Raw genomic sequence first — 144179 nt, forward strand, 5'->3', positions numbered from 1 at the left:
CAAAATAGATCTCACTCACTTTTCTCAGCGATGGTTTGACCGATTTCCACAAACTTAGATTCAAATGAAAGGTCTTCCGATCCTATACAAAATTCCTGAATTTCGTTCGGATCCGACTTCCGAATCCTGAGTTATAGGGTGCGTACTAGAAGAGTTTGTGTTTCATGTTAGTTGGTGGACGTACGAACCGACTTCGATTATACCGGTTCTCGGGTTCCGGTGCCGGAAGTGTCGTTCTCTTAAGGATGGCTTACGCAATCAAAGCACTGTTTTATTCTGTATGTTATGCATAAACAATCACTTGGTTTCTTTCAAAAATCGAAGAGAAATTTTTTGAATAGTATACCACAATATTATATGTACATGAGAAAGGCATCATTACACCACTAGGTGGATTAAAACAGGTTTTATGGTTAGAATCCTAATGATTTATATGAAAATTTTGAAAATCTCCAACCAATATTTAAAATAACAGTTTTCTGGTATCTGAATGTGATATGAGTCGCACCACGCATACATGCAAGTTTGTTTATTTTTTTTCATGAGTTGTTGTTTAGGGCGCGTACCACGTGTTCGTTTTACTCGGAGTCAGACTCGCCCGCCTCTAGGTTCAAAAACGAAAACGGTATTAGGCTAAGTTTATTTTTCGGAAGAACTGTTTTGCAATAAAGAATTCTCGTCAACGTGTTAACATATTTATGTGAAGTACAAATGGCGGGTAATCGATCAGAAAAAAAATTTACCCGTACCCGACCCGTACCCGAGTGAGCAGTAAATTTTTTTACCCGACCCGACCCGTACCCGAGTGAGCCGTAAATTTTGTCGTGAATACGACTTACTTTACTATGGGGTGCCTTTTCAAAATTAGCCATATGGAAGAATGGGCAAGCAGCAACATAATTCTTTCACTATTTCATCAAAAATATGATCAGAAATTTAGGATAATATTTTGAACAGTGTGAAATAACCACAAACAACTAAAATATTAAGTTTTCTCAAATTTTGAAAACAACGCGGAAAACTCTTTACTTTTGCTTGGCTTTTACGCGCAAGGACGACGATTTTGAGGTAGTCAGGCACATATCTTCAACTGACTGCGTATAAAAGAAGAACCGTGGTCGAAATTCGATCATTTCTTCTTGTGCGTTGGATGCAAGCAGACGTCGCGGGACCAGCAGCTTCAGAGAGTGCACCTTCTGCGTGGTTGAAAACTTCAAACGCTCAGGTCGCAACTCTCATTTGGACTCCAGTCGTCAGGTGGAGCAGTCGGCAATGAAAGCAGACTTTTTGCGTGGTATAAAGCCTCAAACGCTTAGGTCGTGCTTTCATTTGGACTTCAATCGTCGGGAGCAACGGTCGTCAATAATTAGAGCAGACCTTTAGCGTGGTGCCAAACCTCAAACGCTCAGGTAGTGCTCTCATTTGGACTTCAATCGTCAGGTGGAGCAGTCGTCAATGAAAGCAGAACTTCTGTTCTTGGTTCTAAATTTAGTTCTTGAACTCAGGTCCAGTTCCTTATTCTAGAATTCTATTCGGTTCTCTTTAGAACTATAATAATACTCTCAAAGAATTATGCGAAATTTTGCTTTACTGTACTCTATACGGCCCATTTTTATTATAAAGAACTATTTAGTTATTTCATTATATTTAATTGCGTTTCAGAATGATTAATGTAACTAATCTGTAATTTAGTCTAGGCGCATCGTTTGAAATTCTGGTAGTGAAAAAGAGGAAAGTTGCACAATTCACACAATCGATCAACTACTAATTCGAATTCGGAAGTATAAAGAAAGTGTGTCAGTTTTATTCGTATTCACGACATCCAGTTATGCCTCTTACATTACACACCCGTACTTTTTTTTACCCGTACCCGATTGAAAACCAACCACGAAATCGAGAATCGCACAATTCTCATATATGAAAAATATCATCTTATTAATTTCTGATTTTGTTATATATCTATATTATATTGGGGAGCTGATTATTGAGTAATGTTTCCCAGTAAACGCAGCATATGTCCAAATTATTCGACGGTTCGCAATCTTCGCTCATCTTTTGTGCTGCTGACGCCGAATGTGCTTTAGATACGTTTAGAAACGTACACGCGTCGTCGATAATATCTTATTTGAGATCATCGATAACATCCGACTTTTTTGGACTATTTTGTTAGTATTCACACGAAAATAATGTCGAGTTTCATGAAATCATGAAGCATATCTACGACTTAGCCCTTGTGGCTAGTCTAGTGGCCATTTTCACCCCACGCCGCTTCGTTTTTTTTCGATTATAGAGGCTTTAACCTTAAAGTCATTCGCCTCTTCGGGCCAGAAAAATTGCCTGACCCTATGTGCGGGGTTGGGAATCGAAACCAGGCGAGCTGCATGAAAGACATCGGCTTACCCATCACGCTATACCCGTTCCCCACAAAAACAGTATTTTATCATAGAAACCACCAGTAACATTCGATTCAGTGCACCTTATTTATCTGAAAACACTCACCGAGTGTGATTTAATTTGATTTGTGAGAATATATTCTACAACATAAAAATTCAAGAGCTAAAAAATTTTACTTTTGACGAAAAAATCGACAGATTCGCTCTTATCGACTATTGAGGCTCAACTGACTAAACATGTCAGTTTCATGTCAAATGAACATAAGCCAATTGTAGGTAATGCTCGGACCCACGTATAGAGGGTGTGTTCGAATTATTGCGAGTGGCCATTTTCACCCCAATCTCCCCTATGCTTAATTTCCTGCTACAAATATGTGCATAAAAATAGATGCAAATTCACATGTTTTTTTGTAAATTTGTGTGGGATTCTTTCAAACAAAGCATCCACAGTTTATTTGTTGAACTTAACTCTAATCATTTTTACCTTTTTTTACATATATAAAAAATAGGTATAGAATTCGCTCAAACTTTAGAATAACATTCACGAGCAAAGTTAAATACTACTTCATAACCTTTGAAAGTGAAAACGATCGGTCTAAAAGTGCGTAATTCTACTTTATTTATAGACTATAATTACTTTCGTCAGAAAAAAACACACTTCAATATAAAAAAAGTTCACACCTCTAAGTGGGCATCATGCTCAATTATTTTTGACATTTCACTTCTGGTTGCACGCTAAACGCAAACTATAAAACATGACCGAACTAATAGCCTTTTCCGTCACGAGATGTTGTTACTATGATGTCTTTTACGATTTGTATTGAATTCGTTAAAGTGATCCATATTGATGTATAATATATTTGGATAGATACAAGACCACGTTTTGTTCCGATTTACTCAACATTGCAGTTGAAGTTGATTTTGATGCAGAAAATAATTCCCTGTGATAGTTCGACAATTTTTTTTTCAACTAACTAGGGAATATTCTGAAACTACCGAGAAATTGCTTTCATTTCGTTTTAGGTTTTGAATTAGCAAACTGAAAAGAGCACTTATTTTGAACAATTTCATATAATGTAACTATCAATATTTAAGCAATGTGATTTCAGTAAGCAGTTTGCTTTTACTTGAAAGTCGGTTACAATAATTGGTGTTCAAGCGAATGTTTCGTAGAAAAATTCAATCAGTGAACGCATCAAAATAATTGAATATACTATTTTGAATACCTGAATATTCTGCCAACGCAACCACTTTGAGTAAACGAAATAAAATTTAACGAAAAAATCGATATTCTCTTCCGGTTTCGTATCCAGCAAACTCTTCAACGCTCTCTGCTTCCAGAGAAAGCTTATCATCATGCTGTCCGTCGCCTGCCAACAACCGACGTCATCAGCAGTAAATGGATGAGGAAAAAAAACTGCGTGGGTGTACCCAAGCACGCAGCTCCTGGACTCGATACGGCACATGATGGTCCTTAAATTAACTAGCGACGAGGGGGGAGTTTTCGCTGAAATTAGATCAAAGTTCGTGTACCGAATGCAAAGCGGAGCAACTCTTGCTGCCGACTCGTCCCGGGTTTGACTCGAACTCGCCGGACAGGTACCTTATGTACACTCACGTGCAGCCACAAGTCGGACAAGTGGTATTCTGTGATGTAGGCTGGACATATTTCCTCCTCCAATGCTCATGTCCCAGCCAATCTGGTGTACTCCAGTGGGGAAGGATGAGAATGGCAACATGGACAACTGACGGAGTCATGCTTTGGCTTCATACAGATTCGTCTCATTTGCATTTGCTTATTCCCCCTTCCCCATCTCTTTGAGAGCACGGTTCAGCATCGGGTGGTTGCAGACGATCGAGGTTCAGTCAGGAGGAAACAAGTCTCATACCCCTGGAACGATATCACCATCAGCATGAGCCAGGCTGACCGATACTACGAGAAGGAGGGGGGGAATGCCACACTCGCTTCGTACACAGAAACAAAAATGGCTCTCGTCAGGAAACTGGCCGGCTGGCTGGCACCTTCGATGGAAGTGGTGCTCTTCTTACTTACAGATCCGCGAACGCACAGTCCAGATTGAAAGCATCGCGGTGGACAAAACTTTGTATATTGTACTGGCTACATATCCTAACGAAGCAGGACACAACGAGTGAACAGCAGAGTGCACCAGAATCAGGAAACCGTGACGTACGCGCTTCATTGAGTTGAGGGTTTGTTAAAGTGCAAAAAGTTGTTCATAGGAACTAGGGGTGCTCTTTACGAGCTTGTCAATTCAATCTCGATTGGGAACTAGACGAGATTAACAAGGTCCACTGACGTGCACAAATTTTCGAAGGAAGTAGTTTTAGTTCAGTGGGATTTGGGATAAAATGCCAACTCTCAAGAACGTCAGATTATTAATCCTGCATTCTAACTGATAAAAACTTATTTTCATCCACGCCTCTCTCATCACACCCAAACCTCCATTCACGTACACTTTTCTAACGTTACCTCCTTTCACGTAACTTTTTTTATGAACCTACTTCGTTTTTTGCATAAAATGAAAATGACTTTCGGGTAATTGATGTTCCATGGGTATATTTGGAACAAGGAATAACAATAGTCCGAAAGTCACCGTCTTGGATAACCTCAAACAAAGCTTCACAGAATCCGCTCTTTAAACCCGTTTACAAAATACTCATATTACAATAGTGTTAAAGGAATATCGATAGATCGGAAATCGTCTTCTTGGATTTCAAGTCAACCTCGAACAACGTTTTTGGTACCTACACATCAAATCCGTTCCAGTTTGGTTTCACATCTCATCCAAGTCAGTCGATAAACCAAAACCGCTTACGTTCTTGACAGAAGAAACCAAGTACAGTATTGTGTAGTGAACAATAGAACGATCTCGTAATGAGTTAACCAAACGATCAAAAGCTACCGCCGATATGAAAGAATACAATTATTGTTGACTTCAGATAGTTCAAAATTCGACCTTCGATACGAGAACTTGAAGGTTTGCTTAAGGAGCAAATGCATCTTGACATTAAACGTGTGCATGCAATTCAATAAAACCAATAATGTTGTTTATGTCCAGTTTTATAAAGAGTTGGATGCAATTCAGTTCGCAAAAGACAATAACATTGTGCACTATGTGGAGCACGAGAACATTAAGTACAACATTCCAGTATATATGGAAGATAGTGCTATAGAAGTGCGTGTGTATGATCTTCCCTCAAGCGTCACCGATTCATATATTCGCAAAACTATGTCCTATCTCTATGGAAAAAGAAAAGTGGAAGAATTTTTTCCCCGGTATTCTAAATGGCGTACGTTTATTACGCATACACTTGAAGAAGGCTATACCTTCTTATGTGATTTTCGGTTAGGATACAAGAATTCCGTGCAAATCACTTGTTACCTATGACAATCAGATGGCCACATGTCAATATTGCCAAAAAGCTGTTCACTACGGTAAGTCATGTGATAAACTGGACAAGGAGACACACTTCCTTCACACCAACCCCAAGCAACCCTAGTACACCTGTGACAGTCACCAACAACAGTGAAGCATCCCCTTCAACGAAACCATCCAACGTATCCCCTATAGAACAAAGTACACCAGCTGCAATTAACAGCTTACTATCTAACCAACCAGCAACTGCAAACAATGTACAACAAGACGCATCTACAGCAACTAGCAACGAAATCAACAACAATACCACGGCAATGGATGACGAGACGAACCACGAACAAACTGAGCAATCTCACTCGATGAACTGAGTCGAATGGTATATGACACTTGGCCTTCCGGGCTAATTTTTACTAGTCGGTTTTTCAAGTGATTGCATAACCTTTCCATATGAGAAAGGCAAAAATGATGAATTTTACAGGTGACATATTTTTAAAATCGATACAATTCAACTTAAACCGGCGAAACAAAAAACGTAAAAATTTTCCTAAACTGGTCTCAAAACCGTTATTCCCAATCTTAAGCTGAAATGAAAGTTCTTATGGTCCTACTAAAAATTAATGCATTTTTTTTTTGGATACAACAAACATATAAATCGTTATTTATAGTGCGATGGTAAAATTGTATAAATCTTCAAAATTTGAATAAGAACTAGTAGAGTTTGTACGTCAAGTTAGTTGGTGGCCGTACGAGCCGACATCGATTATACCGGCTCTCGGGTTCCGGTGCCGGAAAAGCACATAATAGTGAACCCACCACGTTTTCTCAAGAATAACCTACGCGAGCAAAGTATTGTTTCATTTTGTATGTTATACTAGTTCATGTACAAGCAATCCTTCAGTTTCTTTCAAAAATCGAAGAGAAAAATTTTGAATAGAACACCACAATATTATACATGAGAAAGCCATAATTACATCACTAGGTGGATTAAAACAGGTTTTCTGTGTAGGAATCACTTCGAGGCTTTCACCTGTTAAATGTTAATAGAGTACATTTTTCAATAGTAGAGACAGCAAAAAGGATTCACTCGGAGCCACGTTAATGAAATAATTATTGTGTGTACTCAGAATGAAGGTAATTTGTTGACATATCCAACTTTTCTTCGAATACCTCTCATTATATTTCGGACACTCTGTTGGTTCTCCAGTGCGGCCATATCTTAATTTCCACTTTACTTTACATCAACTTCTATTTGACAGTGGCCATTTTTGCGGTAAATATGTGTTTACAGACACTCTTGCTTGGACATTTTGGAATCCAAAGTCATTTTTTTCACGAAAACCTGCATTTTTAGTCCACAGTTACAAATACCTTGCCAGATCAGATTAGGGGTTCAACCACCTTCCACGAAACTCAAGAAATTATTAGGGTAGACAGGGGCTAGACCGGCGGCGCAGTTTAACCGGACAGCTTAAATATCTTATATGCCTTATAATCGATTCATGGATTGACTTTGTAAACGCGCTTGGAGATGACGCGGTAGAGAAAACTTGGGTAGAAACTTAGTTTGAATGGATGTTTTTGTTTTCAATGTCTAAAAAGTGTCCGATTTAACCCCGAAATTTTTTTCTGCGCACGCGCCTGATGAACCTTATTTTATCTTCTCGCAGACAAATCCTTTCAACGGTGCGCTGATTGTTGTTGAGCGTTTCATATACAGCTTCCGATTCTTACCTCATTTTCGATGCTTGCTGCGGTCATGCTGATCGATAGTATGCTCAAAGATACACTCAAGATTACGAAGTCCCATATGAATAAACTTGTTCAGTAATCGTGAACCCGAGAACTCTGTAATAGTATATTATGTTTAGCACCTTCTTAAATAGCTTGAATATAAGGCTAGTTGAAAATAATAAATTACTTCTACATTCGAATACAAAGAAACGCGGAAAGTGCTGCGAGATTGGTCGATATCATGCATATTTGAACACGATTTTATTACTAATATGAAAACAAACATCATCATAGTTACGGCGCATAGAGTGACTGGACATTTTTCGTGTTTCGGTTCAGCTAATCATTGAACTGCGACTGGCGGTGAATCGAGTTCATCGAGGGGTCCTATATGAATGCTACATGAAAAATTATTGACCATTCCATCTTGAATTTATCTTTGGTATGCTACTCACAGAAATGTTTCAGATCTCTGCACACGGTCGATTCAGGCAGTTTCAAAGATTTTGCCATTTTCTGCCAGTACTCGTCGGATTTTCTAAATGTGTGTCCAAACTCAATACGCAGCACCGGAAAGGAAAACATTTCAAAGCAAACTGCTGTCAGAACATTCCAAATACGACAAGTAACAGCGCCACAGTAAAACAAACAGTGTGTTCAGATATTAAATAACTCAAGTTTTATGTGTTCAGCAAAAAGGGACTCTTCCTAATAACTTGGGAATTGTTACAACAAGAGTGATAAGTTTGCGATAGTCTTCAAAGTGTGAATCCTATAGACCGTCTCTGTTCAATTGGTCGCGCTCCATATGGGCTGCTAATTTATCACCCGAACACTTGGCATCCCTGATTGTTCGCATCTCACGGCTGATAGACGGCGGCTAGTCGGTTTACGAAACAGTGTTGGCCGACCAAGACAAATGAACCGATTGCTCAGATGTACGCAATATACATACTTACGATGACTGGAAAACACGATAAATAACTCCTAAACGGGAGCAAGGCGAGCATGCATAAGCATATCCAAAGGTATCATCATCATCATCATTCGAGTGAGAGTATGTAGTAGTCGTTGGTCAGCAGAAGAAGAAATTTCTGAAGTTACTACGAAACTAACCATAGCCTCGAACATATGCAAATAGGCAGGACAGACAGAAGGATTATAGCAACCGTGATAGTTACAAGGGTGTGTTGAGAATATTCCGACAAGCACCGATGGCATGCCTGACGATTGCAAGTGTTACAAATAAACACACCCATTCTATAGTAAGCTTCTAACGATTCACCTTGTTGCATTGCAAATTTATTCGGAAGAGCAAATCTTGGCATGGAAATGATGGTAAATTGTCGAGGCCTGTGCATGTGCAGTATGTAATACTTGGTAGTATCGATTGTACTTTACTTAGATTACTTATTCTCAGTTCAAATAATTTACATTCCATAAATCACTCAAATGGTTTGATGGATACCATACATCCTTCAACGTCCAGTTGTAAATCCATTCCAATCCGAAATCGATTATTTAGGATGCGTAATAATTCATCCCGTTCTTAGTACTCTATCGATCATAATTTATTTTCCTCTGACCGGGGACTTTTCCCCATTAGAATAATGATATGAATTCTCTTCTTCCGGTCATCCCTGGCCGTAGGTTTCTTCTATTCCGTTGACCAGATTCACCCCAGTCGGACGACGTCATCATCATCATTACATTGGCAACACGTCGAAAGGAATATCTACAAATACCGAACCGAGCGCACCAGTCTCGAGCGAACATCTACTACGATTCAGAATATTTATACATATTTCAATATCGATAGGACATAAAAGCCCCATAAGACAGACCGATACCCGAAGCACACATGACGAAGGAAGCGCCTGCATTGGAAAATCATCCTCCATCCAACATTCAGATTGGACGGCCAGCAATGCCTTTCCACAACGATGTAAATCTTCACCCGGGTGCTGCTGCTACTATGGCAGAGTCCGGCCCAGCAATGGCGATGATTCAGCCAGTCTGATGCCAATTCGTTCCATTTCCTGCCCAACCACACGCAGGCTCAACCCTCGTGAATCCTGCTGACTGGCATTCATTTACCGTGCCATGGCTGTCATGCCTTCGTCATCGGCATTGCACTGAGGCCACCTCCACCACCGCAACCACCAGCATCATCATCGGCAGCCGAAAATCTTCCGCATCCAGATGTGTTCCACTGTAGCGTCGTTCCGAATACCCGAATCCCGTTCCAACAGGCGTTAGCAACTCATCAGTATTCAGCAGGATTTGTGTATTCTATATAAGGCAAATGAATATTTGAGTTGGTGAGATGAAAAATCAATAATCTCGACCGGCTGATGGGAGGGTAGGCTGCTGGAATGGGTCTTTTGGCCTCTTAAATTATTCAATTTCAATCCGTGATGAATTCGGAACGCAAACTTCTGTGACCTTTTGGTTGACGGGTTTCAAATTTTCTTCAAATATATATTTAATATATCTAACATTTACTTTAACGATGTCGTAGGATGAATCTCTGCGCTGTGCCGACCATGCTAAATGCAACGTGATTATTCAATAGGCTTTGACTTATTAAGGACACATTCGGATATAAATAATTACTCGATCAAGAAAATATGTGGTCAAATTATGCGCATCAGCATTAAGCAACATCTGCTTAAAAAGATACTAAAAAATGTAACATTTGTAAGTAATCTATAGAAGATGTTTAGTACAGCATAGAAAAGAATCAGAGCCATTTCACCGAAAGTCTTTTCGCCGGAAGCCGTTTCGAAAGTATCATCTCGACGAATCGTACAATTGTCTCTCATATCATATTGGAATTCTTTTAAAATAAAGACAAGTGAAAGAAGTGTTTCGGCCGTTTTTGCCGCACTACAATCGGCAACTAAAATTCTGAAATATCTAATATTCAAAATAACGGAGAAATTTATTTCCCCGCGTTTAATCACAGTACTAGCCTGTTTAACCCGTTTTATCCCGTAAAACGGTGAAACGGTATGACAAGATTCGTGCGGTCATTGAATCCATTTGTAATCTTATGCTTAGGTCTTTCTTCGTAGTATCAATCGGTTTTCATCACCCGCAATTCGAAATACGAAAGAAAGTTTACCCAAATATACAACTTATGACATAAATTGGAATTAAGAGGGTTAAACGGACTGGTACTGCCATTCCCATTATGTGTTCTTGGATCACTGAAGTTTTCTAAGTAATATGTACCAATATTGGTGGGTCATATTGGATCTGCTTCGGGATTGTAAATCTGATCTCAACGTAAAACTATATTCGTGAAAAAAATGAAGTAAAGCGATGTAGCACGAATCATGCGATCATGGAAACTATCTGCTAACTATTTTTTGAGGTTATATGGAGAAAAACGGACATGATAGTGAGTTTTGCGGATCTTCTAACTATCATTATTCGATTCTAAAAATTCGCAAAGAAATACTAACTTTGAAAATATTTGCTTAGTCCCGACCGATTTTCCTCACTGTGCATTGATTGATTCACGATCCTCAGAATGGAATTTCTAAAAAGAACGTTAACTTTATGAGCTTCTGAACATCGAATCATTTGCTTTGGCGTATCTACCAGGCAAATGTTTGCAATGATCCACTTCCATATAAAATATATTATTAGCTATTCAAAATAGCAAACTTTCCTTTTTTTTAATGACCCTCTGTAACGTATCACCTTTCCGTTGTATATATTCACATCCTTGCTCTCCCTTGAGTACTATCATTCTATAATTTTCATTGTCTGTTTCTACAAAAAAATGGTCCCTGGTTAGGAGAATATCGCAAAAAGAAAAAATAAAATAGCAAATTTTTAATTTTTCTACAGAATAGTAATGAAGGAATGTTGTTTTGAAACAACTATCAAAAGATAAAATAAATATGAGCTCACAAGTTTCTACCTCGCGCCTTTCAGTGCTTCTATCATGGAAAATATTGCTCGAATATCATAAATGCAACGAACGCCAACGATCATCGTTCGCTTTCCTTCGCCTTTGTTCGATAATCGCTCTGATATTCTGACTTGTCCGTATATTCGGGTACGAACGAAGCCGACGCTGCTTCGTTGCTCGCACGAAGATCTATTTCTGCAGTTGTTGTTCGCATTGAACATACCTTCCGAATGACTTAACGCGAACATGAAACGAATATTCCTACAGCTATCATAGTCAAAACTTAATTCGCGATGATCGTTCGTGCTGTCTTTGAAACAAGCAATTTAAGACGTTTTCCTCTGTATTAGTATCATAGTCTTATTTGTGTTTGATGAACTATATCCCAGCAGTCCCCCATTGTTGCTACCTCACGAGATATGATGAATTTATTAGATGAAGAATGCTTCGCGAAGAATGGAATCCAACGATCATCGCAGTGACGCTATTCGAACCAATTCGAATAGTGAAGTAAATGAACGAATGACAAATGAATGTATAAAACGAACATGCACGATGTATACCAGCCGCGAAGAATGGAGTAGTTGACTCGGGTTGTCTATGATTATTGCTTAATCATTTTCACTCTTCTCTCTTTCGTGCAACGAATAGTTCAACGTTATTCGAGGTGGGCAAGAGTAATAGAAGAATATTCGCACCGAACATTGATCATGGCACTCAATAGAATTGCGTCAACTTAGCATTTCCTATTTCTGCAAGAGTAAAAAATGGGATGACACTAAAAAGGGGCGGATGTCTATGTAAGCAATGACTTAGCAATTTCAAAAATTAACTGCAGGAAAGGTGGTAAAATCAGGATCGATTTTTCCGATTTGGATGAAACTTTGCTCACGTTTTCAGTATGGCAAACAACTTCATTTTCACGAGCAGAGAGATCGATCCGACTGAAGGCTAATATAAAAAAAAGTCCGAATGCATTTTTTGCTTCACTTTTCTCAAATTGTTTTACTCGGAATCTGTTACTTGAAGAAGTTGTAGGATATCAATTAGACACTGTGACTGGGGAGGACGCTTCAAAATCATTTTTAAAACTTTACTCTGAAGCGTTTTCTTCCTGGAGGAACAACAACCTGATCAAATTGGTAGTGCATAAAACACGGCAGTTCTGGAAATTTGTTTATAAATTAATGATTTGTGCTTAAGGCATAGCTTAGAAATTCTGTTCTTCAAGAGGATATAGGGTAACAGAGGTATTTTGGCCCACTTTAGGATTGATTTTATTTTGGCCCACTTTGAATAAATATCCACCAAATGTTGTAATATCTTTGAAAAACCCTTCCGCAATAGGCAATTTAATATGTTTACCTTCAAATTTATGTAACATGAGTTACTTCACATAAATTAAATCCGATAAAATCGATAAAGTTTGTTAGGTGGGCCAAAATATATGAAGTGGCCAAAACACCTCTGTTACCCTAAACATTTAATGTATCCATTACACTTTGCCAAGGCATTTTTGTGGTTGCACGCGAGGGAACGCAGTGTCTCATCTGGGTACTTTTAGGCTTATCATACTAATTAATTCGTGAATGACTAACCAGACCTGTCATCAACTAACCAGACCAACAAGTCGGAAAAATGTTGATACCAATCTCGATGATACCGTCCCTGGTTTTGCGTCATCAACCATATGGAGGTTGGGATTTTTACAACTCATCATTCTACAACTCAAAAAACTAGAAAAAAATCAAGATCAGATAGGAAAATTTCGTTACTTTTCTAAGTCATTGCTTATTTGCAACACTCATCACCTTGTGATTCAGGAACCGGGAGTCCGATTCAGGAATTATGGGACCATAAGACCTTTCATTTGAATTAAATTCTCATCAATTCTGTCCATACCATATGAGTTACAAAGAGAGAATAGTTACGAAAAGATTTCAGAGCAAAACCGGATTTTTAATTTGAAAGCTGCTTTAAAATTTATTGCGTGTATTGTAAACAAAAGCTATTTTGTTATACCAATAAAACCTAAATAAAAATATAATGAGCACCTAAAATATTATCTTTTGCACCAGTTAACAAGAAATGACTTCAATATTTTCTCCAAACATTGTGGAGAGGGTACAAAAAATTGTGCACTAGCGTGCCTATTTAGGAGTGCTGAAGAAAAAACCTCTGATTGCAAATGACTTTGAATTGAGCTTCTTTGTACGTCAAATGTTGATTTTCATGACTAGTTTAAAATAAAAAAAACGACAAAATAAATTTAAGATGCGATTTATTTTTTAATTTCATTTTTTCGGTGTTATTTTGTAATTCTTGAAAAAATGTAATTAATTAATTATTTAATTTAATTTTTTATTTCTTGAACAACATTTTTAATATAAGCACGTTTACCCTTTTAAACATCAGACGAACGGGCTGCCTAGCTGAAAACGAGAGAAAACAATGCACAGTGGAGAAAAATGGATGAAAAACACGAAGTTTTTTTTTGTGAGGCATGAATACAGCTGACCACAAAGCATGTTTTTGGTGTAAAATGATCAGTAAAATCGATTCCATGTATTTAGAAGGACCGCACGAAAAGCTTTCATGTTCATTTTACCCCAAGATCCCTTTTTGAACTGTATTGTATTCAAGCTTCAGAAGAGTGAATAGAGTGCTTCTGATGTAAGAAAGTCTAACAAATCGATTGCACATAGTCTCAATGACAACAGCAAGCTCGTTTTACCGTTTTACCCCATTTCTTGTCCAATTATAATATTCAGTTGAAATATGATCTACAATCCCAAAGCAGATCTAATTCGATCTATAAATATTGGTTCATACTACGTACAAAAAATCTGTGATCCATTTAAATTTAATTTCATACGAACTATCAATATTGGTCCATATTAGGTGGAAAACTTCAGTGATTCAAATACACATAATAGGAATGACAGTACCAGTCCGTTTAACCCTTTATTTTATAAATCGTATCACTGGTGGTTTTGTTTTGATTCTTTTTGAACTAGAAATACGACTTATGGTAACAGTAAAACTTGTGCGGTTATTGAATCTATTTGTAATTTTATTTTTAGGTCTTTATTGGTAATATCAATCGATTTTTATCAACTGCAATTAGCCTCCTACCGGAATGCGAGAGAAAGTTCACCCAGAGATACAACTTATAAAATAAATTGGAGTGAAAGGGGTTAAACGGGCTAGTACTGTCATTCCCATTATGTGTGTTTGAATCGCTAAAGTTTGCTACGTAATATGGACAAATAATATTGATATGAACAAATAATATTGATAGGTCATATCGGATATGCTCCGGAATTGTAAATCTGAATTCAACATTAAATTAGGTTTGTTGGAAAAATGGGGTAAAACGATGTGGAAAAATTGGGGTAAACGATGTCAGCAGTTTATGTTGAACTGCTAACGCCACCTAACACAGTGGTTCAAAAGCGCAATTTCACGTTCTTAATTGATAACTCATAGGATCGTCGTTTTTTGAGGTACAGTATCTTTAGAAAAGTTGCTCAGAATGATAGACGCCATCTTTTGGCAAATTTTATTTATGTGATTAATCCCCCTAAAAGTGAGATAAAAATTTTGTTTTAGCTCAGGGCCAACATAGGGGCTAAGTTACTTCGACAAAGTTGTGCAGAAAGTTATTTCAAACAAGTTTGCTGAAGGTACTATTCCCGTAACTTGAGTTTAATTCAAGATATAATGTATTTTCTGAAAAGGGTTTCTAAAAACCAGTTTTTGTAATAAAACATATATATTTTCAATTTATATGAGTTTTTCATGTTATACAAAGTTTTTCGTCTTTAAAAACTATACAACTTTCTCGAACATACTATGCTGCTTTAAGTTTAATGAAATATAGCAATTTTTCATGTTTTTTTAAATAAAATTCTAACTTGTCTATTATCAAAAGGCGCAGGAAGGTGCAGATGAGACTACTTACACATTAAACTACTTCAAAAGAGCTTTCATACCGTGGTTGAATTACTCGTCTGCGATCGTCTGCAGGCGAGATATGTTCTTTTCAAATATCCTTGTCCTTGACATTTGCAATGATAAAGTTTATTGTATATCAGATCAGAGTTCAGTATATATTCGTTACCATGGAAACTCTCACAATAAAAAGTTTTTATGGACATCGAAGTCTACAAATAGAAAAGTTTAATAATAATTACAGACGGTTTTTTGAAAGTAACTGTCCGACGTTTTTTAAAAGTAAGATAAGAAGCCACGACTTTGAAAAAAGGCAATTATCATGTCGAATTACGTTATGTCTTTTTTTGATAAGTTTTTTTCTATAGAAAAGCTCTGCGGATAAATATCCTCTATTCATCAATTAAAATGGAGATCGATAAACGCTTGCTATATTGTACTGTTCATAATGATTAAAAAGTTTCATTTATACAGATGTCGGGGGTATTATACACGTGAGCAATACAGATCAATTACGAATCGGGATCCCATTAGTTCGGTCGGTTATTAGTTTCATCGGATTCTTTGATGACAAATATTCGTGAATAGCCAAAATAGTCCAAGAAGATTTTGTCGGACGATGCTATGAGTCTTCTAGCTGATTAAGAACATTGTCAGCTAACATAAAATAAATACAAATAACTAAAAAATGAATTTGGATCATACTTTTCTCTACCAGAAGATGACATAACTTAGTTCGATTTGATGATGACTTTTTTAAAAGTCGTGACAAAACAGTTACTAAACTATTCAATTTATAGACTTCAATGTGCACAAAAAAATAATAATTTGTGACAAGTACCATAGTAATGAATATATACTGAAATCTGATCTGAAATACAATTAACCTTATCATTACAAATGTCAAGGACAAGGATATTTGAAACAAACATATCTCGCCTGCAGACGATCGCAGACGAGTAATTCAACCACGATATGAAAGCTCTTTTGAAGTAGTTTAATATGTAAGTAGTCTCATCTGCACCTTCCTGCGCCTTTTGATAATAGACAAGTTAGAATTTTATTTAAAAAAACATGTAAAATTGCTATATTTCATTAAACTGAAAGGATAGCTGTATAGTATGTTCGAGAAAGTTGTACAGTTTTTAAAGACGAAAAACTTTGTATAACATAAAAAACTCATATAAATTGAAAATATATATGTTTTCTTACAAAAACTGGTTTTTGGAAACCCTTTTCAGAAAATACATTATATCTTGAATTAAACTCAAGTTACGGGAATAGTACCTTCAGCAAACTTGTTTGAAATAACTTTCTGTACAACTTTGTCGAAGTAACTTAGCCCCTATGTTGGCCCTGAGCTAGAACAAAATTTTTATCTCACTTTTAGGGGGATTAATCACATAAATAAAATTTGCCAAAAGATGGCGTCTATCATTCTGAGCAACTTTTCTAAAGATACTGTACCTCAAAAACCACGATCCTATAAGTTATCAATTAAGAGCGTGAAATTGCGCTTTTGAACCACTGTGCCTAACGGTTCAACATAAACCGCTGAACAGACGTAAAGTTAATTTCGATTACAAATACACGTGTATATGTAAATAGCATCAACTTTACGTCTGCTCAGCGGTTTATGTTGAACCGTTAGGTGGCGTTAGCAGTTCAACATAAACTGCTGACGCACTGATGAGTTGAAAGCGAAACGTAAAAATTTAATATACAGTTATTTGTGGCCAATTTATATGAAGACTGTCCCAGAAAGTATGGACGCAACCAAAAACCGCTGCCATTTCGCAATGGTTCAGAATCAGTCAATTTTTATGGCTGCGTCCTGTTGTTTACACTCTTCTCTAACCACTTGTGCAGTTGTTTATTCGTTTTCATTAGTTTGTTTCGAAATACGTGGACTTTCAGCAGAACACCGTCGAAAAATTGTGTACAAAATGTGCACAGAACGCGGACTGTCACTGAGAAAGATAGCAAAAATGGAAGGAGTAAGTGAAAAAGCCGTGCGAAATGCGAAATCAGGAAGTTCGGTGAGGATCACACCTTTGAGGATAAACCGAAAACCCTCAGTGGGATAAACGTATACTGAAGGCGTTCGAGCAAAAGAAGGAGGTTTCAGTTCGGGATGTGGCCAAAAAATTGGGCAGAATGCTAATGAACGTTTGAATCTTCGAACCTATAAGAAGCAGAAACAACCAAACCGTAGTCCGAAACAAGAAGCATCGATCAGGCCGAGGGTTCGAAAGCTGTACAATACGAATCTTGCTGAAAAATTTGAGCTGCATAATCATGGACGACGAAACCTACGTGAAACTCGATTACAAATCCTTGCCGGCACAATAGTATTATACGGTGCGAGAAGGGTAAGTGTTAAACCAGTCCGAGACATCGATTGAAGTCGAAAAATTTGGTAAGAAAGCTATGGTCTGGCAGGCAATTTGTAGCTGCGGTAAGATTTCGAAACCCTTCATTACCACTGCTTCAATGAACAGCGAAATATACATCAAGGAATGTTTACAAAAATGACTTCTGCCCATGATTCGAAGCCACAAGGATCCTGTTGTCTTCTGGCGAGATCTTGCTTCTTGCCACTACTCGAAATCAACGGTAGATTGGTATACTACCAACAATGTCACTTTCGTCCCAGAAGACATGAATCCACCAAATTGCCCACAACATCGACCAATTGAGGAATTTTGTGCATTAACGAAGGCACATCTTAGGAAACATGTCTCGGCAGCCGAAACTATTCAACAGTTCGAAGAAGATTGGAAAAAAAGTGTCAAAACTTGTCTCGAAGAAGTCTGTACGGAATTTAATGAGGAACGTTTGCAAGAAGGTGCGCCAGTTAGTCTACAATGGCTAAGTAGCAAATGTTGAGAATAATATTCTATTGTTATAGTCTAATATTATCAGTATATCGAATGAAATTTGAATATCTAACACTTGTGAATTATTTACATCGAAATCAAAGTGCGTCCATACTTTCTGGGACAGTCTTTAAGAACAATCCATTTATAGAACCTATGAACATGTCAAGAGTACCTTCCGATTAGTTGAATAATTTTGTTTATTTCCGAAGAAAGCCAAAAAAAGAAATTGGGACTAGAAATACTAACTTTAAAATATTTGCTTAGGTTTTTATAATTTTTTTTAGCGAAATAACGTTTTTGATCGTTTTTCCCCACTGTGCAATGCCTTGGTATCATATTCCTTTTGTGGAATTTGACCTTCTGTTTCAACACACTTCGCTGCTGATTCTTAGCGTACAGAACCATTGCATGGCTAGAGCTGCGATTCTACTGACGCGAAGAATCCTTCCAGATCGGGGTACGAACATACGACAGCTGGTTTGTGTGACCAGCGCCCAAGTTCAAGTTGCACGTACAATGCTTCCTTCTCTTCATCGGGTCTCATTTCATATGAGTAATGTACGTTGATGATGCTGTAATTGAAGAAGAGGTTTTCAATCTTCAGTACCCACATCACGTCACTGATCGATTTTCAAAACATCTTGCCTATCATTATGAAGTCCAATACCAGCTATCTAGATGTACCTCAACTCTGATAGAAGGTAACAGTTTGATACCCGCTTATATACTGTCTGTGTTGTCCTGTAGTGCTTGGACATCTAAGATGCGAGCTTAGAGCTCATAATGTAGTATTCGATTGCACCCTGCGAAACTAAGCGATTTGACGTTGAATGTGTTTCGAATCGTAGTCCGTTATTCGTCGCGTAGGTTCAGAGTTGTATTTCAGAGTTGTATTTACTTGTACGTGACATTTATTTCCCGAGCGGATTGTTAGGCCTTCTTTATTTGTCCACTGCCCCACATAACTGACACCGACCACGGTATTTAGTTCTGCCTGCGTTAGGATTATCGCTGGAACACTCGAACGCTCGCTTGCACCCTCTCATTCTTCTACTACCGTGGAAGGCGGTAGCATCCAGTTAAAGCCGTTCATCAATTGATACACGTGGAGACATAAGATAGGCGTTCCACCATTTGACGACGACGATGAATAGTAATAACAAATTATCAAAAAATAATCGAAAAACGAAGAAGTTAATAAGAAATCAAAACTAATTTCGTTATTACAGTGACTAATAAAAAATCATAAGTTTCTATCGAAAGCATTTTTTTCTGATACGAATTCTGGCAATGATACAATAACAAAGCCTCCCGATATCAGGAGAATCGAACTGTAATTGTTCATATAAACGATGACAGTCATAAATAACCACCGCAATAAATGTTGTCGCGGAAGCGAGAGAAAATTCAGTAGAAAATATCTCAAAATTTATTCAGTTCACAATATATTTTTCTAGCCATAGTATTTGGGTAACATCTAACTAGACTTATTTCATTTGATAACTTCTATTTTGAGATAAATTTAATAAACACTTAATTCTGCGTTTTGTTGAAAAAGTCTATATGACTGCTGAGACAGGAGTCAAGCGACACGAACGAACTTTCTGCCATTGGTAGGAAGGAGTACTAATTCTCCGGTACAGTTCACTTTTATTCGTAGAACATTTTAAAAACCAAACAACCAACAAACAACTAAAAATAGTTGTGAACTCACACGCCTCATGAACAAAACTGGTCAAACGCAAACAATGAGTGCAAGTGCAACCGGAAGCAAAAAGGCGAAAAGTTTCGTTCTCATGACACAACACCTCACCACTTTGGATAATATTGCCTACTACTATCATTGTCACCTCGCCCCAAGCCACAATTTATTTGTGGTTCCAGTACACAAGCCATACAGCGAGATGACAGACCCCGAAATGTTTTCCTACTCCAGACCGCAAAGTTTCCGTTCGTAGGAAACCACTATGTTCTCGCCGGCAGAGTTTGTTTGGCAAAGTTTTAATTGCACCACACTTTCAATTTTCGACGAATGGCGTTTGAAAAATAAAGTTCCTACCTAGCAACAGAGCTGCAGCATAAAAAAGGTGATGGCTATGTGAATTCTTACAAGTAGCAAAGTGCGTTCTGTGAGGTTCCACAATTCTGCTTGGTGTTCCGTCAGGTGCCAGGGTAACGTGTCATTAGCCGGTGTGGCAGATCGTGATGAACAGAAGTTTGTTAAATTAAAACTTGTTTAACATTCTCGGTGGAAAAAATAATTCCATTCAATGGCTAGTTGTAAAAAAAAAACATCGATCTACATCATTTTTTCACGTTTTTAGTCAATCCAATGACATTTTCGAAGCTATAGTTGCACTGTATTGAAGCAAAACTAATGGAAAGCATCATTCATCATCATTTTACAGAAAAAAAATTATTGTTTTGTTCAAAAACCGAACGTGTTATCTATGAGTTTCAATCGATCGAACTACCATGGACTCAAAGACTTGGTCAACAAACAACGAACCGGGTAATTTTTTATATTTTGTACGATTTTCTCACCCAAATCGATCAGGTAAATTAGATCAATAATGGACTCGTAAAGTCGGTAAAATCACACTATGCTCGAATACTAAAATCGATTATAACAGTCCAGTCCAGGAATTTTAAATTTTGTGTTCAATTACTTGTTCAATTACTATTTCAAGTACAATTTGATGAAATTTATGTTCCTTCTAGTGTGAGTTGTAAAAAATCGCATCGCATCAGACCAATTCATTGCCGCATTCTTTTGTTTAGTGTAAATTACATATGCAACGTGACAGCATCAATTTTTAGCTTTACATGTTCCAATCAATCCACTGTCAGTCAGATAATTAAAACTCCGACATGAGTCGCATTGAAGCACATACGTGAACGAAGTTGTTAATTTACAAAATTTATTGAAAATGATTCCTGTCCTATGCATAATTATTTTTCGCTTCAACCGCTCGATAGTAACCCTTTCAATGCATTACTATCGTGTAACACAAGTTCGTTGCGTCTCTTTTGAATGATGTATACATATATTTTTGTTGAGAATATGTTTATTTTGCCATTAATTTAAAACTGCATAGAAAAAACTGATTCATTCCATCTTCTCATGATCCATACGTGTTCAGAGCGCTAAAATGTTGCTTGCATTTATTGATTTAAAATAAAAGAAAAATGGCTCTATCAGAGAGAAAGAACACACTAGATAAAACCCTTAGTCAAACATTTCTGTTTCAAGGAAAAAAACCTATTCTTAATCCACCTGGTGGTGCAATAAAGCCTTTTTTTTTATCTAAACCATGTTATTAACATATTTTTTGCCATTCTATTAAAATAATTTCTGAAAACAATTTGGGCATATTTTTGACACCAATTTTCTGATTGGTTCGAATAGTTCACAAAATCATGTTTCAGCATTTATGTCACATATTCGGCAACATTTCCCAACCCAAGCGTATCAGCTATCAAGGATGGCTTTTATCGTATCGAAGAACGCTCACTAGTAACTCTTCACACGATTCAATCAGTACACTCAAAGAGAGACACATATCATCGCAGCAACAAAAAACCGGCCTGGTTCATTTAACATAGAATAGACACCAGTGCGAGAGCAAATTTCTCTCGATGACCTGTCTGAGAATCAAAGGTTAGCTCGCTGCTGTGGGGATTCTCTCTGAAGCAACAATCGGTCGCTTATTCTCGTTTCGCGATCCGATTTTACACGGGCAGTTGATATTTACGATAGAATCATTCTACTATTGCCGCTTATTCTAACTATGTTCATATAATCTTTGTATAAGTTGTGTCTATGAAAATGTATGTGAATGCTCCACACAAGAGTTTTGAAATATTGCAACCTAGTATGAGAATCATCAAGTAGAATCATCAGTTCGCTTTCACATCTCATCCAAGTCAGTCGATAAAACAAAACCGTTTACGTTCGGGACGAAAGAAACCAAGTACAGTATTGTGTATTGAACAATACAACGATCTCGTAATGAGTGAACCAAACGAACAAAAGCTACCGCTGGTACGAAAAATTATTCTTGACTACAGGTAGTGCAAAATTCGACCTTCGATACGAGAACTTGAAGGTTTGCTTAAGGAGCAAATGCATCTTGACATTAAATGTGTGCATTTACTTCAATGAAATAAGATCAGTAATGTTGTTTACATCACGTTTTATAAAGAATTGAATGCAATTCAATTCAAAAAAGACAATAACAATGTGCATTATGTGGAGCACGAGAACATTAAGTACAACATTCCAGTATATATGGATGATAGTGCTATAGAAGTGCGTGTGCATGATCTTCCCTCAAGCGTCACCGATCCTTATATTCGTAAAACTATGTCCCAATACGGAGAGATTCTCTTTATGGAAAAAAAAGTAAAAGAACTTTTTCCCCGGTATTCTAAATGGCGTACGTTTGTTACACATGCGCGTGAAGAGGCCTATACCTTCTTATGTAACTTTCGGTCAGGATACAAGAATACCGTGCAAATCACTTGTTACTTGTCAATATTGCCAAAAAGCTGTTCACTACGGTAAGCCATGTGACAAACTTGACAAGGAGACAACCACACCAAAGGACTACTGTGCTTCCTTCACACTAACCCCAAGCAACCCTAGTACACCTGTGACAGTCACCAACAACAGTGAAGTATCCCCTTCAACGAAACCATCCAACGTAACCCCTATAGAACAAAGTACACCAGCTGCAGTTAACAGCTTACCATCCAACCAACCAGCAACTGCAAACAATGTACAACAAGGCGCATCTACAGCAACTAGCAACGAAATCAACAACAATACCACGGCAATGGATGACGAGATGAGCCACGAACAAACTGCCCCTCAATCCTCGCAGGAGGGAAATGGAAGCTTCTTCTAGAAAAAGGGTGAAAACGCTAAATTTTTAGCTAAAAACTCAGCTCAATCGGCCACGTAAAGCTTGTACGCAAGTAGGCCTGAATAAAAATATCTTTTATAAAGAAAAGTCGAATCATCGATTCGATTTTCTGCGAAAATTGTCAACTTGCGATTCTCTCTTAGTAAATTCCACACATCACCAATCATTATCAGACTGTAATTTTTTAAGGGCCATGAAATACTCAGAGTATGAAGTGGAGCGAAGAAATGTAGAGAAATTCTCTCGTGGTTCATGCATTGAGAGACTTGAGTTCTTGTAGCATCTTCTACCGGATTGAAAATGTTGTATACAATATTGAAAAATATCGAGCAGCTTCTGTCAAATTTTCGTCAATCACCAACACTGTCAGCAATAATACAATTGAACGTGGTTATAGGTAACTATCTGAAAAAAAAAACGCGGAACGAAAAATTACGATTACGTAATTTGTGCGATTATATCTCCGAAACTTGATGTGTCAGCCAGATGATCTTTGAAATCGACCTACATCGAAATTTAAGTCTCGAATGAGGCTAAAATATTTGTTATCGTTTATTCCATATTCTAGAAAATTGAGCGGTAATGAGGTTTGACATTTACGTCACTTATACCGTAACATCAAAGACAAATAATTTAGACATGAGAGTACCGAAGAACTTTCGAAAAAAAAGTGATTCATTGTAGAGTTCTTCCGGTACCTTGAAAATGACTGCACTCACCACTTGGCGGCGCGTAAGAACGATTGCGTTGATATTATTTCGATTGGGAGCTATTGGTAAAAGTTACTTGTTTTTAAAGATTTGGAAGACTTCTATTCTGAAAAACTGTCGGAGAAAATCTCATAATAGTTCTTTGTTTCAGTTCCCGAATAAAACGGTTCTAACGGTAATATATTTGTGTCCTAAAGCTTGCTTCAGATAGAATTGGAACAAAGCCAATTGCCTGTATTTTAGTTATTTATTATTGAATTCAAGATCTTTTTTTATACAAATGTAGCGCTTTCTTCATACTTTTAATAAAAATTAATCCATTATTCGTCACGGTTTCGAAGGAATTCTCGAATTTTTCCTGTAACACGGCTCATTAGGCGGCGCACACCTTCTTCGTATATCGTTTTAGCTATCTTATTCCACCAGGTGATTGATGTCTTTGACAACCTTTCCCTTTGCATTGAGTCTCCTCTTCATGATTGCCCAGTATTTCTCAAAAGGGCGGAACTGGGGGCAGCTGGGTGGGTTAAGGTTTTTCGGAACAAACTGGACCTCTTTCTCTGCATACTATTCTTGAACGACTTTGCTGTAATGACAGCTTGCCAAATCTGGCCAAAACATTACGGGATGGTCGTGGGATCGAATGAACGGCAAAATTCGTTTTTGGAGACACTCTTTTTGGTATAGTTCCGATGTCATTGTCTTATTTGTAACGAAAACTTTCTTTTTTTTTGCCACAGCTGCAAATGCCCTGCCAAATCATAAATTTTCTTGCAAATTTGTCGGCAAAAACAAATTTAAATTTGGCTGGAACATCCTCCCGAGCCGTCGCCAAGTAAAATTTTTGACCTGGGATTTGCCCGAAGTCAGCCAAAACATAGGTTTCATCGTCCATCAAAAGACAGCCGTCGAACTTGGTCAGCACCTGGTCATATAGTTTCCGAGCACGAATTTTGACCACACTTTTCTGTTTTATTGTTCGATTTGGCTGTTTGCTAGCTCGATACGACTTGATTCCTTCCCGGAGTCGAGTTCTCCTCACGGTACTATGGGCAGCACCGAATTTTCTGGCCAAATCACGGTCCGACAGATTGGGCTTCCTCTTAATCGTCTTCAAAATCTTACCAGTTTGCGGTCGACAGGACTACTCCGACGATTGGCTTGAGGCTTCCGAATCGTCGTCAATGTTTCCTTATACCGTTTGATAATGCGCCATACGGTATTTCTTGGCAATTTCAGCTGTTTAGCTAGCCTAGATGCAGACCACAATGGATTTTCCAAATAACAGTGCACATTTTTTTCACTTCTTTAGGCTTCCATGTTGATTGTTTACAAAGTACAGTCGATTTGCGGAATGTCAAAAATCATACGTGAAGCTTACAAAATTCCCGACACGTCGGCGTCAAGAACTTCCAAATCCGTGTTCCAATTCTAAATGAAGCAAGCTTTAGTTTTGTTCTATTCAGTGGATTTGTCCCGGGTTGGCGGTTCAATGCATAGGACGCTGGTCTTATAAGCCAGTTGTCGTATGTTCAATTCTTAGTGTCAGTAGGATCCAAGGAAGGATTCTTAGTGTCAGTAGGATCCATAGTACCTAGCCATGCAATGATTCTGTACGCTAAGAATCGGCTGCGAAGTCTGTTGCAACAGAAGGACCAAATTCCACAAAAGGATTGTAATGCCAAGACTTTGCTTTTAGTGGATTCAATTTGTGGTTTCAACTAAATGGAAATTAAAAACTTCAAACATATGTGACGAAGTGTAAGTCCTCCGGCCTGACTAAACCGCCATCTGCCTTATCCTCAAAGGTAAACGTGATGCTTCTAGGAAAATGGATGTGCTTTATCCAATGAACTGGATCAATCTCAACAATAGTAAATTTTAATATTATTAATGTTAGTTTCTTTGTATAATTAACGTATATTATAGCTCATGTTAATCGCTGCTGCTTCTACTACACTGAAAATAATTTGCACGCTAGTATCATGTACAAAGCATTTGATCTATCACTGCTTGCAGAACACATGGAATTCATGAAAATATACACTTAACTCATAAAATGAGTGTAAAAACTGATGATATTTAGTGGAAATCATGCTACATTTATATGAAATGCACATCAAAACGATAAAATATATCGTTACCTCTAGATTCTATATGCATTTCATGTGAATGTCACATTGTTTTCCATATCTGTGCTGTACTCATTCCCACTAGAAAATGAAGTGTTTAATACATGTCGTTTGATTCAATAGCAAAACACATCACATCCGAAGGAAAAACAAATTAAAGCTAAGTGAAAAATAATCCAATCTCGCATCTTAGTGAATTTGCACATGAAATCTTGAAACAAATCGCTTTGGTTATGTATTGAAATGAAAAAGCATATGAAATTGAAGTGGTGTTTACATATGAATCGATCGTGCACATTTATATCAGTGTATGATATAGTTTACATCTAATCAAAGACATCATATTAACAAGATATTCATATCGTAATCATTTTTTGTGAGCATGGCACCCTCAGGCGAGTCCGCATCGAATCTCGTTCATAGAAATAGGGAAGAGAAATGTCAAATTCGTGCGCGCCAAAATACAATTGACATGATATGTTGAATGTAATGCCGTGCGATGGCGTTGCTTAGCTGAAGATTACTTTCGCTTCAAGCTGACAGGGCCTGATCTAATGCATTCACCAATGTTCAGTGTATGGCCCCCAATGGTCGTATTTTTCTTTACTTAATAATGTTACTAATAGAAAATCATGAAACCGTAATTTGTTTTTCTGATTCTAATCCCAAAATGAAGTAATATTTAACTGTGTTTAATTGTGTTATTGGTTATTGTAGTTTATTCGATTATCTACATTCTTTGCTGAATACTATTTTGAACATTGCTACATTTGAATTAAATTTTTGCACTATATAAGAATGTTCTCAGCTATGAATATTGAGTAGTAGATGATTGAGAATCGAATTATTCCGATTATTTAAATTATTTGTTAAATATGTTATTTGTATAATCACACATCGTGCATGTATGTTCGATTGTTTGTTCGACACATTAAAAATACCCTAAACATATGAAAACGCCATTTTTTTAACCAAACGATAAAGGAAAACTTTTCCGAACAACCAAGTTTCACTGCCTAATTTGATACTCCCATGCAGATTAACATCCAATTGACCAGTGTCAGTGACCGACACTTTTACTCTAGCCTGAAATTTCAACTATGATGTAGAACATGATAGGGGGTCAGTGATGTCATCCAAATTTAGAACCCGAAACAACCGTTTTTGTCTTGGAATAAATCGGTAGTCGGATTGGGTATGTAGGTTTTATTTTAACTTACTAAACGAACTGGGTACCCCGTTTTTCTACTGTTAGTTCCATCACGGTACTACACGATATTAATCTACGAACAGATAATAATCGTTCGATTAAAACTGCGGCACTTGATAGAAATCATTCTTGATACAATAAAACTTTTATCTCCGTCAGGTATTTCCTGATGTTCATCATGCCACTTGAAATAGTGTCAGAATCGTTTGACATTTGAATTGTAAATAGGAAATCACAGCAGCGCTGCCAGTTTAACAAAACAGCTTATCAGTTTTTAGTCTACATATTTGTTTATGATTACATCACCGGAACCGTAAGTGACAGTCATTTGAACTTCAAACCTGTTTAATGAACACATAGTAGCATGAAAACGAGCCTAAGTTCATTGCAATTGGTTTAGCCATCTTCGAAAAAATTGAGCGGTAATAATCAAAGTGCGTAGTGAAATACATATTTCCATTGAAAATTAAAAAAAAAAAACCTGTTTTAACCCATTAAAACCAGGGGTTCCCAAATTTAAACCAAATGAGCAGATATCATCAATATTTTGTGTTGTTTCTTTCAGCCTACCTGGATTCAATTCCCAATCCCGCACACAAGGTCAAAAGATTTTTCTGGCTCGAAGTGGTGAAGGACTTTGAGATTAAAATCTGTCTAATCGAAGATAAGTAAAAATAATAACTTTATTCGTTTCCATTTCTTCGTTTTTAAGAAAATGGATTACCTGTTTGTATTTGTATGATACTTGAGATATTTGTACGATTTGTTCAGAGTATCATAAGCTCATTTGATAGTGTTTCCAATGTTTAATTATGTCGTTCACGTTTTTAAATTGCACTACACCGGTGTAGCGAAAGCTGCACTGAAACCGTTCGTTTTTGCCAATTGCACTACACCAGTGCTACACTTTTTCTGCACCGATACCACTGGTGTAGCACTCATCAAAAGTTTGGTGTAGCTCTGTGCAATGGAATCGTTTATTGTAGTCAATGGTTACTGTTCATGTTTTCGTCAGTTTTGTTCGTTTATTCATGCCTCAGTGTAGCACTGCACCGGTGTAGTGCAAATTAAAAACGAAAACGCCATTAGATTTGGAGATATTCATACTTACTTTTCTAAGTTAGCGTTCTACTCCATATTCACGTGTTCGTCAAATCTTAGAGGGTCCCTATCCTTAGCACTATTTTTTGCAGCCATGTTTTTAAATATTCCACATTTCGAAGATATAACAAAATGAATTTGATTTGCTGATGGCAAGAAATGTTCGAAAGACTTCAACTAATCATCAAATTTTGATGCTCGAATTTATCGGTTAACGATATGCTTTGGAAAAAACACTACTGCATTATCCCACCGTATGATACGTTCAAATGTTAACAACAATTTTTCTACTGTTTAACATATATTGTTGGAATTTCACTTCTGAAATAACTAATTTGAATCTTTGGCAATGGTTTGTCAAAAGATGGAAGTATTATCTATGGTTTCGAACATAAGATTCACACGAATATGTTGCTTACTTTTCTTTGGTGATTAGTGTGAACTTTGAAAGGTTAGAATACAAATAAAACGTTGACACTTGAAAACAATTTTAATATACAAAGAGTAAACTATCAACTAGTGCTCTAGTAGAGCTGTTAGGTATAAACTTCTAAAGTAAACATGCATTAAAATATAGGCAGTTTTGCGTATGATATATCATACGCTAGGACATAATGGGTAAATCCACGTAATGGTATAATGATGCCTTTCAAATATCTCTCATCATATGTGTTCATAAACTAATGTAACCTACATAGTGAAACAGTTCTCAGATCGGTAAGACTATCTCTAAGTAAAAGGAGTTAGTTCCACTATTGCAGGTACTTCCGAAACCGGAATCCGTACAATCGAAGTCGGTTAGAGATAAGTGACTGGGAACTATTCGTGATTCTATATATAGTCACAATCTCAAATTGTTAATCGAAAATCGGGAATCAGAAAAAGCGACGGTAATTTCTTTGCCCGTCTACTGACAATGACTATCGATTGGAATAGTTTTGAGGCAAGCTTAGAAACTATTTTACGCTTTTTTACTCGCCGCATTTAGTGACGGTATAAATATTTTAACAATCTTCACCTTGTAGCTCTGTAACCGGATGTTGTATCTGAATGAAATTCAAGAATTTAATATAGGACCACAAGACTCACCTAAGTTTGTGAAAATCGGTCAAACCATCGCAGAGAAAATTGAGTGAGATCCATTTTGGAATATATGACCACTATTTCCGGTGCTTCCGAAATCGGAAACCGGGATCCATGTTAGCCGAAATTGGTTTCTTTGGTTGTCTACTGATAATCGTTACCGATTGTAATAGTATCCAGGCCAGTGCAGAATTTTTTTTTGCGTTTTTTGTTTTTTTTTTTATTTTTAACACACTTTACCCTATAATTTCGGATCCGGAAGTCGCATCCAGATGAAATTTTGGAGTTTTGTATAGGACCTTTCATTTGAACTTAATTTAGGTCACGCCATCTCTGAGATGAGTGAGTAAATAATTTGATACTGTAATTTTTACAATAATTAAACTTTAATTCTGAAATAGGAAGTCGGATCCAAATTAAATTCAGGTACTTTGTATGGGGCAATTATACCTTTCATTTGAATCTAAGTTTGTGAGAATCGGTTCAGCCTTCTATGAGAAAAGTGTGTGCTTTTATTTTTAATTTTTTTGTGCATATCACCCTGTAATTCCTGAACCGAGAGCAGGATTCGAATAAAATTCAGAAACTTTGCATGGGATCACAAGACCTTTCAGTTGAATCTAAGTTCATGAAAATCGGTTTAGCCATCTCCGAAAAAAAATTACATCCATACATACACATACACACATACAGACATTTTGCGTACTCAACGAACTGAGTCGAATGGAAAATGAAACTCGATCCTCCGTGCCTCGTTTCAAAAGTCGGTTTTCACAATGATTACATAACCTGTCCATATGAGAAAGGCAAAAAGTAACGTCTTAACAGACAATACAGTCGTTTTGGCCTTTCTGTTTCAACAGACTTCGCAGCCGATTCATCGCATACATAATCATTGCATGGCTAGGTCGGGGCTCGAACATACGACAACTGGCTTGTAAGACCAGCACTCTATGCATTTAACCGCCAACCCGGGCTGATTGTTTCAAGGAATGCGATTACATGCATTTTCATAAATCTAGCAGGTTAGCTCGTAGAAGTTATGTGACATCACATGGACACATGCAAAAATACTAAAAGTTTATTCAGATAACTTTTACGTGATTCTAAGGTTCGGTGTGCATATTCTAATGTAAGTATATACTAATATTATTGTAAGATAACTATTCAAATCAGTAGTATTTAGCTTCTCGTGGAACATTTCTTTAATTGTACTTCCAGACATTATGTTATCATTATTAACCAACCTATCAAAATCTACTTTGAACAGAAAATTTAGGACCAACCTCTAATCATGTTTTGAATATTCAAATATCTTACTGAAAGTTTTTCAGAATAACACTGGAAAACATCTATGTGAAAGCATACTTTGGCATCACTGATTTAAACAAGTTGTCAGTTACAATTGTTGTTCGGAAATGACAATCATAGATACTTACCACACTTACCACTTCTTGAAGACAGAACAAATAAATAAATATCCTCGGTCGTGGAACAAGGTGGAAAATAACGACGATGCAGAAGCAAAATTTCTTTCTGTAAAGGGATCAATTAAACCTCTAATTCTACACGTTGCATGCAAATAAAAACAACTTGTTTTCACTTTTTTCATATTATTAAATAAATTTTCTTTTTATCGATTTTATTTCATCAATATGATACATATTTATAGATAATGTCGTTTTGTTCAGCGTGTTTTCACTTGTTTGTTATCATCTCATCATGTTTGCTGTTCACATTACATTGCTCATCATCAATAATAAGAGTAATAATAATAATAATAATAATAATAATACATCACTTGAAATCATATACGCGTGTTTGTTTTTATTTTGTTTTGTTTTGTTATTGTTGTGTAGAGTTGGTTCTGTGCGACTGGGCTATTGTTTGTTGTATAGTCTTCTGTAAAGCCGGGTTGTTTCGTGAATGAGTTGTAATGTGTAAATAATAGTAGCATAATTAGTACACTAAATTGATAATCACTTCTTTTTTTGTTCATACAACTGTTGCGTGTCTTTCTGTTAATGCATTCATTCCCGTTTTCACGTGACTCGTGCCGATGATCTCTGATTTCATTTAATTTGTTTTATTTACTTTCACTATACTTGGTTTTGCTCATAATTACTATTATAACTTTTTACAAATTACGTCGTTTGTTCTGGCCTTCGTTCTCATGTTGTTGATTTTTTTCTGTTTTTGTTTGTTGTTTTTGTTTTGTTTGTTGCTGTCATAATGTAGTGCTTCACAAATTGCTGCTTCTGCTGCGCGACTTGCCTAACGGAAGAATTGCTTTACTATTCGAAAACAAGGTGAACAACTCAAACCGGAGATTTGTGTACTATTTCGATAAATTAGATAATTCGCACTCGTTCCATACCGGGTCGCGGTACGCGGAGTCCCTATAATCCCTAGATCGATATAGAGTGGGAAATAATTGGAATGATTGTAACTGCGAAACCTTTCAAAGGTTCGTTCGCCTAGCATAAACAACCGAACAGGAATAAATCTAGGAGAATGCTGAATGAAAAACAAATCTCGTTCTCGCGCATTTAATCTCCGAACTTCCGAATATCGGGGATGGGAAAAATGAGCCAAGAAAAGTTTGAATCTGTCGTCAAGCATCGATAAAAGAAGCGCTCCGGCTTCGTCTATAACAAGGCAGCCATCGGAAAGAGGACGGGCTTTTAAAACAAACTAAACATTATCCAATATTTACAAACTTCTACGCTAATTTCACTTAACATCCCCTCTCGTGACAGCCACCGGTGCTTTGCCCATTTTATCCTATTCGCGCGCATTCGACGGCTTTCACTTATAGCAATTAGTTACTAATCAATTAATTATAATAATATACAACCACACTTGCGTGTTTCTTTTTTTTCTTTTTTAATCTTTCCTATAAATTAAATGAGCACTGGCTAAATTTGTCGTCTTTGATTTATTTTCACTTATTTTATACGTGTGTGCATGATTTTCTGCCTCTTCTCTCACTATTTTTTGTTGTTGTTGTTGTTTTTGTTTGCTTGTGTATTGATTGTTTGCATCTTACGATAAAAAGTTTAAACCTGTTTTTGCTTGCCATCCCACGTTCGTTTAGCTATTTTTTTTTTGTTCGTCTATTTCTCTTCTGGCTTTTAAAACAACTCACTTCCTTGGAAAAAGCTTCTAGCCCTGAGGAAGTGAAAATTTTGGCAGAGTCTCGAGGTTTTATCTCTCTCACAGGTTAGGAATCGTTTGACGCCGACGCTTCTGCTCATCATTCCTCGACGGGTGGCGAACGGGACCAGAACGAGTTCTTCGTTGGAACGAAGATGAAAACTTTTCAATAAATTATCCCAGAAAACTTTTAGCGAAGCTCATCCCTCTCGGGGTTTCGAACGAAAGAAAACGGCGCAGAAGCCGGGACGTAGACAACACGATTGGATGGATGCTTTATTTTAACCGAGCAGAAACGGGCAAGACGTCTTAATATTTTTTCAAACCGTAGCTATTTCGTTTTTTTTCTTCTTTTCGTTATGAAATGAGTTGAAAATCTTGAGACCCACCATCGAGGGCGGGCGAGCGGTGGTACGCAGGGAGGGAGCAGGTCTTTTTTCTTAAAGATGATAGATTTCTCTATTGGGGTTTTCGATCTTTTTTTTCTTCCTGGCCGGCGTACGAGACTGACTGTCGATGAAGCTGTTCCGTGGTAAAACTACTGGAAGATTTTCGACGCCGTCGGCAGAGCAAAACGAGAAAACACTGAAACCACCGTCGGTTGTTTGTTGCGGTGGTCAAATGAGCGGAAAGGATTAGAAAGAAAGATGATTCGAGCTGTAGTGTAAAAAAAACTGATGAATCTATCGGGCTTCGAGGCTTCGGGCCGTTGTTTGTACCACCGTGACGGATTGGGAGATGTGTTCAATTTTTCGATCTGACAGATTTTTTTTCTTGTCAAAATATGTTGATAGATGCGTGATGGACATGGTAATTATTGTGCTTGATGTATTGATCCCTTTTTAAATAATTTCATTAACACCATTAAATGGAAGTGTTTTAGTTCCAAAGGCAAAAATGAAGCAATCCAACATCAAGATCACCTAATTTCAAGGCTTAGCACAGTTCAAATGTCAAAAGCATAGTACCAAAAATCAAAAACAAAAGCTTCCGCGACTTTTGGTTATGCCCAAAAATTAGTACTTCTTTTGCATGGTCACAGCATGCGAATATTGAAACAAATGGAAACTTAATTCATCGGTTGCACGATTGCTTCGATTGACATTCACAACCAGCAGCATTTCATTCACCTGCCGTACATTAGCTAGAGCGAATTCTGAATCCTATTTATACACGTAGTTTAGTACCAGGACAAAATTGAGTGATTTTGAAAGTCTTCCAAACCAAAAAAACTGGATACCAACTATATGTAAGATTCCATTCGAACAATAGTCTACACAGCTCACAAAACCACTAAAATGTAGATTTTATTGATACGGATTATCCGACCTGCAGATACAGTATTTTATTGGATGGGCTCGATGTCCAAAACCATCGGAAACTTATACCACGAAGGGTGTGATTTTAAATAACAGGTATTAGATACAAGTGGTTTGTGTCTCGTCTTAAGTCCCAGTTCGCATAACAGCCTATTAGTCTAATCCGTTTCAGATTTTGTTTTTAACTGTGCTGCTTCAGTTTAGGCTTGAAAACTAGCAGTTGCGTTTATACCATGAGTTACACAGCTCGAAATTTTAGTCGAGGATTTGATCATAAATTATGTTCATGGAAGAGGAATATAACAGATGTAGTACTTTTGTTCGATAATTTAATTTAAGTCCAATTAGTATTGTAGAAAAAAAACTGGAAATATCATTCGATACGCAAATATAAAACTACCCACCTAAACTCGGCATCATTTCACTTGTATTTTAAAATCGGCAAGTCGTAACACGTTTAAACTTGTACATATTTGTACGTTCCCTACTCGTACAACTATTTCAGGTGTTATTTTGATTCAGCATTCATTTGCTTATCTATGCGTACAGTAAACAAAGTACGCAATAATCATTATTTCCGTCAGTTGTGGAGTCTGCGATGTAATAGGGTTTTTAATGTTTTTCAACTGCTGAAATTCATCGAGAGTTATGTTGAATTACCAAGAAACGTAATCGGTTCAACTGTTGAAACTAGTTTGGATAAAACGAAATTTTTGTTTCAACCTAGTAACGGTCGATCGCCGGTTAAACGGAATTGAGTTCACCACAGCAATAGTCGGTTGTCAGATATTTGATCCTAAAGCCTAACCTGCTGTCGAATCCAATCAGCTCTAGTTTACACTAGAGAACTAACTATGGAACTTAAATTCGAACGGCTTTTTCGAGCTCAATGATAATGGAACTTGAATCTACACGGACTCCAAAGTGTATTCATTGATCTACTGATGTTTACTTTATTTAGAGTAAATGTTAATCTTTCATTCGGTCCATTTTTATCCAGTAAACGAAAAGAAAAACCTCCCAACAACCAAAGTTTAGTTCATTCAGCAACTTATTTGTCAAACATGTGTACACGCGAGTGTATTTTCATATAACGTTTTCTATCCATTGGAGTTCTAGACAACCATTCGAATCAGAAAAATTTACGTGTTTGAGCAAGGGATCACACGAAATTCCTAAATTTTCAAGTAACAAATTTATTGCGTCTAGAAAAGAAAAAATCATTTTATTTCAATTACTCACTGAGCCTAACAAAAACCGTAATATTATGATATGATAGTAAACGAATAGATGAGGGATTTTCAACAACTAAATAACAAAATGTGGAACTGTTTTGTTCTATAACGACGGTTATCGAGCTTCACTAACTATTCATTCAACTTTTACTGTTCGAAAAAGTCATGTAATTTTCCTAATTTCACGAGATGTACATAAATGGAGTTAAACATTTCACGCAATTTCACATTCAAGATCATGTAAAGTTGTGTATTTTGAAAATCAGTAGTGATGGCGACTTGAACCAAGAAGCGCTTTAGCTCACTAAACATATCCGTTTTTCTACTAAGAAACAGAAGCGCAATTCTGTTTGACCTTATCTTAGGATCGGAACCTACCTAAAATCAACTAAAGTGCATCTCCGCAATTTTTAGGTAACTAGCGTATTACATAACGATCGATCACCTCAATGTTTAGGTAAATGTAAGATTACCCAAAGTGTTGTCATGGCAACTTTGGCAATGCTCGCTACCTATTTTTTTGCGACCAAGTCGAAGTTTGAGTAGACAACGATTCAGTTACTAACCACTATGAACTCAAAAAGAGTAATCGGTTATTTACCAAAAATTTTGGTTAGAAGAGCTCGACAATGAGGGATTTCTCCTCAAAAAAAAGGAAACTCAATTTTCAGTGTATAGATTTGTTACTGCTTGCTGATCGGGATCCCAGCCTAAGAATCTCACGTGATTTTTATCGATTCCAACTATCATCGGCCAGGAAATAAAATGTGGAAGTAAATACTATCGTAATGATAGAATACATATTGAAGAATTTTTTTTCTGCAAATAGTAACATTTACAGACAGTAAGTAAAGGTTGAGAAATAGTCTAAACCAAAACCAAGAGCTACTATTTTGAACAGGATTTTCAGTAAAAATATTCGTCGTCAACCCTGCAAGATTAGAACCTTCAATGTAGTTTTGAATAGTGTCAAAAATGTAATAAATTTTTAGCTATATACCACCAATATTCATAAATAATCGCACATGCGCTACATCAATGTAGGATAGAGAATGATGCCTACACGCAAGAAAAATTTGTTGAAGGCAGGTTCGAGTTCTGTCTTTGGGTGTATCTTTTTTGGGGGTTTCCATTCATTTACCTTTTCAGTATGTATCTTCGTTCAACCTGAACTTTGGTACAGCAAAAAAAAAACTGAACTTTATTACAGCGACTTTACGTCGAAGCAAAAAACTTTTATAATATAGTGACAAGGAAATTTTAGATTTATTTCGAACAAAGTTTTGGCTAAAATTGTGCAATAAACTAGAACCCTTTAAGATTACTCATGACAGAAAATAACTAAATTTTCTAAGTGAAATTTTCCATATTCTGTACAACGACTCAGAATTCATTTATGTTTAAACTGCAATTTCATGAGACGTTTGAATTCGTCTGTCACGATCACAGAGTTTCGTTTATCTTCGTGTAGAACTTCCGTGCATAAGAAGAACTTTCATTCTTCGTGTACGAACTAACTCGATACATCTAAACCGTTGAATAAATAGTTTCTTTAATTATTTCTGAATTTATTTGTCTTCAAATAAAGAATTTTTCTGCAAAAAATAACATTTTTCACGTTTGAACGAGTCCATCGTCTTCGATTGGAACTTATGTTGAAAAGTAGGAATAAATTCAATTCTAGCTACAAGCTTTTTTAGTGTCAAAAAATTCTCTTGTTCAAATATACTAAAAAATCGTACAAATTATACGTCTACTAAACTTGACATATATGAACAATAGAACAAAATACGAGTCATATTTGAAATTCAAGGACCGTCCACTTATACTACAAAATCGAGAAGTCGTAACACGCTTAATCTGTGCTTGTCTGTACGTGTACTACTTGGTCATCTATTTCAGGCGTTGTTTTGATTCAGTAGTCATTTGCCTATATGTGTGCACAGCGAATAATGTCCGCAATAATCGATGATCCCACCAGCTATGATGTTCGCGTTGCAACAGGAGTTCAGCCACAGAAATTCAACTCCATTTTATTTCAACTGATATGAAAAATGGAAACAACTGCAACTTTGACTAGGCTCTACATTTGTCTGCGTTTTTATTTATACTTTGAAGATCAGTTTCAAAACTGTTTGATTTGTCTTAAAAAATTTGAAAGGAAAAACCGTTTTGAAAATTATGTATTAAAATCATTCTGATATCTCAAATCGACGCTTAACGGTTATCTCTTTCGTAAGAAGAAAAACTGAAAAACTGTAAGAGCAAATTAAGTAGCTGAAAGTTTTTTATGTGAGATTTATAATAAAACTAAAACTGGAACAAACATATCCCCAGTAAGTCGTTTTAGTGTTTTCAGTATTCGCTATCATTCTATTTTTTCTATGTTTGAGACCCGAGTAAAATGCTGCTGGGGCAGTCAGTTTTTCTTGTTATAATTTATGTGAAATTTAAAACTGGTTGTTCTTTATTTTAATTTTTGGAAAATGAACAAATATTTATTTTTTATTTCTAATTACCAGATTTCAATAACAGATCTACATATTCTAGTTAATCACCAAAAACAACAAAAGAATACGTTTCGATCGAAATCTCTAGCGTCGCTACAGAGACCCGATCTCTGTGCCAAGAGAGTTCACACACAAGTTAGACTCTTGTAACCAGATTCGAACTCGTACTGTTTCGCATTAGGTGTTTGAGCACTATATAAATTCAGCAACAAAAATTCGTACCCATTAAAATATTTTAATGACGAATACATTTTCAAGAATCTCATAGAAATGCATGAACGACATGAATTTTTTCCATGTACTTTTCAGGTTTGGAAATAGATAATAGTCGCTGGGGGCCAGGTCTGGAGAATACGGGGGATGATGGACCAATCCGTACCGCAAATCATTCAATTTCACCGGCTTTTATGCATGAATGCGCTGATGCGTCTTTGTCCATAGCTTGATGAAAACTAAGACTCGTCTGACACGACCTGCTGTTATTCAAACACTAGTGGATAGATTGTCATGAAATTTGGTATTGGGCCATCTAGAGGCTTGTTCTTAACAAAAATATACACGGTTTGAAACTATTCTCGTCGTTTTTGTGAGCGACCCGGGACTTTTCATTCCACGTAGTATTTTTTGCGATGCTTTTGTTTTGAATGACGGATATTTTAAACTATTCGATCAGGTTTATTTGCTTTGCATCTTATCAGCAATTTACAGTATTTCAAGTTTTTGCAGAGTAGTTAGGTTTTTATGAAACAGTCAAGAAATCATAACTAGTATTGGCTTCCATTTCACTCTTCATACAAATTGTCTTTCTGTGAATAGAAAGGTGACTAGTGTTATCTAGTTTTACGTCTAAAATTGATTGAGCAACTTAGTAGAGTGAATTAGCGAGTAACAATTCGAAAAATCCTCACCTTTAATTTCACTATTTTGGACAGATACGTATTACGCCTACTACTTGTAGGCTTCTTAAAGTGTCTGAATTAGAATGATTCAGTCTATGAAACGGAATTAAATCGAAACAAACACTAGTTCAATATTTTTATCTACTGATAGAGTTATTACCAAATCAGTTGTTTTTTTTTTCAAGATAAAATATGTTAATTTGCGTATGCGTTTTATCTGCTGTTGTCTATTTTGAGTGCAATGCATTAAATTCTAGTTGTCTATGTAAAGATTTCTAAAGATTTTTTGTTTGCCTAAAAGGCAATGCTAGTATAAGCTCTGTCCATTGTGAAAGTTGAGCGGAACGCATAGGCATTGCAGCAATTTGTTTGATTAGTGATCTTCTAACGACAAAAGATTGGTTAAAATGGAGATTCTTGAAGCGAAATCCTGTCAAATTGGAGCCTGTTGACCATTCAAAATTGTGAGGTAGAATTTCAGAGCAGTAATGTTATCCGGTAGCAACCTTACTGAGGATTCACAACATTTTTCAAATTTCTGAACTAATAAAGCGTTTTACTTGAATAGAAAAAATTCTAAACAGTATATGTTTATTCTGTTTTTAAACTCGTTTTAAGTCAATTTTGAACACTGTAGACAAGAAATAGAAATAAATTAATGCATTTTCTTGGCACAAAAAAAACATAGAACTTAGAAAACTTTTTTCTTTTACTTTAACTAGTTATGCATTTTCCCTGGTAATTGTTTCATCTCAATAGAATTACTAGTTTAACTATCAGTAAACTCTAAAATTTGGATTTATTCACGCAGGACGCTGGGCAGTTCCCACAACCAGAGCACGACGATCAAAAATCAGTCGTTTTTTATTAGGCATCATAACGGAGTAACAAATCGAATTTGAAAATATTTGATATGGGTTTCTCCCAACACGTCGTCGCCAATTCATGCTTCCAATTTTACATAAAACTCAACACCATTCCAACGAGTCAAAACAGCTCAAAATCCAGTTATCCAGATTGGACGCGAGTGCGCTCGATCCAGCGAGTCACACGGAAACACACGCGACACCAAACTCACCTCGATTCCAATCAAATCACTAATGAATCCCAGAGATAATTTCGCCTGCCGGTGAAGAAATTAATTTTCCAACTGAATAATCCCGAGGTGCATACGGAGTCAGTCCAGCCCGTCCGAAGAAGTCGGTCATTTCGGTCGCCGTTTAACGTCGGGAGATGCCCGGCTAATGAAGCACACCCATCATCGGATCGTCCCGAGCACGGCAACTCGCGCCGGACAGAATCCCGACCGGGCAACCGGACCGAAAGTAACAAATGTGAGAAAAAGGTAAATATCACTCATTCGTCATGGCATTCGGGGGCTACCATCTTCCTAGAAGCCGGACGACCAACGGTTAATGACGGCTTCGGGTACTGCGCCCTTTTCCCGATTTAGCTAGAAGAGAAAAAGGGGCGCGCGCACACTACAAATTGGAGTCCATCCCCGCAATCAACCACCGCCCGGAGACGAGGCGGGACGATGATGAGGCTGATCAAGCGAGGATCGCCGGCTTTTGTCTAATGAAGTGATTATGGCAGCAGGTTAACTTTCGATTGGGTAGTTGGGACGAAGAAAGCGATTAGCCGACAGTCTGATTGGAACTCGGACTCATCAATTCCGGCACGAATTGATTAAATTCGGTTGGCTGGCTGGCGCGATCCAATTTAAACTTTGATTACTTATGGTAATTTTTTGTTACTGATCTGGCCACCGAAGGATGAACGACAGTCCGAAGGGATTACCATCAATTTTGTTTAATTTACGACTCAGTTTCACGCAGATATGGAAAAGTCGATCGACATTCGTTTTTGTTAGTTCACACATTAATTAGAGCACACTGGAACGTAGGACAAAGTGATGACGCTTTTCTTGCTGGCTTGACAAAAAAAACGAAATCATCGATTTTAAAGCAAGTTTTATGGTTCGGAACGAGAATTTCGAACAATTTCATCCCTCAGTGCCAGTAAAGTGAGGTGCCGTTAATGGGCTCATAAAATTGTCACTCGTAAAACTTAGGATCGATTCCGAGCCAGTCGACGAAACCCCTGTTGTTATTTCTTCGGTTGCGATCATCTTTTGTCTCTACCCCTACAGTCCTTCGAACTGTCTGGTTGGTGCAATCAAAGGTTCGTTGTCTTATGCTCAAATCTCCGTCCCCGTACCGCAGTTTTTTTTAATTGAAATCATCATAAAATGTGAGATTATAACGTCGTCTTAGTCTGTCATTCGCTTTCCCTCTTCTTATTTTTTCCTTTTTTTTTCCACCAGCCCAATTACAACCGGTAGCTTAAACTGCTGTTATATGATTGAAACTGAACGTGCAACTCACGATTCTCTCCGAACCTCAAAAGTCGAAAAGTATTCCGATCATTATCAACTTAAGAAAAACAGGGCACTCGAAACCACCCCGACCTGACCGACCTTCGAGGAACAATTCACTGCGGACCAGCCGCCTCCGAGTCGGTCACTAATTAATTATTTTAAATGCTCGCTCGTCTTACCCGAAGAAAAAGGTTGCTTCGAAAACAATTTTCCGCGAATTTCTCCTCGAAAAGCTGACACCCAATCTGACCTCATTCTCCTGAACGGGCGCAACAGCGCGGTTACACGCAAGCAAGAATTACAAAAGTTTCCACCTCTCAGGGCTCAAATTATGTTGAATGATTTTCCAAAAAAAAAATCCTACACTCATCGAAAAACTTCCAAAGATCTGACCCGGCCGAAGCTGATGGACGAACAAAGCACGCTTGGCTCCGAGTCCGAACTTCAAACTTCAGCTGGCTTTCAAAAGGGAATTTAGCTGAACAAATAGCAATTAATTCAATTTACCTGTCAGCTGTAGGTCGATATTTTTATCGAGATGGAATATTTTCTTGCCTGGTCACCACAACCGAAGCGTTTCACGCACTTGTTTTCTTCTTTGAATTTAACTATGCACATAACAACGAAAAACCGTCACAACTAGGTGCGCTAGGATCCTGGATCTCATCTTTGCCACTATGCTTTTGCCGTCGGCATTTTTAGTTTTTTATTTTCAAACCCAACTCCTTCTATTTTTTAATGCAATTACTTTATTAGCTATCGAATGTCAAATTTCAAACCTGGAGGAAACAAAAATCGAGACTCTGTGCGTGAAGGAAGGTGAGCCACTTTGTCACTGTTGTAGTAAAATAAACGGAAATCGAACTGTTGATGGCTGTGCTTGAAACTATGTACACTTAGAATGCATCGGGTTTTGCTCTACTCGTTAATTTCAGTAAATTTATTTCAGTTCTTTTGTTGTTGCTTTTAGTTTATTTGGAAAGAAGAAATCAGTAACAACAACACTTAAAATATAAAGGGATTTAGCAAATAAAGAAAGATATAAAAATAGTAATTCAACTTCTTCTAATAGATACTAAATAGTGAATCCCGAAATATACAAATAAGAAAAATTCATCGTTTAGTTCAAAGAAAAATAGTTATATCACACAGTGGATTTTGTTTTTTTTTTCATGTTCTCTTGGATTGCCCTAGGCCCAACCGGTTTCTGGACACATTAGAAACCATTCGGCCGCGCGAGACCGGTTCAGAAAGTGAGAATTTTTATAAACTTAACAACACGTTCACGCAATTTCATCGAATATCAATAGCAGCAAAAATATAAAAATTAAATAATCGGAACCAATCGAATGGACAGCAAGACAAGCTGATTAAATGATAAAGGAGTAATAGAGTGAAGATTAGAGAGGCGATATGTCCATTAGATGATTAGTTCTATCGGTACTAACACAGTTGCTGATGTGATGAAGTTGATGTCCTAGACTACTGTTGCCGCCGTCGGTTCCCGGCGGTGACGCCGACGAAGCGTTGAGGTTATGGCCAAGGCTTAGACCACTACAGCTGCTGTTGCTACCACCGCCACCACCGATGCCGCTTTGAATGCCACCCCCGTTGCTCAGATGGTGGTGATGAAGGTGATGATGATGGTGACGATAGGACGAGAGCGGCGATGAAGACGAAGACGAGGACGATTGCGTTGGTGGCGGATGGAACATCGGTGGTCCGGTTCCGGTATTGAGCACCGGCGATAAAGGCGGTGCCAGCGCCGCCGGTGAGGATGAGGACGTAGACTGAAGCCCAACGGAACTGGCCAAGTCTCACATGTGCGAGATCGGTGCCATCGTCCGGAGGACCTGTTGCTGCTGGCTTTGTAGATCGGGCGACACACTGTGCTGGTAGTGCTGCATTAGATTCCGCTGGTGCTCCGTACTTTGCATATCTGGCACGTGGTACATGTTGATCAGATGGCTCAGATCTGGTCCACCGGGTTGGCCATATTCACGCTTCATTATCAGGTTGTTGTTGGTGGACGTAGGACTAGGCGATACGGGTTCGGACTTCACACTGGAATCGCTGGGACTGTGACTTTGGCAGGAGATTTGGCTGCCAGGTTGATTCAGGCCGTATGGAGATCCTGGCTGCTGCTGGATTGTACTGTAAGGTGAACCGGGCTGCTGTAGGCCGTACGGGGACGTTTGACCTCCGGACACGGTTCCATACATTCCGTAGCCGGTCGCGTTCATGTACGAATTCAGTGAACCCGTTGAGGCCGCATTGTGCATCTGACCCATATCGTAACGATGGTAATTGCTCATGTAGTGCTGCTGGGTTTGATAGGCCGCCGCTGACGCATCGTGCATCATGTATCCGTTGGGCATGTATCCGTTGGGAGGCATTTGATACATATCACGATTGGCTGCCGCAGCTGCTGCCGCTTGTTGAGCTGCCGACATCGAACTCGTATTCCTCATCGTATTACCTTCGCTAGATTGCAACAGCGATCCGACCCCGAGTGGGTACTTTTCCTTGGTCTTAGTCAATGTCTTCGTCTTCCGGCGCGGACGGTACTTGTAGTCCGGATGTTCCTTCATATGTACCGCTCGGAGTCGCTTAGCCTCATCGATGAATGGACGCTTCTCCGTCTCGGACAGATCTTTCCACTGGGCTCCCAATCGTTTGGAGATTTCCGAATTATGCATCTTTGGATTATCCGAGGCCATTTTCCTACGTTGACCACGAGACCACACCATGAAGGCGTTCATCGGCCGCTTCACACGGTCCGCATTCTGTTGGGCAGCTTTGCTAGTGTTATTATTATTATGATTTACCACTCCACCGGAACCCAGGTGCGTATGGGAATGGTTCTGAACGGACGAGGTAATATGATGACCAACCAGTCCCGTCTGTGGTGGCGTTTGCTGCTGGGAACTTTGCGTTGGCCCGTTGGGACTGAGTCCGGAATTCGGCTGCAACGGTGACCCATGTGGATTGTTATGACTCTGGCCATACGAGCTGCCATTGTTGCTGTGCGTCAGATGCTGCTGATGGCCCAGATGCTGCGACTGATGACCCAGCTGGGACTGGCCAATGTTCATCATACTCAGCGATCCCAGTGCCCCATACGGAGACGTCGAGTGGCCGTGCAACGAGGACGCATGATGTGGCGGCATGGTGGCGTGCAGGATGCCGCCCTTCATGTCGGACTCCATGGTCAGCATATCGTCGGCGGTGTTTTGCCTGTACGTAAACAGTTTGAAGGTCTTCGATATTAAAAACCACCGGAAAACACACGCAAATTTAATCCTTTAATCTGTAGCGCCGCAAAAATCAAGCGAAACTAGTCTTCACAGCACATTCAAGCACAGACGATATTCACAAAACATTTAACATGCTTTTCTTCGCCCACGAACAATCATCATTCTTGTTTACTTTCCCCTTTGCGTAACTCTTTACCAACCCTTCTGGATGCACCGGCACACGGAGGCCACTGACACTGATTTGCTTTAAAGTCGTAACTTTAATTCAAACAATTGCTTCTTTGTTAATTGAAACCTTCACCCCCTTTGGATTTTCACTACTAGTGGCCGGGTTCTATTGTTAGTAGTTTTTCTTTTGTTTCGCTACAAGCTCGCTCTCCTGCTTACTCACTCTCGAGCAGCAGCTCACTGTCTCGCTCTCTATTGTTATGTACCTTTCGACTATAACCCTCTTCGGCAACCGGGTCCGTGCCAATTCAATTGATCGATAGTACAAAAACCGAAATAATCATAATCATTACACAACAACAATACGCACACGAGAGAACAATTCATTGACCATCGGAACGAGCAAACTCGGTCGGTACTTTGCGAGAGCGGAGTAGATTCGTATGTCACTCACTTCACCGGGATGTACGCACTACCGTCCAAGGCGAATATAAGAAAAAAAAACAAAAATCTATCCTTCGCCGGGAATCAGATTTGCAATCACATTCGCACAGAATTCTGACACTGATCGGACATCGAAATCACGGATTTTTTCTCGTCGTCTGTGAACACGGAACACGCGACCGTCGTCAAACCGTCTACTCTGTTCAAGAAAAAACGGTCCAAAAACTGCGCTACACACTGTCGGTAGGAACGGCCGCAAAAATGCCTCTATACAGCTTCGAATTGAGCACCCTTCTGTTTCACTGTGAGCGCTTGGGAAAACCTGATAGTAGCCAGCAGACCAGACCAGACGCACCAGCAGATTGGCATTTACCCCCACCAACGGAATATGCCTGGAGCGGCCGCGCCTGTCGAGCCACAGCGAACCAATCACGGAGCAGACACCAACTCACACAGTCACAAGCGGTAAGGTAGAATCGCCAAGACGTAGCATAAATTCGATGGTATTTGTTGATTAATATGCTGCTCGTGTCAGTGTTTTCTCTCTCATTACACGTTCTTCCAGCTGAAGTCACAACCGGATTTATCTCACCGACACACACACACAAACAGTCTCACACAAATCAGCATCATGAGTATGCTATACCTGATTTACCCAAGCAGCGAACGAACGAAGAAAACGACAAGCATAACATGATTTACTTCTCACAGTCCAACGCAAGTCTAGGGCATTGAGGTGGGCGTGGCCTACGCCCCGCTTCTGCTATGCTCTTGCTCGTGTGCTATAATTCCATGCGACGTTGCCACGTTTCCAAATCAATGTGCCATAAAATCAAACGGATGGCTTAAGGTCAAATCAGTCTATTGCCATACCAAGTAAAAAGTGCCGGAACGTAAAGCGAATAGATCCATCGGGAAAATCGAAAAGAGGCATAGAAACCAATATATTTATTGCGATTGGAATGTATTTTCGTTCCCGCTTTATGTCAACCGCGACCGTCCGGGAACCACCCGGACGATTCGCCTCGCCCTGCGATTTGGGTGAAATGAAAAATCATTTTTATGAATTAATGCTGCCCGTTTTTTTTTTTGCGATCCACTTTCGCCACTGCTACCTAAAGGTTCGATACCAACGAGTTGTTGGACACATTCCACTTACACTAATACACGTGTTTTGGAGCATCGCACCAAGTCTAGCAGAGCAGAGACTGGCTAACGACGACTGCCGCAGTTGACCAGAACTGGGACTCACTCCAGCGGAAGGTGCGGTGTGTGCATGGACACCGAACTAGTTGTTTGAACTTTCTGCTTGAACTCCGAGCCGCGCACCGAAACGGCAGAGAAAATTTGAATTTCAACTTATTTTAAATAATAATACTTTATATGGTTTTCCTCTGGCTAGGTTTTCCTCGCCCTCCGCCGACACCCCGACTAGCAACCTCACTGTTCCCCTTTCTGCATACACAACAGAGGTACTCGGGGAGTCTCGCGTTGTTCCGTCCACGTGATTCAAGGATCTGCTATTGTTGGTCGGTTTCTGGATCCCGTGGCGGAGAGAGGATCGAGGAGTCAGACGCAAAATTGTGTGTTTGTCTGATTGTGATTCATTTTTCCCTCTCGCCGGTTTGCTGGTCGGTAGCGAGCAAGGAAAGGGTCCTGCCCGGCAAAGCAACACAGTTTGCAAAGGAAGGATTTCGAGTGTTTTGAACTAAATTTGGAATAGGTGTACTGGCACATCCTTGAGCCTTCCTGACACATTTGAGAAACTTGAGGTTCCGAGTGAGTGAGAGGAAGAAAGCAAATTGAATGAAACGAATGTGCAAGGAGATGGGTACAGCAAGCAACAAAAAAAACAGTGAGTGTTTGCAAACCAAACGAGTGTAGATAGGTGTAATCCTGTTTTCCGGTTTTCCGTGTGGCGAATGTCAAAGACAGGGACTGACTAGTTTTGTCCCCTTTTGCAACTGCTTCGGCTTTAGTTGCTAAACATGATTTAGGGAAAAACATGTAGACACGCTGGAACCGAAGCCGATACCGGCAACTCTTTGTGTGCAGGAATTCGAATTTTTCCTATTTTTAAGGTACTCGTGATCATCCATAAACATTCATTGTGGGCAATTTTGTGGCTCATCAATCGGAAACAGTTAACCAGACATGATGTTTCTTATTAGGAAAATACAATCTGTGCGATAGGCACCATTTCAACAATGTTGAGAGCCTAAGTTTACGATTTGCGTTTATTCATATGAAAATATGAAAGCACATTTAACATAAGTATTCTTTATGTTTTGCTTGACTAAAAACTTAGCCTTTAGTTTGATTTTGGAGAGCTGAAAAAACGCAAAAAACATTCACAACTGCCAAATTTTGAACCTGGAATACTCTGATTGTAACTTGTATCCCTAATATACTTGTTTGCATTAACTAAGCATATAATATGAAAATTTCTTGTATCGCACTGTATCTTTGTTTAAGCGTATCAGTAGAAAAATTCTAAAAACTTATCGTTTCAATTCTAAAAATATTGAACAAATAGCTATTAGGTTGGGAAAAATTAGATTTCTGCTCCACCTTGCTTTTCGTGTTTCTTTTTAGTTCCGTAGAAACTTTGTAAAATTTCAGTTTAATCAGTGGAACCAGACCCGTGCGCAGGTTTGGGGGTGCGTACTGCAAGGCCAGCCGAGGCAGCCATTTGAATGAAATTATATTCCACAATTAACCGGAAAGATTGTACTTTAAAATGAAAAAATAAATTTTAAAATCGGATGAACCGTTTGTGTTTTATTGCATGTTTAAAAAAAAGTTACATGGCGGACCCTGTAGAGTACTTAGTATATAAAAGTTTGAATAGCTTGACACTTCATAACTCGTTCTTGGAATTTGGTTTTACAGTGTCAAAATTGTGGAATTTTCAGATAGAGTTAAAAAACCCCTCTTAATCCATCCAGTGCACTATGTTCCGAAACGGGAAATTAGCGTGACAAAAATATTTTCACTATTAAATATTAGTTTTTTGTAGTTGGTGTCTTTACAAAAGTTGTTTGTAATCAAACGGCGCTCCTTCTGATGAAAAAAGTTACTAGAGTGGTTAACACTCCAAATACCAAGCCCGAAAAAAAGTTGGAACGGTAACTTTGAGTTGTCATAGCTCAGCTGTTTTTCAACGGATCTCAATAAATTTTACACCCTCGAATTTTGAACAGGTCGTAGATTATTTTAAGATCATTATTGACAATCGGTTAGGAAAAAACAATGAAAATGTGATTTTTCCCGTTCCAGGTTTTTTTTCAGGAGCAAAAAATGTCCTATCTGCTATCTAATTTTGTTTCCTTTGGCATCAACGTCGCGACTGAATATTGAGAGCTCCCACTTTGTCGAGTCATAACTTTCTTGATAGTCAACCGATTTTCAAAATTTGTTCACCATTGGAATGGTACTAGTTTCAGAAATAAAATGCACTAAAACATACGTAAAATAGAGTTGTCTACCTAAAGTTATAGAGAAAACTGTAAACAGAAGACCACAAAAAAGATGAGATTTTTTACAATGGTCGTAAATATTTCTGAATTCAAAGCGATGTCCTATATGTTTTTATACATCATTGGATTGCTTATAAAACCAGTTACAAATAGGGCTAAACTAGAAGTTTTTTATATTCAAAAACATCTAAAAATGAATAACAAACACTAAAAAATTTCAAATTTTAGTTATTTTTACAAAATGCTTAGAAATTAAAGCGGTGACATACACTTTTTATACACTTAATTATTGTTATTAATACTCACGATTATTTATAACAAATTAAACTCAATGTTCTTAAGGAGAATCTAAAAACAAACAGCATAAATATAGAAATTTTCAAAACTTTTTGCCTTTCTCATATGGAAAGGTTATGCAATCACTGTGAAAACCGACTTTTGAACCGAGACCCGGAGGGCCGAGTGTCATATTCCATTCGACTCAGTTCCACGAGTACGCAAAATGTCTGTGTGTGTGTGTGTGTGTGTGTGTGTGTGTGTGTGTGTGTGTGTGTGTGTGTGTGTGTGTGTGTGTGTGTGTGTGTGTGTGTGTGTGTGTGTGTGTGTGTGTGTGTGTTTGTGTGTGTATGAAACATTTTTTTGTACTCACTTTTGTCAGAGATGGCTGAACCGATTTTCAGAAACTTAGATTCAAATGGAAATTTATAAAGTTCCTGAATTTTATTCGAATCCGACTTCCGGTTCCGTAATTACAGGATTATATGTGCAAAAAAATGAAAATAAATGTACTAACTTTGTTCAGAGATAGCTGAACCGATTCTCACAAACTTAGATTCAAATGGAAGGTATAGGTTCCTGAATTTCATTTCGATTCAACTTCTGGTTCCAGAATTACAAGGTGATTATGTTAGTATAAAAATTACAATTTCAAATTATTTCATCACTTTGCTCAGAGATGGTGTGGCAGATTTAACCAAAATTAGGTGCAAATGAAAGGCCTCATAGTCCTATATAAAACTCTAAAAATTCATCAGAATGCGATTTCCGGTTCCGGAATTATAGGATGAAGTCTGTTGAAAATTAATACAGTCACTTAAAGTGGCGAAACTTAAAAACATAAATAAAATTCTAGACTAACCACGTGACTATTCCAATCGGTAGTAATTATCAATGGACAAATAAAATAAACCGGTTCTGGCTATCCTGATTCCCGGTTTCCGATTCCTAAAGCACCCGAAAAAGTGTTCATTTATTCCAAAATGGATCTCACTCACTTTCCTCAGCTATGGATTGACAAATTTTCACAAATGAATATAAGTTCAAATGAAAAGTCTCGTGGTCCCATATTGAATTTCTTGAATTTCAGTCGTTTTTTAAAATTTCCGATCCTGTACCGATTTTTTTAGATTCTACGGAAATGTTGGACAAATTCAAAATTGTAGTAGATATCAATTGAGTTTGTTTTATATTTACATAAAAATTATTTGGATCTTTGTGTTCATTCTTTAGTACAGCACAAAAATCGTACGAAAAAAATCGAACCCTCCATTTTTTAGTAAATTGTAAATGAATTGATTTCAAAATATAAAAATTTATAAATTATATTGGTCAATAACGTAACTGTTCTCGTTTGAAATGTTTAGACAATATATTTTGGCTGATAGAAATTTTTTTAGTTGTTTTGAAAGAATATATAATTTTATTCATCAACACAATCTTTATGATAATGATTCTAACAATTTAGAGTAAAAAATGTACAAGTCATCGTTTTCATTTTTGATTTATATGTTAAAAATAATTGTTTTGTAATGTTTGTCAATATTTACATTTACACAGTATATTTTCAGGTTGTTTTTGATGGTGCAAAAACGTCAGCTATGCATAAATTGTAGCTGGTTTGACTAGCAATCGAATAATGTATAAAAACATATAGGTCATTGCTTTGAATTCAGAGATATTTACGACCATTGTAAAAAATCCCATTTTTTTGTGGTCTTCTGTGTACAGTTTTCTCTATAACTTTAGGTAGACAACTATATTTTACGTATGTTTTAGTGCATTTTATTGCTGAAACTAGTACCATTACAATGGTGAACAAATTTCGAATGTCGGTTGTCTAACAACAAAGTTATGACACGAGAAAGTTGATGGTCTCAAAATTATATTCACAATGCTGGTGCCGCATAAATGCGGATAGGGCATTTTTTGTGCGTGAAAAAAAACTTGGAACGGGAAAAATCACAATTGAATTGATTTTTCCTAACCGATTGTCAATAATGACATACTTAAAATAATCTAAGAACTGTACAAAATTCGAGGGTGTAAAATTTATTGAGATCCGTTGAAAAACAGCTGAGCTATGACAGCTCAAAGTTACCGTTTCAACTTTTTTTCAGGCTTGGTGCTTCGCGTAACCTTTTGAGGCTTGGTATTAGGAGTGTTAAGCAACTTTGTTGAAAAAAGCTACTCTCTAGCTCTTCATTTGATCGAGTTACATCAATTTTCCCAAGTGAAAGTCATGAAAAAATCCCTGAATTTTTTGTTCTAACTTTTTTATGAAACGCTCTACGGAAAAGTTGTTTTCAGAAGAGTTGTTGAAATAATCATTGCGCACAATTTTGCTCAACCAAGCTCTTTCATAAGAGCTACCAGTAAAAAGTTATGAAAGTTTTTTCATCGAAAACTAATCAAGCATCAAATATCAATATTCATTAGATGCCAGATCGATAAAAATGTATCCTATGCGGTTCCTGAAAGGTCATAATATAAGTAAAAGTTTAAGATAAAATTGGAAGGGTGTTTTAACTTTTTTTTTAACTTATTTAAATTAGTTTTAAAAATACCTTCAAGAAACTCATTGCATAACTCCTAAACGCCTTAACGTATCAACATACTTCCTTCAGCAGGTTTTATGCCTGTTGGAGAGCAAGTTTGACAGAAACTAACTCCACCGGGCTTTTCCCTGCTCCAAATAAACAAATAAACAAATAAGCAAAATAATAGTAAGAAATTAGTTCTACAAGTGTTCCATACATTGTCCTTTCGAGAAATGAGACACACAAAAACTACAGCCGAAAATAGATTTTTTGTGAGTCAAAGCACTTCCTGAAACCCAAGAATGGTATGAGTTTAGTGTCACCTCGAAAAAAAAAAGTTTTCAAATATTTTCAGACAGGGCTGCAAAAGTCTGTATATCCCAAAAAATATGCAGTTAGCAAAAAGCAAAGCCTTGGTATTGTATTACATATTCCTGTAGTGGAATTTGACCTTCTGTTTCATCAGACTTCGCAGCCGATTCAGAGTGTACAAAACCATTGCATGGCTGGTGCTACGATTCTACTGACACTACGAATCCTTCCAGGTCGGGGCTCGAACATATGACAACTGATTTGTAAGACCAGCGCCCTATGCATTGAACCCCAACTCGGGACATCTGCAGTTAGCAAGTATGTCTTTATTTCTCTATAAAGTGTGATGCGCAAAACTGACTTGGCAAGCAAAAAAAAATGGTCGCGACAATTTCAAAAGTCGGTAAATTTTGACGAAAGTCTGCGAAAAACTTGATTTTCCAGTCTGCAAAAGTCTGCACAGCATAAAATGTCTGCAGCACTATGTACGAAATCTGCAGATTTACAGACAAATCTGCAGATCTGGCATCTCTGTACAGAGGTAATCACCAGAATGTTTGGAATCATTTTTACTATCACCATCACCGGTGGTTAAGCCAACTTCACCCCATTTATCACCTGTCAAGAAACGTCAATCGTTCAAGAGTAAAATAAGAATGTGGCATATACCGTTGATATTAGGAGGAGTAACATATGAAAGTGGCGTATACCCATATAATATTTAAAAATCTAAAATATTATTCCTATAGTTTTCAATCTTTCTCATTATTTCGATAATGCGCATAATATTATATTAAAAATGTTTTCATATCTGAACTTATTTCCGCTACTATACTTCCTAGTGTTAGCTTGTTAAACATGCTAAAGAATTATTTAAAAAAATATGAATGAAGTGTTTTGACTTACACAGCCTGTCACAATGGCGTGAATATCAAGTGACACTTATACTGCAAGTTGTTACAACGTAGTTTTTTAAACAGGCTACGGTAAAGTACTAAAATAATCACTGTTTTTGTTCATCCAATGTTATATTACATTTGGATTATTTCATATTGTCGATCGCTCATATTTTGCCTCTCTTTACAAACCGTCGAAAACCAATCATTTCTGTCAATCCTAGCCAAGATGATAGTTTTGAGTGCTGATAAAAACGACAGGAAACAAGATTTCCGATGCACGCATAATAGAATCCTTTAACTAAATAATTACTCTTGAATGTTTTAAGACGGATAACTATCAAAACCTGAGTTCACGGATCTTCTATTAAGCTATAAACAATATCGATAATCTATTCATCATATTGTGGCATTGTGCCGATAGTCATATCATTAGTAGAGTCATCACGTTATTTCACAAATTACTCGGTTTTCAATCAATGAATGTTTATAAAATTGGAAATCATATCTTTGTATGATTAATTTCTGATTACCTCAATTCGAACGATTACTCAATCTCTGGAAAAGCCGTCTTTTCATTAAGATTTGTAGTGTAATAAATAATCCGAATGGTCATCGAGATCAAAAAATGTATGTGATGGACGATCTAACGTTTTATTTTTAATAACTATTTATTGGAATATGAGTTAAAATTAAATTATTAAGATTTAAATTGGGTGTTCAGCCACAAGTGGTGACTTTTCAGTCCTATTATATATATGATTTGGTTATTACCATGAGGACATTATTTGCTTCCGCAATTCTAAAATTTTTGTGTAGGGAAAATTCTAAACCTACTTGTATTGTGTAATGGGGAAAAGGAACTTATATACTAACTTACTAACTAATACAGAGAGCGAATCGATTCAATTGAAGATTGCATCGATTTTTGTCGGAATTTGCTTATAACATTATGTGACATTACATCTAAGGATTCTATATTTGTAAGTCTGTGTAACTCATTTGTACTACACCAGGGAGGACGCTTCAAAATCATTTTCAGAATTTTATTCTGAATCCTTTGAAGCGTTTTCTTCCTGGTGGAACAACAAACCAAATTGGTACTGTATAAAGCATGGCTGGTCTGAAAATTTGTTTATAAATTAACAACTTGTTTTTTAGACAGAGCTTAGAATTTCTGTTTATAAGAGGATATAAACATTTAATATATTTATTACACTTTGCCTGGATTCCTTCAATGTGATCCTTGAAAGTGAGTTTTTTGTCATACGTTAAACCTAAGTATTTAGCTTGATCAGACCATGTCAATTCCAGGCCATTCAATTTGAGAATGTGATTATTGTTTGGTTTAAGAAAAAAAGCTCTTGGCTTATGAGGAAAGATAATTAATTGCGTTTTTGCTGCATTTGGTTTAATTTTCCATTTTGACAGATAATCACTGAAAATATTTAAACTTCTTTGTAGGCGACTGCAGATCACTCTTAGATTTCTACATGTGGCTAACAGACTTGTGTCGTCACAGAATAGCGATTTCTGACAACCAACGGGTAGATTTGCAAGATCAGAAGTGAAAATATTATACAAGATTGGAGCTACGCTTGAACCCTGCGGAACACCGGCTCGTACGGGTAACAATTCAGATTTACAATTCTGATAGCTAACCTGAAGCGTACGATCGGTTAAATAATTTTGAATCATTTTGATCAAATAAATAGGAAACTGGAAATCAGACATTTTTGCTATTAAACCTTTGTGCCAAACACTGTCGAATGCTTTTTCTATGTCTAGAAGAGCAACTCCAGTGGATAACCCAGAAGATTTATTTGCTTTTATCATGTTCGTTACTCTGACAAGTTGATGAGTAGCTGAATGTTCATGACGAAATCCAAACTGTTCTGGTAAAAAAATTGAATTCTCATTTATATGAGACATCATTCTCAACAAGATAATTTTTTCAAAAAGTTTACTGATAGAAGAAAGTAAGCTAATTGGTCGATAACTTGATGTTTCTGCTGGATTTTTATCAGGTTTCAGGATAGGAATTACTTTGGCGTTTTTCCATCTTTTTGGGAAGTAAGCTAATGAAAAACACTTGTTGAAAATTTTAACCAGGAGTCTCAAGGCAACATCGGGAAGATTTTTAATAAGAATATTAAAAATTCCATCATTACCAGGAGCCTTCATGTTTTTGAGTTTTCTAATAATTGATTCAATTTCGTCAAAATTCGTCTCAATAATGTCATCTTGTGATAACACTTGGGTTGAAATATGCTCATATTTCAGTGAGACTTCATTTTCAATAGGACTCACAACGTTCAAATTAAAATTGTGTACACTCTCAAACTGCTGAGCAAGTTTTTGAGCTTTTTCGCCATTTGTAAGAAGTATTTGATTTCCTTCCTTGAGAGCAGGAATTGGTTTCTGAGGTTTCTTAAGAACCTTAGAAAGTTTCCAGAAAGGTTTAGAATATGGTTTAATTTGTTCAACTTCTTTAGCGAAATTTTCATTTCGCAAAAGAGTAAATCTATGTTTAATTTCTTTTTGTAAATCCTTAACTATGTTTTTCATGGCAGGATCACGAGAACGTTGATATTGTCGTCGACGAACATTCTTCAACCGAATGAGCAGTTGAAGATTGTCATCGATGATAGGAGAATTTAATTTAGTTTGAGCTTTGGGAACTGAAAGATTTCTAGCTTCGATAATGTAATGATTCAAATTATCAATTGCTGTGTCGATGTCCGCAGAATTTTCTAAAATAGTTTCATGATCCACATGATTTTCAATGTGAGATCTGTAATCCAACCAATTAGCTCTATGATAGTTGAATATAGAACTAATTGGATTAATTATAGCTTCGTTGGAAAGTCTGAATGTTACAGGAAGATGATCTGAGTCAAAGTCAGCATGTGTAATCGGTTCACTACAAATGTGACTTTGATCCGTTAGAACCAGATCAATTGTAGACGGGGTTTTCACGGAAGAGAAACAAGTAGGATTACTGGGATGAAGAACTGTGAAGTAACCAGCTGAGAGTTGATTATGAAGTATTTTACCATTACTGTTATTTTGCCTACAATTCCACTGGACATGCTTAGCATTTAAGTCCCCTATTACGAAAAATTTCCATCGATATCTTGTAAGTTTTTGCAAATCGCCTTTAAAGAAAATTAATTGTTTGCCGGTGCATTGGAATGGCAAATATGCTCCAGCGATGAAATAAATTCCATGAATGGTTTCAACTTCGATTCCCAAGCTTTCAATAACTTCAGTATTGAAAGAAGGTAAAATTCTATGTTTGATTTGCCGTTGGACAAAAATGGCAACTCCACCACCCATTCCAGTAAACCTGTCAAATCGATGAACCACATAATGTGGATTACTTTTCAATTTGACATTTGGTTTAAGAAAAGTTTCTGTCACAATGGCAATATGGATTCTGTGAACTTCGAGAAAATTATAAAATTCATCTTCACTCGATTTCAAAGATCGAGCATTCCAATTTAAAATATTCAAATAATTATTTAACATCACTGTTGAATTTTAAATTCATTATAATATTATTTGCAAATTTCCATCCGATTTGAAATGCTTCAAAAAGTGATGAAGTCGAATTCATTTGGATGATCATTTGAAAAAGTTGATCTTGTAGGTAGATCATTTTATTTTCAGTTATATCGCCTAAATCGACTTCATTTAAAGAAGCGAATGGCATTGAAGGAATATTTGTAGGTAGACTGCCATTAAAAGAAGAAGATTTGGCCGGTCTACCTATTAATAAATTGTTTTCGTTAGAAGATGGACTGCAAGGCGGTCCTGTGTTTTGATTATTTACATTAGAAGAAATAGGTGGTAGATTTCTACCTAATATACCAGCATAACTGACATTAGAAGAAGATGATGACGAGGTCGATCTACCTGTCAATAAATTGTTTTCGTTAGAAGACGAATTGGCAGGCGTACCTGTTTTTTGTTTTAAATTCGAAGAAATAGATGCCTTAGAAGAATTAGGCGTGGCATTTGTAACGGTTTTTTGATTTTCAGGTATGTTCCGTAAATTTAAGGTCGTTGATTTGACTTGTTGTCTAAGCGAACGAGCGTTTAAAATTTTTTCCCTGACAGGACATTTCAAATAATTGGATTTATGATTTCCATTGCAATTTGAACATGAAAATTTATCAGTGGTTTCATTTATTGGACAACCGTCTTTCGAATGCGATTTACCACAATTCAAACACCGTATATCCATATAACAATCTTTGGTTCCATGACCGAAGCCTTGGCAACGACGACATTGCGTTAAGTTTGCAATACGATTATGCCGTTTATAATGTTCCCAATGAATTTTAATGTGGGAAATAAAACGTACTTTTTCTAAAGTTTTGTTTACATCACTTCGATTGAAGTGTATTAGGTAAAGTTCATGGGAAATTCCAGAGCGTGGTTCAGAAGTACCATTCGCTCTTTTTTTCATAAGTATTACTTGGGAAGGGGCAAAACCAAGCAATTCTTTTATTTCATTTTTAATTTCATCAATACTTTGATCATTTGATAAGCCTTTCAAGACAGCCTTGAAGGGTCTGTCTGATTTTATATCATATGAATAAAATTTATGAAGTTTCTCGGACAAATATCGAATAAGTCGTTCGTAATCTTCCAATCCATCAACCAAGACTCGACATTCTCCTCTTCGTCCGATTTGAAATGAGACTTTTACTTCCGGGAGAAAAGTAGAAAGCTCAGTACGGAATGCTTTGAAGTCGGAAATCATCACCGTCACTGGTGGCATAGATTGTTGTTTCTTCCCAGAACGACAAGCGTCCATTTTGAGAATTTTTGAAGAATTTTCTTCTATGTCGCTACAATCGGATTCAGGAAGAATCTCGTAAATATTGTTAGACTGCATAGGATCAACGGAAGGGAAATCCGTCCGTTGTCTTTTATTTTTACATTCAGATTCTATAAGATCGTGAATGTTATTAGAAAAATGTTGAATAACGGATTGTGATTTATTCCGTATTGAATTATTTTTAGACTTAGGCTTGTAGCCTTTCCGATTGGACGCAGGCATTTTTGAAATGAATGGAATTTTGAATAATAGTTCTTTGAATAGCTAGCCTTTGAAAAGGCTGATTAATTTCTTAGTCACTCTAATATCACTCTTTGTATAGCCTTGGCTGACAAATTGTTAGTCTTTAAAAAGACTGTTAGTGATTCAGGTAGCCTTGAAAAAGACTGAAGCCCTGAATCAATGAAACTCTAGGTAGCCAGAAAAAAATTCCAGGAGCCAAGAGCTATATGCGTGCGGTGCGAACGACTTTTCAACACCGACTGACGATCTAACGTTGTGTTCCACAACTAGAGGCGTACGAGTGCCTGTGATGAAATATTACACGATTTACTTGAATCTCAGAGATATTTGATAAAAAGTGATATTGAAATTATTTGCATGAGAGGTCTTATGATCCCTTATTTTTGAATTTTATACTGAAGAAGCTCCGAGTGTAATGATAAAATAATTCACATCGGTTACTTAGAGACGAACGAATTTTACAAACATTTATAAAATCGAAGGATTTTTAATGTTATTCAAACCTTTGGTTCCAGAGTAAAAAGTTAATTAAGCAGAATTGAATATGTTAAATCACATTGACGAAGGGAAAGTAAGACCTTTCATGTCAATCTAAGTTTGTAAGAATCAGTTCAGACGACTGTGAAATAATGGGATTTTTGAAAGGATAATTTTATCTAGGCCTAGGTCAAATCGATATTAACTTGATGCTTGCGAACTGTAGGCAGTGCAAGTCCGCTCAATACTAATGAGAGAAATAATATAAACAGAACACAGCGCAGTCTTTATTCAATCATTTTTTTGCCTCTCTCATGTAGAAAGGTTATGCAATCACGGTGAAAACCGACTTTTGAACCCGGGCCCGGAGGGCCGAGTGTCATATGCCATTCGACTCAGTTCGTCGAGTACGCAAAATGTCTGTGTGTGTATGTGCGCATGTGTGATGTAACGTTTTTTTGCACTAACTTTTCTCGGAGATGGCTGAACCGATTTTCACAAACTTAGATTCAAAAGAAAAGTCTTGCGGTTGCATACAAAATCCTGAACATTATTTGGATCCTACTTTCGGTTCCGGAATAAAGGGGTAAAAAATTGTGAAAATAAGTGCATCTACTTTTTTCGGAGATGGCTGAACCGATTTTCACAAACTTAGATTCAAATGAAAGCTCTTTAGGTCCCATGCTGAATTCCTGAATTTCATTTAGATCTGATTTCCGATTCCGGAATTATGGGGTGAAATGTGCAAAAAAATGAAAATATGTTTTCAAATTTTTCTCATCAATGGCGCGAATGATCTTCACAAACTTAGGTTCAAATGAAAGGTCCTGCGGTCTCATACGGAATTTCTGAATTTCATCCGGATCCGACTTCTGGATCCGGAAATATAGGGTAAAATGCGTTAAAAATTTTATACCATCACTGAAAATGGCGAAAAACCGTATAAATTTTTCTAAATCGACCTCAAAATTTATCCAATTGATAGTTCTTATCAGTAGATGGTCAAACAAACCGATTTCAGTTATTCTTTCAAGAATGGAAGAAAATTATTTTGAAGAATACCCCAGTACTATATATGATAGTATGATTGATATGAGAAAGGCATCATTACATCACTAGGTAGAAATATCATTTAGTTTAGTTTAGTGCCAATTTTTATTTTTCAATGGAAAACAATGTCGCAGTCAGTTCTTCGTGATAAATTTGCTAGTTTTGAAATGAAACGATTTTTTAGATCTTCTACCTTACGTGATTCCACCTCAGGATCTCGGTGAGGCTTTGAACTGGCAGATGCTGCGAAACAAGTTTTGGATGAAAGAGAAGAAAACGCCGAGGAGAACTTAAAAGAAAAATTCAAATCGATTCTGAAACATTTAACTTAAAATTTGTATGGAAACGTCGTATCAATAGCATACTATTGAAAACTTAGCTTGATTGGACTTATGTTTTCAAGAGCCCATCACAGCATGTCATGATGATGTCATTCTTTTAATTCCTCTGACAACGTCGATGGTTTTGGTCGTTGCTTACATCTCGCATTTCATTCAGTAGCATTCAGCTTCGGTCGGATGGCTTTGCGTCATGTAAGAAAAATTACCACTTCGTTTCGTTTCGTTTCGGTGTTTTAAAGTTTTCATGTAGTTTCACTGGAAATACTTCTGACATAGATTTTAATTTTCATTAGATTGGACTTCTTAGCGTACGCCTTGCGGGACATTACGATTCCATGTGTTATTTATCTCACTCCTTCGGTTACATTTTGCTCGCAATGTTTTGCTTTGAAATAATTCAGCTCTTTCATAGACATAAATCACCCATCGCCAGGTCGACCTTTAACGTTCCCCATCAGCATAAAGCAAACTCCATTAATAATTCCACACCAATTAAACAACTGACAAATGAATCAACCGTCCACGTTGGCCACAGCCAACGTACCGAGCACCGAGAGAGCCATATTCGCAAGATAGCATCATGGGCTGAAATATTAAAGCCGAAAAATTGCACTACCCGCCAGGCAACCGCCGACCGAAATGCAAACATACTCCAAAGCTAACAACTCCACGTGTATCTACATAATGCCAAAATATAGCTTTGGGTTGCTACGAGAAGGTAGCCGCACCGACAATAATTTCGAGAGCACCAGTAAACAAAATTTGCCTCCGTTCGTTGCATTCAGTAGCGCGTCATTGAAGAGGAATTGGGTGAAGATCGGTACCGGAGAGGTGGTCTAAGCCCTGAGCCGTATCCAATGGTAGCCATCCCCATCAGCAGAGTCGACGATGGCAGTAAATAAAGGTATCAATACAATACATGAACGGCACACGCAAGATGGACATCACCTGTCCGTTCGAATGTGATGGTTGAAACAAAATCTAGGTTGAACAACAAAGATTACCATTATTGATAGAGATAAACCAGTCAATATCAGAAGTAAACATTCCACACTTGTTCACCAACAGTAATTTTGTTTCACTATGTTCACCAATTTTTGGTCGGCACTGTAGAATTTCGACCATTGCACATTGGCAATGTACTACCAATATCGCAATGCCAATAAATCATCCGGAATGCACAATACATAGGTACAGTAGGCAATGTATGCATGACAACGGCATTTCGCCCTGGCTAGTTCGACCGAACAACAACAACACGTCATCCAAAGGGTGTCCCAAATTATAAATGTTCTTATTTCCAAGTATAGAACGATTGCTTTGAGCGATCAGTTTTTAGCATCAACATTCAATACTAAAAAGTGTGAAAAGAAATCTTTTTGGCACTTGAAGTGCATCGCAAAAAAAGGTTAAAATGCCAAATAGTCCATTCATAATTAGGCAGACATATCAATGCGATACAATTAATTGTTTTGTTTTTATAAGCCGATTTTTTACGTGCTAAGAATCATATTAGGTATGAAAAATACGACTTTCATTATCTCATAAAACAAAAGGCAAAACAGTGATGAAAACCTAAGAAAAGTTGAATAGATATTACAAAAATAACCCCGTGAAACACGGATTTCAAAAGATTCGTGATGGTCGGACATAACTGGTTTATATAGCTTTCAAATAACAAGACTTTATTTATTATCTAAATTCCAATTTCGAAGATTTGTTACGTATAGGGTAGCGCAAAGGAACATGACATGTTTTGTTCTCCGGTTACACTGGAACCAAACAAGGGAGGGAGAAACCGAGTACAGCATCGGATAGTATAAGAATGAAGGTTTATTTTCGTCTAGTAGTTTTCCGTCATGGAGCACTGGAGTGTCGCTCATCGCGTTTTTATTTATAACTCGTTTTTATTCGTAAGTTGAAAAATATGAAATTAAAAATTTGAATTTTGAGCGGTTAGTGGAATGGAACTAAACCGTCTTAAAAAGAATGATAGGTTCCTTTGGATTCCACTATGAAAAATCTATTTCGTTATGATACTAACCTAATAGTGAACGCTCAGATACTGGTATTTCGAAACGCTTTTTGCGTTTTTCATCAGTGCCTTCTGTTAGTATCATAACGAAATAGTTTTTTCATAGTGGAATCCAAAGGAACCTATCATTCTTTTTTAAGACGGTTTATTAAATTGAAGTTCAAATTTTGTAAAAACAGGTTCTGTGAACAAAATAAAACTTGTAACATGCCGTTCTTTCCATTGAAAGGTCAAGGAAGATTTGTCGTTTCATCCATATAAGATCGTCATCACCGAACAGTTGAAACCGGCAGGTTTTGAAGCTCTTTTATTTTTCGCGAACAAGATGCTCGATGCGATAGGCAGTTGTGAGATTACTCTAAGCGTCATAATGACGGGCGACGAAGCCCACTTCCACCTGGGCGGCGCGGTAAACAAGTAAAATTGTGGTAATGGAGAATCCCCTCCATTAATTCAAAATGTTTTTTAAACCCACGAATAGTTGTAACGTACGACTGATTCTTCAAAAACGAGTTATAAATAAAAACGAGGTGAGCGGCACTCCACTGCTCCATGATGGAAAACTACTGGACGAAAATATACCTTCATTTTTCTACTATCCAATGCCGTGTTCGATTTCTCCCTGTCTTTGTTGGTTTCAGTGTAACCAGAGAACCACGTGTTTCAGGTTCCTTTGCAAAGCCCTGTATTTTACATGGTGACTTGAGATAATGCTTTTTATCATTCTGTTATTCCGTAACAAGAAGATGGATCTAAATAAAATTGTACAACAGTTTTCGGAAATCGGTTTAATCATCACTGAGAAATCGAAGTAAGTTCCATTTCATCACTACTTTCGGTGCATTCGAGAACTGATAATCAAATAGAAATAATTTATTTGTATTTTGTCTAAATATAAGACATATCGTTAGAATCTAAGTTGGTGGAAATTGATGCGTTCAGCTCTAAGAAAATCAAGTGGAATTTTTTCACTTCTCATCCTGTAACTCCGAAACCGATAGTCAGATCTGAATTAAATTCAATAGCAGGCTAAACAAGAATGTGAGAATCGGCTCAAACAAATTTGAGAAAGTAAGTGCACTTTTTTTACATTTTTGCATTCTCATATAGAAGGCAACGCAATCACTGTTATAATCGACAATCAAATGCAAGATCTTACGGTTGCTTACGAAATTCCTGAATTTTATCTGAATTCGATTTCCGATTTCGGAATTATAAAGTAATTTTAGAACAAAACGCTATTGAATCCACGTAGCAGTGCTGTGATCATGCTTTTCTCTTGTTATTCAAACATATATTTTTCGTTAGAATAATTTTTGACATAAATTTGGGCTACTTTTTAACACAAATTCATTCAGATTGCTTCTGTTAGTTCTGAAAACTGGGGTTCAACGCATACGCAAATTTGACAACATTCTCAAACCCAAAACGTCACTTATACCATTATGTCATCGGAAGTTGGTTTGAAGTAAAAAGCCGCCATAACTAAGTTCAGTTTTGCAATGACTGAGCGGGAACATATATTGGAGAAGCAAAATGAATGAAAAACTAACAGAAAAGATGATTTATTGAAAAAGATACGCTCAGAGACAGGACTCGAACCTGCGTTCTTATGAATTCCGTACATACGCGCTACCATTTCGCCACTCTGAATCTTGTTTTAGTCACTCTAAAACGCCAGTCAGACACAGTAGCAAGTACATCGAACATAGTCTACATCCTGGCCGTCACCCGACCGATACCTTATATCCAAACATCTTCTCTGTCCATCAAACACTAGTCTTCTCGCTTTATACCTATTTCTCCGATCAAGCATTGATCTTTTCTGTTAGTTTTTCATTCATTTGGCTTCTCCAATATATGTTCCCGCTCAGTCATTGCAAAACTGAGCTTTAGTTTGTGAAAATCGGCCAAATTGTAAAAAAATGGAAAAATATGAGTTTTGTCGGTTACGTCATTTATACTAGTATATCTATGGAACCGAAAGTGACAACCATTTGATTTTCGAACTTGATCCACAATGTAAAAACTTGTTGAAATGTTGGTTTGTCGATTACGACGCTTATTTTCATAACCGGAAGTGACAGAAATCCGGAACCTAAAGTGACAGCTAATTGATCTTCAAACTCGATACATAATTCTATAGTAGCTTTCAAATGAGCTTAGGCTTGTTAAAATCGGCTATGCCATCCTTGAGAAAATAAAACGGTAAAAAACCTATTTTATTTCTTTTATTACTTATATTTTCAAAAATATCACTAAAAGATTCTGTCCAGAAATTTTTACAAACTTGAATAAAATTAGAAAGTTTTTTTTGAATATAAACTAACACAATTCTTTCAATTTGTAAACAGTTATGTCAAGGTAATACGATTTTTTCTTTATTTGGCGTCCTCGAACTAAATGACTGTTTGAAATTTTTAACACACTTTACTCTATAGTTTCGAAACAGAAAGTCGGACCCGGATGAAATTCAACAGCAATATTTGGGAATGTAGGACCTAAATTTTCATTTAACCCTAAGTTTCTGAAAACCATCTCTGAGAAAATTGAGTGAGTTTCGTTCTAGAGTTTTTGACCACTATTTCCGGTACTTCCGGGAACTGGGAACCGGTATTGCCGAATTCGCTTCGTTTAATCAATAACTAATATAACCTACAAATTAAATCAGTTTTGAGCCAAATCTAGAAGAATTTTACCCTTCTTTGCATCGTCGCTTTCAATGACGGTGAGCAATTTTGAACACACCCAATGAAAGCATGATTCAAGTCAAGGTCAAGTCATCTCTGAGAAAAATGAGTGACATTATTTTACACATACACACGTACATACATGCATACATGCATACACACATGCACACAGACATTGCTCAGCTCGATTAACTGTTTCGACTGATATGAGAAACTTTCACTGGTTAATTTTCCACGTGATTGCATACACTTTCTATATGAAAATAGCAATGAAATATAGATTTACTTTTATAGAATAGAATCGTTATCATGATTTTGTGACAATACTAACAAGTAAGTATGTACATATTAAATAAAACAGAATATCAAGGATGGCATAAAATACAAATGGTTCCATCTGTTAATAGCGGAGTTTCTGGCAAATATTTTAGCATAATTATTTATATTCTCTGAAATTTCTCCTGATAAGATGAAAAGATGGTGACTTTAGTCATAATGTAAGATAGTAAAAAGAAATGATTGATAATTACTTTACGATAAACGCTACTTCTAAATAAAAAAGTAGCTATCATTTTCAGGTTCGAATTAATGACTTTGATTTCTTATCATTTTCATATACAGATTTTCAGTACAGAACTTTGATCACCTGATACAGATTAATAGATTTTTCTCCTGAAAAATATAGATTTAAATGTGGTAACCTTTAACGATAGACGAAATTGAACAAAGCACGTTGTGAGCTTTATTCACAAGGCGATGGTGTTTCTTTCATCCGTACCAGCACGCAGCGGTTTTGCATTGTCATGTTGTATGACAGTGTAAAAGTTTTGACACTCATCGACGTATAATTTTGCAACCGGAAGTCGGTTCTAGATGAAATTGCATAGCATCTTTTAAGACAGTGAGAGCTTCAAATATGAATGAAATGATTAATGAATTGTGAATATCGGAATAACGGTAAGTTCCATTTTTGGAGCTTATCGAATGGAAACCGGGGACTAGTAGTCCCAAAGTAGGGTTGTATATCCCGTAGCTAACAAAATCTACCAACTAAATGAATCTACCAGTAAGCTTTATAAAAAATTGCACCTCGTTTCGCCATTGCTTGTGAAAATTTTTTCCACTTATACCGGATCCGGAAGATCTCGATTGACTTCTCATAGACTTTTGAAAGAATTCCAAGACCTTTTATTTGCATCTTAGTTTGTGAAAATCAATTGTAAAAATTAAAAAAAAAATGAGTGCGAACTTTCTCATATTACATGCACATATCATATAACATAATTCCAATACCGGAAGTAATATAAGGAGTGTATCGATAAGTAGTTAGCAACATTCAAAAAGTTATTACTCTGAAATGGCTTAGTTTTTTGCAGCGTGTTTTGCGGTGACATGTTTGTTTACCTGTTTCAATGATGAGTCGAATTGATCCGGAAACGCGAAAGAAAATTCTGCACACTTGGTGCTCAGAAAGTGGTGTCACGTACAACGAAATTGCAAAACGGGTGAAAGTGCACCACCCAGTGTCAAAAATATTATCGAGAAGTTCGGTAAGACCCTTTCCATGAAGGATTTGCCCCGATCCGGTAGGAAAACGGGCCCCAGCCAGCCCGGCCAGGACTTAAAAGTGGTTGAGTACATGAGGAAAAACCCCCGCGGACCCACACGGACCGAAGAATGCGGCCAACATGAATATTCACCAACGCCATATGGAAGACTCTCATGAAATATTCAATTCACCGGCCGATCACCACATGAAGGCTGGATCTGCCAAAGTCAACCACTGCGACCCAAATATGACATTACTTAATGATACAACCCTAGTTTTAAGTTAGTCGTAAATTTTAAATTAGTAAAAGCCCTTGGCATCTTAGAGCTTAAGCAGTGTGCCTTAAACATTATATTCTTGAATAAAAAAAAAAATGAGGAAAAACCCATCGGCGTCGACGCGTGATTTGGCCAAGCAGTTCAACACCAGCATCGGGATGATTCAACGGATCAAAGTTCGGAACTTCCTGAAAACGTACAAGAAACAGAAGGTGCCGAAAAAGTCCCTGGTACAGCAAGTTCAGGCCAAAACAAGAGCGCGAAAACTGTATAACCGGATTCTACAGAATAAAGACGGTTGTATCCTGATTGACGACGAAACCTACGCCAAGGAAGACTCCCGAGCGCTGCCCGGACCGCAATATTATACGAAATCGGTGTACCAGAACCTGGACGACGCTGACACCACGGTGGCGATGGAAAAGTTTGGACAGAAGGTGTTGATCTGGCAAGCAATTTATACCTGTGGTTTGCGCTCGTCGATTTTCTTCACGAAGGGCACAATTAACGCCAAGGTGTACAAGGAAGAATGTTTGAAGAAGATAATGCTGCCACTGTACAGAAAGCATAAGGCGCACTGATGACGACTGATATAATCAGTAACAAAAAAGATCAAACCTGGCCTTCTGGTAATTGCTAAAAGTAAAACAGAAGAAGTCAGGGTGAATGACAGTAATATCTATTAAAATTTCATGATCAACAATGTGGAACATGGATCTGTCGCCAGGTTTCTAAATTCCAAAATCGGGCTTAAATTTGCATCCAATGATGCATTTCATAAATATTCGATCCACCACACCCAAACTCCACCCGTGGTTCTATCAAACTGTCAGAATGGTAATGTTTCGATACTATTTCTTTCTGAATAGTCGTTAAGCAATCTCGTCTCCGACAGATATTACCAAACAAACGATCAATCGCGGCACTATTTAACCACTGTAACGATATTTCGCGACTAAACACTCAACCCTAATTTATCCTAGTTCTAGGAAGGGGAATAAAACTCACTCTAGGCATTCTCTTGGGATCCATAAAACAAACGAAACAAAAATTCAACATCATTGACCATCCAGTCTCGATCGAAGCAGTTACCGTTGGTAAGGTTTTCAGACGTCCAACATAATTACAGTACGAATGGAAAACCAGTCGAGCTAACTCCGACGAAAGGGCTTCCCCGGACTTTTAACACGTTGGCAGGGACAAAGCGAATGTTGGATTTTCGAAGCAGGCACGTTCCGCGCTGCTACTGCGGCTAGCTATGCGTACTAGCAACCGTTAATTGCATAATAATTTAACCAAATTTATAGCACTGGATGTGATGGTTGGTTGTTGATACTCATTAGAGATGGTATGAGATTTATTTATGTTTGATTTATGATTTTGATGCTAAGCAAAGAAGAACGCTAGCGCCAATTGGAATGTCTAGTCTATTTGAAATATCGAGCAGAATCTGAATCAATGCGAGACATTTAAAGTGCTCTTTTGTTTAGTTGGTCATATCAAGTTTACGCAGACAATTTAAAGAGCGTAACTATTACTTGTTTACTAGACACCATATGCCGTCATGAGGAGTCGTTAGTCCATGCTTATTGGTTACCTGAATATACTTTTGGATTTTATTTCGATTATAGATGTTAACCCAATACAAAACAGATTGAAAAATGTTTCATGAATGCAGCTCTGTAGTTTAATTGGTTGAGCGATTTCCTCGGGTTGGATACGGTTGGGTGCTGTTGTGATGTACGAGATCTGTTTCTGAGATAAGTTTTGTCGCAAGTTTTCATTTTCGTTATTTTCATTCAGCAGTTATTTTCTAGTACTTCGTTCATATGCTATTAATCAAAGACTAAACTGGGTTCATAGCGACTATACACCACATTGAATAAAATAAAACAAAATATTGAATTTAATCGCAAGTATTATCAAACTGCTGAAATTCACATTAACTGTTTAAAAACCTAAGCAAAACCTACAAGTACTAAACGAACAACGTGTCAGTACCAGCATTACCTTACAACAAATTTTTCTTGATTAATATATTCCTGTCATTTGTTACGGCGGAATGTCGTCAACCTAGTTCAACTATTCATCAATATCAAATCAGATTAGAAAACTATTAAAAAAATGAAATTCCGAAAACAACAACTTGCGAGTAAATACATCACCCAGAGATAAAACTAAGATCAAAATATTTAACCACTTTATTTAAACAGATTTCGCACCTGACTCTTAGCGTTCAAAAGAATGGCATTGAAATTAACACTAAAAATCCTTCCAAATTGGGATTGAACTCACGACAACTAGCTTATAAGACCAACGCTGGTCGGCAAAAGGTGAGATAACTAAGTGCTCATAAGTTCCTATCTCATGCCTCCCCGTGTGTCTATGATGGCATTTGGCCAATAGGATGGAGTCAACTGGCAACTATCAACTTCTGCGTTAGAAGCAGAATGAGAAGGTGATAAATGATTGGTTTGCAATAACACTTAAGAAATGCAGTGTCCTATGCATTTAACCGCCAACTCGGAACAATTAGGTTATTGTCTATTCCGAACGACGGTTTTGATATACTAAACGAAACGATTGGGATGGTGGTGCTGATGTTGGTGTTTACTGTCGTGAAATAGGATTAGAACAGTTTCATTCAATAGGTGGATACTGTACAGTGTTCTAAGCAAATATCTTTGCGATTCTGCGTGATATACAATCAGTGCTTTCGCCGATAATCTGTGGTTAACGCGGTATATTTTTATTCTGATAGTCAGGCTTCTTTAAATGCACTCAGTTCGAATGACTCACAGTCGAATCTGATGATTACATGCCTAATTCAATTTGCAGACATCAGTATTTCCCAAACAGGAACACAACAGATTCGTTTTTGGGCTGCATCAAAACATGCCACTTGCACTCAGACAAAAAATGATGAATGCATCTATCGTTTCTGACCTTACCTAAAGATATACTCATAGATGTTCCTTTAGGACTAAATAAATCTGTATTGTCTTTAAATACTACAAAAGATTACAAAGCATTCCTTTAGAAGATTACTTAGTATTCCTCCGTTTTGCAACCTCACGGAGAAGTAAAATAGTGTAGCTTTTGAGTAAACTCTAAACCTTTTAGAAAGTTAGAAGTTTTATCATATGTGTATACATGTACATACGGATTCTTCAGCATCATTTCGGGGATGCAAGACGACTTTTTTCTACTTGTGCCATCTTCCCACCTTAACCCAAACAAAGTTTCTTTCCATGCATCTTTTTATACTTATATTCCCATAAGAAGAAAGTCCCATTTGAGCCCATTTGTTCGGATTCCTGATGCCTGAAACAATCAAAATTTTGAGTCTTTTAATATCTAGACACATTTTTTACTTTACTGAAGCACTCATAGCGTTTTTGCTTGAACCAAAACCGAACACAGTTCCGACACCAACCGCTGTCAAATGTATGGATTTGACAACACTTGAGGTTGAAACTTTGACTTCAAGTGAAAACAATAATAATTTTGAAATGTTTTCCTTTTCAGAGCTGAAAATTTCATCAAAAATCATGTTGTTTCAAAAAAGTTATACAAGATGGAGGATACGAATTGAAAATTAGTTTTGGACTCTCACTTCGAAAATTAAACATGGTCAAGTTCCAAAATTGCCTCTTCGTAAAAATTGGCTAAATCGATCGTGTGCAGCGTTATCAAACATTTCCGTATCCATCGCTAGTATGCCGATCGGCAGGATCATAGCAAGTGTCGTGGTGAAACTAAGAATCTGAAGCTGCATTTGGAGGTGTTGAGAATGATTAGGACAAACTCAAGGCTATCGGATAATGAATTTAATGCCAACCAGAGCACAGTCAAAAAATTCTTTTCAGGAACGCTGAAACATAATCTAGTAGCCGAGACATACGCCTGGAAGTAGTACAATGAGGTTCTTACGAAATACGCAGGATGCATCCTCTTGGATAACGAAATGTACGTGAAAGTGGAATTATGGACAGGTTCCTATTAAAAGTTGTATAGAGCCATTGGTCGATATCAGGCACGTGCCCAGAAAAAAAATCCGGGTGAGGTTTTCATAATATAGGGTAGGCCGGAGCTTAATCGGACACTTTTCAGAAATTGAAAAACATTTCCATTAAAACTTGGTTTTTACCCAAGTCACCTTTTCCGCGTTATCTCTAAGCGCTTTCTCGATGTTAATCCATGACTCGAAATAATTCCAGGTTTATAAGATATTTAAGCTATCCGATTTAACTACGTGTTCGGTCTAGCCCTTGTCTCCCGCAATAATTCCTTAGTTAGAGGGGGGGGGGGGGGGGATGAGTTTAAGGCCCCTCAAACCCCTGCTTATCGTTGAGGGATTTCCAAATAACACCCCCCCCCCCTCCTCTCTCGTATGCGCGCCTGGCCGATATCCTTAGAAAATCACAATTCGTGTTTGCCGATAAATTCGCATAAATTCATATGATCTAGCAAGGTTGCTGCAACTGCGGACGACAAACACTGAAAAAACGTATTCAAACATACATTACAGCATTCAATAGACTTATAGCCTTTTGGTCTGATTTGTAAGCTAATATTTAGTTCCCGGGGTTATTTTATTCGAAAAGAATATAAACCTGACCAACTGCTCTCAGTTCCTCCCAATTTAGAAATATTGGGCTATTATCATACAGAAGCTGAAGAAATTGAAATGTGACTAGAGATAAGACAGAGATGGAGAGATGATGAAACAAAATCTCTGGTCGATTGAGAGTGTCCGGAATATGATGTACATATTCAAAAAAATGTTCAAGATGTCTTCAAAACCGAATACATTTTTCGCCAGTGCAACAAATGACCTTTATTTTGAGAATTCAGCAATATTATTTCTTTAACCTGGTTCAGAGATAAATCAGTTTCCTTGCGTTTAGATATCAAACTTTAAAATGTTTAATCACAAAACAGACAAACTTGATTACAAACTGGTGATTTATAAAAACAATAATGTTACGTACTTTCTATTGCAATATGAATCAAGCTTAAATTGTTAAAATTTAAGCTGAGTTTTCAGTCATAAGTGGTGACTTTTTAGCCCTATTATATGCATAATTTGGTTATTACTTATGAAACTAACTTACTAATACAAAGGGCAAATCGATTCATTTGAAGATTACATCAATTTATGTCGGAATTTGCTTATAATACTATATCGATCCGGGTTGGCGGTTCAACGCATAGGGTGCTGGTCCTACAAACTAGTAGTCGTATGTTCGAGTCCCGACCTGGTAGGATCCTTAGTGTCAATAGGATCGTAATACAAGCCATGCAATGATTCTGTACGTGAAGAATCGGCTGCGAAGTCTGTTGAAACAGAAAGGTGAAATTCGACAGAAGGAATGTAATGCCAGGACTTTACTTTATAATACTATATAATAATTTATGAGACTGTGCAGCTTATTTGTACTAATCCAGGTAGGACGCTTCCAGATCATTGTTAGCATTTTATTCTGCATCCCTTGAAGTGTTTTTTTCTGCTTAAACAACGACCTGACAAAACTGGTACCGCTTAAAACACTGCTAGTCTGAATATTTTATTATAAATTAATCATTTGTTCTTAAAACAAAGCTTAGAATTTCGGTTTATAAGAGGATACAAACATTTAATATATTTATTAAACTTTGCCGGGATTGCTTGAATGTGATCCTTGAAATAGCAGGATAATATAAAATGTTCTGTTGATGATATTTCCGTTTCAAGCTAAATCCAACCCGTTTCAACTCAATGTCAAATGTATTAAAGTTTTTAGGTTAGGTTCAGGTGAAAACTATTGAAGTGTTCTATGACTATTTTTGTTAGATAAAGCTCTGTTGTTCTTTTTTATTCTTTCAACCGACTAACATATTCGTGCGACATAAAATTGTGCGTTGACGTTTGCATTGAGAAAATTGACTTTTTCAGATTATGATTATTGCTTTTGGTAAATTTCCCATGGAAGGTAATTATTTAAGCCTACTTGCGAAAAAATTCTACGCCCTCGCGAGCGGTCTTCCGGCAGTTAACTGGAATATTCGCCATAGTGGCATGTTTCCAGTTCTTTCTTTGTTTTATTTATCAATTCCTCCTTAGTTTTCGAGACATAATTGTTGGAGTAGATTTTACGGCCCAGAAATTCTCGATGGGACGCAGCCGGGGGACGTTGGACGGGTTCGCCGACTTAAGTACTATATCGACATTCAGCCGCTCAGCCGATCGCTTCGAGTAGTGGGCCGACGCCAGATCCGGCCAGAACACCACTTCTTCGTCCGTATGGTATTTAATGGTGAACGACGCAACTGCAGGCATTTCATACTATAAATTTCCTCGCCCACGGACTGTCCGGAACGAAAAATTAGCGGCTTTGACATTCCCTTCTCATTGATTGTCAGTCACAGCAGTACCTTCTAGAGGAACTTGGTGTGTGAAATGAAGTTCACCTCGGAGGCCACTTTTTTCATGGGGGAGTAAAATTCGAAAGGCCCAGCCAGTTGTGCACAGATAAAAATATTTTGTGAATTTACATTTATTTTCATGCACATATTTGGAGCAGGTAATAGAATGGAAAATTACATTACAAAACTAAGCGATTTGTAAATATACAGCCTTGTTCAATGAAAAAGTAAATGCATTTCAATGTAATTTTACATCAATCATGGTTTTAAATCAGATTTTGGTTTCAACTGATGTCTGTTTAATAATACTATTGGTTTACATGTCGTGTAAGTTTCATCTTTTCTTTCTGTGTGGCCATCCTGGTGAGATAGGCCTCGTCGTCCATCACCACCGTCACGTCGCGTTTCGCCGGGAAAATCGAGTTGACCATCTTATTCAGGCGCTGCCGCTGCGTCATTGTCTGCAGCTTCGAAACTAGTGAACGCAACTTCCGCTTCCTGCCATGTATGTTCGTGTTCGTCAGGTACTATTTCACAATTTGGTCGCTTGCACCGACCTCCTGGGGAAACGGATGCAGCGATGTAGCCACTATTCCCTCGGTCGTTCTCTTCAGCTTCGTTTGGAGATTCTCGTCACTCAGGATCATCGGCCGATCATCGTTTTTTCGATGCTCTGGTTGTTGTCTTATAGTACCAAGATACCGGAAGCGGCGTATCCGACGTCCACAAAGTGCCGCACGATACCTGTTTTCGACACTGCGGGGTACCTTTCTTTGCACGCGTACTCTTCTGAATAGAGTTGCTTCATTATTTTTGCCATCACGGTTAGAGTTCGACTGATAGAGCTGTCAAATTTGTCTGCCGACTCATGGGTTACTATGATTGATGCTGCATGGGTAGGTGGAACATCAGTGCGGGTGAAGGTAACCCCATGGAAAATCGAATAAATGTTCAGTTTTTTAAATGCAAATTTTATTAAGAATAGAATCACATGAAAATATAGTTTGCAGTCCATATATCATTTGATTTACAATTAAATCATCACTCAGTCGATTATCGCAGTCTAAGGACAGGCCTCAATCTATTGTTCGTCTGGGCAATATACAGAGGCACAATGTTATATTCCAAAATCAACAACATTAAAAAGTGCCAACGAGGTTCACAAAACACGCCGAAATGGAGTATCCAATCGATGGAAACTACTCTATCTCAGCAGCACGACGAACACGAGAATGAATAATTATCATGTTGTGTTAATTACGTTGATTGATTAATTAGTATTTTAAATTACTTCGACATTATTATATCCCAGGTGAACAAAATTGAACGTGTAAAGTAGTCGTAGAACGAAGTATAATTTATCATGTATAATTTCCTTTCGTCAATTTCACGGCACCTCGGCTGGAAGCTTGGAACCGATGGGACTGTACAACTAGCCCGAAGAGTTGCGGATAGAAAAATGAATTGTACAATGCAAGTACCAGCGGGCGACAGGTTTGTTGGCTGAAGCTACGCGAAAGCCAACCACGCGTATTAGCGTGGCTTGTTGTATACACGTTTGTTTTCTCAATTATTTACATGTCCAAAGGAGTGACCGAAATTAATGATTATGACGTTTTAATTCCATTTCGAACTGCCGTTTCACTTTGGTACCGACTGCGTCCGTGCGGTCGTCCAATTGTGCCCTTTCGCAAGTCCGTAGGGTTAGAAGCTTATCCACAGTCTACGTTGATAAGGTAATGACAATTTTCAGGGTTTCTAGCTTTTAGACGAAATATCATCTAACGATTCCAGTTTAACATTTGATTTTAAGACCTGTTTACAAAAAACTGAACCAAATTTTACGTCACTTTTGGCTGATCCCCGCATAGAGCATCTAATCAAGACTCCAAGGGAGACCCGTTGGCAGTCAATAAACAAGTATGGCATATACGCGAAAATCAGTTCTCGTTAATACTTAACAGATAGAACGGAGGTTATTTGGTCCACGGGTTCCCATCACGTCTCATCGGCGGTGACGGCGGCCGCGGCGCAACTGCCCGCAAGCATAAAAAGCTAATAAGCTAACGTACGAGCAATGATAAATGTGGCTACTCTCTTCGGCAAATTTTTCCTCGTTTTTTCCTGATCCCGCGGCAATCGCCGTCGTCAATAGTAACGCTAGCCGGTCGGTGGGAGTTATTACAGGCTGTCAATCTTGGCCCGGGCAGCAGCTCGGACAAAGTGAGAGGACAACGTCGTGGTCGTGTTGTCGGAGTGAAAATGTGTTTATTAGGCTTGTGCCGTGTGTGCAAACGACCGTGCTGTTGCGAAGTATAACAGGTACTGACAAGTGCCGGAGGGGGGGCGCAGAGGTAACTGGCATGGATAACTTCTGGTCGGCTGGCTTATTGGCTAATGCCATTAATTTAAACCTCCCAGCTAATTAGCCAGACTAAGCAATCACAAGCGTCAAACAGATGCCGTGTGAAACAATGTGTTTTCATACGATTCCGAGAATCATTGGAATGCTACTTTATTGATGGGAATGAGAGTTTAACAATTTAAGAAGACTTAGTCGGTACAGTAGCGAGTATACATAGACGCAGAAGACTTAAGAATGATAATATGAGAAAGGCAAGTTGAGACTAGAAGCTGCAGAGTAAAGAATCAAAGAGTCAAAGAATCAAAGAGTCAAAGAGTCAAAGAGTCAAAGAGTCAAAGAGTCAAAGAGTCAAAGAGTCAAAGAGTCAAAGAGTCAAAGAGTCAAAGAGTCAAAGAGTCAAAGAGTCAAAGAGTCAAAGAGTCAAAGAGTCAAAGAGTCAAAGAGTCAAAGAGTCAAAGAGTCAAAGAGTCAAAGAGTCAAAGAGTCAAAGAGTCAAAGAGTCAAAGAGTCAAAGAGTCAATGAGTCAAAGAGTCAAAGAGTCAAAGAGTCAAAGAGTCAAAGAGTCAAAGAGTCAAAGAGTCAAAGAGTCAAAGAGTCAAAGAGTCAAAGAGTCAAAGAGTCAAAGAGTCAAAGAGTCAAAGAGTCAAAGAGTCAAAGAGTCAAAGAGTCAAAGAGTCAAAGAGTCAAAGAGTCAAAGAGTCAAAGAGTCAAAGAGTCAAAGAGTCAAAGAGTCAAAGAGTCAAAGAGTCAAAGAGTCAAAGAGTCAAAGAGTCAAAGAGTCAAAGAGTCAAAGAGTCAAAGAGTCAAAGAGTCAAAGAGTCAAAGAGTCAAAGAGTCAAAGAGTCAAAGAGTCAAAGAGTCAAAGAGTCAAAGAGTCAAAGAGTCAAAGAATCAAAGAGTCAAAGAATCAAAGAGTCAAAGAGTCAAAGAATCAAAGAGTCAAAGAGTCAAAGAGTCAAAGAGTCAAAGAGTCAAAGAGTCAAAGAGTCAAAGAGTCAAAGAGTCAAAGAGTCAAAGAGTCAAAGAGTCAAAGAGTCAAAGAGTCAAAGAGTCAAAGAGTCAAAGAGTCAAAGAGTCAAAGAATCAAAGAGTCAAAGAGTCAAAGAGTCAAAGAGTCAAAGAGTCAAAGAGTCAAAGAGTCAAAGAGTCAAAGAGTCAAAGAGTCAAAGAGTCAAAGAGTCAAAGAGTCAAAGAGTCAAAGAATCAAAGAATCAAAGAGTCAAAGAATCAAAGAGTCAAAGAATCAAAGAGTCAAAGAGTCAAAGAGTCAAAGAGTCAAAGAGTATAAGCTTTTTTGAGTCCCAGAAAGTCGATTTTTTCAAAAAAAAAATATTTTTGAGATAACACTAATAAATCTCGACGTTTCATGCAATTTTAAGATTTTTAGCATCAAAAAAAATTTTCGATTTCGGAAATCTCACGTACTCCCCCCCCCCCCTCTATGTAAATTTTTCAAGATCGAAAATTTCCAAACCTTAACCGCTGGGTAGCACCTCTAACCTATGTCCGATTTAGCTCAAATTTTGCATGAGGACTTTTTTCGACGTGTTTAGACTTTTGAACAATAGCGCTTTACGAACTTAGAGGTGATCCCAAAAATAGTGGCATCCTTATATATATATATATATATATATATATATATATATATATATATATATATATATATATATATATATATATATATATATATATATATATATATATATATATATATATATATATATATATATATATATATATATATATATATATATATATATAAGAGCGGTACAAATCAACGTGTTTCGTCGGTTACGTCACTTATACCATCATATCCCTGGAACCAAATGCCACAACCATTTGATATTCGAACATGCTTAATTGCCCAACAGTAGCTTTCAAATGAGTCTAAGCTTGTTAAAATCGGTTAAGCCATCTCCGAGAAACTTGCGTGGTGAAAAATCAACGCGTTTTGTCGATTACGTAACTTATACCATCATATCTTCGGAACCCAAAGTCGCAATCATTTGATAATCAAACTTGATCAATGCCCTAAAAATAGATTTCAAACGTCCTAGACTTGTTAAAATCGGTTCAGTAATCTCTGAGAAACTTGCGCGGTAAAAAACAACACGTTTTATCGGTTATGTCATTTATATCATCATATCTCCGGAACAAAAAGTCACAGCCTTTTGATCTTCGAACTAGACTTGATCAATGGCCTGACAGTAGCTTTCAAACGAGCCTAAGTTTGTAAAATCGGTTCAGCCATCTCTGAAAAAAATTGAGCGGTAAAAAAACAACACGTTTTGTCAGTTACGTCACTTATACCATCATATCTCCGGAACCAAAAGTCACAGTCATTTGATCTTCGAACTTGATCAATGGCCTAACAATAGCTTTCAAACGGGCCGCCTAGACTTGTTAAAATCGGTTCAGTCATCTCCTAGAAACTTGCGCGGTTAAAAACAACACTTTTTGTCGGTTACGTCATTTATACCATCCTATCTGGGGACGGGTATAGTGTGATGGGTAAGTCCATGCCTTTCACGCAGCCCGCCTGGGTTCGATTCCCAACCCCGCACATAGGTTCAGAAAGTTTTTCTGATCCGAAGAGGCGAATGACCTTAAGGTTAAAACCTCTATAATCGAAACAAAAAAAAAAAAAAAACCATCCTATCTCCGGAACCAAAAGTCACAGCCATTTGATCTTCGAACTTGATCAATGGCCTGATAGTAGCTTTCAAACGAGCCTAAGTTTGTTAAAATCGGTTCAGCCATCTCTGAGAAAATTGAGCGGTAAAAATATCTTCGAAAAGTGCACACACATACACACAGAGACATTTTCCGATCTCGTCGATCTGAGTGGAATGGTATATAACACTATGGGAATCAAAGAGTCAAAGAGTCAAAGAGTCAAAGAGTCAAAGAGTCAAAGAGTCAAAGAGTCAAAGAGTCAAAGAGTCAAAGAGTCAAAGAGTCAAAGAGTCAAAGAGTCAAAGAGTCAAAGAGTCAAAGAGTCAAAGAGTCAAAGAATCAAAGAATCAAAGAGTCAAAGAATCAAAGAGTCAAAGAATCAAAGAGTCAAAGAGTCAAAGAGTCAAAGAGTCAAAGAGTCAAAGAGTATAAGCTTTTTTGAGTCCCAGAAAGTCGATTTTTTCAAAAAAAAAATATTTTTGAGATAACACTAATAAATCTCGACGTTTCATGCAATTTTAAGATTTTTAGCATCAAAAAAAATTTTCGATTTTGGAAATCTCACGTACTCCCCCCCCCCCTCTATGTAAATTTTTCAAGATCGAAAATTTCCAAACCTTAACCGCTGGGTAGCACCTCTAACCTATGTCCGATTTAGCTCAAATTTTGCATGAGGACTTTTTTCGACGTGCTTAGACTTTTGAACAATAGCGCTTTACGAACTTAGAGGTGATCCCAAAAATAGTGGCATCCTTATATATATATATATATATATATATATATATATATATATATATATATATATATATATATATATATATATATATATATATATATATATATATATATATATATATATATATATATATATATATATATATATATATATATATATATATATATATATATATATATATATATATATATATATATATATATATATATATAAGAGCGGTAAAAATCAACGTGTTTCGTCGGTTACGTCACTTATACCATCATATCCCTGGAACCAAATGCCACAACCATTTGATATTCGAACATGCTTAATTGCCCAACAGTAGCTTTCAAATGAGTCTAAGCTTGTTAAAATCGGTTAAGCCATCTCCGAGAAACTTGCGTGGTGAAAAATCAACGCGTTTTGTCGATTACGTAACTTATACCATCATATCTTCGGAACCCAAAGTCGCAATCATTTGATAATCAAACTTGATCAATGCCCTAAAAATAGATTTCAAACGTCCTAGACTTGTTAAAATCGGTTCAGTAATCTCTGAGAAACTTGCGCGGTAAAAAACAACACGTTTTATCGGTTATGTCATTTATATCATCATATCTCCGGAACAAAAAGTCACAGCCTTTTGATCTTCGAACTAGACTTGATCAATGGCCTGACAGTAGCTTTCAAACGAGCCTAAGTTTGTAAAATCGGTTCAGCCATCTCTGAAAAAAATTGAGCGGTAAAAAAACAACACGTTTTGTCAGTTACGTCACTTATACCATCATATCTCCGGAACCAAAAGTCACAGTCATTTGATCTTCGAACTTGATCAATGGCCTAACAATAGCTTTCAAACGGGCCGCCTAGACTTGTTAAAATCGGTTCAGTCATCTCCTAGAAACTTGCGCGGTTAAAAACAACACTTTTTGTCGGTTACGTCATTTATACCATCCTATCTGGGGACGGGTATAGTGTGATGGGTAAGTCCATGCCTTTCACGCAGCCCGCCTGGGTTCGATTCCCAACCCCGCACATAGGTTCAGAAAGTTTTTCTGATCCGAAGAGGCGAATGACCTTAAGGTTAAAACCTCTATAATCGAAACAAAAAAAAAAAAAAAAACCATCCTATCTCCGGAACCAAAAGTCACAGCCATTTGATCTTCGAACTTGATCAATGGCCTGATAGTAGCTTTCAAACGAGCCTAAGTTTGTTAAAATCGGTTCAGCCATCTCTGAGAAAATTGAGCGGTAAAAATATCTTCGAAAAGTGCACACACATACACACAGAGACATTTTCCGATCTCGTCGATCTGAGTGGAATGGTATATAACACTATGGGTCTCCGAGGCTCCGTTCAAAAGTCGGTCTCTCCAGCAATTCTAATACATTTCTATAGAGAAAGGCAAAACCCTGATCACCTACGAAATTCAACTGGTACTATGCCAATACTGCCAATAACTCATTCCCTATGGTATTCCTTGAATGAAAATTGACAAATTGCTTTGTACCCGATCCGAAAAAAACGACGCCGCCAATAACAACAGCGTGAATAAATCAGCTGACCAATCCGCAATTGATGAACCAATCACTCCTCAACATAAGCGAGCGTTTAGAGGCATACTTCCTTAAAAACTTTGAGTACAAATATAACAAGAACCGAACGTTTCGAATGATTATCGCCGGGAAACAACTGCAAATGTTTTAAATCAAGTAAATAGTAACATGTTGCGACCAACTTGACGATGAATATATGTGGTGCAAAGATGATTTTTCCACATATAATAAAGAAAACAGACAATTGATGTACAGGACAGTTGCAAAGTTAGCGTTGTGATCTTGCTGGAAATATCTCGATTCTTATTATTGAGAATTTCGGATCTTTGATAAACAAAAATTGGGGGGTAAGACGATGCCTTTCGTGCAGCCCAACTGAGTTCGATTCCCAACCCCGCACATTGGGTTAGAATGACTCTAAGGTTAAAACCTCTATAATCGAAACAAAAAACATTAATCCGGTTTGGAAACACATTCAACTTAAGGAGTGTATCGAGAAGTAGTAAGCAACATTTATTATTGAATAAAAAAGCGAAAAAAAAACATATTTTGACATCAGTTTTCGATATATTGTAGAAAAATTACATTTTTGTGCATTTCACTGAAGAAAATCCTAGTTTCTGTGAAACGCTCGTACTTTAGACTTGACATTCTTCATTAAATTCTGCACAGTTACTTTTGTGACTTTCCTGGTGGCAGCTGTCCAGTTTTTTTTAACTACTGCATGTTTTGGGACACTGTACCTTCCTTTCGAAAGTGCCGCTTGACCATTGCCCAATACCTTTCAATTGACCGAAGATCCGGGCAGTTCGGTGGGTTGATGTCCTTTTCCACGAATTGTACATTATTTTTTGACAACCACTGTAGAACGGAGTTAGCGTAGTGGGCTGAAGCCAAATCAGGCCAGAAGAGAGAAGGAGCCTTATGCTTTCTGTACAGTGGCAGCATTCTCTTCTTCAAACATTCTTTCTCGTACACCTTGGCGTTAATTGTGCCCTTCGTGAAGAAAATGGACGACCGCAAACCACAGGTACAAATTGCTTGCCAGACCAACACCTTCTGCCCAAACTTTTCCATCGCCACCGTGGTGTCAGCGTCGTCCAGTTCCTGGTACTCTGATTTCGTATAATATTGCGGTCCGGGCAGCGCTCGAGAGTCTTCCTTGGCTTAGTTTTCTTCGTCGATCAGGATGTATCCGTTTTTAATTCTGTAGAATCCGGTAGAATACAGTTTTCGCGCTCTTGTTTTGGCCTGAACTTGCTGTACCAGGGACTTTTTCGGCACCTTATGGTTCTTGTACGTTTTCAGGGAGTTCCGAACTTTGATAAGTTTGATCAACCCGATGCTGGTGTTGAACTGCTTGGCCAAATCCCGCGTCGACGCCGATGGGTTTTTCCTAATGTACTCAACCACTTTTAAGTCCCGGCCGGGCTGGCTGGGACCCGTTTTCCTACCGGATCGGGGCAAATCCTTCATGGAGAGGGTCTTACCGAACTTCTCGATAATATTTTTAACACTGGTGTGGTGCACTTTCACCCGTTTTTCAATTTCGTTGTACGTGACATCACTTTCTGAGCACCAAGTGTGCAGAATTTTCTTTCGCGTTTCCGGATCAATTCTACTCATCATTGAAACGATAAACCGTACCGAAACCAATCGATTGCGCAGCTGTTATTGACATATAAACAAACATGTCACCGCAAAACACGCTGCAAAAAATTAAGCCATTTCAGAGTAAAAACTGTTTCAATGTTACTAACTACTTATCGATACACTCCTTACTTGTAAAATGGTAACACATTGGCAAAAAGTTCCGAGCCTAACACATAGATGGCGTTAGTTTTATTGCAGTCACCTTTTTCCAGTTAATACTAGCCTTCAAATAACTAACTGTTAAACCTTCATAATATTCTATTCATTAGTTTGTGAGTTATTGTGCTAAGAGTGATACTACTATTGTTGTTTTCAGAACAATGAATCAAAAATAATTTCATGTTTTAATTTTACATTGCTTCTTGATGGGAAAAAATACTATGACTTCAAACGTGGTCGTTTTGAAGGATCAAAAAGTGAAGTTTCGTGAGTTGGCTGACATCGTAGAGATATCAAAAGAACGTGTTGCATAAGCATTTGGCTATGAGAAAGCTCTGTTCAAAGTGGGTGCCGCGTTTACTCACTGTTGAACAAAAACGAGAACGTGTTGACCAAAAACGAGCAGTGTTTGGTCATGTTTAAACGTAACAAACCGAAATGTTTTCATCGATATGGATCGACAATGGATGAAACATGGATTCATCACTTCACTTCGGAAGCGAAACGATCGTCATCTGAGTGGACAACAACTGCCGAATCTCGTCCAAAGCGCCCAAAAACACAACAATCCACCTGAAAAAATTGCAAACAACCTGAAAAAATTGCTCGCCAGTAAGAAGGTTCGCATGAATTAAGAGATTATCGCTGCAATTGAGGCCTGTTTTGAGGCAGAAGATAAATCGTTCTACAAAAGTGGTATTGAAATGTTAGAGCGGCGTTGGAATGATTGCGTTGCTCTTGATGAATAAAATTATTTTGAACCAAAAAAATCGTATTCTCCTTGTTGGGCTCGGTTAGCACATCTGTTAAGCAATTTTTTAGCATAAGCTCTTGTACAAGAAAAGATTTGAATTCATAATATTCAAAATAAGGCACATGGATTTCAAATTAATTTTAGTTATCACTTCCATAAGAATACTTGAAACACAACCGCTTCACGATCATAACCCTCAACTTGTCTTGAAAATACGTCTTTTTCCTTCTACTTTTGCTGTTTCCAAATTTAAAAATGAACTCATTTACGCATTCATTAATCAAAAACAAACGATCCACCGATAGATTACCTGTACTAGGATTTAGCTTTTTCTACTCTATCCATCTCTCTCTATCTCCCTTTAGATTACTTAATTTCACATGCTACCAAATCGACTGCTCTTGCGAAGCGAATCGCATGGAGTTGACCCATGCCAGGGGCTAAACCGAAACCGTCCTTTTCCCTTTCCTGCCCGAACCGCCGCATATGAATCGACAATCAATTTTCAGCACCAACAAACTAACCTGACTACATCTCGAACTGACAGACGCCTTTTGATCCTCACTTCATCTTCCAAACTCTCCACATTCGGTGGTGGATAATTTCGAGCGCGTTTTAATACCTGGGTGCGAGAAAAAAATCGTTTACCGTCGAACCAAGTGCGCAGATTGGAATTTAACGGTTCCCTACTCGCTGACCGCGGTCATACAGTGTGAACGATTCGTGGAGTCCCGCGCTGGAGCTGTCTCCAGTTCAGTTTTGAACAGTTATTACTCACTATCGGCCGCTGGGCAAAATGTGTTGACCACGCGGAACCGAAGAATCGCTCGCTGTCCTGCCCTGATCGGTGGAATCTGATGATTTTTTGTTTACTTTTGCATACTTTTGTACGGCGAGAAGCTGTCCTGCCGGGCCGCCCCAACAACTAGCGTTGAGCAAAAATAAACGGGTTCAATTATTTATGATTAGACGCGTGAAGATTGGGCTTTTGAGAGAAGTCTCAATGGACCCACTGCGATAATCGATTTCGAAGATAAGCGTGATATTACGCGGTGGGTACGAAGTGTGGTGATGCGCGTAAGACGGCATTGATTTACGGTGAGAAAGTTTCCTCAGATTTTTTTTTACTGTATGATCGGTTATTGGCCTCCGTGGTGCTAGATTAGAGAGTTATAGCCGAGCCTCCATCATTGAAACGTTTTTGATCATATGTACACTACTAACTAAACGATAAAACTTACGCATTTACCATAAAACAGTGTCATATACCATTCGACTAAATTCGTCGAGTACGCAAAATGTGTGTGTGTGTGTGTGTGTGTGTATGTAACATTTTATTGCACTCACTTTTCTCGGAGATGGCTAAACCAATTTTCATGAACTTAGATTTAAATGAAAGGTCTTGCAAACCACACAAAGTTCATCAATTTTATCCGAATCTGACTTCCGGTTCCGGAATTACAGATTGATATGTCCAAAAAAAAATGAAAATATATGCACTTACTTTTTTCAGAGACGGCTTAACCAATTCTCTCTAACTTAGATTCAAATGAAAGGTACAATTTTCCTATAAAAAGTTCCTGAATTTTATTTTGGTCCGACTTCTGGTTCCGGAGTTACGGAGGTGATTAGTGAAAAAAATCTTATTTAAAATTACTTTTTCACTTTTCTCAGTGATGGCGTGACCAATTTCAACAAACTTAGATTCAAATGAAAGGTATCATAGTCCGTATCCGACTTCCGGCTCCGGAATTATATGGTGAAGTGTGTTAAAAATTGGATACCGTCACTTGCCTCGAAACTATTCCAATCGGTAGCCATTGTCAATAGACAACTAAACAACCCGATTCCGGCTATGTTGGTTCTCGTTTTTTGATTCCGGAAGGAAAATAAAATAATAAGAAGTAAAACAATTTTTTAACTTGTCTCAAAATTATTCCAATCGGCAGTCCAAATTAAGATTTCCTTGTTCTTGGGGTTTTGATGAACGACCGAAGATTGTAGCCATAGACCTCGAAATCCCAATCACTTTGCTCGAACCAACTTCGATTATACCGGTTCCCAGATTCCAGTTTCGGAAGTACCTCTTTTCGTTTCCTCAGAGATAGCCTAACCTACCTGAGTACTTTTTCACTCTATAGGTTATACTAGTTTTGTTTTTCAAGAATCAAAAATAATGATCAAGTTTCAAACTTTAATCAATTGTTCTTCATGATAGTATTTATCATTCACTAGAAAAAAGTTCCAGGTAAAATGCTATGAAATGCACATTTGTGGTTTTAAAAATATTTAATATTTCGGTATGTAAACAAACGCGACGGTAACCACAAGCGGTGATGTTGTGTTTCGGTGTTGGAAAGGCCACCCCAGGTTTTTCGTATAAATTTCATTATTTCTTTCTGCGTACTCAAAAAAGTTCTCTATTGGATTTCAGTAACTATGGCGATGGACCTTTTTTCTTCCATCGGAATAGGTAAAGTTATTTATTATTTACACCGAACTATACAGAAAGAAATAAGGAAATTTACACGACATGTAAATCAATATGTTAGTAACATGGAATGGATCTGAGTTGAATCCAAAGGTTTATTAAAAACTATCATCGAAGCAAAACTAACTTGGAATGCTTTGATTTTTCAATAAATAAGACTGTATCTTTCAATTAACGCTTATTTTTGCATTTAAACTTTATTGAAATGGACAGAATTGTATAGCAACTTTATGTTTAATTATCTGCTCTCTGCATGAAAGTGGATGTAAATTCTCAAAATATTTTAATCTGTGTATGTCAGTCTAGAATCGATCGATAAATGAAAAAAATTTCTTCCAGAGCGAATCGTCAGCTTATCTTCAAGTCGAGCTCCAAAATGTGATACTCAAATTAGGCCGAGTTTCATATACCATTCGACTCAGTTTGTCGGTTCCCTATTGCATCTCATTTGTATGGACTTCACCTCAAAAATCTGATTTAGCCACTAATATCACTATGATTATTTCATATTTCTGCTTAATTCGCCTTGCTTCACATTGAAAATCGATTCACATTAGTTGGAAATTAAACTTTTAATAAAAAAAACAGCGGAAAACACTTCTGAAATGTTCACTACTCTGTTCCTAATTTCATCTCAATCAAAACAAAATATTTAACTCTTACACTCTCAGCTTCAAAATGTCACAATTATTCTTGAAAGAGCCAAATAAAAAACTGTGAGACAACAGACAACAAACTTAGAATCTGTTTGGAATCAATTCGACTTTCAAATATAATTGGGTCGTTTTCGTTTCCTTTCGTTTTACATTTAAAATTTTACTGTGAGGTTAATCTGGATTGGTCCTTTAAAAAATACAAAAAATATCGGATGCACAACCTATGAAACACACACACACTTAACAGCGTTATGTTGACATAATCGGAATGAAGTCAGTTCTACTAGACGAAAATATGTAAAAAATATGTAAAAAAATTAGAAAAGTGCACTCGATTTTCTCAAAGACCACTCAATCAATTTTCACAAGCTTAGATTGAAATGAAAGGTCATATCTGTAAAAAATGTTCAAAACGACGAATGTCACAATGAGGGATTCTCTTTGTTTACTTTCTCTTTCGATACAGAAATAATCTCATAGAATCCTATTGAATTTCATTCGGGCACGACTTCCGGTTCCGGAATAACAGGTCGATAAGAATAATAATACTTTCAACTAACCGAATTCCGGAAGTAACGTAAAAAGTGACTGTGTACTCCAAACCGGAAATCAATCCAATAGATCGATTTAGACAAATTTAGGTTTGAAAGAAAAGTTCAAGTTCAAAATTGTTCCAATTTGTAGGTTAACAGTTCGGCTGAAAAGTTCGTATCGTTTAATAGAAACACACATTTTTTTGCCAAAATTCGTTTTTATTATTCAACATAATTGCCATCAGAGGCGATACAGCGATTATAGCGATCTTCCAACTTTTTGATACCATTTTTGTAGTACGATTTGTCCTTTGCCTCAAAATAGGCCTCAGTTTCAGCGATTACATCTTCATTGCTTCTAAATTTTTTACCAGCGAGCATTCTCTTGAGGTCTGAGAACAGAAAAAAGTCACTGGGGGCCAAATCTGAGAATCAGTTTTCATCAACTTGTGACACGGTGCATTGTCTTGATGAAACAAATTTTTTTTCTTCTTCAAATGAGGCCATTTTTTTTAAATTTCGTCCTTCAAACGCTCTTATAACGCTATATAATAGTCACTGTTGATGGTTTTTCCCTTTTCAAGGTAGTCGATGAAAATTATACCATGCGAATCCCAAAATACAGACGCCATAACCTTACCGGCCGATTGTTGAGTCTTTCCACGCTTTGGGTTCGGTTCATCGCGTGCAGTCCACTCAGCTGACTGTCGATTGGACTCCGGAGTGAAGTGATGGAGCCATGTTTCGTCCATTGTTATATATCGACGAAAAAAATCGGTTTTATTTCGATATAACAGCTCCAAACACTGCTCAGAATCATCAATTCGTTGTTGTTTTTTATCGATTGTGAGCTCACGCGGCACCCATTTTGCACAAAGCTTTCTCATATCCAAATATTCGTGAATAATATGTCCAACACGTTCCTTTGATATCTTTAGGGTGTCAGCTATCTCGGTCAACTTCACTTTACGGTCATTGAAAATCATTTTGTGGATTTTTTTCACGTTTTCATCGGTAACAGCCTCTTTTGGACGTCCACTGCGTTCATCGTCTTCGGTGCTCATATGACCAGTACGAAATTTTGCAAACCACTTACGAATTGTTGCTTCGCCCGGTGCAGAGTCTGGATAACACTCATCAAGCCATTTTTTGGTATCGGCGGCACTTTTTTTCATCAAAAAGTAGTGTTTCATCAACACACGAAATTCCTTTTTTCCCATTTTTTTCACAATAACAAAAGTAGCTTCACTCAAAATGCAATATCTCACAAACTAATAATCAGACAGCTGTCTGATACACGTATCTTTTGAAGGTTGGTACTAACTGAAAATGGTATGGATTTTATTCTAGTGGCGCCCTCTCATAGAAACGATACGAACGTTTCAGCCGATCTGTTATGTTAGTTTCTGGCTAAATACCAAGTTTCGATTTTAGCTATACCAGTTCCCAGCTTCCGGTTCCGGGAGTCCCGGAAATAGTGGTCGAAAACTCAAAAATTTGATCTCTTCATCTTCTCATAGTCGGGTGAATAGATTTTCACAAATTTAGATTCAAAGTAAAAGTTTTACAATTTTATAGACCGCTATTTATTTTTGTTCGTAACTGACTTCCAGAACCGGAACAACAGGGTGATGGGCGTTTAAAATTTTTTTTGGAGAGCGAAAATGCAAAGAAACAAAGAATTCCTATAAACTTGGCTCAAGATTGTTTATAAATTGGGAAGGTTATGCTAGTGTCTGCCCAAACAAACTTTATTGTTCTTATTCAAAATTAAAAAAAAAGTTTTTTGAAAAAATCCCTAAGTAATAGTTATGAATACAATAATTATATGACACAGGCATCATTTCAATACTAGGTAGATTCAAACAGGTTTTTTTAAAAGGTAATGAGTTTCAGACAACATTGAAAATTTAATAAAATTAGTTAGTTTGTATAATTTTGAACCATAATTCTAGATTCCTATGGTCAGGGTGGCAAGTGAATTGCTTTCAATTTCCCGATTTTATTGTGATGGAAACCATAAATCTAATTATTGACAATGTCCTGCCAGACAAAAAAAAACAATTCTCATCCAACAAAATGAAATTTAAAATCATTAGTACATATCAATTTTTTCTAATATACCCTTCACATCATCCCATTTCTAAAATGCGGTATGTCTATAATTTCAATGCGTTGATGAGCACATAAATCAAATTTCTGTTAGTTTTTCGTCTTCTAATAGAAACCCTTCTACAATTGATCGAGGAGAGTTGGCATCACTGGGAGTGCGATGCGGTGTCCTGGTGCTGCTCTCAAAAAAGTATGATTTCAATGTGTTGTTTGATAAGTATAGTTAAAAATTTGGTTGAAATAATTATTTTGAGTAATAGTGCAGGTGTGGCGAGTGTGTGTTTAGTAGTGAGAGTGCTATTTATTGAATAATGTTGATCCGCGAAACTAAAGATGCTCAAACGTGGGGGAACGGGTATAGTGTGATGGGTTAGTCGATGCCTTTCATGCAGCCCCCGCCTGGGTTCGATTGCCAACCACGCACATAGGGTCAGAAATAAAATCTACCCAGACAATGTCTAGATAATTTAATTTCGAAGTAATTGGTGCATAAAAAACATAGGTGTTGTCGCGATAAAAATAAAGTGAATGTTATTTTTGTGAAGGTAAGTTCTAAGGGTAAGTCGATTTCTATGCACGCGCAATTTTTTCTGCTCCAGTTACCTAGTAACGTAAAAAAAATGTGAGAGAAATAAAACAAACAAGCGGTAGCTTCACATGTTTGACTACATCACATAAATAACCAAAAATATCAAAACTTTCTGGCCACCCGGCCCATCGAGAGTCATTTTACACATATGCGAGAGAGCATGGTGAGAAATATATTACGCAAAGCGAGACACGTGGTCGATTCAAGCTTATACGCGAACTGCTGGCCTCAGCCCTTAAGGGAATCGTGACAACGACTACCTCGAATCTATTCATGGCCAGCAGTTCAAATAATTGTTCACCGTTTTTTTTTTGACATACTGAGACATTCCGGTTCCGATCGGATTTTCAGTTGAAGCATTTGAAACCATTAGCAATCGGTATTTGTGAGGCACTTTTGTCGGAGTAATTGATTATATCATATGTTAAGGATTTTTGCCCTTCTCTAAAAAACAAAGTCAGAATACTACATTCCAAAGCAGAACTTGATCTTCTTTTTAGACGGATTTCTCTATAAAAAGGTAATCAAATTGTTGGAAAACCGACCTTCGGATTGGTGCTCCGGAGACCCCTAGTGTTACACGGAAAAAATCCATTGCCGGTACCATGATTAAATAATCATGAAATCATGAAACGAGCCTTTTCATGAAATCTTATAACTTATCTCACATGAAAATTTCCTTTATATAAATCTTTTCCATCATCATAAATAATAGGCATGATTTCATGAGACGACATGTTTCATGATTACATAATTTTTTAATCATGGTACCGGGAACGGATTTTTATCCGTGTATATACCATTCGACTCAACTCGACGATATAGAAAAATGTTTGAGTAACACCTGGAAACTCCGACCAAATGCCGGTTTTTTAAGTAATTATATCACCTTTCTATGGAGAAAGGAAAAAAATGTTTTATTGAGACTGTGTAAATAACAAGAGTAAGGTATTACTACACCAAAAGGTGAATTGAGATTATATTTTTTCGTAACAGTGAAAGGAACAATTATACGAATTTTTAAGAACAGAATTAAGAAATACAAGGAAATTAGATATACTATAAAGTGAGACTAAGCCACAAAAAAGCATATCTGCTAGGTATGTTTTTTTTTGTGCACAATATCGGGTAGATTCAGGCGACTGCAATTGATAATATTCTAAATTCTAATAGCACCGTAAATTTGATTATGATTCTGTTTCCGGTTTTCTTTTTCCAATCAAATTACATCAAGCATGTATTCTCTTGTGACTAGCATCATTATCACATACTTTTTCGCTTAATCGAACATCACATCAAATTATATAGGCGACAGGGAGTCTAACCATGAATGTCTGAGTGGATTAGAATTCAATAATTAGAATGGAAAATTTGTTTGTTTAGGATTCATCCATGAGCAACTTGAACAGTTTGAAAGGGGACAAGGTTTTGAGTCCTCATTTATTTAGTCCAACATTCGAAACAACCTAAGCAGAATGGTTGAAACAACCTTTAGTTCAACATTAAAACGCCATACCAATACCAACGCATATACGGCAAAAATCAATCGCAATCACACTATCATATCCTTCACAGATTCACCTAATCATATTAGGATATACATTCAATTTCGAAAGGTACATAACAGGAGCGTTTTTGAGCGAACTTTTCTTTATAAACGGTTTGAATAGTAGCAAAATAAATATAGTAATTAACAAGATGCTGGAAACCACCCTCACGTTGTTACTAAACCATCCACCAAACTTTTCTAAAGGTACTTCATTACATACCTAATCGATGCCAGTTTGTACTGCATCAGATACTTGCTGAGGAATGCGTTGTCTGGATCGGCGGCAAGATCGGCGCCGTCGTCGTCCTCTCCGGATGAACCGCTTGGCATTTCCAGCTGGTTGTAGTACCGATCGACGGCCTTCTTGACCTCCTCATCCGATTCATCCATTCGCTGCACTTCCATGACTGTGATGGTCGGCTGAGGGGGGCCGTTACCCGGGCCATTGTCACGAACATCAGTACCATCACCCCCAACTCCAGTACCACCACCGCCAACGCCGCCGCCACCATCGTTACTGAGTGCCGCATTCTCATCGTGAATATTATCGTCAGCCAGGAAGGCCACGCTGCTACTGTAGAAGGAATAAAAAATGAACAGAAGTAAGTAGATGCTAATCAGTTTCAGATCTGTTGGAGAATGATAACAGCGTTGGGAAGGGAGTAATGCTCTAGTTTGAAATTGTATAGAATTTCAATTGGACTGCTGTCAGTAAAGTATTCGAAGGTTATGGGTCAGACAGAGAACTAATCGATGCCGGCTAAAACAAATATACTGAGTTGTCAAGAAAACGATTCCAATCAACAGCCTTTATGTGAGAAACAAGCATAAAAGCCGAGATAAATGATGTCATTTGGTTTGATAAAAGGTGCAATTGAAAAAAAGACAAGATGATGTTTTTCGAGTCTCATTATTCTATACTTGGTACTAATAAATTGACATCATTTCATAAAAATCCTCTTTCGATTTATTGATAAACACACTCAATCTAAACCTAACCTAATATAGTTACACTTTACTTTAAACGCGCTGTGCGTGTGATCTTTTCCAGCCTAAAATGTTACTAATAATATATTTAAAATATATGATCAATGAAATATGGCAACCTATATTATCCAGTAATCTCACATTCCATTCGAGCAATCATTGTTAAAAATCCCATTTATTTTTAGATGCAACTCAACTTGTCAATATTGATCGATGTTTGCAATTGTAATAGCTATAAAAATACTTCCGTAAATATAGAAAGTAGTGATCAGAAATTCTAAAATGAAGCTCGCTTCTAGTCCTCATATTAAATAGAATGAAGAAGGCATGTGAACGGAAAACTATTGTTTGGAAGAATCACAGAATGCATCGCAGTGGATCTTATGATCGGAGTTGCATTGGACGATATTAAGGTCAATTCTCGGTTGATTTTTCATTAGGGTGTATAAGCAAGTGACAGTTTCTCTTTAATCACTCTCTCTTTCGATTATTGTGATGTGATTAAAAAGATTTTCTTTGATATCACTATTCTGTTTGAAAGTCGAAAGTTTCGGGTATCATTCATGCAAAGAGTTGAGCAATAAGCGTGGAAACCGCTTGGTAATTGATAGAAGAGAAAGTAAACAAAGAGAAACTGTCACTTGCTTATAGGCCCTTATGAGAAATGAACCGAGAATTAGAGACAATTCGACATACCTGAGTCGAATTGCTAATACATGATTCCGGAGATACAGGAAGGTTCTAACGAGAATTGTTGTTGAATTTAGAAACGTATGTTTAGATGGACTTTGAGCGACTTTCCGGGCAAGAATTTCCAAGACCGATTTTCGGAGGACGTGATTTTTGACAGGGTTGTGGAACCACCGATAAAATCCTGTTTAAATTCTAAAACATCGAAGTGAAACACTTCATAATTGTTTAGAAAGCGAAAAGAGCATTTATTTACAGGTGTCTCGATTTCGAGAATTTATTTTAGAGGTTCGATTTCAGCAATTTTAGTAATCTTCATCCGATGGTTCTGAAAATGATTATTTTTTGTCCTGAGACGCTTGGCTGGTGGTGGCTGTGTCGTTCAATTACAGTTGGCTAGTTCATATTACACAGAAAGTAACACAAATAGAGTAAAATTATATGAAATTTCTTGAATTCAAGGTATCCAATGATGGTTGATAGTTGTGATACAAATCTAGCGTGAAATACGGATGCTTTGATGAGTTAAACCGAACTTTCTTCCCCGAAAGAAGGGAAAATCTAACATTGACAGCAAATGGAGAAAAACATAGCTGAATGTTTCGACTTTAGTTTTAATTCCTATTTAAAAATTATCGTTTATTCTCACATCAACTTTAAATAAATCGATGAACTGTTGGTTTATCTTTGAAAGTTATGCAATTTTGTCCACTTTTCCTCTATATCCACTGAATAAATCAACATAGAAAGAAAAAGTTCCGCCCTTTTTCGATTTGTTTACTTCTGTGTTCCTTGTGTAATTTTTCGTGAAATTGACTGTTTCATTACCTTTCGTTTCAAATTTAAAATTTTACTCTGCAGGAGAACTTGAAAAAAAAAACAAAAAAAGAATTGTTATTATTTAGGCATTAGCCCTTCTTGAAACAAAATGTAGAACCAGAGATGCCATTCATACAGATTTATCTGTATTGTATAGATTTTTGCGTTCGTTGATCAGATTACAGATTTTCGAAATTTAATACAGATTTGTAAAAGTTCATAAAAAGTTAGAAGTAAAACGTTAGACTTTTCTCTCTGAGTATCTATTAGTATTTGATTACAGTACTTCTTTAAAAGTTTATTAATCAACGAACAAATCACATGTTAAAATGGAAATCTTTTGTGCAAATGTTTGATGATGAACACTGATAAACATTTATATTAAAATTTAAAACCAATTTGAATTTGATTTGAATTTGAATCATTTTATTAGTGAAAACAGATACGGCAGATACATATTTTCTATGAAAATATCTGGCATCTCTGTGCACAGCCGATGAAACACACACATTTAACAGTGTTATGGTGACGTATAGCGGAAAGAAACCAGTGCTACTAGATTTGCACAATGGTTATTTGATTAGTATTTAACACGCTCTATTTGGTAATATTAGAATCCGAAACAGTTTTATTTATATATAAATATCAATGATATAATTAAACTAATGTCACGGATACCAAAAAATGCTTGTTGATGATAATTTAAAGAAAAAATATTTTTTTTCATTTAACATTATGAGAAAACTTGACAACCTTGCGATATGCAATGAGATGAAAACAAAGTGCACTCAAGACAATTAAGTGCAAATTTTCATCTCATATTTTTCATTGCTTTTATTGCTTATCAGGTAATTTCAGAAGTCTTTAATCGTTGAATAAACAAGTGGAAAGTGAACATTACTAACTATAAAGTCATCCAACATTGAATAGTGGTGTAGTTATGTGAAATAGTGATCATGTTTTGAGACGAATCGATTAGTAAATATTCAGAAACATGATGAATTGTAAAACTTCAGACGAAAGTGGTTCCTAAATGAAAACGTGAGGTTATTTTAAGTGAAAAAAGCGATCGTTGAAGGTTTTATAGCTATTTTTTTCAATTGGAAAGTGTGGCAAAACCTAGAATAAATGTTTTAAAACGTTCCACAGTTTTGTTCAGGTACGTTTGAAGATGATTAATGTTCAAAGTTATGATGTGATGTAATAAGATGGAAATTGGAGCTGAGATGAAATAGGGAGCCCTTACCCTATAATATATTTCATATTTATTTAGGAATACTGGAGCTTTCACAACACTGATCACTGAGCACTTTAAGAGATCCACCGGGAGTGTGGATTTACCGAACAAGTAATTCATTTGCCCATCGGAGTTCTTACGTAGTTGAAGGAATAAAGACACTTAACATGCAGGAGGAAGTAAACAATTAACCATTTCCTCTGTAAATTGCAACGTCTTGATCATATCATTAGTCCCACGACAAAAGCGCCTAACTGCAAATGACAGATTCTCATTGTTTACTACTCCGTCAAAATTAAAATCGAAAGTAAACAAAGAGAGGCTCTCATTTTCAGTTGGGCCCTTTTTGTCGTGGGACCATTTGTCAACACTCATTTTAATTAAAGATTCTGTATAACTCGGCACTCACTGAGAAATAATCATAACCGTATTCGAAAAAAAAGGTTTCTCTATTGTCTGCGGCTACAGTAACGGTATCTACATTCATCTCAGTTCCATTGGTCATCTCATATACGAAAACCATTAGTTAGAGTGAGATTTGATGTCTCTGTTCGATAGATTAACTTCAAGAGTAAGATGAAATTAGGAGCATTCGCTTCGAGTTTTCCCGTCGCTATAATAGCAGTATTGTTACAATTTTCGAACTATTTTTCTGCGGTATTGTTTCTTAGAGCAGAAGCAATGATATTGCATTTGATTTTATCACAATTCGTTGATTGAAAATCAAGTAATCGGCGAAATAACACACCGAATCTACTAATGAGATGACTATAGGGACAATAGCTCTATAATTGAATTTCTTCTTCGTAGAGTATTTATTGGCCGTTATCAGGAAAGAAACACGTGATATATTCCTGGATGACCAAAGAGATTAGAAAGTTGTATCGCAAACGGCATTGGATCCGGACAAAAATAAGGTATTTTACAAATACACTGTTAGCCTTGGTTGACCTGAGTCGAATGGTATGACACTCGATTCTACAAACCACTTCAAACCAGTCGGCTTTTGGTTTGTTTGCATAACCTTTCTATATGATACATGCAAACGCAGAACCTAACCTCGTGTAATAAGTCTATAATAGTAGGTAAAAACCGTGAACATTTTTCAGCCATATGTAACATGTAGCGCCTTTGCTTCATGTTAGCAGTGCAACTGAAAACTCACCCAAACTCATCGGTTCCCTCCACGAGTATGTGTCCTGGCCAGTGGTCATCTATGGTGACTGAGATCGCTGAGCCTTGCAACTCGCCATGAATCGTCTGCTCCGCCAGCTCGATGGCTTTGTCTGCCACAGAAACTGAAAAGTCCTGCACAGACACACTACAATCGACTGGATTCATTCACGCAAGTTTGTCACCATATACACTTAACCTGAGCACAAAACAACAATCGAACGATTGTTTACTGTTTCAATTTTAATAAAAGGATTTACGTTCTAATTGAACTGATGAATAAAGGCACTTTGTTCTTCGGCGTACAATATAAGGAAGGAGCTAATAAAAGGAACTGTTCTTCGCGGAATCACCAGCAGAAAGAATAGTAATGGAGTCCGGAGCAGATCGCGTCCGCTGAGAAGACACAAGAAAAGGAACTGCATTTCACACGAGCCATTCCACGGGAGAACAAAAAGGACCGCACTATAACGGTTGACCGCTAGTCGCGCTCGCAAGAGCAGCTCATGGAACAAACACATGCTCCATTGTCTGTATCGTCGAGCGGTACACTTGGCTAGCGGGTTATTGTGTGAGTTTGTTCGGTTTTGTTTCCGCTTTTTGTTAGCTCAGCTGATGGGCGCTGTTTTGACTGCTGTCAAACAATGCGTTTCAGACGATGTTTCGGCGATGTTTTCGTTTGAAAACAAAATTAGGGTTGGTTACACGACAAAGGAAATTGCTTTTGAATGGTTTGAATTTGAAGAATAGATAGAACAGCCACTGTGGGGGCTCGGCTCGTCTGGACAGTTATATTGAAGGGTTGAATTAAAGATAACAATTGTTTTTGACTGAATAACCTTGGAATTGCATGAAAAAAACAGTTGAAACTGGTACGACGGTTGACTCTTGTGTCAAAATCTTGTGTTCGGTATAATTGAACTTCATATTGATATTACGCAAATAGATATTTCGTTACTCCTCATTTTTCATTTCAATTACTGAAATAAAGGTGTTAGTTAGTCGAAGCTACGTATGTGGCGTAAAATGACTACTGCGGCGGTGTTAAAACTCAAAACATTTAAGAAACTTTTAATTTCAATGACTTGTGAAAATGGCTCATTCGCTTTTACTCTTCGAAATATGCTTCCTTCCCTGAACGAGAAAGCATAATGTTTTAAGCCACATTGCTTTACACTCAGAAGCAATTTTTGATTTATTGCTGCAAAGTTTTTTCCGAGCTAAGCAGAACACTGCACGCAAAACACGTTCAGTATGAAACTGTAACCGATAAAAAATAGTCAAATAAATAAAGCAGCACTCCGACCCCAAAAACCACACATGAATCGTTTTTATTTATGGCATCTTCGCACATCTTTAGCTTCTTTTCCCTGTTTTTAGATCCTTTCGAGTTGGGCATAAAATTTACGACGATGGACAGAGTTTGTTGGTTTTTTATGGCTTTACTTTGGAAGAAAATATCTAAAGCATGCAGGGATTTTTGAAATATGATTCCAAAGCTGTTTGCAACTAGCAAATGCACAGAAAGAGTTTGCTAGGAGCTATCATAAAATCATAAATAAAATAAAACAAACTTGGACCCATCATAAAATTTTAAGTTTGACAGTGGCGACAGGCAGCCTGTCGAGTCGATTCGAGGTCATTTGTCGGGTTTTAATTGGTTATTGAGGTTTCACACGAACGTATTCTGAGTCAGGTACTTGAGAGTGCAAACATAAATGATGAATATTTCAAGTATCACACTAATGCTATTTCCAATGTATTTAGTCATTCATTATTGTTGGCGGTGTTGTTCATTAATTTGAAGGATCATTATTAACTGTTTCAAAAAAAAGTTTCAAAAATGTCTTCATATTTAACATGGTTGTTATCAGTACCTGTCTTCATCTAATCTATCGATTCGAATTTGTCTAATTTCGCCGTTTCATACGGAATTACTCCAATAAAAATTGCTCACGACAAAATCTGGACAGATTAAATTTGGAGTGAAAGAAATTTTCTGTTAATTCAATTTTAAGGTGAATTTTTTTTGTAGGCACATTCTTCAAATCGAACACTTTCTTCTTTTGACGCTTTTTTCAAATCGAATATTATTAAAAGTACAAAAACGATGTTTAGCTTTTTTGTTTCAATAGTCATCTAAATACTAGAGTCGGCATGATATTTTGCCGATTACTCCACATTCAATAAACGAATTGTGATTACTATCAAATTACTATCAAAGAACCTAAGTTATTCGCATTTCACTCCAAATTTATTACATTTATTAATTGAACTCAGTACTTTGTTTAGGTTAATCTAATAAAGTGCAAGCACTCTCTTAGTTTTTTTCACTCACATCTAGTCATCAAAATAATTTGGCATAACCGATAGAGTTGCCCAAATAATCAAACAGTGCGCAGAAAAGTTCAGGAAATGTTATTTTTGTTTTCTGGTATATGTCGAATTTATTCTACGTTTTCCTAAAATATTAATATCGAATAGTGTTGTTTTGAAGTCGATATTTTATGTGGGGGCATTTTTGCAGGACATGTTAAAATTTTAGTGTTGTTCTTTAGAGGAAAAAAAAAACAAACTGATTTTGTCAGTTGAGTCAACGGTGAGAGTTTGACATCTTTGAGGTTCCGTACGACATTTAAGCGCATCATCGCAGTCTCAAAATCGTAACAATGTACTTCTATTCCTTCATTCATCACCTTCAACGACGCATTATCCGGATGGTATGAGCCATTGCTTAATTTTCTGATCGGTGCCATTTTGTCTTTTGAAGATCACGTAGAAAAGCCTTCTAAACATTGATTACAATCTACATGCATAATTTAAAAATAACACCATGCTATTATTTTGGGAGCCATTTTCAACCAATCGCTGTATTCGAGGATCATCATTCAGAACCAATTTCATTATTTTTTGTCACTAACCATTGAATTCAACTGTCCACTGTCACGTCACTACACTATAACTAAGGTGCAATAATTACAATGCAAATACCAATTTCGAATTACTTTTTGTAGTCTTCATCTTATAAGCTTGTTGGTATGAATTAATGAATACTGCAAAAAGTAGTTAGAAATACGTATCCGTATTTAACCTTAGTGGAAGTGTAGTGTAGTTTAATTATGATAATCCAAGTAAAATTGATTCAAAATTCTACTAACATGCGAACGCAGGAAGGTGATTTATTAGGTAATGGCTAGGAGCTATCATAAAATCATAAATTGGTTGAAATTGACATAAGCAAGTACAAGTTGTTGAAATTAATATTATTGCAGGGTGGTAGAAAAAGTGTTATTAGTATCGTCGGTAACAATGTAGTTTGATATTGCATATATTGTTTTTCGGATCATCTTTTTAAAATTAAAAATTTCAATAGGATTTAAGTTCAATTTGTTTTTTAATCCTGTAAGTTGTGTTGAAAGTATACGAGTACATTTAACAATCACTGAATGATAAAAAGAGATAGGCTGAAATCACGAAGTGTTATATGGGCGAGAATATTGATTATGTTGATTGTACTTGAGAATAGCACCAAATCTTTGCATACTTCTGTTTGTTTGTATTTTCCTCAAAATGAATATGTTGGATACTTTAGTTAATAAAGCTGCTAAAATAAGTGTTTTAGAAAATTTTTATAAAACTGTTTCAACTAAACATTTTCTTTAAAACAAACATTAGATTAAAATTCAGAGCTATATTTTTGATTGCTATAACATTTGTCTAAATGTTTTCAAATGATAAATAATCGCATGTTATAAGGGGATACGCTTTTCAGAAAGAATAAATAACTCTACTGGCAACAGCGATTGCGAGGAATGTATTATTTATAACAGAAAGCAACCGGAATAAGAAAAGAAATATTATTCTGGAAAAAGAAGCCAGTTGTCTGGTCCTGTCCTAGGGTAAGAGTAATGATGTCTCCGAATGACATTTTAACGCATTGCGGTAGTGAAAATCACATATCATATATCACGTCTGAAAGTTGGAGATTCACTTTCCTGGATTTTTTAGAAATCTATGAATCATTGAAAAGCCTGTCCACATTACTATCCCTTCATTTGTCTGTAACATTCCGTATATTACTTTCGTTTGTCCATACAAGACTTTTCTATAACTTTACTCGATATTGAACACAGTTAATATACTGGATCTTTTCTGAACTGGCTCCATTTATATTCAACTGGGTGCAAAATTCGCCGTTAGCTCTGGAGTAGCTCAGGGCAGTCATTTGGGACCATTCATATTTTTACTATACTTTAATGATCTCAATTTTTTGCTGAATTTCGTTCTCTCGCAAACACTCGTTTATAAGATACGAGTACAAAATTATGGGAAAAGTGCTACGCAAATCGTTCGTAAAGGACTTAGAAATTATTCTTGATGCCAAGTTAAACTTCAAAAACCACATTAATTATATAATTTTCAAGACTTTCCAAGCGTAATCGAAAACTTTGTCAATGTACACTGCCTCAAGGCATTATATTGTGCACTAGTCTATTCGACGCTTGAATATGTCACTATTATTTGGTCACCTTACTATCAAACCGACGAGGAGCGCGTCGAAGCGAAAATTTGTTCGGTTTGCTCTACGCAATCTACCATGGAACGACCCTGCTAATCTACCTAGTTACCAAGATCGCTGTAAACTTATAGGCTTGGATCTATTATCTTTTCCAAGGAATATCTCAAAATTCGATTTGTTACAATCACGTATCGATTGTCCCGAACTCTTACAATTAATTAATTGTGACAATCATTGTCGTAGTTTGCATTATCATCCCTTCTGCCAGAACAAACTTTGGATTCAATAAACTATTTACTAGTATGTACCGTTTGTGCGATAACTTATATAATATATATACAAATGGAAGGTATTTCGAAATGTAATCAAACGATTGTTTCTTAGTCACTTATCAGGTTAGTTTTAGAATCAATGGTAGATTGTGAGTTATTTTACTGTCTTGTTAATGTTCAATTCAGTATTAATTAATTATATGTGTATCATTTGATTGTAAACTATATGTTGGTACAAAAGATTAGGAGGTTTTATGCCTGCTGCAGCCAGAGGTTTAATAATTCTCAATTCCAGCGGGCTTTTTCCTGCTCTACACAAATAAATAAATAGATATACCGAAAAATGACTTAAGAAACATGTACGCTGTTCATTTTATTCGCATACTCAATTAAGCACGTGGTTCGAAATAGAAGAGCACATGGATCGAACTATAAAAACTATAGCTGTACAAGGTGAGATGAAAAAACTGCAACCAACTTCAGACTGCTGTCATTTCTAAACCGCTCGTCCCACAGCTGTCAGATTTATTCTAGTGACAGCTCATTATATTATTTACAAGCGCACAAAAGCATTTTGGTGGGAATTTTTCAGAAAAAAAGTTATTTGTGATGGAATTCAAGTGTGATAGTGTGATTGCTTTGCATTTGGCTGGAAAACCACAAGTGGCTATCGTTAGAGCCCTCCAGCATTTAAAAGTGAATAAATCTTTTGTGTCTCGTACCATCGCTCGTTACCGTGATACTGGTAGCGTAGCCCGACGTCAAGGAAGTGGACGAAAAAAAACAGCAACATCGGCAGAAATGGTTCGAAAAGTGAAGAAGCGAATTGAACGAAATCCGCGTCGCAGTGGCCGAAAAATGGCTCGTGAGCTGAACATATCGCAATATGCCATTCGGCAAATATTGAAAAATGAGCTTGGACTAAAGCCATTGAAGTTCCAAAAAGTGCAAGATCTTACTGATGCGCAAAAAAAAGTTAGACTCGAAAAAGCTAAAGAGTTGCTTGGCCGAAAGTGGTGAACTGCCGAATTTGGTTTTCTCCGATGAGAAACCATTCGTTATCCAGCAGTTTGTAAACAAACAAAATGATCGTGTTTACTTGCCAGAGAGGTCAGCTGAAAATTTGCAACTTCGGTTGGCCACCAGAACTCAAAAGCCGGCCATGGTGATGGTGTGGGCCGCCATAACAGCCGATGGTCGCTCGCCGCTCGTATTCATCGACCGTGGGGTCAAAATAAATGCGCAAATCTATCGCGAAAATATTTTGGAGGGAGTTCTGAAGCCCTGGGCACGCAAACATTTCGGCCGCAGACCTTGGACATTCCAACAGGACTCAGCACCATCGCACTCAGCACGCGCCACCCAAGAATGGTTAAGAAATGAGGTTCCTCGCTTCATTTCCACCGCACAATGGCCACCAAAATCTCCGGATGCCAATCCGTTGGACTATTGTGCCTGGGGTATTTTGGAAAGCAAGGTTGGCACTAAAAAATACCAAAGTGTCGATCATCTCAAGCAAGCGCTTCGCCGAGAATGGGACAAAATACCGCAGAGCCACTTTCGGGCAGCGTGTGATGGTTTCATTGGCCGTTTGAAGGCCATAGTTCGTGCCAAAGGCGGCCAATTCGAACAAATCTAAACCGATTCTCAAATTTGATGTTATTTCCGACATTTTTTGCTTTCATTCAATAAAATTTAAAAAAAAAATTAAAAAATTATGGCGTTTTACTTTGTTGCAGTTTTTTCATCTCACCTTGTAGTGTGTTCACTGGGAGATGAATTAAGAAACTGAGTGGAAAATCTTTCTAGACTTGCAATTTCACGTAGACAATTATTGTTTGAATTAACAGTACTTATTATATTTCATTCTTTTATTTTCAAATTCTAAAATCATTAAAACACAAACTTTAACATTAAATGATATCTCTTTTGCTCCTTCAGATTACTGTTTTTTATGTGGAACACATCTTTATTTTCTATATAGGGGTGCAAATCAGAAACTCAAGAAAAACTACACGTCGAAATGTGGTCAGGTTTTAAACACTTACAGCTCAGTCTATTTTGTATCAATTATTAATATTATTTCATCATTTGATAGGAAATATTTCTACGTTCCGATTTGAATGTACCAAGCCACGTATTTTCAATTATATATGATTGAAATTTTGATTAGTAGCGAGCAGTGTCCTATTTTGCTGCTAAAAATCTTTGGCATACCGGATTTCCCTGCCATAGACGACGGTTTTGAAGGAGTAAGCGATGTATCAAAGAGAGAGCATCGCTCTGATTGGTCAATCGATGCAAAAGCGAACCTGTTGGAAGCACGCGAATCTATAAATAGAAGCGAAATTAAAGCTAACGTTTCAGTCCTACTCGTAGCATGCTAGAGGTGGGTTGTTGCTAGACAGCAAGACAAAAACGTGTCATAAAACGATTCGAAGCTTTAAGGGCTGAGGCCAGTTGTTAGCGTAAAACCGTGTGGCTCGCTGTGCGTATTACATTTCTCTCCATGCTCTCTCGTAAATGTGTAAAATGACTCTCGATGTGGCTGGGTGGCCAAGAAAGTTTTGATATTTTCGGTTACAAGTTTGACTACATCACATAAAATCCAATAAAGCTACCGCTTGTTTGGCAGCCTTGCTGAGCAGATTTTATTTCTCTCTCATATTTCGTTACGTTACCAGGATACAAGAGCAGAAATAAATGGAGCCGCCATAGAAATGGACTTACCATTACAAAAATAACATTCACTTAATTTTTATCGGGACAACATATATGTTTTTATGCACTAATCTAATCTAATTTAGACATTGTCAGGTTAGAGTTTTGATCCATGCTTTTGAAGGCGAGATCTTCAATGAACAAGTTGAAAGTTGCCGTTTTCAGCTATGCAATTCTTCCTTCAGAAAAAAGACTTTCCCGTTCGCTAAAGTCAAACAATCATTCTGAAATTTTCACAGAATAATCTAAACTAATTTTCTAAGAGATTGTCAGCTGGGTTTTTTTATATTCGTCACCGTTTCTAAGAAAATCAGATTTGAAGCGTGAAAATAGCCCTCTAAAACGCCCTAAAACACACTGGCCTCAGCCCTTAATTGGTATGCTCTGATCTTGTGTCATGCAAGCTCGGAATTCCATGTTAAGTCGTTTCCCCATGAGAAATTGACAAGTATCTCTGGATAAATTTTGAGTGCTTAAAAATAATTTCTAATTTATATTAGATGAACTCGATTGATAATGAAAAATAGTTTATCGCTTCAACCGAAATCGCAGAATGGTAGAGAAACTTAACGCTAAAAAAACTGCTTGCATAAAAAACTTGAACACAAGCTTGGCGAAAAGAAGCTTAATTATCGAAATCGCAAGTATGTACAAAGATATAATTGCATACCTTTGGGATAAGGGTGCAATTTCGTCGGTTATAAAACAAATGCAAATCAAGACAAAAAGACAATCATTTAATGATGTTCGGTGTTGGTTCGGATTGATTGAAATTTTTGATTGTAGATCATTAGAAATTTTGGTTGCCTTGTTCCACATCAATGGCTCGAACAACCCCTTGTAGTTCTTCGATCTAAAAGATGGCTCTTTGGTTTCTCATCAAAACATTTAATTTTCGTCAACGGCCAACGTTTCGAAGGTTGCACTTTCATCTTCAGGGCAAAATGACTACAAATATTTTTCGTCAAGTATGGTTTAACATTAAGTTGTCATTTTTCTGCTGACCTTGAGTGGATGGAGCTCTGCCGCGCGACTCCGTGCGATTTGTCAAGTTTCGCATCGCATCGCTTGTCGCTTTCTTTCTGGCTTCACCCTAAGGTTGATGTCAGAGTGAGCGCGGAACGCGGTGTAAAGCTAAGCGATTCAATGCGATGTATTGTTTTCGCATCGCATACACTCTGACAGGTTTGATTTGATCAAATGTAGTAAACTTGCACGCGCGCCTTGGCGCTTCGAGTGACGCTTTCACTTTGACAGCAAACTAAGTCCCAAAACCTTTGACAGCAAACTAAGTCCCAAAACTTTTTTTGGGATTACACCAGATCTGGACGTATCATCTCGTGTAATCCCAAAAAAAAAGTTTTTTTTTGAAAAATCAGTTTTGGGACATAGTACATTTCTAATATATTTGGCAAACAAAAATTATTTAGTTTTGTGGTTTTTTACGCGGATTTCCGAAGTTACCCGGTTTTTTTTTCGCGTGTTTTTTTTCATTTTCCGCGTAAAAAAGAACTCAGTGTATTATTTTTAAATACCAATTAAGTTCTCCATAGATACCATCATTACCATTGAACTTTATGGGTTGAGGGGTCATGCGATGTATATTTACGAACGGTTCACCGGTTCACGATCTGTGACCAAAACTTTTTCAATGACTTATGTGATACTTAGTAATCTTGAGTTTATCTTTGTTCTTATGTCATTTTTGCTTGAGAAAACTGAAACTGACCCAGAGCAGTTTCATCAAACAAACATTTTTAACAAAACTCAGCAACGATATAAAAACGATTTTCAGTTCAACAATGTTGAAATTAGGTTCGAAACTAGCTTCAAGCAAACGGTTTGACAGCAGTTAGGGTAGAGACTGGATTAGGTTTGGTATCAAGCGAAAACGACATTCTGTTGCTCTTCGGCGGGCAAGCATTGCACAACTCGCTCCGCGTCAAACAATCATTGAAGATCTAGCATGCATTGAGTGGAAAATTTCCAATTCCATACAAAACAATTTTCTAGATTTTCTTCATTTTTCCGATAAATTTTCCTTATTACTTAGATGCTATATTATAGGGAAAGTCACGATAGATAGCATAAAAAAGAATTATGTAAATCCTTGCAGCCATTCTTGATCGATGCCCGTACATACATTTTGCAAGTTTATTTTATGTTTACAGATATTGAAAAATATTAGAGATGCATGTTTTTGATTAGTTTTACAATTCTTGAAAATGCATTTAACTTTTTCTTTAAAGTTTCCACTTGATTTTCAAAAACTTCTTTCACTATTGAATTTTATCCCGATCCGAATTTCGCTTCCGGATTTACATGGTGATATGTACCAAAAAATTCATAAAAATTGTCACACGATATTCTCAGAGATGGCTAGACCGGTTTTCAGAAACTCAGATTCAAATGAAAGGTCTTACGGTCCCATTAATTGCTATTGAATTTTATCCCGATCCAACTTCCGGTTCCGGAAAACCAAGGCAATATATGCAAATCTTTGAGAAAATGCGCACTCAATTTTCTCGGAAATTTCTTCACCGATTTTTACAAATGTATAATTAATGAGAATCTCGCCAATTCAAAATTCATTAACTGTCAATTATTGCCGAATTTGTCAGCAGAAATTTTATTGTTAGTTCGACAAAAGCGATCAGGATTTTGAATCATGAATTGTCGAATCATCAGTAATCGAACGTGGAATGGATTTTTCTTTATTATTGTATGAAAAATAAGTCACAAAAGCAAAGGTTGGAGAAAGAGGGTGTTGTTGTTGCGTTCATTTGAATCTAGCATAGAAAAAAGGAAAACATCGCGCCTAAAGTTAATTTTGCCTAGTGCTCCTCGACGCCTCTACCAGCAAATTAGTAGATATTAATATTTATATTTGCTTCGCAGATAGTTTTTCATTTCACTTATCTTGTCACGAAATATAAAAATCTTTGTCCTTCTTCCAATTTATATGTTTTCCAGCTCCTCGAGCATTGGCGACATTGTGCTTTGCAAAATCGACAAGAGATATTAGGTGACAAGCAGGGGCGGCAAGTTCCATGAAATATTGGGGTGGCACAAAAAATTATTACTACAGATCATTAAAGTTTGCATTGTATAAAACATTTTTAGGATGGGACCGGAGAGGTTAGAGCAAATTCAAAGCAACCCAGAAAGCAAGTTTAGTTTTTCTTCCGAATGTATTGACACGATCGCCAATATATTCCTAACTAGTCCAGTATTCGAAAGTGGTATAGTATATCACATTTCACATTGTAGTTAATTAGTTTAAAATTGTAGTAACTTAGTTGAGAAGTATGAACGATTACGGAGACGAACTAAAGGGATAACAGATAAAAAATGTTATATCATAAGAAATTTCTATTAAATTTTAAAATATTTATTCCAGTTGCCAAAATATTGTGAGGGCATGGCCACTTGAATAAATCTTTTAAAGGGGCAAAAATTGCTAACGACTTTCTACTTTCTACGTTGTTTCTAAGAGACGAGATGTTCACAAGAAGATCAGGTTCTTTTTAGATACTTTCAAGAAAATTAACATCTGAAAAATCGTCCATTGTCAAGAACTGATTACATTCTGACACCCTCATTGCGGAATATTCGAAAACCAAGCCACCATTGAACGCCGCCTTCATAAAAAAGAAAGAAGTCTCCTCCTTCATGCACGGCATCAAGCTGACAGCGCAGTAATTCCCACAATGAGCTCAAGTAATTGCATCCTGCTTCACCGAGAACTGACAGACTAGTGTCTCACACTAATATTACACCCATCACGATCCGACCAATTGCAAGCTCAGCAACGTTTAGAGCATTGAATCACGGACCGCGTTGGGAAATAAAAGGCATCAATATCAATTTAAGTCGTCCGGCAAAAGGAAGCTAATTTGGTCAGTCCAATTAGAGCAGAGATTTATAGTACTTTCTCAGAGGTCAGCAACGCCACTGACCAACCGAAATTCAATCTTTGAGTCAAACTAAACCAATGTATGGAGTGAGATTTTTACCGATGGAGAATGTGGCCTGTAATCCCGTTCCGAACTGGGTCCAGTTTGTCTACCCACTGTTTCTCGAGTGGCATCTGGCATCGGGAGAAATAAAACTTAGTCAGCTTTAATTTAATCAGCGCCGATGAGACAATTTAGCCTTTTATTGTGCTGCCCCGAGAGCCAGCGACTGTAAACGACGCCAATTTACCAATTATTTGCAACACGTTCGCTCACGGACTGGAATCGTCTGCTGGCCAATCAGGAGTCCCATTGCAGTTTGGGTACTGCAATAAAAGAATTTGTCGATCCAGCACCGGACATTCAGTTGTAGTTTAGAGACAAAATTATGGTTTTCCATCCCCATAGGTTTTCTGTGGAATGAAGCCCTAATTGTTTTTTTTTCGGTCATTCATCTGAACTACAAAAAGGTGTACAAAATTTTCGCTTTGCGACAGTTCGATTATTTGTCAGAGGTTTTTAAATTAAAATACAATAAAGTTTTTCGTGAACGAACACTCGATTTCTAATCGAAAACTAAATTGAGAGCTCCAAGTCAAAAAAGTTTTCAACGTCATTAAGGATCACCACAAAGATAAATCAGAAAGCATTAATAAAAATTAAGACTTCAACATAAGCGAAAATGTTGAAAACTACTTATTTGCAGTTCGCCACCAAGCAAAGCTAAAAACTTTAAGGGATCATAAATTTCCGCCACAATGCGCTGCCGCTGGCGAACTTCAAGGAAAATGCAGTGCGGGAAGCAAGCGGTCCAGCGGTAAGACACCGTTTGTTTCGGTTAAGAAAAAGGCAGGAAACTTCACCTTCTAGCACGGGTGATGTTGGTTTTTTGGTTCAGATTGGTAGCAAGAAGGAAACGAAAAAAAAGAACTTGAACTCAAACCATCGGAGCTGCCCTCCCGCACAAACAAGTATGCCCGGAAACTTCAACCAGGCCACCCTGTGCACTGATCATGAGCTTCTTGCACGTGTGAAACCATGGATTCCCGTCCGGTCCTTTATAACCGATATCTAAGCGGAAGTCCTGCCATGCACAACCTTACATCCGGTTCTGTATATCCCACCGCATCGCACTGCCGTTTCTCAACCGAGCCGAGGGACGCTGCAAAGCGCAATCGTTCCACAGCCGTCTCCTGGTAACGAAACTGAGGTGTTGAAGAAGCGGGCACATCTATAAATTTAACCGTACAACGTGGTGTTCTCCCCGATTGGTCTAGAGAAGTTTTCTTGCGGCAATTGTTGGGGAGAAACTTTCTAGTAGTTACTGTCAGTGCGGGTTAGTTTGTGTCAGGTTGGTGTCTAGTTTTTCTTGAGCAATATCGATGGCTAGAAAACAAAAAGCTTCTTGAAAATGTATATCATACATTGGCAGAAAGATATGCGTTATTGAGTGTTCTCCTAATATCGAAGGAATGTCTTTTTGCCATTGTCATTTTCAAGAAGTATTCCGTTCTCTAGTCATCAATGTTGCCAATGATCAAGTATTATTTTCCTCATCCATGAACTCACAATTTCTGCAGGATCTCAAGCTCGAAAAAAAATTTACTTTTTCTTGCGTGCAAGATTTGTCAAGATTAACCTAAAGTAATTTACAAATCACACGAAATTTAACAGATTAACCCTTTTCACTATACGATTGTGGGCAAAAACTGGTAAGACTTTGTTCATAATTTCAAAAAAAAATTTATTTTTCCAAATCTATTTCGTCCCTCTCAAAGTAATCTCCCACGGCTCCAATACAATTATATCATCGTTTTTATTTTCAATCCTCGAAACAGTTGTTAAAGTCCATTTCCGGAATAGCCTTCAATGCGCGTAGCAATTCACGACGTTTGATGTCTTTAGTTGACTCAAAACAGTTTCCCCGGAGCGGTCGTTTAAGTTTGCTGAAGTCACACGGAGCTAAATCAGGCGAATACGGTGGTTGTGGAACGATATTGGTTGAATTTTTGGCGACAAAATCAGGAAGAATCAATGCAGTATGCGACGGGGCATTTTCGTGATGCAAAAACCAATAGTTGTCGGCTCATCATTCTGGCCTCTTTTTACGAATAGCTTCACACAAATGACGCATAACACTCAAATATTATTCCTTGTTGACAATTTGGTCGGTCTTAAAGAATTCGGAGTGCACCACACCTTGATAATCAAAGAAAACTGTCAACATTACCTCAATTTTAGACTTGCGTTCTCAAGCCTCTTTGAGCAACTTGTACCAATCAAAAACACTTGCTCGCGACATACAAATATCATCGAAGGTCTTTTGCAACATTGTGAACTTTTCCTCGTCACAAATTTGATTCCGCACACAAGATTGAATGGAACTTCTTTGTTGAATAATTTTACTCATTGTAAAAATCGTCAATTGCACTTCTAATACTTCAGAAAGACAGACGTACGATAAATAATAATGAATATTTTGACGTGGCACTTGGCACAGATGTCACTGACAGTCATACCAACCTAGAAAAAAAAAATTCGCCGAATAAGGTTTCTGTGCGAAATATAATTCAAAAAGCTTACTTTTTGCCCACAGTCAAACAAGAATTTCTGTAAATCGGCCAAACTTCGTACTGAAAAGTCAAATCATGTTCATCTACAAGCTCAATTTATTCAAAACACATAACAAAGAACTCACCTGGCTTTTTCTTCGTTTTGGTTGGCGTCACCTTACTTGAGATGACGCCGATTGATGGCACAGCAACTTGAATTGAACGAATCATCGCACAAAGCGTATTGTGCAAAACCGACACATAGAATTACGGAATAGTTTCAGTGATTGAGTGCTGTGGACTTACGACACTTTTTGCTCGCTAGTAAAACAAACACTAACTATTTCCGAAGTGTGTAAAAGCATGTCAGTTATTTTAGAATTCACCTCATTCAATTTTGTCTCTGACATTACCCGTCTGTTATTCAGATGGGGACGGTTGATTGGACACATTCCACAATGAGTGTAGCTCGGATTTTTCGTTACGCTAAAGCAAAATTTTGACGCGTTTCTTTACTTGTTTCGCCTGCATTTTCACAACTGATTCACAAATAAATGATTGCCGATTAAAATTATTTTTGAACGAAAATCATTTTATTCCTCTTTTTGTAGTACCTCCAGGATTAATAACATAATAAGCTGAAGACCTAGTATTTTTGCCTCATATTCTCATAATAAAGGCTATGCAATTATAGTTAAAAACAACTATTTAACCATAGGCCGGTGAGTCGAATAAAAAATCAGTCTGTCATAATCATAAAATGTATGTATGTGTATCATCTTTGTTCACTAACATAACATATTTTTACAAACAGTAATTCAAATGAAAGATCATATAGTTGCACAGAAAACTCCTCAAATTTATCTGGATCCGACTGCCGGTTTTAGAATGACGGGATTGTATGTACAAAAAAACGAAAGAAAGCGAACTCTTAAAGCTCAGGTATGGGTAGTTCGTTTTTCACAAACTTAGATTCAAACGGAATGTTCAATGGTTGTACAGAAAACAGGCTAATTAGTATTAAAATTTCAATCTCAAAGATGTTCTTTTCTCAGAAAAAGTGTATTCGATAAAAATGGCACACACATATTTTCTCACCAAAATTACACCGAAGGTTGTGAACGGCTTATTTTTCATTTTAAACGGGTACGGGTCGGGTTCGGATACAAAAATTTGGTCAGGTTTTTGTATTTGAACCCGACTACTAAAGTTTTTTCGAGTTCGGGTAAAGATTTTTATTTTTAGCGGATACGGGTCGGATTCGGATTTAGAAGAAAATTTATTCTCGGGTTCGGGTCGGTTACAGATAATCTTTTTTTCATATTCGATCGGGTACGGGTCGGGTTCGGTCATAAGAAATTGTTTACCCGACCATCTCAAATGTCCTGTGTCACAAAGCAGTAGGCAGTGACACACAAAACTAGCTTGATGAAAGAAAAAAAACAGCGCAGCGACTAGAAAAGTCGGTAAATTTTGACGAAAGTTGGCGAAAAAATCGATTTTCAAAAGTCAACAAACAACAAAAAATGTCTGCAGCATTTTATAATAAATCTGCAGGTTTACAGACAAATATGCAGACCTAGCATCTTTGCTGCTCATGAAAAGAGAAGAAATGCGAAACAATCATCAACGGGCCTGAAATATATCGTTTCGGGCAAAAAACATAAGAAGTCCTCAACACCTAGCAAATCACTTAAAATAATGCGTGAAGTAAAAGTTCAATGTAAAAATCTATTTCGCTTCACATAATTTTTTTAACTTGCATTCATTAGAATTACGATATAACTTCTAGTAAAAATAAGAATTTGTAACCTAATACCGCCCTCATTGGTTTAAGTGGCACACCACCCTAATCCTTTTCTACTTTTACCGAGTGTCTAATACCATTCGACTCACTTCGTAGAGATAAAAAATTGTATGTGTGTGTATGTGAAACATAGTGTCACTCAATTTTCTCAGAGATGGCTGAACCGATTTTCACAAACTTAGGTTCAACCGATGAGGCTTATGCTCTTATAGCCTATTATTGAATTTTTTATCCGAATTCCGGTTCCGGAATTACGAGGTAATATGTTCAAATCTTTGAGAAAATGCCTTGATTGATTTTCCCAACCTTATATACGAATAAGAAGCCTTAAAATCGTTGAAAAGTCTATCCGTATCCGACTTCCGGTTCCTATATTACAGGGTGATAAGTGGAAACTTTTCAATTTCTTTGGTAATTTTTTCGGAAAATTTTTATAAGACTTACTGGTAAATTCATCTAGTTGCAGATCTTGTTAGTTGGTGGATATATAAATCTACTTGCGGTTTCCTGTTTCGAAAGCACCGATAATAGTGGAGAAGAAACCTGTTTTAATCCACCTACTGATGTAATGATGCCTTTCTCATATCTCACATATTCTCATATATAAATATGTGGTATTCTTCAAAATATTTTTCTTTGATTCTTAAATAACAAAAAGGTTTGTCCATAAACTAGTATAACCGGCAGAGTGAAACAGTACTCAGGTCGGTTAGGCTATCTCTGAGGAAACGAAAAGAGGTACTTCCGAAACCGGAATCTGGGAACCGGTATAATTGAAGTTGGTTCGAGAAAAGTAACTGAGATCCATTTTTGAGTCCATGGCTAAAATCTTCGGTCATTCATCAAAAACCCAAGAACAAGGAAAGCCAAATTTATGTTTGACCGTCTACTGACAATGACTACCGATTGGAATAGTTTTGAGGCAAGTTTAGAAATAATTTTACTTCGGTTACGCCATCTCTGAGAAAAATGAGAAAGTTATTTGAATTAGGAATTTTTTCAATAATCACACTGTAACTCCGGAACGGGTAGTTGGATCAAAATGAAATTAAGGAACTTTGTATAGGACTATTGCACCTTTCATTTGAATTTAAGTTTTTAAGAATCGGTTCAGCCGTCTCTGAGAAAGGTAAGTGCACTTATTTTCATTTTTTTGCACATATCATCCTGTAATTCCGGAACCGGAAGTCGGATTCGAATAAAATTCAGGAACTTCGTGTGAGGCTACAAAACCTTTCATTTTAATCTAAGTTCACGAAAATCGGTTCAACCATCTCCGGGAAAAATGAGTGTAAAAAAATGTTACATACATACATACTAACACACACACACACACACACACACACACACACACACACACACACACACACACACACACACACACACACACACACACACAAACAGACATTTTGCGCATTCGACGAACTGAGTCGAATCGTATATGACAATCCGACTTTTGGGTCTTGGTTCTAGTCGATTTTCACATTGATTGCATAACCTTTCTATATGAGAAAGGCAAAAACCTTAAAACGAAACCCACTTCGATTTCACAAATCTTAATTCAAATAAAAGCTCTAATTGTCTTGAAAGATACTGTGAAATTTCATTCAGATCCGACTTTCGCTTCCGAAATTATAGGATGATGAGTGTTAAAATGTTCAAATCGTCCTACAAAATGACGATTCAAAACTGGTGCATCAATACGACCAGGTAAGGAAGAAAAAAACATCACCGCCTTTGCCAACGAAGCACTCAGCGTGTTATTAAAGACTGTCCTAGAAAGTATGGACGCACTTTGATTTCACTGTAAATAATTCACAAGTGTTAGATATTCAAATTTTATTCGATATACTGATAATATTAGACTACAACAACAGAATATTATTCTCAACATTTGCTACTTAGCCATTGTAGACTAGCTGGCACACCTTCTTGCGAACGTTCCTCATTAAATTCCGTACAGACTTCTTGGCGACAAGTTATGACACGTTTTTCCAATCTTTTTCGAACTGTTGAATGGTTTCGGCTGCCGAAACATGTTTTCTAGGATGTGCCTTCGTTAATGCCCGAAATTCCTCAATTGGTCGAAGTTGTGGGCAATTTGGTGGATTCATGTCTTTTGGGACGAAAGTGACATTTTTGGTAGTATACCATTCTACCGTTGATTTCGAGTAGTGGCAAGAAGCAAGATATGGCCAGAAGACAACAGGATTCTTGTGGCTTCGAATCATGAGAAGAAATCGTTTTTGTAAACATTCCTTGATGTATATTCCGCTGTTCATTGAAGCAGTGGTGATGCAGGGTTTCGAAATCTTACCGCAGCTACAAATTGCTTGCCAGATCATAGCTTTCTTACCAAATTTTTCGACTTCAATCGATGTATCGGACTGGTTTAACACTTGCCCTTCTCGCACCGTATAATATTGTGGTCCCGGCAAGGATTTGTAATCGAGTTTCACGTAGGTTTCGTCGTCCATGATTATGCAGTTCAAATTTCCAGCAAGAATCGTATTGTACAGCTTTCGAACCCTCGGCCTGATCGATGCTTCTTGTTTCGGACTACGTTTTGGTTGTTTCTGCTTCTTATAGGTTCGAAGATTCAAACGTTCTTTAGCACGAAGAACATTTGACTTCGAAGTGCCCACTTTTTTGGCCACATCCCGAACTGAAACCTTCTTCTTTTGCTCGAACGCCTTCAGTATACGTTTATCCAACTAACATGACCTTTTTTTCGACCCGTTTACGGTTTAGCCTCACCGAACTTCCCGATTGCATTTCGCACGGCTTTTTCACTTACTCCTCCAATTTTTGTTATCTTTCTCAGTGACAGTCCGCGTTATATGCACCATTTGTGCACAATTTTTCGACGTTGTTCTGGTGAAAGTCCACGCATTTCGAAACAAACTAATGAAAACGAATAAACAACTGCACAAGTGGTTAGAGAAGAGTGTAAACAACAGGACGCAGTCATAAATATTGCCAGATTCTGAACCATTGCGAAATGGCAGCGGTTTTTGATTGCGTCCATACTTTCTTCGACAGTCTTTACTGAAAATCTAGGAAATCATAAATTTGTTAACTGACAATAATTGCCGAGCTTGTCAGCAGCAATTTTGCTGTTAGTTCGGCAAAGTCTGTCAGGATTGAATCACAAATTGCCGAGTCATCAGTAATTGAACATACAAAGGATTTTTCTATATTATTGAATGAAATGAATATCACAAAAGCGAAAGTTGGGAAAGCGAAAACATCTTAATTCAACATACAAAAAAAACACATGACGGGTAATAACCATTACTTCTAATGATTCTCAATGCCTACACCTGGAAATAAGCAAATATTTGTGAGTATATATTAAAAGAGATTCGGATTTCCATTTCACTTACCTTTTCAAGAAATATAAAAATCTTTTTTCCTCATTCAATTTATATGTTTCCACCTCCAAACTCCACGAACAATGGCTACGTGTTGCTTTGCGAAACCGACAAGAGACATTGGATGACAAGTGTCTTACCGAGTTTCAGTAAAATCTAACATACTGTTCGAAATCTCGATAAACAAATTTGCTGATCTCAGTGTATTTGTTGTTTGCTTACAAGTTCAGCAAAATATTTTGCCAAACTATGGTACAAAAGACGCTTTATTGAGATATCAGAAGATTACTTTGACGAATTTCGGAAAAGAGCATGTGGGCTACTGAAGAATCAGGCATTTCAATATGCCGATCTCGAGTATCTGTTTTAAGTGTGTAGTTTGAACTTCAACTTTTATTTGCATTGTCATACTTATTAAAACACACTATTTAAAGTTTTTATAACTCATTGGCCAGCAAATCCTTAAGTCGGATTCGGATAAAATTTTACAGCAAACTTTCGGACCATAAAATTTTTCATTTGAATCTAACGAACGGATCGCTGAGAAAATTGAGTGCATATTTTTTCATTCTTTTCACATTTTATCTCGTAACTCCGAAGTCGGATGTCGGATACGGATGAAATTCATACACATACACATGCAGACATATATACAGACATTTTTCAAACTCATCTAGCTTGGTCCAATGGTATGTGGCATTAGGCTCTCCGGATTGGAAAGTCCGATTTCACAGTGATTGAATAGCTTTTCTATAGGGGATAGGCGAAAAAAGCGCTTAATATTGAATTTGTTCTACTTATTAATCTACAATTACTGTTTCAGATGGACTACTAACGCATAAGACTAAAGCACCCATTCGGTGCCATTCCAATGTCCAATCGTCATCACGGACACACGGGTAGGCATGAGATAGGATCTTGTGGGCACTTGTTTAGTTGATCTTTTGACATTTAAGGGGAGGTATGGTCTGAATGATGAAAACAAACATCACATTTTGCGAATTCTTTAACATCTATCGCTCAACAAAATAAATCCTAAAGTTTCGCATAACACAAACCATCATTCGAACATCATTTTGTTTTTTTTTCGTGGAAAAATGTTGAGACATAAGTCGATTTTTTTGAGGACGCTTCTTAAAAATTATGAATTGCGGTGTCCACTGTATCTCAGCGCAGACTAATCAGAATTCAACAAAAGAAAGCAGCATAGATAGAGTAGATGTTTTTCTAGACCCCAACGTTTCTGATAAATTTTTTTAATTTTTGGTGGTTGTTGAAAGTCAAAACAACGATTTTTCACGAAAAAATACGCCATTTTGTAGCTGTAAAAGCTCTCCAAAGTAAAAAACAGCGAAAAGAGACACGTTGGGGTCTATTATTTTACATGTAGAAAGTGTGTGCAAAATAAAAAAAAATGAAGCCCTAGTTTTTGAATGACCATGGACATGCACTTTGAAAACCTGCTTTCGAGAAAAACGCGTTTTAAGTTTTCGCCTTTCTCTATAGAAGGGTATTAGAATTGCTGGAAAAATCGAAGTATACTCAGTCAAAGACAGGTGACACATTTTGTTCTCTCTCTCATTCTCCTATTCCCTGTTGAAGTAAAAAAATTCCATGAGAGTACTAACATAAATTGATAAAGTTCATTGTTCTTTGTAAAAAGTCATCGGATTTCGGAGTTTATTGGTGTACATGAATTTAATTCAATGTTTATGCTGCTTGATTAATATTTAGTCACATCGAAATCAAGCAGTGACAGGAGAAATGAAGATAATATCAATCGCATCGGCAATCAATGAGCGTCCTGGTGAGTGTAATATCAAGAGAATTCAAGTTATGACAGATTGGCTCTCAGACACTCAATATATGATGATTGGTAGAGCCTGGTTGGCAGCAGTCCAGTGACATAAACTTCCCAATCTTCGTCGTGCAAAGTTGCTAGTTGATAGTGACATTTAGCAGCTCGGAGTGTTATATACCATTCGACTCAGTTCGACGAGATCGGAAAATGTCTATGTGTGTGCACTTTCCGAAGATATTTTTACGCGTTCAATTTTATCAGAGATGGCTAAATCGGTTTAAACAAACTAAGGCTCGTTTGAATGCTACTGTCGGACCATTGATCAAGTTCTAAGATCAAATGGCTGTGACTTTTGGTTCCGGAAATATGATTGTATAAGTGACGTAACCGACAAAACGCGTTGTATTTTAAGAATTTTTTTAATTTCATGTAACCCTATGAAAAATTCCATTAAGTGAACTAAGAAGGATTTTTTAGATTAGCATCACTCTTCTCAACACAAATGCCAAGCGCTTGATTATAAAAACGATACCGAGTATGTGACATAAACATTGAAACATGCTTTTGGGAACTAATCGAATCAATCTAAATTAATTGGTGCCAAAAATGAGCCTAAATTAGTGTCAGAAATTATTTTATAAAAAGATAAAAAATTCATAAGACTATTTTGAAGAAAGAGAAAGGCATTATCACATCACTAGGTGGATTAAGAAGGGTTTTTGACTATAAAATCGAAGGAAACATTTTATTACTCTAGAGAGCCCGAAGGGTCTAACAATTTCAGAAAAACATTTTTTTTGTAGTTTATTATAATGAAATATTTCAAGAATGTTTTGACAAGTTTTTAAGTCAATCGAAGCAGAAATCTTGGGCCTGTGCGCCGAGCTCTTACTTCTTCGCAGTATGAGATAAGTAAAGGTAAAGACCCATAACTTGCTGAGTTTTGTTTCGAGAGACTCGAAAATTTTACAGAATATTCTTGAAATAATTTTATATGAGAAAGTATAAACAACAAAGTAGACCCTACCCGCCCCCTATGAAAAACGTTTAGTACTTCAAAAATTTATAATCAAATCGAAGAAGTGTATTACAATAGTAATACAGTTCTTCGATTTGATTATAAATTTTTGGGGTACTTCACGTTTATCCTAAAAGTATTTTCAGGGCAATTGATTTCTTTTCCTTTATTCGTAGAAATGCAAGAAATGAAACCCAGCTCTCGGCCACTACCGTAAACGGTAGCGACTTTCAAATCGGGCGCACATTCACGAATGCACACGTGCTCTAGGCCGCAAAGGCTAACCGATGAAGTTTAACGTACAACGCTGTTGACAGTGGCTTGCAAAAGGGTCGGGTTGACAAAATATCACCATCTTCATATATTTAGCTTCTACCGGAACACACCATCGCCGGGCACCGCTCACTAACAGCTCACCGGAACGGACGGTGAAAAGCTAAAAGTTTTCCTGTACAAGATAAGAAAATGGGTCTTTGTCGGACATTTTTCTTGTCAGCTACCCACACATTGGTACTTTCACTAGCTACCAAGGAATCAAATCAGCCACCACCCCCCGCGACAGAGTGTGGGTGCTGCAGACTGCTGCGTCTTCGGTTACGCTCTTCCTTTTCGAGCAACCGTCTGAGAGAACTAGGAAAACTTTTAAGGTCTGTCGTCTTCATATTCGTTGATCTTTTCTTGCTTGTTTTTTTGTTAACCACGAGAAGGCACTTTGCAAAAATTTTGCTTCAAGAAAATGAGGGTGGAATGGAGAGCCATCTGAAAGGGTTGAAACCGTGACCGAGACAGGAAAACACAATCATTTATACTGATGATTAATAGTTTAATTAGAATAAATTACACTTCTTTACTTTTACCATTTGTTTTTCAGGTTCTGTACGGGATGGAGAACTAGCCATTAGGCCGCGGTGAGGTCCTTTTCTTTCAACATGGAGTTCTGTTTTTGTGGTTGTACAGGTGCCGCAAGAGGTTGTAAGATTGAATTCACAAGGCATGCATAATTAGAGACCAAGAAGTTTGCTGAAATTGAGTGATGAATTGTGGTGAAAGTCCAATAGAACTTGTGCCATCCACTACATAAATAATCCAAGATATTTGGTTCATTTGTTTTGAAAGGAATAGAAGATTCAGTGTTGATGCACATTAAAAAGTACTTAAGTGAAATATTTCCTTTAAACTTCGTTCCCGATTGGTCGTTCGCCGGTCACACCTTACTCTTCCTGGATAACATTGGTATTGCTCATCTTGATCATGATACTATTTCAATTATCCGGACCAACCATTCAATTAATGTTTTTGTACAGTGATGACCAATTCTTCCCAAGCGCTTTCGCATTCGTGTTCGCTATGTGAAAGTGCGACGAAACAATTTATCCCAGCAGCGAGCGCAAATCCGATAATCCTTAATGAGGTGAAAACGGACGAATGAATCAAAACCTCCCTTCAAAGTGAGTGATTTCTATACGAATGAGTTCACCAGCCAAATCAGGCTCAACCTAGTCGTACAGCCGGAGCACAGGAGCAGGGAAAGAGAGCAATGATAGGATATTAACCAAATCCCAAATCGGTACATAAATGAAAGGATTGAAATATTTATGAAAATTACTTTCTTTGATGTGTTCATATCCATTCAAAGTCGCTCACCAAGGCGGGCTAAAATTGGCGGGGACCTCGTCACGAAGAAAATTGGTGAAGCCGTTCGAGCTGGAGAGGCTACGCCGTGCAGGAGGTGCGGAAAATGATTAACTGGTGGCGGCATTCCGAATTTTCGTTCAGCCCATCCATGCGCAACGTGGGTTTTGCACTCGGGATCGGATCATAATATCATTCGCGCCATGGGAGTGCCACCGTTGCGTCAGCCGTGGTGACATTTCTGATGTTCCAACACCACAGGAGGGGGTCATGGAAGCAATATATATATATATGTTCAGATGGCATACAGCTAGTGCAGAGAAGAAGAAAAAAATCATCGCTCCCGGATCTGCTCGGGAAAGGTACAGCGGAGTTAATCCGAAGTAGATCTGCTCGTGTCCCGCTGTGAGATTATTGAAAACACCTTATGACAGAATTTTCTGCTTCTATCCAAACTACTGGTGCAGGCAAAAATGGAATATCCTCTTGAGCTCGACAACGCTGGTATTGCCATATTGCTAGACAGCTTGGTGCTCCCATCCATTTAATTTTTTTTTTACGGATTTCGATGTAGTGGAAATTGAGAAAAATTGAAATGGTTCGGAGTTGTCTTCGTACAATTGTTTCATGTAAGCTTTATTACAAATAAAAACTGAGAATTATTTACCACAAATATGTAATGATTCGTTGATCACTTATTGTTATTCTATCTCGTTATAAAAAGGCGTTGGCCAAACAAATAAGTAGTATTTTAAGACGATCATTTGTATTGCTGTTTATTGCTTTGAAGCCCACTTTGATCAAAAATACACCGACTTGCTCATCGACAAGTTGCCTTTCCTAAGCTTAATCTTGATGTACATAATACAAACGATCATGAAATCTTCAATAACGGCTGTTCTTGAAAAAGTGTCCATAAAAACTTTATTTCAGGATAGATTTTATGGAACTCACAGGGAATAAACATTCTCATTTAAGATATGTTTTTTTGAAAAGTCAATTTATTAAATCCTCTATTAATTATTATTATTATTATTATTATTATTATTATTATTATTTTTATTTTTATTATTATTATTAAGCAAAGTACTGGCGAGACAAGTAGCAGTCCGCAACTAGTTCTGATACGACTAAGTCCAGACTATGTTGCAACATGAGCACGAACATGTTCAATGTTACAGTGGTTAAAACAAGGTGATCATTACGATCGCAACGTATTGATAACGAAACCTAGAAATCTTTTGAAACGATTGAGTCGTAATAAGTGTACGAAACATAAATAAAACAAGAATAATACTTTTTTCAAAATTACCATTTGACAAGAATAATAAATGGCAGAATAGTTAATTTTCTTCCATGAAATACCATAAACATACCATACCATCATTATAGGGATTGAACATCGATTGCGATAATATTATAATTATCATGATATATAAACTTAAAATAATGAGAACTCAGTGTACTTGGACTAATTTTGATTTTATTATTTCTGTTTTTTTTATTTCATATCTTCATAAACAGATTTTGATTGAAAGGTATCAAAACGTAAACTTTTTTTACGTTACCTCTTTTTACGTAACACTTTTTACGACAAAAATCCCAAAAAACGGAATCTATTTTCACGTTGAATATTCCAAATAACGTAAACTTTTTTTACGAACCTACTTCGTGAAAAGAAGTTTTTGCATACAATGAAAATTGTTTCCGGCTCATTCATATTCCATGGAAATTACTACAATATGGGTATTTTCGGAACGGGATTGATAAGTAGATGTCGGAAAACTGGTTCTGAATTCGTTTTCCGACATCTACTCATCAAACCCGTTTCGAAAATACCCAAATTATAAGGGTTTCCAAGGAATATCAATAAACCGGAAGTCGCCATCTTGGAATTCAGAACCACCTCAAATATCGTTTCCCGACATCTACTCATCAATCCCGTTCCGAAAATACCCATATTGTAAGGGTTTTCAAGGAATATCAATAAACCGGAAGTCGCCATCTTGGAATTCAGAACCACCTCAAACATCGTTTCCCGACATCTACTCATCAATTTCGTTCCGAAAATACCCATATTGTAAGGGTTTTCAAGGAATATCAATGAACCGGATGTCGCCATCTTGGAAATTGATGCTGCTTAAAACATCCTTTTCCTGTAAATAAGGAGTGTATCGATAAGTAGTTAGCAACATTCAAACAGTTATTACTCTGAAATGGCTTAATTTTTTGCAGCGTGTTTTGCGGTGACATGTTTGTTTACATGTCAATAACAGCTGCGCAATCGATTGGTTTCGGTACGGTTTATCGTTTCAATGATGAGTCGAATTGATCCGGAAACGCGAAAGAAAATTCTGCACACTTGGTGTGATGTGTTGTGATGTGAAGTGAAGCCACCATCAGTTCAAGGACTTGCCAGTGGATGCGGGTAGACTTACAGTAGCCCCGATATGACTCATCCATTCACCTTCTTACTATAGCTGTTACCGAAAAACGAACAAAAAGGGTTGGGCGAATATGTAAGTAGAGTCACTTACTCGTATTCCTCGGGAATAAAAGATGCTCTTCCAACCATAATATCCAGTGCATGGATGAAGCATATCGCTATACATGCTTGAACCCGCCTGATGGTTTGTTTGAGAAGGGCGCGTCAGACTCATTTCAAACCTTCAGAAGGAAACAAGTTTCCTTCAAGTGACTTGGGCTGGCTATCCACAATCCCTCGTCCAGTCATCAATTCGTCCGATGCCCTGATGCTCCCTACCCTTTACGCCCCGGTGCAAAATGTTTTATATTGATAAATACAATGAAACAGTGTAATGAAATTAATATAATATAAAATGATATAATAGATTACAAAATAATATAATATAACATAATATAATATAATATAATACAATGTTATATAATATAATATAATATATTATAAAACAATATATAAAATAACAGTTAATGTAGAGTGTCAGTTATGCTATTCTATCTTCGCAATACTGCAGGAAGTAAAATATTTCTCTTCTAATAACAATAATATCCACATCTATAAAAATAATATATGTTATTATTATTGATGACAAATTAATAATAATAACAAAAATTATTATAATGAAAATAATAATAAAAAACAATATAATATAGTACAATAAAATATATAATAAATAATAGAATGAATAAAATGATATGTTGCGATATGCTATGATATTATATTACTTGAATTTATATGTCATTTCTCATCCGCTCATTCTGCCATCAATGCATTCCCTCGACCAATTGTCACCACAGACAGAAAATTCTGCACACTTGGTGCTCAGAAAGTGGTGTCACGTACAACGAAATTGCAAAACGGGTGAAAGTGCACCGCACCAGTGTCAAAAATATTATCGAGAAGTTCGGTAAGACCCTTTCCATGAAGGATTTGCCCCGATTCGATAGGAAAACGGGTCCCAGCCAGCCCGGCCAGGACTTAAAAGTGGTTGAGTACATCAGGAAAAACCCATCGGCGTCGACGCGAGATTTGGCCAAGCAGATCAATACCAGCATCGGGATGATTCAACGGATCAAAGTTCGGAACTCCCTGAAAACGTACAAGAAACAGAAGGTCCCTGGCATAGCAAGTTCAGGCCAAAACAAGAGCGCGAAAACTGTATAACCGGATTCTATAGAATAAAGACGGATGCATCCTGATCTACGACGAAACTTACGCCAAGGAAGACTCTCGAGCGCTGCCCGGACCGCAATATTATACGAAATCGGTGTACCAGGACCTGGACGACGCTGACACCACGGTGGCGATGGAAAAGTTTGTGCAGAAGGTGTTGGTCTAGTAAGGAATTTGTACCTGTGGTTTGCGGTCGTCGATTTTCTTCACGAAGGGCAGAATTAACGCCAAGGTGTACGAGGAAGAATGTTTGAAGAAGAGAATGCTGCCATTGTACAGAAAGCACAAGGCTCCTCCTCAATTCTGACCGGTTTTGGCTTCAGCCCACTACGCCAACTCCGTTCTACAGTGTTTGTCAAAAAATAATGTACAATTCGTGAAAAGGACATCAACCCACCGAACTGCCCGGATCTTCGGCCAATTGAAAGGTATTGGGCAAATGTCAAGCGGCTCTTTCGGAAGGAAGGTACAGTGTCCCAAAACATGCAGGAGTTCAAAAAAACTGGACAGCTGCAACCAGGAAAGTCACAAAAGTAACTGTGCAGAATTTAATGAAGAATGTCAAGTCCAAAGTGCGAGCGTTTCCCAGAAACTAGGATTTTCTTCAATATAATCAATGAAATGCATAAAAATGTAATTTTTATACAATATATCGAAAACTGATGTCAAAATATTTTTTTTTTCGCTTTTTTATTCAATAATCAATGTTGCTAACTACTTTTCGATACACTCCTTACTCATAATTTTCGTTCCATAACTATCCAATATATTATACATATCTAATAATACATATACATAAGGAAAACTTTTTTTACGTTGAAAATTCCAAATAACGTAAACTTTTTTTACGTCATGATTCGATTTACGTAGTCCCGATTATTACGTAAATGGAGGTTTGGGTGTATTACGCTGATAAAATGGTACTTCTACATAGAGGAAGGACAGCAGGCGCTCCTGGAGGACTTCTTCTTTATATATTTGACCGATGATGATGCCCGTCGTTTGCTGAACTTGTCGCACTTTCAGATCGCCTGCCATACCAAGAACTGCTTGACGAATTTGTCAACCTTCTTTTTCTAGGCCTGGAATCTACTTGGTGTCCGCTTTAATGTACGTCTCGTCGTCCATTAGGATGCATTTTAGCTGTACCAACCTCCCGTGGTGCAGCTTCCTGACGCGAACCACCGTATTATGTTTATTGATTCAGTTAGGCGCCTTCCTTACCACGAACCGGAACCAGACGGAACCAGGCCTTCCTTGCGTTTACGGAAATGCATTTCTTCGGTTCTCAAATAACAACTTTTGTTACGGTAGCTTAATTGTGACTAGTTTACAACAAGAAATTTAAGTAATTGTTACTAATATCTAACAACATGCGTCACTCAAAGCGTGCATGCGACTAGCGACATGTTGAAGATCATGTAAACATAGGTTGCAGTTACGTTGTATTGCCATGTTGAAATAACCTACGTTTCCATAACATGAAAATAGTTTGTTTTCGAGTAAAATAGTTAAAACTTAATCTCCAACGACATTTTAAAAATTAAATTAATTCAGAATGCTTTTTTATCGACAATAAAAGAGCAGCACAATATTTGAAATAACATACTTAATATGATGTATAAGAGTTCCTGCTTTCATGTCGTAAAAGGCCACAATGGTTTGAGTTTTTCTTTTCCTACTTTCAGTTACCAGAAATTTTTCTGACATTAAAATCCCTTACTCTTCACTAATGTATGTATGGGTAAAAAAATGATTAGTCACGTGTTGTCATCAAACGTCGGATTTAAAACTATCCAAAATACTTTAACATCACGGATGAATTCATCAGTTGACATACAGATTTGGTTCAGGCAATAAAACATGACCAAATAGACTAGTAATAGTAATTTCGATTATACTTCATCAAATAATTTCTTACCCCACCCTTCAAAACTAAGAATTTCCCTGATTTTAAAACAGCGGCCAACATCACGTCTTCGAATTTCAAAATACATCGGACGATATCTATAAAAGTTTCAATCAAACCACGAGACGTCCGATCGCAGAAAAGTTGGCTGTATTCTTCAATAGATTTAAGTTACTAACAGGTCAATTTAAAACTTTTGGAGATCGCTTATATCTCGGTGATTCGTTGATCAATTTGCCACATTTAACTTGATTCAGAAATATTACATCGATATTGTACGCTTAAAAATAGATTTTTTTGTCGACGGGGTTGTGTGCAAACTAGAATCATTTCACACTAATAGTACTGTTGTTGTACCGTCATTACACTCTCACAAAGTCACTATTTTCACAAAAGTGTTTCAAACGTTATAATACAGATATGTATTTCGAACAGTATTCATATTCTTCATCAGTGTATCAGGTACAACAACAGTACTATTAGTGATAGTATTCTATTAATAGCTTCAACGAAAAACTAGTAGAACCGTTTACAGGCGAAACGGGGGCTCGTAAATGGAACCAGTTTAAGGTTATGTTATAAAGATAATCACAGATACTTCATTTTAATCAAATGTAGCAAAACAACCATCGTTTATCTTTTTCTTTTTTTCAACCCACAACTATTCTTATTGAACCAAACCATAATCTTGTAAACTAATTGAATGTTTAGAAACTAGCAAGGTCTGATAAAGCAAAATCCAAACTAAGTGTATAAGAACAATAATGCTTCATGCAGTACCAATTTGATCAAGTTGTTGTACCGCCAAAAGTAAAACGATTCAAAATATTCAGAATGAAACCTCTTCGGTTTAGTACAAATGGGCAGCAGTTTAGCACATATTCACATATATATGTAGAATTATTAGATGCAATATCATATACCATCAAAGATAAACTCAAGATAAGATGATCTGCGATTTAACATGTATCATTTGTTTCACATGTTTTTTTCCTTGTATTGTTCCTATAGTATTTACCTCAGTTCGTGCACGCATCTCTTCCGACACAGTCAAAAATTGCTTACGGTCGAGACGATAGAAACAAAGACAATACAGTGTAGCAAATAATAGAGTGTACTCAATGGGCAAATACGACTTAACAGTACGCCGTACTCCTGTTGCACGATCAAACCAACCAGCAACTGCAATTAATGCACAACAAGGCGCGTCTACAGCAACTAACAACGAACCCAAGACTGCGAATTACAAGGAAAACGAAGATAAAACGGAAATCAACAACGATACCACCGATGCAGCAATGGATGACGAGACGAGCCACGAACAAAGTGCCCCTCAATCATCGCAATATAAAAATGGAATCCCCTCTTCCCCTTGAAAAAGGGTGACAACGAGATCCAATATTTTATCTAATAAAAACATGGCTCAATCGGCCACGTAAAGCTTGTACGCAAATTTGCCTGAATAAAAAATTTTTATAAAAAAATAGTATTTACCAATTCTATCCGAAAATTATCGGTACTTTTTAACGTAGGAACAATCAAATTACACTAATTACTAAGTTTACTAATTCACAGTTTCTTATTAAATCTCGATCAAAATATTTTAAATCTTTTCTTGGATCAATTCACTGTTTATAAAGTTAATAAGTTTGTTTGTTCTCTTTCATGAAAATAATTACTTATTATAATACATATAAATTGTTTCATTTGGAGTGTTGGACATTTCAAGCATTTATACAGAGCTGTGATGCAAAACACAGAAAAATGGGTTTGTTGAGGTCTCAAATCAGTTCCAATCGATAAGCCTTATCAGCTGACGGCCAAACGTATCAATTCCGGCTATACAAGTTCGCGACTTTCGGTTCCGGAAGCACCGGACAAAGTGGTTACGAACTCTAAAATGTAACGAACTCACTTTGCTCATCGATGGCTTAGCCAATTTTAATAAGCTTTGGTTAAAAAAAAAAAGGTTTTATGATTCCATACATAACTCCTGAATTTCATCCGGATCTGACCTCCGGTTTCGGAATTACAAGGTGATGAGTTTCCAATCAAAACAAACTAACCGTGACTGAACCGGTCGAACTTTAATTCAAACAATTGGCTTATTATCCTATTGAATGAGGTTGAAAATGTATGTGTGTGTGACAAATATTGTCACTCACTTTTCTCGGAGATGGCTGAACCGATTTTCACAATCTTAGATTCAAATGGAAGGTGGGGGAATATGCCCATATAAAGTTCCTGAATTTCATTTGGATCCGACTTCCGGTTCCAAAATTGCACCAAAATTGTGAAAATAATGTCACTCACTTTTCTCGGAGATGGCAGAACCGATTTTCATAAACTTAGTTTAAAATTAAAGGTCTCATGATTCCATACAAAGTTCCAAAATTTCATTTGGATCCAACTTCCGGTTCCGGAATTACAAGGTGGTATGCACCAAAAATGTGAAAATAATGCCTTAAAATGTGAAAAAATGTCACTCACTTTTCTCGGAGATAGTTCAGCCGATTTTCACATACTTAGGTTCAAATGAAAGTTCTCATGGCCCCATACAATGTTTTTAAATTTCATTTGGATCCAACTTCCGGTTCCATAATTACAGTTTTAAGAATTTTTTTTTCTTAAGCTACCTCTTTATATTTGCTAGTTAATTTCTCTAGTGTGCAGACCATGAGAGTATGTAACCTAATAAACCAACCATTGATAATCCCATAAAAGATCTGCCGAATTTTATTCAAGTTCGACTACTGGTACATTTTTTCCAAAATTCAAATCTTCATATAGAATCGTAAAGAAATTGATAGGTCATATTAGTGTATGGTTTTTTTAATCATTAAAACAATTTTATTAAAGGTACACTGCTTAAGCTCTATGATGCCAAGGACATTTTCTATTCTTAATCAACGATTAACTTGATTAAATACGATGGTATCATTATGTAATGTCGTATTCCGATCGCAATGGTGGATTCTGTCAAATTTAGTCTGCAGCTGGGGATCGGCAGTGGCCGATGGATTGAATATAACACGAGAGTCCTCCAGGCAACGTTGATACGTATCTGGGTCCGCGAGAAACACCCCCAGGTTACGAAGACCCGGCGGGTGGCCCGCATGTTGGTCATCGACTGAGGCGGCTTTCCGTGGGCGATGATGGTGATATTGCCGAAGAGAATAAAAGAAACATTAAAAAGTAAACTTTGTAGAAAACGGAGTAAAAAAGGGGGTATGGGAACGAAATGACTAAGAACGACAAAAGATCTAGTTAATTGACAACGAGATGGTGAAGAGACGAGGGAAGGAGGAGCGAGAAGGTTAGTGACAGCAAAAAGATCTTGTTAGTTTTTATAGAGATGTTACACAGACGGGGGGTCGGGAGGAGTTAGTGTATGGTTGGATGAACCGAATGTCACTATGTCGATATCCAGCTTTTGGTTACGGAAGTACCAACAATAGTAATTAAGTGTACTAAAATGCAGCTCACTTCACTTTCTCACATATGATTGAACAGATTTTCACTAACTTAAATTCAAATGTAGTATATCAATGTAGCAGTATTATGCAACAGAAATGTTCAAAATTTTTTTAAATTGTAGTATTTCGGCGAATTTCTGCTGTAATATACAGGAGAAAATGAAAATGAGATAAGTATCTTTACAAAACTAGGTGGATAAAAAAAGGTTTTTTACTAAACTATCACTTGGATTAACGAAGTGTTTTTATTTATTCCTATCTTTCCAAGACAGTGTTTTTATATCTATACGTTCGAGCTTATAAGAATAATCCAATCGCACTATAGGTTGTGGTGAGCTCAATTCATGTGCGTTTCACATCGTTTGTTCTCATGACGTGATTTGTTAGCGGTGCATTGAACGTATTCCACCTAGTTATTGTTTGTAGTTTTCTTTACTTCAAACACCTCTTTTACTAGCTTAGATTGAATTATGATTTTACTTTTCTAACTTTTTATTGTTTTATTTAGCATTTGTGTGACCAACTGGGAATCTGTCCGGGAGAAATATGATTTATATAGTCCAAGTCGGTCTCGGAACCTTCGAACGGCCCAGTTTGAATTATGTTTGGTTCAGACGTTGTTTCCTTCGATTTTATAGACAATAAATTTTGAAAGCTTTTTTCTCCAAAGCAGATTTTTATAGTCCGCGTCATTTAAAAAGTACTTTACAAATTCATTTCAAATTTTGTGCAAACTTTTTACGTATAAAATCCCAACCTTAGCGTTCATTTTTTTTTAACTTCAGGTTTTACAGCTACAAAACGGTAGATTTTTTCTTGAAATTTTCAGTTTTGAATTTAAAAAATCACCAAATAGTCAAAAATTATGAAAAATCTGATAAAAACATAAGTCTCTAGAAAAACATCTACTGTTACATCTGTTGCATTGATTTTTTTAACTTCTGATCATTTTGCACTGAGATGCAAAGGCCACCGCAAATAATTATTTCTAAAAAAAACTTCCTAGGAAATACTCCTTCACCAGACTTTCTCTCAATATTTTCTTTTGAATTATGCAAAGCATTTGAATATATTTTTTGAACGATTGCTTTGAAAAAAGCTTAGTTGATTAACAATATAAACATTGAAAATCATCAATTGTTTACGAAAATATACGATTATGGTTAAATGCTAACTTTAGCATCAGCATTAGTATAAGAGACAGCTCGTGTGTTGCTACTCCGTTATTGATCAGAACCAATTAAGCTTGCAAAATGTTTTTCCTGAAACAACTTGCTTGGAAATAGCATGTAGTCTCACGTTGTGTAAATTGAATTGATCCTTGTATACTGATCAATACCGACGCCGGCCGAATACAAATCTACTTGGGAAGGAAGGATTGTTAGTTCAATGCATGTTGCTACTATAAACCGAGAGATCTTTGGCATTTAAACATGCATCACAGGAAAGGTTGTTAGTTAATTTTCTTAAAATATGTGTTTATTGCTCTGAGTAGCCGGCTACCGAGAACGCGTTGCAATTTAATCGTGTTTTGCATTCATATTTGTTTATTTTTCAATAGACAGCCGTAATACTGGGAAGATATCACTCGATCATCATCAATCGAACAACAACACCTTACGCGATACGAAGTAATATCTACGATATCTACTTACTAACCAAATCAATGCTCCTCGCCTATATTTACATGCGTCCTAGTTGAGCACGGGCGCACGAAATATCTGTCCGGTTATAAGCTTTATGCGTGCGTCTTAAACTTAGCGTTTAACCCGAAGAAAAATAGATTCATAATATAATATAATTAACAGATCGGCTGAAAAGTTCGTTTCGTTTCTATGAGAGGGCGCCACTAGAATTAAATCCATACCATTTTCAGTTAGTACCAACCTTCAAAAGATACGTGTATAAATTTGACAGCTGTCTGATTATTAGTTTGTGAGATATTGCATTTTGAGAGAAGCTACTTTTGTTATTGTGAAAAAAATGAAAAAAAAAGGAATTTCGTGTGTTGATGAAACACTACTTCTTGATGAAAAAAAGTGCCACCGATACCAAAAAATGGCTTGATGAGTGTTATCCAGACTCTGCACCGGGCGAAGCAACAATTCGTAAGTGGTTTGCGAAATTTCGTACTGGTCATATGAGCACCGAAGACAATGAACGCAGTGGACGTCCAAAAGAGGCTGTTACCGATGAAAACGTGAAAAAAATCCACAAAATGATTTTCAACGACCGTAAAGTGAAGTTGATCGAGATAGCTGACACCCTAAAGATATCAAAAGAACGTGTTGGACATATTATTCACGAATATTTGGATATGAGAAAGCTTTGTGCAAAATGGGTGCCGCGTGAGCTCACAATCGATCAAAATCAACAACGAATTGATGATTCTGAGCAGTGTTTGGAGCTGTTATATCGAAATAAAACCGATTTTTTTCATCGATATATAACAATGGACGAAACATGGCTCCATCACTTCACTCCGGAGTCCAATCGACAGTCAGCTGAGTGGACTGCACGCGATGAACCGAACCCAAAGCGTGAAAAGACTCAACAATCGGCCGGTAAGGTTATGGCGTCTGTATTTTGGGATTCGCATGGTATAATTTTCATGGACTACCTTGAAAAGGGAAAAACCATCAACAGTGACTATTATATAGCGTTATTAGAGCGTTTGAAGGACGAAATTTAAAAAAAAACGACCTCATTTGAAAAAGAAAAAAGTTTTGTTTCATCAAGACAATGCACCGTGTCACAAGTCGATGAAAACCATGCTGAAATTGAACGAATTGGGCCTCGAATTGCTCCCTCATCCACCGTATTCTCCAGATTTGGTCCCCAGTGACTTTTTCCTGTTCTCAGACCTCAAGAGAATGCTCGCTGGTAAAAAATTTAGAAGCAATGAAGAGGTAATCGCTGAAACTGAGGCCTATTTTGAGGCAAAGGACAAATCGTACTACAAAAATGGTATCGAAAAGTTGGAAGATCGCTATAATCGCTGTATCGCCTCTGATGGCAATTATGTTGAATAATAAAAACGAATTTTGCCAAAAAAAATTTGTGTTTCTATTAAACGACACGAACTTTTCAGCCCAACTGTTATTATAATAGAATAGTTTAGGCTAGTCCGATATATAGTAGGGAGATATATACTAAAAAAAACACTCACGGGTGGATTTGATAAAAACCTATATTAGATATTCAGCTTGTATTACACGATTAACTTATAGACTTTCACACATTCCTCACGAATATCTGAATATAAATCTGATAACACCGACAATGATATGCAGATGGCGCTTCGATCGGTTGGCATCGTTTAATTTTGGGCGATAATTTCACAATTCCGCCGCTTGAACATTTTTTAGTTTCGCGAATCAGCATTATTCAATTAATACCACTTCTAACACACACTTGCCATAACTGCACTATTACTCAAACCAACTTTTTCGACCAATTGCTTTACCATAAATTATTTGATACACATTGAAAATAGACTTTTTTGAGACCAACACTTGGGTACCGCATCGTACTCCCAGTGATGCCAACTTTCTCCGATTCTGGTTGGCTGCTAACTTCATCAAAAACTGATGGAGTGAAAATAAGACTGGCAGATCTGAGATGCGAAAGCGGTCCACAATCGAACTAATAGCACTGAAGGATTAAAACTTATTTCGTTGTTGATGAGAACCTGTAAATAGGTGTTTAATAAATAAGTAGCAATATAGTCCAATATTCAATAACAATTACAGTTTTGTACCATTAGTCATCTCATTAGCGGTAAAGTCTTCACGTTATTTTGTGGATCACTCAACTCCAATCATTGCGTTGTGATAAAATCGGATACACTATCTTCGTTTAGGCTTTTGAAAGCTACATCATATAAAAATTTGTTCAACAAATGTAGTTAAAACGACGCGAAAATTCGAAGTGAATGCATCAATTTTAATCTAACTCTTAACCTATTCATCGAACAGAGCCAGAAGATCCCGCTCTAATTAATGATTTTAGTAAATGAGATAAATGGTGAAGCCTGGATAAGAGGTGGAGCAGTTACTCCACACTATTTTCTACCAAAAACATAACAATTCATAGTCAAATCTATTTTAGAAATTTTTCCGATTTGATTATTTTTTCTATTTTATTTTAGTTTTATTCGTAATGTTACCGGTCGGAGCTACAATCAAGGATATTAAAGAACGGGCAAATGAAACATGCGACCCGAAATCTTACACAATGGAAAGGCTATTCCTAGAAATATAAGGTTTCATATAATTGCAAACCGGAGGGACGAAAAGGAACAAGAAAGAGAAATCTTATTCACAAAATCTCTGCATTTTTTTTCTATGATTGCTTTAAACACAGTCCTCGTAGATTCATCTCACCTCTGTTCTTGCAATCGAACTCTTGAACGCAGAAGGCGTCATTCATTATTTCTCCCTTACTGTTCGAAAATGTATTGGTTGCAGATCTGTTTTAAGGCTTAAGCTGTACTGCGAATGGATTTCCTAGGGAGTTCTCGGGTTACAAGCTGGTAATAAGTATGCGAAAAGTAGAATATTGAACTATCGTTATGGTATGGTCAGCGTTAATTTCAATTACCGGTCCTCATCCTGGGAAGCGACTACCAAGTTGAAAGCCGAGGTAAAAGAATTCAAATATACGTATAATAATAACAATGATAATTTAATCACAGAACAATGAATGTGTTATTCAAAATACCATCGAATAGTTTGCATCGCTAGATGTCCCAACCTCTAATTTCTCAAAAAAATAAATAAAAAGATTCCAAGACTTTCTACTGAATCCAGGTACGTGGTCCACGATGCTCAGAATCCCAGCTATTCAAGATATTTTCATTCCATCAAAACTAATTTCATGGCTTATTGCTTAATACGTCTTCCATTTCCCGGAATCGAACATATACCACAACAGCAGCAGAAGTAAAAGTAGATCACCTTATCGATTTCCTTGCTGATGCCGCTGCCACCGACCGCGCAGAATGAATGGAGCCAGAGAGAAAAAAAACAGGAATCATATGATCCTTTCTTCCCTTTCTTCTCGAGTGTCATTGTAAAGCCGATGCGATTGTGAAATCGATAAATTTTGAATACAGCAAAAAAAATTTGTCCATTTTTTTGTTCTGGAGAAATGATTTGAAATTTAAGGAGGGACCTTCAATTCGAACAGGAGGAACATCTTTGTCTGCATTCAGACCCGATCAATTGACGGACGATATCAATAGAGTTCATTCATAAATTTGAAGTTAATTTTTGTTGGGTTTCTATTAACAAGGACACAATTGAGGATTACATGACCAATGTTTAGGATTTGTTCCACTCCATAAATGACTTTCGCCCGACGGTAAGGTAAGGTGCTCTTTTATCTATTGGCTGAATGTGATTTCATGTGATTTTGTAAAATGAGTACCACATCTGAAGGGATCCGACAAATTTGAATAATTAAAATCCACGCAAAAGCTCACAACATGCCACTTACTGCAGCCCACTCGGCGGGTTGTGGGATAGGGCTCTCGAACACAGCAACAGCTAGCTCGCGAACACTATTATTATTATTATTATTATTACTCGAAAATCTCGTTCCCTCGGCACTTTGATTACAACTCATGAACTCATGATGTTCCGGACGCAGGACGTCATACAACGAAACGAATACACAATGCATGCTTGATTGACGTGTAACGCCCCCTTGGTTCGGGTCCCATCAGAATCGGGTAAACTCCGTGGTGGTATTTAATTTCGTCTCGTTACCCCCGGGTCCCATGCAGATATGCAAGCAAGTTCTGCCCGTCTGTACTAAGCGCGTCCCGGACTATTGCGCTGATTGAGGTTCTTTTCCCCTCCTGCGATCTGAATCGTTCTTCTCCCCCCCTATGAAGTAGAAGGTAATGCAAATCTTCTTCGGAGTTTGAGTTCATTAGATGATTGCGAATTGACACAGTCGGCAAATTCTCCTGCCCTGTGGGACAATTATGTCTAATTTAGAAAATATTATATATTTCATAGCAACTGGAAACTAACCGCACGCAGCAGTGGCCATAGCATGTATTGAAGAAATTGAAACAAATGCTCATGATCACGTGTTTGCATTATTTTATAGAGACCTTCCTATTTATATAAAACATGTCCACAACCAGTTGCCTGGTACAAGAATTAGATGCAAGGACTATCGAAACATTTCCCTACAAAAATTCAACATAATGATACTATTTTTGTATTTAGTTAAATCCAGTTTTAAGAGTGCTCATTGTTACGAATATTTCACTTCACTTTCCACAGTTTCAGATAGTCTACGAATGAATTTCCTCTATTTGGAACGATTATTCATTTCAAATTAATCTTATCCGGTGTGAAATTCCTGGAGCACAACTTTGACGAATGTTTCGTTTGTAATGACACTCAGCAACTGTATCTGATCAACATATCCGTGTAGAATTTCCTTTACTGCATGCTGATCAATACCGACACCGGCCACGGCCGAATGTAAAACTACTTGGGGTAGATTTTTTTAGTAAATATTTTACCAATATTATCATTTGATTATTGCTCTGGGTAGCGTGTTTTGTATTTGTATATATACTTCCTACTAAGATACGATGCTTGAAACGATCACTTTCCGAAATTCGTTAAACTCCAGGTATTTTAATAGCAACTGTAACTTCTGTATTTTTAATAGCAACTGTAACTATCAAGACATGACCACATCGAACTATCAATTGCACAACTCTGCGTTCAAGGTTGCCAATTAATGTCAATATCCACTTTCTAACAAAATTGACAGATAGATATGGATATTTCTCGCAGTCTGAACGATATCTGCGTGCGTCCTAGTTTAACATTGTCTCAAGAATGCCATCAGACAAACATCTGCTAGGAAGTATGATGAATTACGAAAACGAAAAATTAAATCTTTTTAGTGCATTTTTAAGAAAATATTTTCTAGAATGCTTATTCCAAAAATTGCGATGAGATATTTTTCTAAATATTTTAAATTGTGATCTAACATTTTGTTTCTTTCATAAAAAACGCTGTAATCGACAAATGAAAAGTCCTTCAATAAATATTAGTCATTTGTCGATAACAGCGTTTTTTATGAAAGAAACAAAATGTTAGATCACAAAGTTAGTCAAATTTCGGAATGAAAATAATGAAAAACATCTCAATTGACCCAATTCATAAGAACGTAATTCGGAAGATTATTGATTTTTACAAGAATGATTTAAATATATAACAAACATACCCCACCTTTCAAGCAGACATGTAGCTCTGTAAAAATATATTTGATTTTGCGAGGAAAGTTTGTCCAGTTTCTGTTCCTGCGCATAGCATTATTAGGGAGTCTTCCCCAAACAATGATTCCTTTGATAGCCCCTTTTCAATGATGGAATTTTCCATAGCACTCATGTCTTGTAACAGTAATGCTCCTGGGTTGGACAGAATTAAATTCAACTTGGTGAAGAATCTGCCTGACCTCTCTAAAAGGCGTTTGTTGGAATTGTTCAACAAGTCCGCTCCTTTATAATTTTTACGTGAATCGACAGCTATCTAGTAACCCCATGTACACTAAGACAATTGGCAGATGATGGCGCGGTTTCAGTTACTGAACCCAAAGCTATTGATCTGCAAAAACCATTGCAAGATACTTTAGATAACTTGTTCGTTTGGGCTGTTCATCTGGGTATCGAATTCTCTGCGGAGAAAACAGAGCTGGTCTTCTTTTCAAGAAAGCATGAGCCCACGCAGGTTCACCTTCATATGATGGAAAGAATGATCCAACAGGTTTTGACTTTCAAATACCTCGGGGTGTGGTTTGATTCCAAATGCACGTGGGGAGAACACATTAGGTATCTGATAAGAGAATGCCAACAGAGAGTAATTTTTCTTCGAACAATAACAGGATCTTGGTGGGGTGCTCATCCGGAAGATCTAATAAAATTGTATCAGGCAACGATACTTTCAGTGATGGAATATGGATGCGTTTGCTTTTGTTCCGCTGCAAACTCCCATATTATCAAACTTGAGCGAAATTCGTTGTTTGAGAATTGCTTTAGGCTGCATGCATTCGACACATGCAATGAGTCTTGAAGTTCTGGCGGGAGTTCTTCCATTGAAAGATCGTTTTTGGGAGCTTTTATCGTGACTGCTAATAAGATGTGAGGTACTGAATGCCCTGGTTATTAATAACTTCGAAAGGCTAGTTGAGCTCCAATCTCAAACAATGACAGTATATTTCAACCATATGTCACAGGAAATCAACCCATCAAGGAAAATTCCTATCCGTAACACTCTCCTAAATGTCCCTGACTCAACTTTATTTTTCGACACATCCATGCAGCGCGAAGTGCGTGGAATCCCGGAACACCTACGCTCGATGGAAATCCCAAAAATATTTACAAGTAAGTTCAGGCATATTGACTCTGAGAAAGTATTTTACACGGACGGATCACGAATTGAAGAGGCTACTGGGTTTGGTATATTCAACAATAATGTTTTGGCTTCATTTAGGCTTCAAGAACTTACATCTGTTTATATAGCAGAGTTAGCAGCAGTTCATTACAGTTTGAGTGTAATCGTCACATTATCTCCAAACCATTATTTTCTCTTCACAGATAGTCTGAGTGCGATTGAAGCCATTCACTCAAAAGCTACTGGCAAAAATTATCAAATCACAATAGTTTGGGTCCCAGCTCATTGCTCCATTCCAGACAATGAAAGTGCCGATATTTTAGCCAAACGTGGTGCTATTGAGATAAAGATGATCTGGGTCGGTGGATGCACTCAATTATTCCTAAACTATCGACAAAGGCATGGTTCAGGGGACTGGATGTGCGTAGTGATTTCATTCGTGTGATGTCCAGACTCATGTCCAATCACTACACGTTAGATGCACATCTCCTCCGAATTGGACTTTCGGAGACTAATCATTGTGCTTGTGGCGAAGGTTATCGCGATTTTGATCATGTCGTTTGGACATGCGTGGAGTATCGTGATGTCAGATCTTAACAAATAAATTCCTTGCGTACTCGAGGTAGACTATCCAATGTCCCAGTTCGCGACACTCTTGCTTGTCGTGACCTTCCTTACATTAAACTTCTTTATCATTTCATTAAGCCCAATGGAGTTCCAATGTAAATTTTATTTTATGTTAGAATGTTTTCTCCTTCATGAATTTAACCAATAGGCAACTATATGATGTTTAATAAATGTGATGAACTGATACAAACAATCCTGAAATAGTTACAAGATTATGTACAAAATAAATGTATTTCATTTAATGTAATTTATAAAATCAAATCGCTTGATAAAAACAGTGTATAGATTAACTAATGAATACCAACATACTAATATGATATTCGAAATGTATTAGGTTTAAAATACTATGTATTGTGGATGCCACGGCGAAGAAAAACTTATGTATATTGCCTATGAAATAAACGTATTTATGGAAAAAAAACTCATTTTCAATATTTTACTGTCTTATTTTTACAGAAAAAACGAAGAGAGCATTTTGGTTTCACATTGAAAAAAGAGAGAGAACAATTGCCAACGTCACTGTTTCCTCTATGACAAGACGAAATCAAATTAACGTCAGCAGAAAGCATCAGGAGAATTTTAATTTTCATTCTTTCGTTGATGTATTAAAAATCTGTGACGCTTGGCTATAAGGAGTGACTAAAAAATGACAAATTGAAGCAATTGCAGCCCAGAACCTTTTTGGAAACCACAGCTACTACAAATTCGAGAACCATCAGGTAAAAGTCATTATGAAACCATTTTCTGTCATTTTCGATTCTCAAAGCTTCGGTTGAATACCGACACTGCATACTGTGGGATTTCCACTGAAAACCGCAAATGACTGAAAGGGCAAATGAAAGAAAGAATACAATTTTGAAACTACTGTTTCGCTTATGTCATTGACTGGACATGGCTTTCGTTCTCATAGTTTGCAAGCGAAGCTGAGAGTGACATTAATTTCTCGTTATTTTCGTCTATTTTGAGTCAATAAAAATGACTATTATTAGCTCTGACTCGAAGGGTCACTCGGTTGCGAATTGTTCTCTTCAAAATAAGCGAAATATCTATTTTCTTATACATTAGCAATAATAATTACGCGTGGGTAACAAACGCAGCGAACTTGCGTTTCTGTTACTTCTGCATATGTAAGTCAAGCAAAACAGCATGAATCAGCAGCATAATTATTATTATTATTATTATTATTATTATTATTATTACTATTATTATTATTACTGTTATTATTATTATTATTATTATTATTATTATTATTATTATTATTATTATTATTATTATTATTATTATTATTATTATTAATATTATTATTCTCATTATTGTAATCACTTCACCACAGGCACGGTAATACTGTAACCGCACCGCAGTCTTTTACCAATATCACGCTCTAGTACCTGACATCCGTAACCGTTTCGTTTTCTTCATAGCGTGTACGAAAGAGAACAAAGCACGCATCGTTCGTTTTGTTTTTTCTTCTACCACCATACCTCCACGTACCGGTGTTGTACATATTGTCATTTTATATGGCGATTTGGAAACTTTGACACTCATCGCCCTATAACTACGGAACCGAAGATCAGATCGGGATGAAATGTCACAGTACCCTTAAAGATAATATGAGCTTTAATTCTAATCAAGATTTGTGAAAATCGGTTCAAGCATCGAAAAGAAATCGAAGTGAATTCTATTTTTCGAGTTTTTCTTAACCACCTTCGTTGCTTACGGAACCGGAAAAGGGTGCCGAATTACATTGTTATGCCCACAAGCTAACAATGTCTGCAAGCTAGAAGAATTTATCAGTCAGTTTTATGGGATTTGTACCTATGTTTAACCATCGTTCGTGAAAAAATACTCATAAAATTGATAATTTTCCACTTATCAAGCATTAGTTCCGAAACAGGAAGTCCAATTCAGATAAAATGTTCTAGAAATTTTTAGGAAATTATAAGACCTTTCATTTGAATTTTAGTTTGTGAAAATCGGTTGAGCCGTTTCAGAAAAAAATTGAGTGCACACTTTTTTTCTAATTTTCACATATTACCGTGTAACTCCGGAACCGAAAGACAGATCCAAATGAAATTCAATAGCAGGCTATGGGACCATTAAACCTTTTATTTGAATCTTAGTTTGTGAAAATCGGTTAAGCAATCCTTGAAAAAAGTAAATGCATATTATTCCATTTTTTTTCGGATCGGGGTGACATCCGGTCCTCTGGGCCTCGGTTAAAAAGTCGGTTTTCACAATGATTGCATAACATTTCTATGTGAGAAAGGCAATAATTCGCTATGTCAGTTTAAGAGGCACAATTTACAATGACCATTGCTGCAAATGCAGTTTTCTTCGTAGTCGTTGATCGGAAATTCAAAGAAGAAATATCAGTTTGTTTGGTACATCTTTCTAAATAGGCTGATGTTTTTTTTCGTAGGAAACCTCTGCCACTAAGAGCTTACGGCTTTTTTCCTCATCGGTAAATTCAAATATGTATGGGCATTCCACTCAAAATCAGACACGCAAATTTTTTTTCGGTAAAGAACTCGAAAATATTCGAAACGTGTTTTTTTTGTTTCAATATGGTACGTGGAATTTTCGAGATATGATTTTTTGGAATTTCGCGTTTACAAAAAGAGCCTTTTTTCAACAGCCTATACTGTAAAATCTTATGAAGATACAAAAATTCGTCCAAAACATGAAATATGCGTCTTTCCTTTAGCTTTCAAATTTGTGATTCTTTAAAACAACCTTTAAAACAAATTTACTGGAAAAAGTTTAAAATTAATGAAAAAATAAAAAAATACCGACTTGGCCTGATTTTTTTTTGCTTTTTGCCTTTCTCATATAGAAAGGTTATGCAATCACTGTGGAAACCGACTTTTGAACCGAGGCTCGGAGGGCCGAGTGTCATATACCATTCGACTCAGTTCGTCGAGTACGCAAAATGTCTGTGTGTGTATGTGTGTGTGTATGTGTGTGTTTATGTGTGTGTATGTGCGTATGTGTGTATGTAACGTTTTTTTGCACTTTTCTCGGAGATGGCTGAACCGATTTTCACAAACTTAGATTCAAATGAAAGGTCTTGTGGTCCCATACAAAATTCCTGAATATTATTTGGATCCGACTTCCGGTTCCGGAATTATGGGGTAAAATGTGCAAAAAATTGTGAAAATAAGTGCACTAACTTTTCTCAGAGATGACTGAACCGATTTTCACAAACTTAGATTCAAATAAAAGGTCTTGTGGTCCCATACAAAATTCCTGAATATTATTTGGATCCGACTTCCGGTTCGGGATTTATGGGGTAAAATGAGCAAAAAATAGAAAATATGTGTTCTAATTTTTCTCATAGATTGCGCGACCGATTTTCACGAACTTAGATTCAAATGAAAGGTCCTGTGGTCCCATGCGTATTTCCTGAATTTTATGCGAATCCGACTTCCGGATCCGGAATTATGGGGTAAAATGTGCAAAAAATTGTGAAAATAAGTGCACTATTTTTTCTAAGAGATGGCTGAACCGATTTTCACAAACTTAGGTTCAAATGAAATATCTTGAGGTCCCATAAAAAATTCCTGAATATTATTTGGATCCGACTTCCGGTTCGGGAGTTATGGGGTAAAATGGTCAAAAAAAAGAAAATATGTGTTCTAATTTTTCTCATAGATGGCGCGACCGATTTTCACATACCTAGATTGAAATGAAAGGTCCCGTGGTCCCATGCGTAATTCCTGAATTTCATGCGGATCCGACTTCCGGATCCGGAAATATAGGGTAAAGTGTGTTAAAAATTGTATACCATCACTGAAAATGGGGAAAACCCTTCAAAAAAATTCTAAATCGACCTCAAATCTTTTTCAATTGATAGTTTTTATCAGTAGACGGTCAAACAAACCGATTTCGGTTATTCTTTCAAGAATCGCAGAGAATTATTTTGAAGAATACCACAGTATAATATATGATAGTATGATTGATATGAGAAAGGCATCATTACACCACTAGGTGGATTAAAACAGGTTTTTTTAGTTGAAGACAGAAGCCTTAGGGGCTTAACTCAATCTTGGCAAAGTTTCAGAGTGGAATGAATAATATTTTCGGAGCAGTGAATTTTTAAACCACGACCCCCACGCGCGGAGCGTACTTCAGCACAACTCGCTCGAATAGGGCTTAACTTACCGACACATGCCGCGCCACTGATCTAATCTTAACTTTGACAGTTTATTGTTAGCAACGTTACAGTTAAGATCGCGGTGTAAAGATGAATCCAAAAATCAAAAATCGTTTCTGTAATCCGTTTAACGTTAAGACTCATGTTAGCAAAAATCAAAAACATTCGTTGCGTCGGATTTCATCTTCGTTTCTTGATTTTTTGCAAGCAAATGATGTTTTGTGTGCACCGTGTTGACAAAAGACGAGTAAAATTGGGGCAAATGATTTACGTGAGTATTGAAATAGTGCTAACATACAGTTTTGGAAACGTTGCGAAATGATGCAATTTTCACTATTCAGGTGAGAGGGAAAATTCTGCTGATGCAATAGCAATCACAGATTCTGTATCCTCTGAGACTAATGACAATGATGATGTTTCAATATTAAGCGACTATACAGATGTAATTCTTAAATTATAACATTGCATTTCTCAAATTTTAAAATATCGATTGCCTTTTTAGAATGAACCATATTTGCCTGGTTATCTTACCGAATTAAAACAAAAATTTCATACAAAAGATGCAACTTAGGAGTGTATCGAAAATAAGCTATCCACATACATTTGTGTTGTACGCATGTATTTGTGATGGTTTTTTATGATCAGATCACAACATGCTGTGCGTTTGGCTGTCAGCTTTCGTTTGTTTACTTGTTTGTGCGGTTTAAATTCTGCGTTTTCAAAATGTCGCGTATTGAAAAGGAAGTGAATATTAAGGTTCTGGACACATGGCTAAGTGAGAAGGGTATCACTATGCGAAAATAGGCGAAGCGGTTTCGAATTCATCATGCCGGTGTTAAAACCATCATTAATACGTTTGGGGAACACTATTCTTTGGATGAGCTACCAGGAAGAGACAGAAAACCCGGTTCCTCCAACCTGAAATTGGACCAGAAAGTGGTATTTCTAATCATGAAGAACAAATCAATGTCAATACGTGATTTGTCCAAAAAAAATCAGGAACGAGTGTCGCAATGATCCAGCGTATCAAGAGGCGAAATCACCTGAAGACCTACAAGAAGCAGAAAATCTCGAAATAAAGTGTCGAACAGAAGAAGCGAGCTGCAACAAGGGCCCGGAAATTGTATTCGCGTCTTTTGCAGTGTCCGGATGCGTGCAATTTGATGGACGATGAGACTTATGTAAAAGAGGACTCAAAAACCCTTCCAGGTCCACAATACTTTACTGTCGTCGTTGAGGAGACAGCTAAGCTATGCGGACAGGTCGATTCAAGTGGAGAAATTCGGTCGAAAGGTACTGGTATGGCAAGCAATATGTTCCTGTGGTTTGAAGTCAACCATTTTTTACACTACAGGAACTATAAATACAGAAATCTATCGATCTGAGTGTCTCCAGAAGAGATTGCTACCTTTATATAAGAAGCATAGTACACCTCCACTGTTTTGACCGGATTTAGCGTCGACTCACTATGCCAAAACCACTTTTAATTGGCTTGCGGAAAACGGTATAAATCTCGTTGAGCAAAAAATCAATCCACCAAATTGCCCTCAGCTTCGACCGATCGAACGTTACTGGGCAATCGTGAAGAGGGTCTTCAAGAAGGCTGGTAAGGCAGCTGGGAACATGCGGGAGTTCAAAAAAATTTGGCCTCAAGCGTCCAAAAAATGCGATGCAACACTTATCAGGAACTTGATGAAGAGCGTTCGATCAAAAGTTCGAAAATTCGTGAAGGAATCAATTTCATCCGGTTTTCATTATGCTCAAGTTTAAACTCGTAGAATAAAGAATCAATTTTTAGTTTGAATAAAATATCGTTTTTTATCATAATTTGAAAGAAAAATTTGTGGATAGCTTATTTTCGATACACTCCTTACATCCGAGAGAATGAGAATTTAACTGTTTTGCCAAAAAACACATCAAGATATTTTGTTACAAAAGTAGGGATGCTCGTGGGAAATAAAGGATTATTGCAATTCCGAGAACAAAACGTATTTTGTTATCAAACTTTTGATATGTTTATATTAATAATTATGAATATTCATATTTTACAGAAAAACAATTTTCCCCTGAAATATCAACTAAAGTCAAACAATTTAACACGGTGCACACAAAACATTATTTGCTTGCAAAAAATCGAATTTCTCAAGAAGGGAAGAAGAAACTGGACGCAACGAATGTTTTTGATTTTTGAATTCATGTTTACACCGCGATCTTATCTGTAACGTTGCTAACAATAAACTGTCAAAATCAAAGGATTCGATCAGTGGCGCGACATGTGTCGGTAAGTTATGCCCTATTCGAGCGAGTTGCACTGAAGTACGCGTTCGCGCGTGTGGGTCGTGGTTTAAAAATTCACTGCTCCGAACATATTAATCATTCCACTCTGAAACTTTGCCAAGATTGAGTTAAGCCTCTAAGGCTTCCTTTTTCAACTAAAAAATTTAAAAATAGAAAGCTAAGGAAAAGACGCACATTTCATATCTTGGGCGAATTGTTGTATCTCTATTAGATTTTACAGTATCGGCTGTTGATAATAAGGTTTTTTTTTTCATATCTCAAAAATTCCACGTACCATATTGAAACAAAAAAAGGTACGTGTCTAATATTTTCGAGTTCTTTACCGAAAAAAAATAGTTAGATGAAAAAAAAATTGGGTGGCTGATTTTGCGTGGAATGCCCCGTATATGTATATCATGGCACATGTAAAAAACCTCAAAACAATTTGCACGCAGTTTCAGCAAGACTATTCTTTTTCGCTTTTTATTGAATCAGAATTAATTGGCTCAAGTGGCACGTATCCCTAGTTATTTGGAGATTTGTGCCTTAAAATTTCGTGTTTATTTGACATGTTCATGAGTTCTTGGCTAATAAACTGGTGAATAAAATCAATTATATTTTTGTTTTCATTGTGCAGTCTTTCAGCAGTAATGGTGCCGGTTAAAGAGAGTAAAGTTTTCTGATTTCAACTAAAAAAATTGTAGCCAACGAGAATTTTATGTTAAAATGAATTTTTGCTGGTTTGTGTTCAGGATATTCTCCAAATAAAAATATTCTGCAAAAACAAGAGTTATTTTGAGCAGAATAAATTATACATTTTAACTAATTTATCAGTTATTTTGATAATTTTGTTATTGAAATGAACTAATTCGAAAACAGTTATACGAACTAGGTGCGAATTGTGGTCGTTCCATGTGGATATTACAACGCCAGCAGCTCGATTAGTCCTTACACAGCGAATGCCGAAGATTGTCAAAGAAAAAGACCTCAGTAAAACACAGTTCAGTAGTCTGAATTCACAATTAGAAATTTGAATATGTTGTTTTCAGA

At 37.0% G+C, this 144179-nt stretch overlaps 1 protein-coding gene across 1 annotated transcript; it reads right to left on the reverse strand.

The window, feature by feature from the left end:
* Positions 1–31072: 31072 nt before the first annotated feature.
* Positions 31073–95316, reverse strand: LOC131427873 (uncharacterized). The gene is made up of 3 exons (XM_058591433.1): positions 94947–95316; positions 90269–90622; positions 31073–44183 (listed from the first exon to the last, which is right to left on the reverse strand). Exons 1-3 carry the CDS (start codon positions 95120–95122, stop codon positions 42764–42766), a joined length of 1950 nt encoding a protein of 649 aa, XP_058447416.1. The 5' UTR covers positions 95123–95316; the 3' UTR covers positions 31073–42763.
* Between the last annotated feature and the right edge of the window lie 48863 nt (positions 95317–144179).

Source organism: Malaya genurostris, chromosome 2 (assembly GCF_030247185.1).
Source record: "Malaya genurostris strain Urasoe2022 chromosome 2, Malgen_1.1, whole genome shotgun sequence".
Classification (NCBI taxonomy): domain Eukaryota; kingdom Metazoa; phylum Arthropoda; class Insecta; order Diptera; family Culicidae; genus Malaya; species Malaya genurostris.

Excerpts from the sequence above, each read along its gene's own strand:
- LOC131427873 (XM_058591433.1), bottom strand. The coding sequence starts at position 95,122 with ATGAATCCAGTCGATTGTAGTGTGTCTGTGCAGGACTTTTCAGTTTCT. Across the intron at positions 90,623-94,946 it reads GAGGGAACCGATGAGTTTGG|TAGCAGCGTGGCCTTCCTGG; the intron begins GTGAGTTTTCAG and ends TTCCTTCTACAG. Across the intron at positions 44,184-90,268 it reads TACAAACTGGCATCGATTAG|GCAAAACACCGCCGACGATA; the intron begins GTATGTAATGAA and ends GTTTACGTACAG.